Source organism: Melanostigma gelatinosum (assembly GCF_949748355.1).
Source record: "Melanostigma gelatinosum genome assembly, chromosome: 20".
NCBI lineage: Eukaryota > Metazoa > Chordata > Actinopteri > Perciformes > Zoarcidae > Melanostigma > Melanostigma gelatinosum.
The window spans coordinates 8,596,641-8,740,819 of NC_136653.1; the positions used below are offsets into that span (position 1 = coordinate 8,596,641).

The following is a 144,179-nucleotide window of genomic DNA, read 5'->3' on the forward strand; positions in this document are numbered from 1 at the left end:
AAAAGGGGGTGACACTGTAAAGCATGTCGGTGAATATCAGAGCCTGAGCCCTGCAGTAAATAATGACTCCGCTGCCTCACTCCGTCTCCTGCCGAAACCTTGCTGGTCTCTCGGAGAGAGTTGCCAAGGAAACAGGGAATGAAATAAATCCACAGTTTCATGTCAGAAGGTTGAGGGACAAGCAAGACAGGAGACCACGGAGCAAAGATTCTAATCTGTAATCGTTTCTGTCGTGCATACGTGTACACATACAGAATAGCGATGGGACGAAAAGAAGCTGTGAGGCAGTCCAAAAGAAAAGGGAAGCCTTTTCTGTATGGGTCGTACAGCTTGTTTCTGCCATGCCATGGCATCGAGGAACAGAATCCAAAACTGATGAAAACCGGTTTCGAAAGAAATTCCTTGAAGTCCACCTTCAGGGTGCTTCAACAAACTAAAACGGGAGGTGCGAGAAACTGTATGTGAATCAAAATAGCGGCACATGAAAACAAAAAGCCCACTTTCAACCAGCCGCGGCAATGATAAAACCGCAGAGCCTTGTTTGCATCTTGTTTGTGTGCAGTCGGTGTATCTGTCAGTTATCTGGCTCGTGTTGTTTTACGTCCGTGCTTCTAATTGACAAGTTGAAAGCTGTTGCCCCCCGTGTCCTTAATCCTCCCCACCAGCATGAATTAAACACGCCTCCCCTCTTCTAATTAACAGAGCATTACAAGAGCAACAAAATAAATCAGCGCTCTGCATATATCCAACTGATCATGTATTCTAAAGTGCTTAACAGGCAACACAATTCTCCTCTCTCTCATGTAATTAGACACTGATCAAAGTATTGCTTGATTTGATAGAATGCAAAAAAACAGTTACTGCATAAATTATCGGCAAAATGAATGCAAGTTGGCGATAGTTAGTCAACAAGAAGAATGTGAAAGAATCCCAAAGTCTAAATTTAGGTTATAAAACACTCCAGGACTTCACCTTCATGTGTTTTTGTGGTCTCTGGTGTTGCATCAAAGTATCTGGAAGTTGTCACCAACTCTTTTCTGGTGGTGGACTTCTGGTTTTTGAAGAATAGCTATTTGTGGCAACCGGCTCCTCAGAGATCAACGGCGGAAGCTCCTTCCTTCACTGCGATGTAATTGTAATTTTGGGCTTTGTTTGCACAGGTGGGGAGCTCTCAAACACACAAACATGCAGACATACACACTTCTTCCCCAAGCCCACGGTTCTGCTCTAATTAGCTGTAGAATCTTTAGTGCATGATGATGGAAGTGTCACTTTCTGTCATCCGCCCACCTCCCCATGTGGTGGGTCCTGAGCAGCCAACCTGTCTTGTTGTTCAGACCTCTGTAATGATGCGCTAAGATTTGTGTTGGTCTGATTGGCACATGTTCAGCATGTGTACGTGTTTATTCTTCATACATTGATGTAGCCGCCTTGTTTCCTTCAATTACCCCCATACAGCTTGCCAGCAAATTCCCCAGTTCATCTATAATGGATCAAGGGATGTTCTAGCTGCTAGTACTGAAACACCTCGGTAAGCGGGCCTCAAACAGCCCGGCATGTCCTGGCACTTGTCCCAGCGAGAGGAATGGGGACCCCTATGACATGGACGGGGAGCTCAGGCAGCGTCGAGCTGCTCAAATATTGATCAGTGGGGCTGTCTTTGAGCTGGTTCGTCTCAGCCAGACAGCTGCCCGCGGGACTCGGTGGCTGGTGGAAAAGGCCACACAACAAAGACAAAGAACTCACAGGCTTGTCAGACTCGATCCACATTCCAGTGGTAGATGCCGCTGCTTCTATCACGGCAGAAGTCCTCGGAGAGAGCATCACCTTTGTATTGATGTTCTGCTCAGCTCTGCTGGACGACGCATCCCTGAGGATGGACCCAGGGCGGATGGTTGGTCTTGTAGGCCATACAAGAGCAATGTGTCTAATTCAGTGTTGTCATTCTGAGTGCCACATATCCGTAGGCTTTGTTAAATGAAGGAAATGAAAGACATTCACAAATGTGAAACAAGTCAGGCTACATGGAAGATGTGCGCAATCCTCAATGTTGTCACTGAGATTTTTTGGATGGACCGACCTCCAGGTGCAGATCAAACCACAGAAGCCACTTGATAAGGATTAGGGGGGACTCAGACTTGGGAAGTTGGGCCATGCTCCCTGGTGCTGAATGTTCGAAATATAACTTCTTTGGCACTGAAACTCACTTAGCTGAGTCTATAATTCAGCTAAACTTTTTGATGAGCTCTAACTTCTACTTTACCCAGGTATGCTGCCCAGATGCCAAAGCCAATCTCGCTTGCACTGCTATCCATACTCTCAGATCCTATTTGGATGACTGCCACTGACTCCCTGCACGTCAGTACAGCATCAGGTGCGTGGCTGCATTTCGACTCATCCCTTGCCCAACTTGAGTTTTCATCCTCATGACTGCATGCGGCTGAGTGGCGACGGCTGGCCGAACATCGCGGTTCTGCCAGGATCCTGACACACGCTGCAGATGCAGAGAGTGACACAGCGCCCCCCCCCCCGCCTGACCATCTGGTGCCTCGAGAGCAGGTGCCAGTCAGTCATCGCACCCGTCTGCAAGACACAGCCCTCCGATGAGGCCTCCGGACCGGCTTCACAGCTCCCGCTCCCACCTCCTCACCTCCCTATCGCCAACAGCGAGTTATCTGGTGCCCAGGACCGAGCCCACGGGACATCAAAGAGCCAACACGCCGTAGTTGTTCAGAATCAGCTCACACACACGATGGGGAGCTAGTCACTTTGCTCAGGCAGAAAAAAACAAACAGAGATGCTCAGAATAAGTGATGTGCGCTTAGACAGATTGTCACTTTGCATGTTCCAGACAAAGAGGAATGTCAGGGGAACGCGCAACCAGTCACTTTGTCTTGTCTGTTCAGAGCAAACTGTTGAAGGGGAATCGATGTGTCGCCAGGGCAGACAAGCTCGAGAACAAACCCTCATCAATCCTTCCTCTGTCAATCAATGTTGGGCTGAAAGAAATCTCCCGGTCGAAGCAGCTGGGAGCAGAAGATGAAAGCGTCGATTTGACTGATGACATTTCATTGGACATTAGCACTTTAGCCGGCTTTCGGTAAAGCCCATCAATATGAACGCCTCCTTCTTATAGACAGGCGGCACTTTGCTCCAGCCCAAATTTTTTTCTATCTTTCATTTCATTAACTCAGATGTGAAATGAGCAGCTGTTGTTTGTTTGTTTGCTTGCTGACATTTCCTTTGACATGGACAATACATCAGAGCGGCAATAATCTCTTCTTGAAAGGAGGCACGGCTCAAGATTTGACACAAGTTTGCCCAGCAGTTTGTCAACGAACATCAGTGGTTACAGTTGGAAAAACTAAATGAAACTGTATAGAAAGGCTTGTGGTTTGAAACAAGATACTTAAATTCAAATTTCTGAAAGTCCTTTTGAAAGCGGATCGCATAATGTACCACTTGCTATGCTTTAGTAAAAGGCTTTTGCTTAGAAGTCTTCCAGCCACATCGAAACTTCTAAACAAACTAATTTAAGGCCTGATTGTGAACCCAGTCCGTCTCTTACACTCGGTGGTGTGTTTTGGGGTTTGCTGGGGACGAGGTTGACATGAAGACAGATGTTGTTTGGGCTATGTAAATGCTGGAGTTGTTTAATGGGTGAGCAGGAAGACAAAATGATGAATGTGTGTCAGCGCGGCACAGCTTCCCTCGCACAGAAGTTCTCCGGGCTAGCGGGAGGGTCGCCGCCATGTGCTGTTATCAAAGGGCCTAAACCGTGCCAGAGCGCACGTTTTGCAAACCGCGGCTGCTCTTATCTGGGAAGCCCTTAAGCACTTCCATAAGGTTCTATCTGTGCCGGTGTCAGGGGTTTAATCATAAACTGGTGAATGTCCTTGTGGTCGAGGGTGATCTAAGCTCCACATGTTTTCAGCTCAGGAATTTCACTCGCGTGCCACCACACAAATACGTTATTGCAGGGTTATGCTCTTCAGTCTCAAACTGGACTTGCCAGATGAACGTCATGACGCCCTTCAATGGCTTCACCGCGCACACACACGGATGCAGAGGTGTCCACTGTCGTGCTGAGCAGTAAACCCCGTGAGATACCAGCATTCCAGCGCACATTACTACCTTCATCTTTCTGCTGCTCTTACACCCTGTGTATCTAACCCGGTGCTTCGAGATAAAGAGAAAGGGGCCGCATGCACCCACACATACCAGCACGGCGATAAATGTCACTGCCAGTCCTCCCCCCTCTAAGATAAAGGCAAGCACATATGAAAGCCCCTAAGAAAATATAACACAAATATGTTGCATTTGATAGCATGGAGGGGTCAATAGAGATGCACAAGGGGCGCTCGAGAGGAGCATGCACAGCCAATGCATTACTTGAGAAGGAACACAAACCCTCGATTCATCACGCCGACAGCGTCTGCGCTTGCGAGCTCTTGAATCCGAGGCAGAGTGTAATCTTGGTACAGTTTGGAGGGTGTTTGTATCGCTGAAAACAAAGCACTCAACCAACTGGATAACGCGGAACAGTCGGGGCGATTTGCAGATTCCGCAGCCGCAGGAGTGGTTCCAAGTCAGATCAGGATGAGCCGCCTGAGCGTGAGGTGTTTGAGAAGTTGATATCAGTTCGCCGGCATCAGAAAATATTCATCAGTGTGCGAGTGGGATAAAGTGGTTGATTCACCGTTTTGGTTCAAAACCACCAAGGTTAAAATAATTTGCTCCGGCTTCCTTTTATTTTTGTATATATCTGAGAAAGAAGAAAGAAATTCTGACACAATGGAAAAGCAATCGCACACTGTGTGATGCAGGTGGCGGTGGAAGGAGCTTTTCTGTGCTTACTGCTCTCGAAGTGAGTCATTACTCTCTTAAGCAAGGCTCTTATCTTTGTCTATATGTTGCTGTCTGTTTCTCTATGAATTTTAACTCTGTTTCAATTTGAGATTTTGTTATTTTAGGCTGCCTTGAAACATCTGGCCGGGGACAGCAGATGGAAATTAGCCTCTCTGGCTAACTCTGGCTCACTTACAGTGTAACTGTTGATTAGTGTGCATTGTCCCTGAAAAATAAATAAATAAATAAAATAAAATAAATAAATCTGAAGGAAACAAACAAAAAAGCAGAGTTCTGTGACGTCGACAGACTTCATCACACCGGCACAGAGCCCTCCACCCCTCTCCCACCCCCACAGGTAGTTTAATGAGCGTTAGGCTATTGCATTGTGGACACAGTGAAGGGCAATGTTTTTTTTGCAAGTTGGCCAAGTAGTTATCTTATCAGATGTAATTTGTTGCGTTTTCGCATCTGGTAGAACTTCTTAATGCTGCGAAGTCTTAATGAAAAGAGAGCAACCAGAGATGACTCATATACTTATAAATCTTCCATCATTAAGGAAACTAATTAGTCTTCTTCTTTTTTTCACAAACTGTCACTCTTAATCTGCCAATTAATTGATATCATACAGACACCAGGACTCAAACCTACTTATCCAAAGGCAGAAACCGTACCTGTTTTTGAAGTTATTAAAACGTTATTATGAGGTTCAGTATTTTATGGATGCTGATGTAGTGGACCTGGTAAGTGCTGCAGGGAACACATGCTTTTGTTCATATTCTTGTAGATCGTAGCGGACTAATTGATCAGTCCATCAACATAAAATGAATCAACAAAAATGTTATTGATCAAATGATTTGAAATGGAACAGATTAATGTTTTTGGGAAAACACGTGTACTTTGCTCTTTTGCCACGACAGATGAAAAAATGTATACCACAGTGAAATATGAAGCCAGCAGATGGTGAGCTTAGTTTAGCATATAAATGGGAAATAGGGGTTGAAACAGCCAGCATGGGTCTGGACAGAGGTTACACGATTCACCTCCCAAGCTCACAAATTGACCCATCATACCACTTTTCTTTTAGTCCCGACACTAACTGAAGTGGAAACAAGACTAGATTTATGTTTATCTGCTGAGCTGATTCTTGGCATCTCTGCTGGTTTCCTGTCAACCTCACAAGCCTGCGTAACAAGACACCAGGAAGTTACTCTTAGCTCGGTTTGCCGGTTAGCCGGTTAGCTCAGATCAGCCGTTGCTCTGTGACACAAACAGAACTTTTATAACTATGTTTTACATATTTCTTAACATGAGTCCCTCAACAAAATTGTGACTTCCTGAAAATGGTCGAGTTGGAATTGTAGTCTTTTTTTGGAGGTTGAGAGACTAACTAACGAACATGGGTAGAAAATGACTTCAGGGACACGTGCCGAATGGTGATGAAAATGGTAAAAAGAAAAAGCTATAGTGTTCAATTTTATACTTGCTTGATTTGAGCATCTCAAATGGAAGGAATTGTCCCCAAAATGTGTTGTGTTGCATGAAAATAGACAAACCTTTGTAGCAGTGGACCTTTAAGACTTTACAGATTGTTCTTCCAGCCCTCATTTCCACCAGTCCACTTCACCGTATAAATGAGAACCTTATTATTTTGTCTCTCTATGCCACTTTAATGCCTGTCTGTAATTGGTGGAGAGGATTATAGTCTGTTCTCATTATATTTGTTTTGAAAGCAGGTATCTTGGCTTGTGTTCTTCATACTGTAAATTGATGAAGACAATTAGAGATCTCTGGCGTAGGAGTCATTTCTTAGCCTTTACCCAAAACAACTGTGTTGTTGAAACGATACAGAGGTCACTAGAAATAGACACAGCAACTAATACTGTACATTATTTCCCGCTACCTTTAACTTCTCTATGATGCACGTCCTCTGCCTGCTTTTTGTTTGTCTTCACACTGTCTCCACAAATACAGTAAATACCGTGAGACACTGACCACATTCATGCAGTCATTCATATTCCCCCTGTATACTGTCCCGTATGCCCAGAAATATCTTACATTTTTCACGAGGTGAACATGTGTACAGCTGTAAAATTCCAAAGAAATCCTACATTTGAGTAGAACAACAAGCAAAGCAATATAAGTATCATTTATGATTATAAGTTGTCTTATTTGTGGGTGCTTCTACAGTACAGAATTGAGTAGGAGTCAGTGAATGACTAAAGAAACATCAAGGAGCCATTTCCCTCCAATGCCAGACGTTATCTTTGAATAGAGACGAGGATTACAATCTCTGCCCGTATGAGACCACCTGTCAGCACAGGACCAGAGTTCACCTGATGTCAACTTGCATATCTCCGTCACAACCAAGCAATCTCCATCATCCGATGAAGACTGTGAGATGTGCGTGGACCGTGACGGAAAGGAATAATTCGACACTTCGTCAAATACATTTTCTCTACAAGATTTACATGAGAAGACTGATATCGCTCTCATCTTTGAACTCTAAGTCTTTGCTGGTTGCCTGGCAACCTCAGTATAATGACAAGACTCCAGGAAGTCACTGCGCCTGGCCGAGGAATAATCTGACACATGAGCCCCATCGCACTAAAAATTTTAAACGAACAATACGGAATGAGTTCATTATTGAGCCTTTGAGGCGCTGGAAGGCAGATTGCGTTATCTTAAGACAAAGCCAGGCTCCTGGCTGTACTGATGTAGCGTTGTACTTAAATGACAGAATTGAGAGTAATGTTGTCATCTAATTCTGCAAGATGCAAATGAAGTATATTTCCTAAAATGCTCTTTAAGATGTTCTTGTGAAATCACTGTGTCCAAGGTCAAGAACGCTCAGTGTTTGTCTTTGCCTTCCAATATGACCAATATTACAAAACAGGGCAAAAAGGACTCCCCAAGAAAAGAAAGTAGACAAAGTGTACATCCGAACCGATTTAGGAACAGGTGGGTTCAAAAGTAACAGGCAAAGGAAAAGGACACGTAGTCCGCACACTTAAGTGAACAAGCTCCCAAAATATGCAAAAAAAAGAACTGGACTTCTGCTCCTGAAGTCTCCCAACCACAAGAGGTCTCTGTTAGGAAATCACAAACATTCTTATGCATTTCAATGATGCTGATGTTTTTTTTCAGACGAGGACACGCTGTCTTGTCACAATCATTTTTTGAACGTAATATTCACACGTCAGTCTTTAACTTATCATAAATTAAATTGTGTTTTGCGCTATAGGTCCCTGCCAACGCGTGATTGTGGCTGTAACAGCAATCAGCAGAAGGTCTTCTAAGTGTTTGTGTTCTTCAAAAATCAGCTAGCCCATCACTTAGAACCCCTTTCAACCCTTTTGTACGACAAACAACATCTGCGAAAAAGCGCACTCGCCAATCAGCTTTTTAGAGCTCCATCTCTTAAATAACCAATTAGTTCTTAGTTTTGCCTTTTGCTGTGTGTCAACTGAGACAGGAGTCAATTTGGTTTTCCATTTTGATCGTCGGCAGCAGTCAGGAACAATTGATTGAGCGCGGTGAATGAGTCACTTTGAATCATGATATTGCACTCATAGATGCCATGAATAAACATCGGTAGTAAACACAAAGAGGGTGGTCTCTCCTCTCGCTGGGTTCTGCCTCGTATTATTTTAATTCTCACCTATTAAAATGCATAATCCTCTTTGCCTCCTCACAATTGCAGAGAATCAATTGCAGCCTGAGAGCCGTCTATTGTATCAACAGTATGATAGTGCGTAACAAAGGCCTAATTACTACCTGCTGGATATGATGAGGAATAATTAGCTCGATCGTGGAGAGCCGCTGACGACGAGCTCGCGAGGAGCACATCGAGGCCCATTAATGGCCTGAAGTAAAATGTGTACTCTGCTCACACGAGTACAGTTTGTTTATCTCTCAGGTGTTGCACGATTCAAATCAGTTGTAAAACAGTTTGATTGTTTCCTAGATTGTTACTGAGAGTAATTGTGTTATGAAGCAAGCCAAAACATAAAAAAAAAAAAGATATTCGAGCTAAAGAAACACTTCAGATAATTGCCCACTCAGAGTCATGTTAAACAAGGTGCCATCCTCACCGCCAGAGCTTTTAGACCCTCTCACTCTGGGTCAAAGTTTAATCCGGTGTGTTAAAAAAAAAGAAAAAAGCCATGGCCCCTGTTGGCCCTCACTGCTGCCGGAGTTAACTCCCCTCCTGGTTTCTCCGTGCAACATTCCTGCCTCTCAGGATGACCGGAGATTGCCGCGGACCATTAGCATTGAACAAAGGAAGCCGACAAAAGAGTGTGTCAGGGAGAGGGGGCAGAGGAGAGGCAGGTGCATTTTAATGACTGTGTGTGTGTGTGTGTGTGTGTGTGTGTGTGTGAGGGATCCCATCCCTCTCAACGTTGCATCGCACGCTCAAATGTGATGCTGTTTGAAACCCATCAGCCAGCACCTCAAAGATTCATGGTCGCCTCTCTCTCCCCTCATGTTTCTGCAAGGGTCCAAAGCAAGAACTGATTCTGGAGCTATGTGAGTGGGCGTGACAGGCGTCTGACATCAACGTCTCAGCTCTGCACTGGAAGGATACCACACGAGCGGGTGGGCCGACTGGGCCGCCGAAGGGTGAATCCCGGAGACGGGCCACCGCGAGGTCACGATGAGCCCCGAGCGCGACGCTAATGGAGGAGGTTCGGCGGCGGAGTTGCAATCAACCAGCCAGTGTTGATTAAAGCGACATATTTGTTTTGCGCCGGGGTTCCAGCAAATGAAATGGGCTCATTAAACTGTGGTCTGTGTGGAGCTATCAGGGGAAAGGGAGTGTTAGGAAAAGAGAGAGAGACAATTTGACTTCCGCGCTCTTCTAATGAAACATCTCGCCACAACACAGAAATGGTTTGAGTGGCAGGCTGTTTGTCAATTCAAATATTCAGACAGTTGGGTGCATGAATGAGAAACAATTTCCCTTCAAATATACCGCTATGATATGATATATTTTTCCTTATTGTCAGCAAATCCAATGAAAACCAACAATGGATTGATCCAACTAACAAGTACTGTGTGTATCTTGTTCTTGTCCAAAAACTTTGATGAGCCACACTGGCAATTAATGCTGCACCAAACGTGGATTCATTTGTTCCCGAAAATTGTCCCCAACAAACCCATAGTTTACTCCTGTTTGAGTAACGTTTTCTAAAAATCGACACATTTTTTTGGAAATGATTCATCCTTTTTCTAAAAGAGTACTCCTCCTGTTTCACATTGCACTCTTATGACACTGTCAGACAATCGATTTTTTTTCACAATTGATTGAGCAGAGCGAGATACTTTGTTCCGCGCGTTGTTTTTTCTCGTCAAAGCCTTCATTACCCACAAGCCAACCCGACAGGTGACAATTCGTTCGTCGATTCGGGCATGTTGCGCTTTTAGTACGCGAGCATAACCAGTACACAGCCTGTAGCACAAAGCCTCCAGCATAGATGAGCAGTGGGCTACAGAGGCCTCGTGAGCTCACTTCTTTCTTTCACTCAAGGCCATTGACAGACTTGTCACGCAGTTCTCTCTGGAAACACAAAAAGCTTTATACTACACCTGTACATTTTAAGGTCTAAAATCTGTGGAGTTCCCCTTTAAAAATCTGCTGAGCGCCACAGACTGGGTGGGGAAGTCAGAAATGATTGAGTGCTGACTAATGCAGGGATCAGACAACACAGACCGATAATGGTCCAAGCCAACAGATGTGGTTCATCAGAAACTAAAAAAGAGCTTTGGCTGCAAGAATTGCTCATCTGTGTGTCACATTCAGTATCCTGATGGCGCGACATAAAGATGAGCCTGTCATGTTCTTGCATGTTCTTGTTTGACAACCTCCACGACATGTTCCACGAAGTCCGTCCACGGGAGCATCGAGCGCTCTTTTGCTTCGTCATGTTTCCAGTTGTGCACAAAAGTGGAACAAACGTCGTCGGTGCTGTCTGGAACACAGGAATCGGTCCCTGGAACCTCCCCTGATGTGCAGCACGCAAGTCGTAAAAGATGGTAAGCTACGACTGATCTGGGACCAATGTTGTCTGCACGTCTCTCGGCCAAGTCCACGGCAAGAATGTATTACTCCACGATGGTCTGATCCCCGCATAAAGCATTGCTGTTCTGGTCTTTTTATGGGATTTGCAGACGATAAGAAAATCATAAAATAACACCAGCTTCATCCTTTAAAGTGCCCTTCGCCAGGCAATCCCCATCTTTTTACATTTACAGTCAAAGAATTGTTTTTGAATTTCCAAGCTGAAATAAAGCAAAGATTACCAGCATCACTTTAAAACTCACCTCCTGCCACAAGTAAACACGACAAAGAGATGTCGGTGCCGACGTGACCTCAGCCTTTAATTTTGGCTGCCTCCTTCCTCCCTCTATTTACACCCTGTTTGCACTCTTACTCATTTGCGCGCTTTGTTTATTTCACCCCGCAGCAGCCCTCGGGTCGTGTGTGTGTGTGAGCATGCGTTCGCCGCCGTGCACTCCCACTTTTGCTCGTGCGCAAACATGCGATCGGGTGTCTGACGTGATGAAAAGAGCTCCTGTCTGCCTTTCCAATGGAGGCGGGTGATCATTTTGTCTTTTCTCTTCCACGAGACAGAGGAGGTGTACAGAATAATGATACACAGTGAGGATTGCGATCGCCCCTGTGGTTGCCTCTTCATTCCTCCCCGCTTGATTGATAAGGGACGTTGTGTGTGTGTGTGTGTGTGTGTGTGTGTGTGTGTGTGTGTGTGTGTGTGTGTGTGTGTGTGTGTGTGTGTGTGAGAGAGAGATAAAACGAGCGAGAGCCAAGATGATAAAATTCGAGTGCAAAATTGACACGGCTATTTAGCAGCTAGTTGGGCATAATTATGCTGCAAATGTGTTTTGCGCACTTAAGAGTTGGCATCATAGACAATCATTTCCCCTTCTATTGTACACAGAGGATCACACACACACACACACACACACTAATCACGGTAATAGCATTTGTTAGCAGTGCCGGTTAAAAGCTCCAGTGTTGACAAGAAAATGTTTCGCAAGGTTTTTTTTAGAAATCAGCCTTTATTCACTTAACGACATTAGAGTTTTTGAGGAAATATGAATGCTCTGCACTGTCCATGTCCTTTCCCCTAATAGCATTTCATGTACATGTTCTGCTACAAGGCGCACGGTCGGGGAGAGATGAAGGGAGCGCTCCACCACAAGCCCCCGGCTGGCTAATCAAAAGATTTAGCAAAGCCCTGGAGTTGGAGACTCACCACGTTGCACGAGTTGAAGAGGGGAAGTCTAATTATGTCCTCAGGGCCGAGAAGGTCTTCCCTCTCTACCTCTTTCTCGCACACTTTTCTCTCTTCACAAACACACATGGGCTATTTCTGCTAACTATCACACACACACACACGCACACACACACAGGGGTCAGCTGAGCTCCGGCCCCCAGCTTGTTTACCATCTCCAGATCCCTCTGACAGCTCCAATCTTTACCTCTTCACACAGGAGCCCGGTTTGGCTGTGGAGGCCAGGTGACAGATAAGCCAGTGGACCAGGCCCACAACAACTCTGACCTTTCGTAAACACAGATAATAGGTGACTCATTTGGCCCTGAGTCCCAGGACCTCTGTTGCTGGGGAAGGTTATCTCCTTTTAAAAGTGGAGTCTGGACCCCGCAGGCATGTGGACTGGGTGGTTAGCTTGCGCGACCTTGTTAGACTTTGTGTACGCAAGAGCCTCAAAGCGCGCCCCCCGGGTAAAGGTTAACACTCGACATTATAAAACGGCTTTTGTAGTTGTTGACCTGTGCGAGCGTGGATCTCGTCACCCGTGTAAGTGTGCGAGTGTGTAAAGCAGACATTCTACTCCCGAGCAAATCAAAGGGTGAAACAAAGTGCTTGTTCTGGGCTGTTGTTCAGTGGAGGCTGTGTCTTTGACCCTTGTACCATTTCACAAAAGCCCAGATTGTAATCAGCTGTATCCGCGGCAGCACATTTAAAATGCAGACGGGACACCGAGATACACGGCCAATCGCACACTTCACTTCAAACTTCTTTAAGTTCATGAGGTCATTAATCAGTTTCTGATCAGTTTTAATTGAAATTCTAAACAGGTTGGTAGAGCAGTGTGTTCACATTGAAAGCCTGACTCATGAAGTATCGTCGAACCAGTTGATATGCAGACTAAAACAAAGGTTCTTGGGAAATGAAACAAAAATAGTATAAGTTCTTCAAAAAGAAATTTTGCTTCAACCCAGTCGCCAGAAAAAAAAATTCCATTGTGCATATGAATGTCAACATATCTGAACCAAAAATATGTTTCATATCAGGTGTAAAGCACAAAGGAACCAACAATGCCAGGTGGTAAGGCGAAGGTTAGAGAGAAGAGCATTGTTTGTGTTCAAAAAGTAACGTAACAAGCGTAAACTTACACAGCAGTACATTAAGACAATCAGTGTGTAGCATATACTACATATAATTAGTATGTGGTACAGATGTGGGGGCATGTCATGAAAGTTTGGTCGATATCGACTTGATTTGTCTGACTCTCAATGTATTTTTGCAAACACTGGGTACTGGGGACTTTAGTTGTCCATCTCTTACGGTATGATCTGGCTTGGAAGGGATCACTCAACAGCCTGTGTGGGGAGGACTGATTGCAGCGATCAATATATACGATAAGGTGAGTCATTAGGTCCGTCATACGCTGCTTTAAGTTGTTAAAACTGCTTTTAGAAACCTGGCAACGCAAAATATATTGGCTCTGTCAAATCGGGTTTCTCTGAAGCGTCCAAGTTATGGAGACTGGTTTTCTAATGAGGTTGCTGCAGAAACAGTGACACAGTAACCAGGTTACTGGAGTTCACGCAAACCCACGGACTCAAGAATGACCAAACCCAGTCAATTAGGCCAGACGTGTGACCCCAGGCGGGTAATAAGCTTCTTTGTGACATTTCCTCATGTTTCTCAACTCCCCTGACGTATTTTGAGCGCGAGGTTTCAATATCTGACCTGCCCCACAAGGCAGCCTAAACTCTGAAATCAAGCACTCCAAGATCCTATCTATTTGATTTCTCACCGTCCTAATATAACCTCTTCCAAATTTCGGCTTTTTATTACCGCTCAGGGAAGACAAGCTTTATTTGCAAGTTGTTTGCTATAGCAAATCGTTATTGCTCCATTGCATTTCAAATGAATAAGATATCAAGTTATTGTGCAATTCACTGGGCCTCAGACGTGACTCCAATAGGAAACTGGGATATTAAAATAGGGATCTAATAAAGGGAGCCCAAGATATGATTCCACTTGAAGAGGGGAGGAAATATACAACAATGGTGTGAGAAGAATAGTATTCCAAAACTGATAGCTGTTAATCTTAATAAGCACTCAAAGCATCCACGTTCAGAGGTCGAGGTTCTGCTGGAAGCTCACACACAAGCACTTTCACAACTTAACGTTTCACACAGTGCTGTGAGATCTTGCTGTCATGCTGTGATTTGTTAATGTCAGTGTTTGTGCTTTATTTAAAGTTTAAGTTCACCCAATTCACTCACACAAAAAGCATTTTCACTCACACATACATCTTGTGATATTTAGCTTTGCCACTCCAGGTGAATGAAATGACTTTTGGCAAACTAACCAAAGACATGTTTTTCCAAAGGCATTGGGCCCGACGAACCGCACGTAATATTTGTTCTTCAGTGTAATTAGAAAACATAACTTTGTGTCAGCGGCACTCGGAGCTCCCCGCCAATGACATTTGTGCCATTTGGCACAAATCCAACGGTCTTTCCCACGACAACATCAACAGCTACTCGCAAAAAAAGAAAAGTGTCATCCTGCAAGACGTTGGGGTGGCCAAACAAATATGTGCAAGCACACAGTCCTGGTATATAACTTTGTAAGTTGAATGCTGTATTCCTACCGTTTAACCTTTGAGAGGTAAAATCACTGTCACAACTTTCCAGAATTGCCTCTCCTAGATTTATATCCCACTGTGCAGTGTTTTGGCATTTGATAAGCCTTCAAACTCATGGATCTGTTGCTCAAACTGGACTTCCTGGACAGCATGGTATCATCTGCAGCCCCTTAGCATTGAAGTGCAGGACTCTTTACCTCTCAATGCCCACATAAATAGCTTACTGTCCAGTGAGATGTTTCTAATGGGTGATAGTGGTATAGTGGTGAGCACAGCTGCCTTCCAAGCAGTTGACCTGGCTTTGATTCCCATCGCAAACTCCTCCTTCCAGTGACAGAATACACTTGCTTTGCTTTGTTGTCAGCAATGTGTCATGGTGTCAGTCTGAAGATGTTGTCACAGCCATTTTCCACACTCTTTAGTTGTACACTGGTGTTCCATTTCCAGCCGTCACAGTTGTGTTTTCGTCTGTCTTGCTTTTGTCTGTCTGGATTCAATGTCAAAGATGAGTTTGGTGCATCGGTCTGAAAAGCTATCCACAGTTTGATTGTTTCGTCTCTCAACTTTGTCAGTGATCAACAATGGAACAACCTTTCCTCCATAAAACAGAATGAGCAGATTGGCCTCACTGACGATTTGAGGTGTGAACTGATCAATCACCAGACCACACTGAAGATACTATTTACGTAAGAAAACATCAATTTCAAGTCATGGACTGCTGTCGGTTCATGGCATCTAACATATATGTCAAACTATTCCTTCTTTATATCTGTTACAGCACAGATAGTGTTAACAGATGTTGATAACAGATGCAATATTTTCCCTGTGACACAACTAAATATTTTGTGTAAGTCTGCTTATTTCCAACAGCAGCACTTAAAGCCCTACATGGCGCATTGCTTCCTTTTACTCTTGGGTGTCATGTTTGAGACTGGAACTTGCCAACACATTGAGCATCCGTTGTGCTGATGATCAAATCTCCCGAGCGTGCACCTACCGATGTTTGGGTGGTATTCATCAAGTGGATATTTACAGTTTGTGCAGTTAAGCTACGAGCGTTTGGTGAAACCGACTGGTTGACATGATTGGAGAGTTTTGTGACTTTGAGTTGTGACTTAAATGCAGCAGAGTAAAGTCACACTGTAGACCAGGGCCCATCTTTGCAAACCTGCCTCCACTGCTGCCATGGAAATATTTCACCAAACCTGCCCGAAGTGTGTCCACACTGGTCTGTTTCCTGTGTTAGATCCTGGGTACTTCTGGCCCGATACGGGGCTAATTACTGACTCAGCTCTCTATTAAAAGATTCTCGAGCTGGTGTTCTGGCGAGGGAACTCGCCTGGCTCCGCTAACTGCCGTTACTCCCGACGTCTACCCTGCTTCCTCCGGTCAGAGCGCGCTCGGCCGAGAGACCAGTCCTGGCCCCGGGCGCTCCCACCAGTCGCGTCGGTTATGGCAGCTTCCCTCTTATGGATCCGCGCTCTTGGTAAATGCCAGGTTAGGTTTTAACGGCTAGGATTAATTCTTGCTAAAACCGTAAGGGATTGTTCAGTGGATTCGGTCTCTAGGATAACCTTTCAGAACTCAGTTGTTAGACATACAATAGCTTTAACTTTTTACTGTCACGAGGAACTCTTTACTACTTCGGCAAATTAATGCACTTGAGGATTTCACTTTAAATGCAGATTAGATATTTATTGCAGGTTATATTAGTTAGTTTTGCAAGGGTTACAGCTACAGCTCACATAAAATGTCACTACACATGATTAGTCAATTTAATTATCTTCTTCGATTATACTCATTAGTTTTAGTCGCCGAGACGGCTCGGTTGGAGCTGGATGTCCAATGGTGCGATGAAAAGAGTTATTTTGGAGTTGTTAGGAGCGAAGGTCTGGCCAGACCCTCGGTCCTCCCGCTCCGCAACGGAGCCCGTTCAGCAGTCTTCCAAACTCAGTACAAAGTCTATCTCAGGCAGCTGCGGCTTCTCCGTTTGTCCAGATGTTAAGAGGCGAGCGGTGGGGAGAGTTAGAAACTTCGTCTTTTAATCTCAAAGTCCACGAACAGAGGTCTCTTTTCCGTGAACAGAGACGAAGCCCTCAATACATCAGCTGCAGGCTTTAGTATCTTCTTCCGATGCGCTTGGACGGCATCCGCGATGAAATCCCAGCTTGTTCTTTGCAAGCATGTCCTTATATTCCTCATATGAGCTGTGATCAGCCCCCACCTGTTTGGTCCATTACTCATCCCCCCTCCCTCTGGAAAGGGCGTTAAGCCGAACATTGCCTGTATGACTCAACTATTACATCAGTTTCTAGATCTTTCTCTTGACTACACCCAACATCTGGTCTTGATTACAGCAATGTCATTCTTGCCCAATACATCTATCTCAGCTCCACAGAACACACAGAAACATTCATTACATTTGTTTAAATCACTTCTATGCAGTTAAACATTTGTTACACAATTGATTAGAACATTTCGTTATATTATTCATACATTTTTATCTGTTTGATTACACTTCAACGTTGAATATATGCTTTGCGCTCTTATAGCCTGACTACTTCTCCCTTGAATGTGTCGACATGTTACCGAGGCAGCTCTGAGAGGTCAACCCTTCTTGACACCCCCTTCTTGAGGTCTCAAGCTGCCGCATTGTGCCCCAGGTAATCCTCTAGGAACTCGTCGTCGTCTCCGGCGGTGATGATGAGAACGTCGTCCTCCGGCTCGGACTCGTGTTGCCAGCTGTCGAGCACCACCATGCCTTCCAGGCCTGGTGGCTGGAAATCCAGGAGGGCGTTGTCATCTTCAGCGTCATCTATGGCATCCTTCATCTGCTCGTCCAGGCTCAGGACCAGGGCCAACACATTCTGGTTCAGAATGCTGTCTGGGGAGAGGGAGGCCGGAGTAGGGACGGGGCTGGTTGCTGCTTTGTCCTCCTCCTCGCTTGGAACTATCAATCCTTCAGGGATTACCTCCACCAGCTCGCCGCAGTCCTCGTCGTATCCCCACATCCCCATTAGATTTGGTACTACTCCTGCGAGCATCGTCTGGCTACCCACGTCTCGGTGTTCCACACCCGTGATGCTTGCCGTGTCGTTGTCTTCTTCTGGAGTTGGTTCTGGATACTGCAGGGCGGGCAGGCGTGGTCCAATGACGACGAAGCGGCCATCGGTGAGGTGGGTGCTGGACACCCGGATGCCATCAGGATACGCCCATATTTTTGTGTATACTGGGCAGTATACACCATCAGCATAGAGCAGGACCTCCGGTGGGGTTCTTCCAGCGGAAGTCCACACTGGTTTTGCTTTAGCCTCTAATTCCATACAGTCGACTACATTCATCGCAGGCATATAAGGGGTACTTCCTTTGCAGAAGAGGCCGCTGGCTGCTCCTACCGGGAATTGCCCCAGGTAACATTGGGTGCACCATAGGGCTTGGTTTACCTCCCACAGGTGCAACATTAGCTCCGGAGGAATCCCACAGCGGACACAGCAGACCTCCTCCTGAATGTTGTTGAACACAAAGATTTCGTTAATCATTACACTTTCAGCGCATTTTTACAAGCCAAGCTTAGCAAGCAGGGGGTGGTCTTATTTTCATTCTTTTTTAAGGCCCCCTCTCATTATTGGAGCGCTTTGCAGAGCGCCGTTGAGCCAGAGAATGCAGCCATGGAGATGCCAACACCATTGGAGGAGGTGTTAGGCCTGGGCTTGTAGGCCTAACCCTTCTTGGAAACAAAGGCTCATACAGCATGAGCCAGGCTGCTATCCCGATTGATGATTCAGAACCCGACCAGTAGATGGCGACAGTTATGCCCCAACCCATGCCCCAAAGAGCAATGGCGCCGATCTTGTGGAGCCAACGCCCTCTTCCTCTTTCTTTCATAGCCATGGTCATGACCACGAGATACGTCAGGGCCGCAACCGCCAGAAAGGCCTCGACGATTGCCGAGACCATCTTCAGGGGGTTGTAGAAAACTGCAGCGACGTCGATTACCAGCCAGATGATCACCATTCCACCTTTTACTAGACCGCAGCGAGTAGAGTCGATGTGGATTCTCCCCAGGAGGTATGTAGCGAACCATGTCAGGGTAAGCCACAGCGATCCTCGATAGATGTTTTCAATCGCTGTTTTCAGACACCCTACAGCCAGGGCCAGTATTCTTAGCGGCTGATTCATGGACCATTCGCCCATGCAACAGTAGAAGAACCATATGATCTCAAGGACCCAAAAGTCCAGGTCGGTTAAGCGAAGAAATGGCCTGCATCTGCGTGCTGTGTCGGAGGAGTTCTGTAATGCTTCAGTTATACTCATTCCGAAGGTGGTCATGCCTGGAGTCACAATAGTTGTGGTGTTGGTCATACTCACTCCGAAGGTGGTCATGCCTGGGTGAGAAGTGGTGTTCATGCCGGGAGGTGCAAGGGTTGTGGTGTTGGTCATGTTGGTCATCTTGGCTTTCTTAGGTTTATTCGTTCTTATTTCAGTATGAGGCTCTTGGTTGAGGTTCCGGGTCTGCAATGGCTATGGCGCTCCTGTTGTTCACCCTTTATAGGTGGGTGGACTCCTTCTTCCTTCGTGGGAGGAGTCCCTTCTTCACTTCTCCTTTTTCCTTCAACTTCCCCTTAAAGCACGAGGCAACAGTGGCTGCTACCCCGCCCTTAATGGCGGCACAGATTATCAGGCCCAAGATCACAATTCCAACTATCATCATCAAATAAGGCCAAAGCCAGGAGAACAAACTCCCCATCCATCCCTTTATGACCGAGAATCCTTCTCCAATCTTCCCTGCCACTTCTTCCACTACGATGGTTGCGGTCCCGGCTATGGAGGCGCCCGTTAGTTCGATCCAACTGCACTCGTGTTCTCGTCGGCCGCTCCCGCAACTCAGCCAGTGTTCTTCTGGCTCGTAGCATGTTCCGTTCCCGTAGAGGCGGTTAGCTCCTACCCATTCAAATCCTTTGTCTTCTTTACCCTCGCAGAGGCTTTTCCTGAAGGCGTGGCCCTCAGCTAGAAAGACTGTAGGGTCGGTTACTGGGGGAATGATTTGGCCGTTCACGTTCACTCTGTCTTTCATGCGATGGCCCAGGATTAAGTTGGTACAGCTGCTGGTCAGGGGCCCTGACCGTCTCCATTTCTTGTCTTTATCCTTCACCCAGGTTACTTCTTGCACGTGGGTTTCATATTCTGCTCCATAGTGGGTCTGGCAATGGTCTTCCCATCCTGGCACAGACTCACAATGTCCCCCGGCCAGGCTGATGTTGCAGGTCGTGTTTCCTCGATTGCATTCCATCTTCCAGGGCCGCGGGCCTACATATGGTTCTGGTCGGCTCCAAACCCCAGGCCAGATGTCTCTTTCTTTCGAGTATACTGTGGCCAGGTACTGATACTTCACCCAGTAGTTGTTGGTTTGAGTTAGACATGGCACCACCCATTCTAACACTTCATCCTTCTGTAGGCCCCACCAGGTTGAGCTGTCGTCCCGGGTGTGGGCCTCTTTCCATGCCTGCAGGGTTCCTTTGATCGTCTTGTTCGTCTTCAGGCCTGTGCAGTCATATAGCCACGTTCCCCAAGCCCGATACCACTCTTGCCAGAGTGTGCATCTCGGGGAGGCGCCGTCGGCTAGATACTCTGTTCCGTTCAGAGCGATGAACATTTTGTTGGTCACACAAGTGTCAATCTTTTGGAAATCCCCTCTTGGGGCTGTCATTAACTCCTCGGGTTTCGGCAGCTTTTGTACATACATGTCAGTCGTCCTTGGTCCCAAAAGGCCGTAGCTGGCTCTGGAGTATCCCTCCGTGAAGGCTCCTTTGAAATGCTTCAGCTCGGTTATCCATATCCACGGCAGGGTGTTGTTGAGCCAGGCCTCGTGCCGGGCATTAGGTTCGGGTAGATAGATGAACTTATGAGCCTGATACTGTGGTTTGTTTACCGGAGTTATTACGAAGTAATTCTGACCTTCGCAATAAAAGAACACATTCCAGAAGCACTTATCCAGGAGAGGGAGCTTGTTTTTTTTACAATGCTGCGTCCATTTCCTGCTCCGATTTCTCCGAAGACTGTCACTTGACTTGAATAGTGGCAGCTGCGGCTGCCCTTCTTTTTCCTCTGGAACCGTCTCTGAAGCCGTAGGTTGTACTACCTCTTTTTCTCCTTCCCTCTGCTGCGTGACATTCACGGCTCGGCTGGTGAGGTTGTTCCGCTGGCAGTCGGTGGAGTTACCTAGTGTGGTGTTACCTAGTGGCCTCACCTTAACTTTAATCCGCCGTGGTTTACGTCGCGGTTGTGTGGCCTCACAGGTGAGATTGTAGTGTCCCCAGAACATTCCTTCTGCCGGTAAAATCATCAAACACGTATCATTGCGGTGGCTCGCTGCATAGGTTACCTCGGGTTTCCAGTATCCCTCGTTCCCTTGCTCTGACCATGAGACACATGCCCATGAACAGTACCAGCCTGGGACACCGTTTTCGGGGTAGATCCAATTACACTGTGCCCGTTTTTTTTCTTGTGCTTTCTTCATCATTACCGTAATCTTCATCTCCGCTCCTAGCGTAGCTACTTCATCTATCCTCCATGTCGAATTCTCTATTACCTTCTGGAATTCGCCTGCCCAGTCTGTTTCTTCACCCGTGTTGTTGATTTTCGAATCGTTGATTTTCTGTTCCCAGATAGTCATCCACGCAGTGATAGTAGCTGTCAGGTTCGGAGCCGTCCCACCCCCTTCTTGGACTTGACGGGTTGCATTAGAGCCAACCTCAAGGTCCAACCAGGGCGAGGCGCGCTTTTGTCCAGCGAGTTGAGAGAGAACGAGCGTTCCAGAGTCGACCGTCCAGCATGTCTGGTCGAACTTCTTTGTGGTAGTGTAGGACACCCTCACATGAGTGAGGGCCCATGGGATACTACCATAGTAGTACAGTATAGCCAGGACAGAGCACAGTCCTGCAAGTACTGCAACTACTTTAGCCATTAAGCGAAGCCATAGTCGTTTTCCATTCCGAGGTCGTTCACTTGATTGGTCCAGTCGCTTGCCGGGGCGTCTTAATGAGACGGGGGTAAAGGTTGAGGAGCGCCTAAATTCATGAACTCTCCCGTGAAGTAGCGGGAGATCCATGGTCTCGGATTCTGCAGTGCTCGGGTCGGTAGCACTTCTGGAAGAGGAGCTAGGCATCCGGAGCTGAGGCGCGGGGGAGAGTCAGGATCGCACTGACTGATCCTGCCCTTCAGTAGCTGGTGATATAGCACCGATGGGTATCTGCCAATGGCTAAGTCCAGCCCCCGCCACACCCATTGGTAGTAGGTGACGATTAACGAGGGGGCGCAGGGGGGGGGTTCAAAGCAACCCTCGTTCCCAGCAATTTTTTTGCGCCGCAGCCATGCGTACACCTGCCTGTCCACAAGGTCGATAAGGTTCCGGACTTTGGCAAGAGATGCGTATAACGGCTGGCCGTCGTCCGTCTGGAGCTCCGTTACTTTAGCCCACGCTGCAGCGGGTTCGTGAAGGGCAAGCCTCCAAGTCCGCAATCTGGAAGGAGGCAAGGCCCTCATGCTCAGGCATGGGTCCGGGTTCGGTGGGCCAAGGCCTGGCAGGCGGTAATGCACCGTACGCAACTGCATGTCTTGGTTCTCAATTACACAGCGCGCGCTGTTTTTCACGTGGAGCGCTATGAGACGCTGCATGACCGGGCTGGTGGTCCAGATTAAGTTCTCACCGAGCCAAAGATCAACATAGTCGTCTTGTAAACAATCAGCATAGTTAGGGCCCCATCGCAACTTCACCTGTAGACCCATAACTGTGATGAAAACGGTATTCAGGATCCAGGGGGATTGGTCAGGACAAGGAAGGACTGGCTGCAGCAGCCACGGATGGGTCCAATTGACCATGGCTCTGTCATATTGGAGTTGCCAGCCTGTGCGAAAAGCAGTCAGCAATTCCGCCTTCCCGGGTATTGACAGGTCAAACGAGCGCCTATATTCGCCATTGCTGCAGAAATAGGCGCCGGATCCACAGAGGCCTTTTCGGTAAGCAAAATCGCGCTGGGGGCTGTCCAAAAAGACACTTTCGTTAGGCAATTGCAGATATGGCCTTCTTTGTGCGAGAAGAGACAGAGAGACTATCGGTAGGTCCCTGCAATCTGTGTTTGGTGGGTTTGGCAGCGACATGTTGACAATCAAGTTCCGTTTTTTCCAGCAGCTATACTTTTCTAAGTGCTGCTACTGCGAGGCTTTCCTCCCCGCTGCAGTTTGCGAAATGACTTCCGTGCCCAAGCGGTCAAACCTTTTGCGTCTGCGCGTGGGTTTGGAGGAGGCTCCGCCTCATCCGCTCTGGTCAGCTCCACCCCGACGGAGTACACACCGTCGAATGGAACCATCACGGTTTTCAGCGTCACCATGACGCGCATTGTGCTGGCCTCCCATGTAGGCGTTGGCGCTCTGGTCGCCCAAGAGCCCGGTAGTTGCATAACACCGTCTCTCCGCCACCCCTCTGGGGTGACCGTGAAAATCTTACTCTTTTCTTTGGTCCTGGCACCGGTGTGGTGGAAGGCGTCCAGATCCGTGGTGTTATACTGGAGATTCGTGCCGCGAGCACCAGCCTCTGTTGGCACTGGGGCAAGCTCACGTATTGGCACATCCGGATCACAAAACACATCTTCGATTAACACGCGCCAGGTTGTTAATTCCCAGGGCCCCATCCACCCTTCTCGTGTTACCATTTCCAAGCGGCAATCGGGTAAGTTTGCTGCGGTGGCTGCGTACCCTGGGTCATCAGGGCTGCGAAAGACCCTGAAGGCCCCTGGGATCTGTACGGAAGACAGGGGCGGGTTGGCAACCTCGGCCTGGCCTGGGCTGTATGGCCAGTTCCTTTCCACCGACTCCCACCAGGATCTCATGGGGACAGCACTACTGTTTCCACTTGCTTCGTGTGGATCGCCGTCGAGTGGGCTCATAGCTGGTGCCGAGGGTCCTCCAGTCTCCTTGTGTGATAGATCGACAGGAGCGGCAGCACCCTCACCTTCCCACAAGGCGGGTGCCAGGGTTTGTATTGGCTGAAGAAACTTTCTCACCTGCCATCCGTCGGCTGCTCCAGCTTGCACCAGCAGTCCATTCAGCTGGAGTACGGAGCAAGACGCACAGAGGAGCAGCCTGTGTCCATCCCATTGGCAGACACAGTCCTTAAGGTTCAGCTTTGTCCCCCGCAGATCCCACTGGATGACGAAGTGCAACCTTGGTAAAAGCGCTATACGACAAAAACCGCACACATATGCATCCAAAACCTTCACTGGTTTGTGGGTCATACGGTCAAATTCCTTTCGTCGTCCAGAGACCCGGTGTGGTTTCTTGTTTCCGGGTCCCTGCCATGTGAGGTTAAGGGTGGTCGGCAGCAGGCAGACCACACAATCATTCTTGATTTCTTTCCATGTTAAGACTTCATTCTCTTCTGAGAGAAAGCCTTTCTTTGCATACTCCAACTTCTTCATGGCTCTTCCTGCCCAGAGCCCCGTAGTACTCCTTCTCATGTTAACCACCCCTTTGACATTGGCCACTCTGACAAAGGGTGGTAAAGCTTGTATGTGGGTGGCCATTTTTGAGTTCCTGGTTTTCTCCTAGTACGGAACTGGCTTCAGCTGCCCTACTCCTTGGATTCCTTTCTTTTTGAGTTGAACAGTATTACTGTCCAATATCTTGACAACTATGTCTGATTTATCGTACTTGGCTTTGACTGCAGAGTTAGAAGCACCGACCTGAGCCTTGATCCAGACGCGCTGTCCTACTCGAAGTGGCACTTTTTGCTCAAGCTTGGGCTCTTTATCTTCGGAGCCCCGCCCCACTTCCTGTGATGTGAAGGGGCGGCGCATCAGCTCCTCCGCAGGGGAGGGCCTGTCACTTCGGTAGCGGTCGTTCAGGGTTTTGGCGATTTCCAGGGTCTTAGTGCTCCATTCTCTCGAGTTGGCATTTTTCCCAATCCAACTTTTCACCAAGCCAATGGTCCTTTCCACCACCCCGTTAGCCTGGGGGGTGTATGGGGGAGAGTAGATCCTCATTACCCCATGCTGTTGGCACCACTGGTCCACTTTAGCGTTGCGAAAATGCGTTCCGTTGTCTGTCCTGAGCTCTTTAGGTAACCCCAAGTAGCCACAGACTTGGTCCAGCATGCTAACAACACTGTTGCCATTAGCTTTTCTTACTGCTTTTGTGGTTACATACCCTGACATGGAGTCCACAAGCACCAACAGGTACTTTTCTCCACATTTACCCGGTACCCCTAAGGGTCCTGCCACATCCATGCAGATAGAACCCCAGGGTACGGTACTTTTAATGGTGAGTCCTCCCACTCTTTGTCCTCTCCTTCCTGCGTTGTATCGACCACACAACTCACAGTCTTGAAGGATTCTGCGGACTTCTTTTTCAGGAATCCAGAGTCGCTGCTTTTCCAGTTCCCTTCGCGTTGGAACGGTGCCTGCATGTCCAAGTGCTCCATGCACTGCTTGCACCACCTCCTTCACGTTCTCTTCTGGGACTACCCGTCCTTTGGGCAAATCTTCCCATTTCTCGATCCCAACAAAGACAATTTGTCTCATCTGGACGAAACGATCCACTTCTTCGTTTCCTTGCCAATGAGTTCCTGCTCGTGTGTGGGCCCTCTGGTGCACCACTTCGAGCTCCAGTGTTAGCCTCAATTCGGCTATTTTTCTCCATAGGTTTTCGTGAGCTACTTTCTTGTTTTTAGCACTCTCAAAACCATTTTCTTCCCATATGGACAGGTCTTCATTAAGGGCCTGAGCACAGTAATAACTATCAGTTATGACTCTAGCTCTTTTCACCTTTCTTCGCTCCAACTCGAGCAAACCTTCCAGTATCGCTGTTACCTCCCCGGTCTGGGCACTGCCGGGGATTTGGCCTCGTTGTCTGAAGCGCTCCTTCTCATGGTGCTTGAGAATGAAGCCCCAGTAGGCTTTGTCGTCTTGCCCTTTGCGCGAGCCGTCGGTGTATAGAGTCCACTCTATCGGTTCGGCTGGCTTCTCGTCCTGAGTCGTCTTCTTCTTACTCACGGGTTGTGCCGGGCCGATTTCGAGGTCTGGGTCCAGCAGGATGTCTTCCCAACGTCCCCACCTCGCATTCGTCGCCTTCGTGCTCTCTACCGTGGCTTTTCTTAGGAATCGATGGACCTGGCTTTGCGTGAGGACCCTGATGCCCTGCCCTTGAGCAAGATCTTTCAGGGTGCTCCAATACCTTGCCAGAACTGCCAACTCCTTCTCTTCTGCTGGATATTTCTTTTCCACGGAGGACAGGGTGTAGCTCCACAAAGTGACTATTCCCCCGCCCTCATTGCACACTTTTACCACTGCGTCGTCGTCGTTGCAACTGACCTCTGCCACCAGCTTGGTTGTAAGGCTTCGTGGCTCCAGCCGCAAAGCGTCTTTAATGGCTGTCTGGAGGTTTTCCAAATTGTTTTGATCCGTTGCGGTCCATTCCCACTTCTTGTGGGCGTCTTCTGGCTTTTCTTTTCGTAGTTTTACATACAGTGGTCTTGCATACTTCTGGTAGCTAGGGACATGGTCCCTAACGTAGTTGCAGAGCCCCAGTACCTGCTGTAGTTCGTTCAGCGAGGTTGGCGGGTCGATCTGCTCCACTTTTTCCCGGAATCCGTCTGAGAGTCCCAGGTCGTTGGAGACCTGGAACCCCAGGTAGTTCACTTGGAATCGTCCAAATTGGCATTTTTTCAGATTCAATTTCAAGCCTGCTGCTGTTAGTCGTTCTACGACTTTTCTCAATTTTTGCAGATGTTCTTCTTCGGTGTCATCTGCAATGAATACATCATCGATGTAGATTGTTGTCTCTAGGCCGTCGAGTATGTCCATCACGGCTGACTGGAAAACATTCGGAGAGTTTTTGTAGCCTTGCGGTAGCCGTTCCCAGACGTACGCTTTACCTTTGTGGGTGAACGCTGTCTTGCCCTGGGAGGCTTTGGCTAGCCTCAACGAGAAAAATCAGTTTGCTAGATCTATACAGGATTTGTACCTTTTTAGTCTTAGTGTCTTCAGCGTCCCTTGTGGGTTGATCAGGCTGGCGCGGTTGGCGACAGTCCTGCGGTTGAGGGCCTTGAAGTTGATAACAGGTCTCCAGCCACCTCCCGATGACTCAGGCTTCTTGACTGCCTGTATTGGGCTGTTTGTGATGGGATTTGGCTCCTCGCGCACCACTCCTAGTTCGCTGAGCTCCGTGACTATCAGGTCCATTTCTGCAACGGCCCCTGGATTCAGGGGGTATTGGCGGACGGGCGGGTGTACACCCCCTTCTATGGTGTGGGTGTATTTCGCACCCATGTCTCCACAGTCATTTTTGAACCTAGCCACTCCGGCTTGGGAAAGTATGTCTTCTAGCGTTTCTTTTCCCTCCGGAGAAAGGTCGCTGTCTTCGATTTGTTGCTTGGTCACTTCTGGAATGTTCACTGGTTTGTACCACTCCGGTGATAACGATCCCATCTGGATTAGTTTTGCCCCGAGGACTCTGAGTCGCTGTTGTATTGGGGTACGATTTCCTGAGCTGCTATGCAGCTCTTTTAGGTCTGTTATCGTCATTAAATTGTAGGGTCCTAGAGCCCATACAACTCCTTTCCAGACGCCAAACGGAATCTTTTTGATGGTTCCGTCGGCTAGTTGAACGGTCAGGTGTCCTTTTGTTTCAAGGCATTTGCGGGTCATCGACACTTCTGCACCAGTATCTACCTGATAGGGGATTCCATCCACGTCGGTGTATATGTCGTCCCCCACCCAGTAGGCATGATCCACTGTGACCCGCGCCCGCTTAGCCATTACTTTCTCTGCCCTTCGCTCCCAGCTTCCAGGCGGGAGGCACGAAGGGCCTGTTTCTGTTCTGTCGTCAGCTTGTTGTAATCCTCGGAAGAGAGAAAACCGCTCTTGTTGGCTGGCGGGGGCCGTGGCCCCTCCTGTTGTTGATCCGGCTGGGCCCTGTGGTAAACGCCCTGCCTCTGGAAGCCTTCTTGCCTTGGAGCTCCCTGCTCCCTCTGGTCGCCTTGTGGACCCCTCTGAGGTCCTTGCTCTCGCGGGTAGCCTTGGTAGCCTTGGGAGCCCCTCCGGAATCCTGGCTCACGTTGGTAGTTTTGTGGACTCCTCTGGAATCCTCCCGACTGCCTTCTCTGTGTCTGTGAGGGACTGGGTCCCTCGGCGGGCCTCGCGTTGTCATACGAGGGCCTGGGAGCCGGTGGCTTCGGCTGGTTTCCTTTTTCTCTTTTCTCTTCCAAGTGTTTTTTCTTCAGATCCCACTTTCTTACTGTTTCTTGGATTTGTTCGGTGGTACTTTTGGTGATGTTTAGGGTCACAAAATCGATGTCATTCATTAGGCCCTTTGTCAGCTTCCTAAGGACTTGCACACTTCTGTCCGGCGGAATCGCCTGTCGCAAGGCGTACCATGCCTGGGTGAGAGTTTGCCCTTTGTCTAAGCTTTTTCTTGCCTTGTCGATGTGTGACTCCTCGTCTTCGCAGTCCTCCAACACTAATCTTCGGTAGTGCTGTTCCGCGGTTTCTTCGGGACCCATCGGTTGGTCCGTCACATGAGCTAGCCACAATCTTTTCGCCTCATCGTTTGTGGAACTGGCTTTTACCATAAGCCATTTCTGCGTCAGATATTCTTGCACCGATTCTTTTGGGTCTCGGTTTGTCACCATCGCCTTGATCTTTTTGAACTCACCAAAGCTCTGGGTGGAAGCCTGCATCTTTGTTATGCAGTCATTTTCTTCAGCGGTGGCGAGGCAGCTGCTTCGTGCGAGGCTCTGCCCTGGAGGTGGCTGTTCGTCCTCGGTGTCCGAGATGTCTTGCCTCCGCTCTTTGTCTTCCTCCGCTGCCAGCTTGTAGGCTGCTTTCTTCAGGCGTCGCAACATGACGTCGTACACGATTGTCACAAAGCCTGTGCGAAAGTTACCCGTCAGCTCCGTGGCTGTTGCGAGGGAGCCGTAGGTCGGGGTCATTAGAAAATTCGCCCATTCTCTTTTTGTCGCGTAGACCATTGTTCCTTTCATTCCTTCGAGGTCGTGCAGCCATATTTCTGGAACATCATAACTTGTTTGACCGACCTCTGGAGCATAGGCTTTTCTTCCGTCTTTGGTGGTCATGGGCCCGTAACGATCGTCTCGGGGGAATTTCAGCGAAGCCGTGCACACTGAAACTAGGGGCAGCGCGTTCTTCTTGCCTTTTCTGCTTCCTATTCTCAGGTCGGTCATTCCTCCTGGAGCATCGTATTCGATGGAGGTCAGGCTTGGCGCTGTTTCTTCTTCATCTGAACTTACATCTGCGGCTTCTTCCTGCGCCTCTCGTTCTGGTTCTGCTGACGGCGAGGCCGGCTGAACTGGTTCTGGTGTTCTCTGTGGAGTCCTGGGACTTTCCCTGGTCCCGCCTGGACTTTCGAACCTTATCATGGGCGCTTCTCCTCCTCCGGAGTAGCGCATTGTCTGCAGGCCGACGGACTCTGCTGGGCTGAGGATCCTCCGTGGAGGTTTGGTTGGCACGGGGGTTTCCTCTTCTGTCTGCACCGCTACTGTCCGGGGAGAGGGGATTGGAGTTCTTCTTTCCTTTTGTGGTTTTTCCTGGCTTGAGCTGACCTGTGGACGTCGCTCCTCTCGTGCTGAAGGACCGGGTGTTGATTCCTCGTAGCTCCTCTGCTCGGTCCTGGTTTCTTTCTTCAATCTTACTGATTGCGGGAGCCGTGGCAGAACTGCTTTCGCAACTGGGGCGTTCTCGTCCTCGTATTCCGGCGGTCCTGCCCTCCAGTTGTTTGGCCCCTCCGTTTTGAAGAGGGGTCTCAGTATTCTCTCTTTTCTTTCTTGGTATTGGGCCACCGAGGTGACTAACACCAACTCGCGGATGTTGTTCCACCCGTGGGGAGCGTTCATCAGGAGGTGCAGAATCCTCATTGCCGCTTCTTCTGCCACCTCCCATGGTAGGTTGCCGGACCGGGCCCCGTCGTTACATATAACGACTCTTTTGTAGGACAACTCGCTTGCTCGGGTGACACCTTTTTCTAATGCCTCCTCTATGCTGTCCCGATAGGCGTTCTGATCTTCGCTATCTTCATATCTTTCGATCGGTACGTGTAGCACCGCAAAATGGCTTGATGCTCCGCCGCTCGTAACCACCACCTCCTCCTGTCTTTGTCTGCATCCGTGGAGGCGCCCCTCAAGTTCTTCTTTGTAGAGGCTTTGCAAGGGTTACAGCTACAGCTCACATAAAATGTCACTACACATGATTAGTCAATTTAATTATCTTCTTCGATTATACTCATTAGTTTTAGTCGCCGAGACGGCTCGGTTGGAGCTGGATGTCCAATGGTGCGATGAAAAGAGTTCTTTTGGAGTTGTTAGGAGCGAAGGTCTGGCCAGACCCTCGGTCCTCCCGCTCCGCAACGGAGCCCGTTCAGCAGTCTTCCAAACTCAGTACAAAGTCGATCTCAGGCAGCTGCGGCTTCTCCGTTTGTCCAGATGTTAAGAGGCAAGCGGTGGGGAGAGTTAGAAACTTCGTCTTTTAATCTCAAAGTCCACGAACAGAGGTCTCTTTTCCGTGAACAGAGACGAAGCCCTCAATACATCAGCTGCAGGCTTTAGTATCTTCTTCCGATGCGCTTGGACGGCATCCGCGATGAAATCCCAGCTTGTTCTTTGCAAGCATGTCCTTATATTCCTCATATGAGCTGTGATCAGCCCCCACCTGTTTGGTCCATTACTCATCCCCCCTCCCTCTGGAAAGGGCGTTAAGCCGAACATTGCCTGTATGACTCAACTATTACATCAGTTTCTAGATCTTTCTCTTGACTACACCCAACATCTGGTCTTGATTACAGCAATGTCATTCTTGCCCAATACATCTATCTCAGCTCCACAGAACACACAGAAACATTCATTACATTTGTTTAAATCACTTCTATGCAGTTAAACATTTGTTACACAATTGATTAGAACATTTCGTTATATTATTCATACATTTTTATCTGTTTGATTACACTTCAACGTTGAATATATGCTTTGCGCTCTTATAGCCTGACTACTTCTCCCTTGAATGTGTCGACATGTTACCGAGGCAGCTCTGAGAGGTCAACCCTTCTTGACACCTGATGTAAACGTTTGGACACACACAGACACTTTTCCCTTATCTGATCGTTGTCAAAATTGTTGTGGGACGCCCAGCGCAACAACACACACACACACACAAGCGCACATCAAGCAAACGCAGACAAACGGACAGACTCTTTTGCCATCCGACTGGCAGACACCTGCGCACACGCACACCTTATCAAAGCAGTGGGAGGTGGTTCTGAAGCTGTGACAAACTGTCCAGCAAGCTGTAGCTATCCATGGAGAGCTTTTCTGTTCTGTTGTTTGATGCTGTTTTAGTAATTAACTCAGACAAAAGCCCCAGCAGCTCCCTTCTGATGTGCACTCAACACGCACACACTTTCCACATCTACCCTCCCCGATAAACAAGAGAGTCTGGGGACATGCGGAATGTGTCAACAGCACGTTCAGGTTCATTCAGAGATAGCTTCAAAGCTGTTTTGTGGGGATCTGTGGTAATCTTTGTTTGCAGACTTGTTGAAGGTGAGGTTGGAACTTTAGGTATGGTATCAAATACAAAACATTTGCTTAAACGTCCCTCGACACATCTGAAAACATGAGACTCGCACAGCAGTAAGTAGGGTTCCCTGCAATGGAAATATGTCAGCACATGATAATTCAGTGTAAACTGCTAAAGGCAGCACCGGTAAAGTGAGAAACTGCACAAAAAAAAAAAAAAAAAAAAGAGAGCGATTCTGTGAGGAAGAAAATCTCTGGAATGACTTCATTGTAGGAGCTTTTGCCCTGCAGACAGTTATCCAGTATGTTTGCATTCTCACTGCTCTAAGAATAATTCATTTTACGTTTGTCAAAATTGTTTTAGTGGCTAAAGCCGATTTTAAAACCGTCTATCCGTTTTGTTTTGCACTCCCATGATGCCGGGGGACAGATTAAAAAAGAATGTTAAAAATCAAAGCAGCAGAGGCCTGAAATATCCTGACTTTGCGTCAATGGTGTGGGCCGGAAAAGCTGCATTTACCACAATGCAACTGGATAGTGTGTTTCATTAGACCTTCCGTGCCTCCTAAATGGCCTCTTCTTTCAAACCCCACACCTCCACTTTGTAATGCAAGCTTTACGTTAAACATTTTAAGCTTTGACAGTCCCCCCCCCCCCCCGATGACATCATCGGGGTTACTTTTCAAACTTAACAGAGCTCCCTCCGGAGGCGTAGATGTACAAGTGTTTTCACAGGAGTCGCTCTCCTCGTGATGAGTACACCCAACCTCATATTGGAAGAATACCCTTTGAAATGAAAAGGCTTTCAGAGAAAAGTAAATGTCAACTAAATATGTGGGACATGTGTTGTAGTTTAAAGGTAGATGTTCTTCTGTCCATCTGAGAGTGGAAACAGCAGTTGAGAGAACAATCTCAGCATGAGATCCATAGAAGCTGATCACATGATCCATGTACTTCGCCTCATTTGCAGAGTGTAGATGATCAAGTTTCCTTTTTTTCTGAGCACTTTAAAGGTTGTCTATACAATAGTCAGATATAGTGGAGTAATATCTACCTAACCAGAGAATGAAGTGTGTGTGTGTGTGTGTGTGTTGTAGTCTGATCTTCCCTGTGCTTTGTTTACATGAGCGAGATGGCTCTCTTAGTGCATGTGAGCGTGCCCCACTGGTTAGCTCACGGCCGCTCTGCTCAGCGTTTTTCCTCCCTCGTGTAATCACTCAGCACTGTTAGCGCTGTTGACACCGTTAGTTGCTAACCGCCGGCTCAGCCGTCTCCGTGTTGAACAAGCTCACGTTGTTTTGATGGAGAATTTGGTCAAAAGTTGTCCACAATTCCGTGCTCAATCGCAATCCGATTTCATGCTGCATGCGGCGAGTAGTGTCCCACACACGACAGCAGCGCAGAGGAGAACTAGTCGGTTAGCTGTTACACTGCAGTCGGCGCTTACCTCAGTGACAAACACCTGGCGTTTCCTGTGACCGCATAGCAATAAAAGCCGCCACGTCTTTCGCCAGTTGAACACCTTCAACGTGAAGCATAAGCAGTAGGTAATTGCATTAGCAGTAACTTAATACGGCAATATCAATGAGTAAAAATGACAAAAAAGGCAAACAGTACCCTTGATTACATGCAGTCCCTTGTGCGTGAGAAAGGTAATCCATTGTCGGAATGGCAGATTAGATGCAAATACACTAACAACTATTCCAGAAAAAAAATGACTAAATACGATCAAAAACAGGGACTGATTTGAATAAAACCCTCATATAATAATAATTTGAGTTAACATGGAGGAGAAGTGATGGACTGGGCAAACTCCATTTACTGGGGAATTACCCATATTGCACCAATGACAGACTTTGTCATAATGGTACTGTCGTTACCACAGAGGCCAGCAGCGACGCGCCAACTTGTACTTTTCCAACTTCAGACCAGAGCTGGTCTGAACTGTATTTATTTAAGCCTGTGTCTCGTCCCGAGTGTTTGGTGAAACAGGAGAGCTGTGTTTTCATGTTTGGAGAGAAGGTTTCCTTGGCAAATAACTAAATACGCCTCTCATGTGGCGATGCTGCGCTTGAGAAAGGTGAACCTCGCTCCATGTTGTTTGCTTTAGCTTTTATAACGTTTATTGTCCTCCTCCGGTTTGACATCGTACCCTCTATATTCATAGGGGGACGCAAATGTTTATATTCAAAGGTCAAAGGAAAAATGTACCGTTTCTCCTTCGCAATAAACATAACCTTTTGTGGGTACATCAACCGTGAAACCGTGTAACCCGTCTGAACGTGGGTAGCAGGAATGAAGCCCTTTGAATCCTCAAATAAAAAAGCAATAAAAGCCCCAAGTACCATGTGTACAAATTTCCACCAACGTCTTATTGAATCATCCAATATACTGTATGAGATAAACCCCCCAAAACCCAGCTAGCGCTCTCAGCTGAACTTCAAGCTGCCCTCTCCAAAGAAAAACCTTCACCCACATTGAAAACCCAAATAGATTCCAAGCATCGCATCGCGTAGCCGAGCCAAGTAAAACATTCCACATGTCCTGGTATCAGAGGAGCTTTGAGGAGAGTTGTGGGTTTTGCGTAAAAGTCTGTCAAAGCCATTTCCAAAGCAGCATCGCATCTAAGTGAGGTCATTCTCTGGAATGACACCCCGAAGCCTGAAAGGCCCCTAATAACTTACATAGCATGGCCAAGCTTTGGTCTTGCTCAAATTTGCAGGAGACTTGGAAGCCGTCTGTGAGCCGCTGCGCTGCTCCTCCACGCTTCTCCTCGCTCGTTTGACCTACAGTCACCGCCGGCTTCTGTTTCCTTTTTTCTTCTTTTTCCCTCCTGTTTGTTTCCCTGCCTGTCTTCATTCAACTTGTCAAGTTCCCCGCGGCCGCTATGCTAGCCCCGTATTATGCTCTGCTGTTCTCATCACTGTGCTCTTCAGTTGCCTGGAAACCGAGTATGACGATGACACGTGAAGAGGCGGAGAACACCTTCTGACACACAGTAAACATCGAACCTTGTTGTGCGAGGTGTGCGGTGCGAGGTGTGTTTTTGAACGGAAGTGAGGCGCAATTATGGTGAACTATTGGACAGATCAACATTTCCCATCTCAGTACGCAGCGTTGATGTGTCTGTGTCCTCTGCAGTTAGGGCTGATATATGATTCCAGAGCATAAAAGTCCAGACAGTTATTATCCCTGATGTCTGAGGCAACCAAAGACACTTGGATTATGACTTTTTCAGCTAAAAAAAGAACAATAATCTACATCACAGAGCCAAAAGAAGTCTGTTTTATGATGTGACAATGCTATATTTAAGTTTTAAGCACAAAAACAACTTGGTTATGTTTAGAGAAAGATCATGGTTTGGGTTAAAAACATAGATTTTATATAAAGATGGCGTCTCAAATACCTCCCCCGCTACAAAAGTGAAGCCAAAGTTTCCTGGATACGGGAGCTGCCATTTTGACGTCATTTGGAGCCACGTTCTGCCCAGTCGTGATCGGACGGGCTAGCGCTGCGGTATAGAGGCCCTGCCCTAGCCAATCACTTGAGCCGATTGGCTAGCGCCATAGCGCCTGAGCTAGAAAGACGCAACTAACCATAACACCTCCATGAACACATTTACGATCGAATCGAATGTTCTTTTACACACTTTTGATTCTTGTTTTAGAAACGTTATCCGCGTGTCGGCTGACACTGATATGAACACACACGACGGTACAGTTTGTTTGGGCGGATCTGAACTCGGAAGTGGTTTCGGTCCAGTCCGAATTCCATGGCGTTTATGGTGCGAACATCAAAACGCATTGGATGCTGTCGTATTAACATTTCTCTTCATCGAGACTAAGAGGGCCAGAGAAAAGGTAGGCAAACGTGCGCACTAATCAGACCTACTTCAGTCCAGAAAGTGCAAATAATAGAAAAACAGCAGCAACAATGATGCAAATATGGAATGTGATGTGAATTATGCTGCTACAACAAGAGGTTGCGGTGTGTGTTGATTGTGTATTGAACCCCCGTGCTTCAATGAGCTGAGGACTGATTATGTATTTATGCCTCACTTTCAGACTGTATCAAGAGCCATACATCACCAAACCCATTTAGACAACTACACAGCAAATCACTTTCATTCGCTCAGTCAGAATCCGCACAAAAACATTTACAAATACGCTGTCAAACATAACGCTCGCAACATTTACACAGTTTGTCTTTTAGATAAATGGCCCGACTCGAACCAGCACATTCATCCATCCTGCGCGCCATAAAATGTTCCCACCGACACTGACGGGGCTGGACGGCTCAAGCCGCTGCGATTCGCACAAAATGCACTGACTAAGTCTAATTGGCTTATTATTGCCACTGGTATGAAAATAAAAAAGCAAGTCATCTGGGAAAGAGAGAATGATGAATAATAAATCAACAAAAATTTTGTATTTCAGCTACTGGTGGCTAACAGTCACTTCAAATCAATTTAAAAAAAAGGTGTTCTCAGTAGTCACAGAAGAAGGATCACCGTGTTCCCTTGGTTCACAACAAAGCAGTCAGTCCCCGACAAATCGATCCACTTTGACAGAACACATCTGCCGACAGCCAAAGTTCAACTCTCCAACAGAAGAGTTTTGCAACCAAATTCAATTGTTTTTTGTTGGAGGGCTTCCTCCCGCTGTTCAAGGACACGGAGGTTAAGGTTAATTGTGGACTCCAAATTGACGAATTGGAGCATGAATTGGACGAAATAATTCTTGTTATCTTGGAATCTGTATTTTGCAATTGCAACAATCCTTCACAAGCCGTACGTTACATAACCAAAATACTAATAGATCTTGTGGTGGTGTGATGGTCTTGTGATGTCCCAGTCAGCATCTGATCTTCAGTAGATTTCAGTTTAACTGTAAAGAAACGTGCCAGATGAGCAGAGGGCGTGGACATGATTCCCCGGCCTTCACATATCGAGGCGGCCCTCCACCAGCTCATCATCGCGGCCCGCGAGCCTGCTGTATGTGTTGACTTTTCAAAACACCAAATGCCATCAGTCCTACTTGTCACCCCGCTGCCCACTGTATCTTGTCAATGTGACGTCCCGTCAGTTTTTGAAAAAGATGAAAAACAAGGGGCGTCTGATCCTTCGTCGCTGCCACGTGGCGGCTGACATTAAATCGATAGGGGGGTGGGGCGTGGGGTGGGGGGGGGGGTCGTGTGTCTGCGCGTCGCTCCGCGGCAGCAGAGCCAATGACAAAACAAGAGAAATTAAGTGTCTGCTTAGGTGCACTTCCTCGGCATGACAGGATGATGAGGGAGGGTGGGGCAGAGGGGCAGAGAAACCATACGGCTGAGAAGAACAGGCCTCATTTGGAGAGTTGTTGGATATGCTGCCCACAGTGTGATGTGACGCTGATTACCACCAGCATGTCAAGGCAAGATAACCTCTCTGCGTGTGTGTCAAGCCGGGTGCGTACGTGCATTTTTCTTGTGTGTGCCCGGTTCGCCTCAAGGGCCCCGTTGTGAGGCTCGTGAAGGTGGCAGAGTCGGGAGAGAGAGGCACAGACCAGGCCCGATAACGCAGGCCGAGGCATATCGCCACATCAGGCGCCGGCGGTGAAACAAATGGGGTCACGGAAAGGTCAACAACATCACAATGTCAGTCTCAGTCTGCTGCTGGTGTGACTGTTGGTCTCGCAGGAGCAAGGGGATCTGACAAACCAACAGCTGGGCTCCGACACACTGTTGCAAAACAAACACAGAATAGCAGCTGTCTGGCATGTGATTCGTATCGGGGAATTTGCAGAGCCTGAAACGATTGTGTCCGAAATGAAAGTAGCAAGAGCGCGAGTGCGTTGCGAGCGAGTGTGTCGTTCTCATGCCAGAAAGCTTGTGGCGATTTACACCCGGCCATATGTCTAGTCTGTGAGCGTCGGCATCGCAGCCATCCAGTCTTTTTTTTTTAATTTTTTTTTTTAATCGAAGGCTTTGTAACTAACCGAAAAATATGACGGCGGGGAAGTGTGGTGAGCTGTGGCTTTTGTCCACTGTCCAAAAAACGGGCCTGGCGTCCTCGAGCAGGATGATTTCACGAGTCTTCAAAGCAAATTAAAACAGAGTGGTGTGACTGTGTGCAGCTCTGTGTGTTTATTTTCTCCCAATATCTTGTAATAAGAAATGTGAAAACTTGAAGCTACAGAGAAATATATCAGAGTTGGTACTTTAAAACCACCAGACAAAGTTAATACGTGTGTTTGTGTTTTTATCCCCCTCTTGAGAATCATGTCAGGAAAAGTGAAAAGACCATAGTGGGGCTGCTTAGGGACCAGTGTGACATGTGTTGGAGGCCTGTACCAATAAACATGTGCTTTTGCGGGCTCAGTGCTCAGACAGCCGATGTTCACTGGGGACCAGGTTGGTTTTCTTCTTGATAACAGTCTTCTCCGTTTAAAAAGCCACTTAATCTGCTGAAGCCGTGGAACTGAAAGTTTCTGTATTGCCTAGTTTCTCACTGTCTTCTTCTCTCTCTCTGTTTGTCTCTCGGTCTCCCTTTCTCTCCCTCTCTCTGTCCAACTTTATCTGTCTCTCTCTCTCTAAAACACCGTGCGTACATACAGAACTTTAGAAACATTTTGCCACAGCAGACAATGCCAAGAGAAAAATACATAATGACGAATGGCTACTTTATATTACATACAGTCAATGTAGCTAGGAACAAGGACACGGGAATAACAATAGAAAGTGTGCACTCTCTCTCTCTCTACATATCCAAGAACAATTCATTATTTCTTCACATTCTTTACCCAGAGTCCACTTGGCATTAATATTGTTGTTTTTCTCTTTTAACTTATGTGGGACAAATGTATAGATATTATAATTTCATCACCTCCCCTTAGTTTGTATTTTTAACATTAAAAAATAAGGCTTGAATCTTTCTGTATTATTATCATTATATTTCACTTCCTTACAACTGCCCTACCCAATCCTGTCTCCCAGAAGTTCATACACCGCTAAGTTGTTTTGCCGATTATGTTTTAAAAGAGAACGTCATTGCTTCCTGTAATAATGGTCACCGGCATTTACCAGAGTAAAAGCACAGGGGAAAGCACTTTGGTTAGAGTTAGCATTTTATTTTAAGCAAAACCACAATGTTTCTCCAACCATAACCAAGTGCTTTGAGTCCCTGACATAACCATGCGTTGTATCTGTTAATATGAACCATAATTCAGGTGCCATTTGCTGCTGCAAATGCGTAGATTATAACCGAATGTTTATAAAACGGAGTTGCCTTGAGTCACTTGGCCCCAAGTAGAGCTGCAACTATTAATCAATGAACTAATTAGTTGTCTACTATTAAATTAGTTAACAACTATTTTGATTACCAGTGTTTTTTTTCTAGGGCAACAAGTCATAATTCTCTGATTTAAGCTCCTTAAATGTGAATATTTTTCTGGTTTCTTAACTCCTTTATGACGGTAAACTGAATTGGTTAAGTTGTTGACAAAAAAACAAGAGATTTGTGGACGTCATCGTGGGCTTTGGGAACACTGATCGACGTGTTTTACCATTTGCTGACATTTTATAGACCGATTAACTGATGAATAATCAAGAAAATAATGGACGTATTAAATTGACAATGAAAGCAGTCATGAATTGCTGCCACAGCCCGAAGCCCATTCGATCCTATGAGGATACAAATCTTTAAAAACAGCTCACAAATATACAGTTTTATTTGTTCAAAAAGGCTCAGTCATTTCCTGAGCAAACATTATGCAAAAAGGAGGAAATAGTGCAAATTGGGGATTATTTTCAGTTTCGGATTAACAGACATTTGGTGCTTTGGTGAGTATTTACAGGAGAAAGACGATGTATATGGGACGGAATCAAAATGAACTGCAGTGTGTGTGTTCATGGTAATGGAGGACCATGTCATACAATGCAACAGCGTTGCTCACTGATGTGTTTTTAATAGATTTTGGGCGACAAGGGCAAGGGGACTCCATGGCACAGAGGAATACGATAAACCAGGCGTAAGCAACACACACAATACTTGTTAGTAGATCCATTCCTTGTTTTCTCTTTTCATGGGACTTGTTGACAGTACGGGACATATAGAATATCACCCGCGTCATCCTTTAATATATCTTACAGCATTTAATATTCTGCACTTGCAGCATCATTTTGTTTAATTGATGTGCGTCGTTTCTGGTAAACAAGGATGTGATTACAGTGTATTCCTCTGATCCGCTCTCTCTACCCGACTCCCCTGCTCTGTTTCTCTGTCTGCAGCCAATTACATTTTTTTCTCTCTGCCTGTCACCCTCCATTTCTCTCTCCCTTCCTTTTTGTCTGGATTCAACTCCAAATCTCTCTATTTCTCTCCCCCTCCATTTCTCTGTCTGTGCTGTGCACAATTCTCCCCCCATCTCTCTCTTTCTCTCTGCATCCAATTCCATTTCTCGCTCTTGACGCATGTACATTTCTCACCCGCTGTCCCTTTCCGCTGCATCCGACTCCAAATATGTCTGTCCCCTCTCTCTCTCCCGCCCTGCCTCTCTATTTATCTCTGACAGTCTCTTCCTCCTCTCCGTCACTGTCCGGCCACATCGCTTTCTCCCGCTGCTGTCCGTCTCTATTTGTCTTGGCGGACAGGCTGGTTTCTTCGAGGGCTGGACTCTGACATGGTGAAATGGAGTTAGTTTGTTCCTGCAGCGACGGCGGCACTTTGCAGTCAGGATAACAACTCTAGATATTGACGGAGAGGAGGTAGTGGACTTCAGGGGTCACCGTGAGAAGGCAGGAAAGGAGAAGGGAAGCTTTAAAGCGTCACACTAATCAGCTGTAGGTTTCCTGAGAGGTTATGTGGTTTGTTACAAATGTGGCATATTTCTGTCGTTTGTATCAGGGTTTATGTTGGGTAATGTTGCTATGTTAGCAGATTGCAACTATTACGTAACATGGTGAGCGATGACTTGACTAGGCTAGAGCTGTATTGATCCCGACTGGGAGGCACAAGAGCTGTGTCAGCTGCTCGTGTTTTCTCCTTCACTTATCTGCTCTTTTTCAGGTGAAATCCAAGGCTGTGGTATAAGTCACACCTACGCCATTCGTATCAATGGCAGGACTGTTGTTAAGCACTTGCGTCAAGTATAAATCCAGCTTCATGCTCAGACTGTCTCTCTGGGTTGTTATTTTCCACGATAATTCAACACTTAGTTGCCTTTCAATTACAGCTCAGCAGAGCCAAATAGGTACATGGCCATTGAGATGGTGTGAACTCAGATACACTGCCTACGTTTGCTTTTCGTGTCTCTGAAGTTGCAACTTCCTCCAATAACTGCGCTGTCAGATAATTAGCAATCAGGATGTGACGGAAAACAAGCATGTAGGAGTACTGTGACGAAATACCAAACAGAATGTTCTCTCTCCGCCAGTCATAGAAAGTCAAGTACTGCACTAAAGTATCATTTTCAGAATTTCAATTTATTCTTCTTCATGCTCCTCTCGTACAGTTCAGAGAGAAATATTGTTAGATGATGCATAAAGAAAATGTATTTCGATGATAATCCATCATTATTACAGTCATAATCGTATAAATGCAAAACATTGTTAAATATTAACAGTCTTGTTTTGACTCGTGACCACTTACAAAGAAAGCAGTGTGTAGTTGGGGCCCTTTGTCATATTTGAGATTTCTATGAGGGCTTAGCAGTTCCACCAAAGAGTTATTTGGTTATTTACACTCCAGCCCTCTCACATGGTTGCATTTAACTGTTCAAGGCCCAAAGGGAAAACATGATCCAATATTTCACAAAACAAACCAAAAATTATTTTCAAGGTCCAAAACCTGCTCATATAATAATGCTCTTTTCATCAGAAGCTGTCATTTATTGAAGCATTGCCCATGCACAGCCTGAGGAGGATGATACATCCCGAGCAGCATGTGATGTGAAATGTTTTCTGCGGGGAGGAAGTTCAGTCGTATTGACAAATGAATCCTTCGCTCTCATTGCATTTTTGTGGCATAGATGTTGTTCTGTCGTGCGAGTTACAACACTTTGATAATGAAATGCATTTAACATGGGTGCCAGCCCGTTTGTGTCACGTGGTCGTTGGGTAGAACTCGTACATTTGATGTGAAATGTCCCCTCAAGTCATTCCCGTCTTCTGATGAAAAACGCCTTTCAACCGATTGTGACCACGTTTAATCTTGTTGGGAAATGTGGTCTTGTGAGCGTGCGTTTGTATGAATGAGATGTCTTGATGCAACTATGACTACCTGTCCATGTTGGGTCTTAATCAAACATGAGCCCTTTTTTACATGAACTCAGTTAGAAACACAAAAGATAGACATTGAGTTGTTAAAATAGAATATTCTATTTTCTGCATGACAGCATAGATACTAGTGGTCAAGCTCAACAGTGACTGATAGGGTACCTCCCACCCCTCAAGCAACACACACACACACACACACACACTGATGTACAAAGGCCAGCGTCTCATCTTCCTCAGTAGCCCGTCTCACTGTTTCAGCTAATCTTTACCATCACAGGCCGGGCCGCCATTGTTGGGATTTCCTCTTCTTAATGACTAGGACACTGAGCTTTGTGCTGACTGTGGCGGCGGTTTCAGGCTCCATTTCTCACCCTGTTGTGTGTGTCTTTAACCCCCCTGTGAGATTGGAGGGCCAGAGGGGCAGCTAGGTTTACCACCTGTTGTGGCAATTACTAACTGAACAAAGCATGGGAGGTTTTATTTCAACTGACATTGTTTTTTTTTATTTGACCAAGGAAATAGCCACCATAATCAGAAGAGTAAACTACCACCACTATTATCCAACACAAGCATTAAAGCTGCTGTAGATTTTTCATGTAATGAAATACAAGCTACATAACCGGCATGGAGCGAGTGCGTTAAAAAGGGGAACAATGACTCAATACATTCCACCACCTCCACCCTGATCAGTCACAAAGAAGGAGATTTCTAAAGGTTAATAATTTGCATGATTAGTGTTTGTACGGGTGACATTTGGGCCCATAATTATTTTTCATTCATTGTTTCTCATGTATTGTTTTCTGCTGCAAAGTATCTGGAGAATGACACTCATTATTGTCGACCACCTGTTGTCCCAATTATCCAGTCTGCCTTGAATTGATGTATAAAACGCCTGATGGGATTTTTCTCGCTTTGAACCTTGATAAAGACCAAAACATCATGTTAATGGTATGGCCCCATTAAAGGCTATTTATTGAAACCATCACTTTGCTCCTGTGTGTGCAATGGCCTGGCTGTGAGACACGCATAAGCGGAGTGACACCCGCTGCTATGGCTGACTGTTACTTGCTGCTCACGTCCACCTGCTTCCAATGTTACCAGCCGATTAAATGGGAAGCATAGATCTGAGGTGGGATGGTCCTGCTCTACGTCATAATTGACTACAAAAAAGTGGCAAAATATGCGTAGGGAGGAGGTCGGGATGGGTGGAAATACAGGAAACCAAAAGCACATTCATAGTTTGGTTTCATAAACCTGACCAAGTAGTTTTGTTGACTAAACATAACCAAGTAGTACGTGCATTTGTCCATTTGGCCCCGTCTAAAGCATTTTAACGGTTGCGATAACAACCGATAAAATGCCCTTTTATGGGCTGATAACATTTGAAAGGAGTGTCGCGTCTCGCTTTTGATGTGGACTCCCAGGTCGACTTACCCCTTGATCTCAACGTTGTTCTTCCGGACAACATTTGAACTGGACAAGAGTTTTGAGTCTTCGTGTTCACAAAAGATTATTGCAAACATCACGATTTACAGGAAGCAGTGTCCTTTAGATTATTGTCAAGAAAGGTTGTAGGGTTGGGGCTGGAGTGGTTTTTGAGCACGGAGTGCGTCAGACGTTCGTGCAAAAGGCCGGAGATTTTGTCTTTTCACAGACGTGGAAACAATCTTTCCCTTACCTTGACTATACATTGCCTTACGCAGACAATGCCGCTACATGCCGGCTAATATCTGAAGGACACGCCTTCACAATGCAGAAACTGTGTGAATAAGCTTTCCTTGAAGAACTTGGACAGAATTGAAGTATATATATCATCCAATATACTGTATAGATCTCTATGTATACATCCCCCTGAGAGCAGAGGGTTTCTCCCCCAGTCACCAAGGTGATTTTAGTGAGGGTAATCTCTCATAATTCAAGTCAGATGGATTCACCGGAAATCAAATCAGCTTCCCAGACTGTGAGCTGAGGAGGCAATATCCCAGTGCAATTCTTCATTGACCTACATAGCATTTCTCCCTGACAGTTCCTCCCCGCTCTACACCTCCCTCACTCCCTCCCTCCCTCCCCTCCATTGCCCTAATCTCTGGGGGCTTCTCCCTGTGCGTTTGATGATGAGCAGCACAATATTCATCATCGCAGCCTCCGAAAAAAAAAAGATATCTTCACCAAAAATTGGAATTTGCCAGCAATTTTGCTCCCTAGCTTTCCAGAAATGTAATTAAGCATCAGAGACAAATGTGAATCTGTGTGTCTCCAAAAAAAATGGTCGCTTGATTAGGTATCGAGGATTGGGTAATTTCCATCAGTGATGATGTGAAATTGGGGTGCTGCAAGAGTGTGTTGGATATGTGTGTGCCCCCCATGTTCACACATACATTTGCGCACGCACACACACACACACCATTTGCAGTGAAACGCTGCCACATGTGCAGACCCACATGCACACCCAGAGACAGACAGTAGGCTCCCTCATCATTAATTCAGGAGCCATCACTCTCACCCTCCTTCTGCCCCTGAGAAGCTCTCGATGCTTCCCGGCAACATTATGCATATTTATTCATACATCCTCCCCGCTTCACTGAATGTCACTGTAAATGTTTCTACTTCTAATGAAGCCATTTCTTTATGTTTTTGTTCTATTCCCTCTACCCCCTCGTCCTCTTCTTCCTCTGTGCCCCCCCCCCCCCCTGTTTGAATAAGGAATATCCTCAAAAACGTTTCAGGTCCGTTGTTCTTTCTCTATTACCATAATGGTCTCTGAAACTTCAGAAGCGCTTTATTCAGCTCTGCTAATTCCGTTCATACTTAGCCTCACCTCGCCCAAGCGCCTCGGAGGAGAAACACCGCCTTTGTAGCAATTACTCCAGACCTTGATCTGACTGAACACCCCCTCCACCTCCGCCGCCTCCATCGCCACCGCCACCGCCCCTCAAGAGTCAGTGGCGCGGGATTTTTCAGGCTCTCCTCTGAGTCCTCACCCAGAGCCTCAGAAAGTGAACACAACAGAGCCGGCTCACTTCGGCTTTCAGTTTGTCTCCCTCCGCTTTGTTTTCGACTCCATTCACCTCCCTTTTCCCCGCGTCCCCACCTCCCGTCTCACACAAACACGCACATTCCTCCGAAGAAAACAGCCCCCTCCCTTGGTAACAACACATTTTGACAGAGTTTGAAGGTGTGCCGTTTGTGCCCGCTAGCTCATTCAAGAGGGTATTGAGTATTCTCAGCCTGGTAATTATCAACGGCTGCAGAAAATCGTTGAACAGGTACAGCAGCTTCTATAGTGTGAGAGCCATTCATGTGTGCAATAACCTTTCAGCCTGTCTGTTACTGCAGTTGTCATGGAACTGGGAGCTGGAACACGGCATGATTAGTAGGTAACAAGGTCTTTTTAAAAAGTTCATGGTCTGCACCTCTAATCCACTTTCTAATGTAGTGGAATTAGAACATGCATTTAAATATTCCACATCTGTCATCTCATACTGAACTTAGTCCAGAGTGTGTGCCAGTGATGTCTCCGATGCACTCTGTGACAGTCAGAGTACATCTTGTTTTCACAGAGGAAACACTGCCAAGATGGAAATGGTGTAGCTCATATCAAGGTTTGGGGTTTTAAGCGCATGAATCCAAGAGATTAAATGGTCCGTATGACAGCAGCGAGCAAGATTCAATTTCCGACTGAGACCAGTGCAACATACGTTGGGTGATATGATGTCAGGACTGGAACCTGCACCCAGTCATTTGGGGCAGCGGGGATGAAAATATCAGGCCTGGCTGTGCAGCTGCAAGCGGAAAATGGACAAGATCTCTGAATGGGTGGTCCATCTTAACCTCCTTAGATCATGTTCCTGCCACAAGTTCCTTCCAAATGAATTGTACCAATGGGGAAACAGAAGCAGTGTTCCATTCAACCCGACTACACAACAAACCCTTAGAGAGGAGTATTTCAGAGATGCCAAAATGTCTCATTCAATCTTACTGATAGATCAAAGTTTGTGATGAGAACAACTCCACATTGGACGAATCTGCACCTCATGATGACACACAACAGCTTCACTGTCACTCAGGAAGCTCCTTGGTACAGATTCTACAAGACTTGTAGAATTGAACTGCACTGAACTCTATTGTTGCAATCTTGGTGCACGGTCTCTCTTGGGTGTTCAGCTGGGTTGAGTTCTGACTGTGAAGGCCGTAACGCCGTAACTCATCACTTATCCAGCCATTCAGTGAGCCCTTGTGAACTGCATGGACTCATATAATTCATTTTCATTTGTCCCCCGTCTGTAACCGCGAGCCCGAAACGGCACAAAAAAAGTGTCAGATCGTGCCCGAATTCTTGGCAGATGGCTCCAAGACAGACTTTTCAATCATGAACTGAGGTGGAACGCTCACACTGACTTTGTGCCAAATGGTTTGGACCGGCACATTTCACTGCGACTCGCTCACGTCAGTGAATAAAGGCCAGGCTAATGAAATCAAGTCCGGTGCTCACAGGAGCCATAAAATGTCTGCTTTTGTACCGGAGCTAATTATTCATCGGGGCTGTACTAAAGATTAGTGCAGATATACAGTATGTGAAGAAGCAAATCCTTTAAATGGCTCTTTTATTGTTCCCCTACAATCCCCCACAACCCCTCATTTTAGATACGGCACAGGCAGGCACCCTTGTGAAATGACTCTAAGCCATTGTTCCCGTGTTATCCTGAAGACACGAAAGGCTAGTTAGTGCTGCCTTTGATAGAGATGCCCGGCACCGTTTTTAACATCTGTGTTATCAGCAAGACAGAGAATTACTCAGGCTGGGACGGGAATAAAGCCACTCAATCCTCTGTCTCCCCCCCCCCCCTCTCTCTCTCTCTCCCTCCCCCCCCTCTCTCTAGGAACAGAAAATAATCACGTGCAGGGATTGTAGGCTTATCTTGCTCTTTTGTGTCACAAACACTTTTCAACAGGGGGACGTCTCGATGCGCATAAAGCACGACAACCTCCTGAATGGACAGCGCCGCTCGCATTCCTGCGAAGGGCGACACAGCGGTTTGTTTCTAAAAACAAGCAGATTATTACACACAGTGCGTGGAAGTGATGCAGACCCATGGGAAGTCTGACTCGAGTCTCGAGTCTGCAAAAAAAAAGAAAAAGAAAATAACTTTAATCAGCACACTTGTTTCTAAAAAACCCAGCTGTGCAATCTCAGAAGCATTACAGTGAGGTGAGCGGGTGAGGAGCAAAGGGTGGCTGTGTCTCCCTCCGAGCTGCTCGCCAGCTCTGATGCCCCCTACAGGGCAGAAGGCTCCGAGGCACGGAGACCTGCAGCTGGAAACCTCCAGTCATTGCAGTCGATTGAGCAGAGAAGTCCAGCAGCAGTGTGTGCCAGGCTTTTAACCCTCGAGGCCCAGTGACGGTGGTTGGAGAAGCAGGGTCAGGGTACTTTTTAAGTTTCATATTATGGCATTGCCTTGAAAAAGAGTTTTAGAATAAGGGTTTGTGAATGCACTCATTTAGAGGGTCGTTCATCATTCAAACCTTGAGGACTCGTGACCCAAAGGAGGCTTGTTTCCATTGCTGGTCCTGTTTTTGGTGTTGTTGTTTTACATCTCCAGAATCCCTCCCTGTCATGTGGTGCTCATTCAACAGTTCCTGTTTTCATTTGATCGCTCGTGTTTTCATCATTCATGATTCCAAATGTGTCACCCGTGAGGAGATTGTGGTCAACATGACAAAATGCTGTCATTCAAGAGTGAGTCTGCAGTGTGCGACAGACAGATTGACCATACACCAAAAGAGAACAGCTTCTTTGTTCACGGAAACAACAGTGCACACTCAGTGGGTCCCCTGTGCCCCTATAGGCTCCCAAACCAGGGCACCAGCCCACATAGTACCTCTATGATGTTCCATTGATATTTCTAGAGGAACTTGTAGTGTGTATATAGTTTAACAGTGTCTTTGATGTCACTTCAGTAATCCTACAATACCCCCAGGGAGTAACAGATTTACTGTGATGATGAAGTATAAAAGTATACATGTATTTACACTCTCAAATATTCCACAAAACAGCTATGTGTAAATGTTAATTCAACAGGAAGCTAAAATCAAAGTTCAGCACAATAGGCCGAGCCTGCGGTAACAATGTGTCAGTACAAACTATTTAAACAGGAAGCTAAAATGAATCGAAGTCCAGCACAATAAGAAAGAAATCTAAAGGTCCAATTAAAAAGAGAGGGGGGGATCAACCACTGGCCGGCCGCCCCGTGTTATGGTCCTCATTGGCGTCTGCTGCTGTGTCCTCGGACTCCCCAGCAGTCCTCTCCGACCGCCGGGGATACCTGGGAACAGGGCATATTTAGGGAAGGTACACCTCGGCTACCACCAAGGCCAAGCCTCATGTGCCAGAGTGCTTGACACCCCCCAAATGTGCACGGTGGGGCAGAGCTTCTCAGTCTGCCGCTGCCTCCGTGTCGCGTCGTAACACTCTGGACTTTCTGCTTGCCATCTTGTTGCCCTCTCACTCCCACCTCACGCCAACCAAAATCCAGTCAGCTTAACCCTAACCCCTGCCAAAGGGACTGTGATGTGGGCGCAGCGTGAAGTGCTACAGGCTGGACCATATTGCTGAGCATCTCTGGGGGGGGGGATCCTCCACGCCATTGGCCATTCAATCCAAGGGAAGCTAGGTGCAGTGGATTAGTGATCAGGGTCAGTGATCAGGAGTCAAAAGGCAGAGTTGGCTTTAATAAAATACATTCTTGCTTTAAAAACTGTACATCCTTCAGACAAATCAATGAACAAATGAATGCATGTATAAACACCCTGCCATAGAAGAGAATAAATATTAAAAAAATAAAATAAAAAAGGACTTTTACATGCAGACAGCAAAGGAAGGTACAAACCACAGATGACTCATTTACTCATTTTCTGCTGTGTGTGGTTCGTGCATCTTCTATCTGATGCGTCCAAGGAAAGCTAAGGGCTGACGGGAAGAGAGAGAGCGGAAGCTGGGTGAAATCTGCATCTCGATTGCGGAGACAACCCCTCCACACACACACACACACACACACACACACACACACACACACACACACACACACACACACACACACACACGTGCACGCAAACAACCACGCGCGCCCGCACTCATCTCTCGTAAAGGGGCGTGTGGCGCTGGCAGGGACTCAAACCCTCTGCATTTGCATCAGCGTGAGGAGCCGAGAGCGGTGGCGCGCGAAGAGACGGACGGGGTGGAAGAAAAAAAACTTGCAACAGATCAACCAGGACTTTTACCTTTTGTCTTCATGATCATTTTTTTTCGATCCCTCTGATATTTTTTGGGACTGCTTATTTTTTTACCCTCACACTGGCCGGATTTCACTTGTGACAGCGCCGAATGAAAAGGGGCGAAAGAAGGAGAGAGACCCGGAGAGATCAGCGCCGGGGAGGAGACTAGTCCGTACGCGGAGAGGAGAGCCAGTCGCCGGCTGTCGGCTTGTGCGTCTTTGCGCGGTGGGGACCCAGGACCAAACTGGACTGCGCTGTGGTTCTCCCCCGGTGTACAACAAAAAAAGGAGGAGTGGGAGGGGGGGGGGGGGGGGGGGTAACTTGCTTTTATGAGTCTCCGGAGAAGATCTGGTGTCATTTGAACAGAATCGGAGGGAGCCTGTCGGATCGTAGCTGCACTCCGCTCCTCCACGCATGTTAGAAGTGGAGAGAGGAGGCTGGATGCCTGCGGCTTTGCGAGTCCTCAAGACGCAGGTGAATGCAGCTGTTTTTATTTGACTTACCGCATAGGGCTGAAAGAAGTACCGCTGCGCGAGAGAGCACTGACATGATGATAGATGTATCACCACTTTCCCACGATTTCACCAACAATTCTACAAATTAGATCTCATATGATCCCGCTGTTGTTTCTTATTTATGTGTGGTATATTCTTTTTTGGTGATATTTAGATTACAACATGCATATTCAAACTTTTTTATTTTTATAATCCTGAATTGCCATGCGTTGTGTTGATGCGGGATTTTGACAGTATATGTTCCAATTTAGGCTTTGCTGCTCCGTTCCTTTTGTGTGTGTGTGTGTGTGTGTGCGTGCGCGCAGAGTGACCCAGTAAGGGCAGCCTTGAGTAAATGACTCGAGGCTGCTTAGATTTACGCTTTAATTGATTTACCCTAAATATCGGAGTGCCAGTTTAATGGTGTCACTGTTGTGGGGCAGACAATTGGCGCATCTGGATAGCTGCTGTTGCACAAAAGAAACCCACAACGTCTAAGAGGGGGGGGGGGGGGGGCACTTTCTATTATTTAGCTCCTGTGCAAAACAAACTGGGCCTATTACAAGAACTGCGGTGCAGATATGCTTCAATCCGAGCTGGATTGATTTGGAGACAAAAGAGAACTTCCGTCGATTAGGTAGTTTAGTTTGTGTCACATAACATGAACAGTCCCAGATAGAAGGAGGACACCCTCAAAGAAACACCCCTCTTCATTGTAATCTGCGTTTTTAATTGTTAAAATCCATGGTTCGTGGTCTTTGGTTTTGTGGCATCTGTTCGATAAATATCATATTCGGTACACGGTGATTCCCCAAATGAATGTTTTTAAATTTGAGTCCTGTTCTGGTACTGCGTCTCAGGTTAATGATAGCTTCTTTTTTGGTCAGAGAAGAGAGAGGAGGGGAGGGGACGGGAGAGAGAGAGTAAAAGAGAGGGAGAGAGAGAGAGTCATGTCACTTAACGGACTGCTGGTACTCTGTGACTCAGTGTGCGGCTCCGCTTACATATAAAGACACGCGGCTTTACCCACATAGGTTGGCTGTTTGTCATCAAGCCAATCATCCTCCTCTCCGACTCACCCACTCTGAGCCTATAGAAGCAAAAGTGGTCACACTTTTGGGTGAAGGGGAGGGGGGAGGGGTGCATCTGTGCCCTTTTCTTATAGCCGTGTTTGTATCGGCAGCAGCGCGTATACAGACGGACCCGCGGAACGTCCAGAGCGCACGGCGACCGCATGCAAGAGCGCATTCCTCCCAAACCCATGCTCACACCTCCGCTCACATCTCTTTTCCTTCCCACAGCCAAGGATTACCTCCTGCCCGGGCATCGTTTGACGGACTAGGAACGCCACAACGAAAGCGGGGAGTGGGTCATTTCTTCTTCCACATCTTTGGGCTTCTTCGGGGAGGATATGGCACGGTGGGCGCTAGAGAGAGGAGCGCAGCCGGCACAGGCGAGAGGAAACAGGAGCTGAATGACAGGATGCCAGCGAGCTGAGCCCCTACACTTCTAACTTCGTTAAAACAGAAAAAAGAGACGCTCCCGCTTTATTTTGTCGAGTCGAGAGAAGAATACTCTCGTAGAAGAACCTGCCGGAGGAGTTTCATTTCGGAGTTTTTTTTATCTTTTTGTATGCGTAATTTTATTTTTTGGGTGAGGAAACAAGGATGCATTGTGGATTAGTCTTGATCCTGTTCATGGGAATCCTTCTGGTGGTCAAGGCTTTCAAAAACGGTCAGTGTGATATCTGATATCTGTATAAATAAAGCTTTTGTGTACACTGCAAAGCTACTAATCCCAATATTGTTCTAAAAGATTAGCCTGCTCTGATCTCCGCTGATCTTTTGGCAAACTCGCAAGGCGCTCACCTGCCCATTCTGCCAACACCTCGGGAAAATCCCTGTTATCATATTTCAACACACTTCAATATTGTTGCTTAACAGCGACTAGAGATCTTCATGGCCCGACTTAATTGTGTTTCCTCTTTATTTTCTCCCTTTTTATTCATGATATCCCTCCAATATTCCCATGTTAGGCGTTTTTATCTCCCACGATGCCCTCATAATATCCCTAAATATCTCTTTGTTTGTATTGACGTAATTACAGTCTATTGTGATGGTTGTAATACAGCAGAAGCTCCTTTGAGAGCACGTTTGTATCCCGTGTTGTCGGGGCCAGCTATCGGTTAACACCCTGTGTGTTTTAGTGAAGTTCAAAGAGTCAGCCCAAATCCTCGGCTTACACAACTTCCCCTTGTTCTATTCTTACGTGCTGTAAGAACTCATTTTATTCCGATTGAACTGATTTCCGCGTGTGTGTGTGTGTGCGCGTGAGTATTAAAGCAGCAGATGTAAAAGATGAAAACGCGCGCGAATGAAGATAAATGTGAGTTGCGGCCCTCTGAAAAGCAGAATGCCTTTAATGGTGAAACTCATAGTGTAGCTTAGAGGAACAGACTGAATCACTGGACTTTCGGTTTCGGCCAAACAAAAAGTTTTTTCCTTTCACTGAAGCTTCTCCATTTTCACACTTTTTAATTTGCATTCATACATCTCCCCAAAGCTGCTCCTTTTCTTATTATAATGCGACGAACTGTTCCTCCATCTGAATGTAACTCTCATCTCAGTGTGTGCAAGGCTGCTCCATAAGAACTCACCATAAATAATAATGTTATTAAATATGATACTAAATACCAACATACATTGTGTGCCAGTTAAAGTCTGTGCAGACTCTTTAACATGTGTTTGTCTTGACCAATTCAACTTTGTATAAGATATATTTTGGACCCTCTTCGAGAAGAAAAAGTTTCTCTGAATCTGTCCTGTCTTAAGGAAGTTGCACATTTTCTGGTCTAGTCCAACTATAAGCCGCTATAATGTAGCTGTGATACAAATGTATGAAATTTGAGCATCAGAATTGTGAAATATAAATTTATTTTCCTGAAAACACTTCTTTTCTTTCGCTTCCCTCGGCAGATAAATGTGGAGGCAACATCAGAATCTCAACCGCCAACTACCTCACCTCGCCCGGATACCCCCTGTCCTATCCCCCTTCTCAGAGATGCGTGTGGGTGATATCGGCGCCTGGTCCTCACCAGCGGATCCTCATCAACTTCAATCCGCATTTCGATCTGGAGGACCGGGAGTGCAAGTAAGTACACCACAATATTTTCTATGGAAAACAGATGTGCTTTTGGTCCCCCCTCCCCCCAAAAAAACGTAATTTATCGAATGTTTTTGTCTCCGAGGGCCCCAATCTGATTTAAAGTTAATCTGGAATAAGGACGATAGAGTGAAAATATTCAGTTTCTGTTGTTTTGCAAAGATGAGTGAATGAAATAACATTAGTAGTGAAATGAATCTGTCTGGGAAGCTCACTTTGGGAGCCACTACACCATGAGTGGTTGCGTAGAAGCTGTTCACACAAACAAACACATTTATATCTCATAGCATATATACATGTGTTTTCCTTGTGTGTGTGTGTGTGTGTGTGTGTGTGTGAGACACTCAATCAACCCTTCCCCTCATGCATATTGCACATGAAACTGCGCCATCTAGTGTCGGCAGGCTCACCGAAGCCGCGCCAATGCGACCCTGCTCTGCCCTTACACAGGGCATGCAGGAATGTCCCTTCCCTGCCATCTGGTTTTGGAATGCCCTCGCCTCCCGTCCTCGTGGAGTGAAGTCACCGGTGTGTGATATTCATTTGAATTGCCGTCATTTTGCAAAAGGCCTATTGGGTTCACCGGAGGCCATTAACCGTGGTTACTTTATGCACTGCAAGAAGAAGAAGAAATGTCCATCTTAATGAGCCATTTACTTTCACATTTGCTCATAAAAGCCCATTACTCCCCAAAAACAAGTAATAACTTCCAAGAGTGGGGTTCAATGAAATAAAACTAAAACTCAGCCTATTTTAATTCGGCAGTCACTCTGTTAATGTCGGAGCTGGAAACAGGAGAAATGATCTGACTCGTCTGTTTTCTTTCACTTCGATTTAAACTCTAAACTTGGTGAAATGACTTTTTTTTAAGGTGAATCCCTTAGCGACAGTTAGTTACTGATCCTTATTTGACTTGCGAGCCGCGAGCTGTCGCGTCGAACAAAGAGCTAAGCGGCGAACCTGTTGTCAGATAGATGGTTTAAGCCGATGAAACGGGAGACAGACAGTAATGTGATGAGGCTGTGTCAGTGTGGCTGCCCTGAGGTGAGCCTTGCCTGGGCAGACCGCCTCCCTCTGATTGTCTGTCTCTGTGTGTGTGTGTGTGTGTGTGTGTGCGTGTGGTTTTAGTGCGTGTGCCGGTGCCTCTGCCCTGCACTGTCTCAGCTGTTTGTTTACGCTGCAGGGCTCGGGAGAGTACAGGGCTTTGCTGGATCCTGTTACTGTATCACTGCTCCACCCAAAAAACCTGGACCCTTTGCTTCTTTTGTGCTCCCTCAGTGTCCCCCCCACCCATTCCGTATATGTCTGCAGGGTGTGTTTTCTTTTCTTTTTTAATCCCGGATCTCAATCCCACTTTAACCTTTCTTTACTGCTGTCAGAGATTTGTGGCAGGCCGAATACGGCCATCTTTTTGAAAGCTGGATGCTCCTTGACACTTCTTTTTGGGTCCGATTTCAGCTCCAGAGAGACTGTTGAACTGGCCACCATCCTCCAGTTCGAGGGAGAGGGGGAGAGAGGGAGAGGAAGGGACAGGGGGAGGGAGGGGGGTGTTAGCAGAAACAATGCTGGCGCTAATCAAATTAGTCAGGAATGAATTTCCTGTTTCTAAACACACGCAGTAAAAATAATTTGGCCCCCTCAGGCTCAACGAAAGCTGCTTCTTCTTTTACCAAGTTGAAAGGAGGGCGGGCTTTGGGCTCAGCGATCCATCCGTGTATCAATTACAAATGAGCTCGACGCTTTCATTGAGCAGCCGCCGACTTTGCAGATGAGCTTGTTCTCGCAGATGAAGTCTGTGTCGTGGATTTGTTTGCGACTCTCTCTCGCTGTCTGCCCTGTTTCCTTCGTCATTACACGTAGAGCAGACGTGACCTATGTCATACCCAAAGTGTGGTCAGGAGGATATGAGCCGCTCGTCGAGAGGAAACCCAAAACAAATGACATGGACAGACGGCTGTGAAACTTAAGTAAGTCTCTGATTCATGCGGGCCACACAGAGACTGCACCGGGGAACGGGGTCGACCTGACCCACAGCTTATTTCCCTACTTTTTTTTCGGGGAAAAGTGGCGTTTCATTTTTAATGTTTCTAATGCAGTGGTTTTCATGGGACTTTAGTTCCATTTCACAATGTATTCCGCCTCGTGCCGCTTCCCTTTGGCTTTAGCCGGCAACGACAGGCCATGAAGTGAAATCCATTTTCCTCTTTTCCTCCTTAATTTCAAATTACGGCTCGTTGTAACATGAGAGTGGGCTGCTGTTCTAATCGCTGACAAGGCATGTCATAGGTAACTGGATTATGGAATGGGGGAATAGTTACTCATGTGTCCGTAGACAGTAGTTGGGTGTGATTTGCGTTGGACCCATCAGACTCCCCGTCGCAGCGCCACTCACCAAATCAGCCCTCACATAAATGGAAACTGATGAGAATGGCTTCCTTATCAGATGGACTGGCAGAGTGGGCGGTGGCGGGGGCCACAATGCATGCTTCAGTGCACTGCCTTGCAATCTAATTAGTGGGCAAATGGAACACACATGCACCACATGTTCCCCAACATGGCTGTTATCTGCAAAACCAAACAAGAAGCACTCAAAGTAATGCTCGTAAAAGGGAAAAACAGCCTTTTACTGAGTGGAGTCTGTCCGGGGGGGGGGGGGTGGGGGGGGGGGGTGGGGGGGGTGGTAGTGGTGTTGTTGCACATGTGTGCTCCACCCGACAGGTTTGTTTGGGGAAGTGCAGAGGCCTGTATCCTGAGAGCCGGGGGAGGAAAGCACTTCATCACCGAGATAAGGAGACTTAAGTGAGCCCTGCCATTCTGAATGCAGAACGTGTTTACCTTTCACGCTCCGTTGTAGAGTGTTTTCGGGAGGTTTCCGCTCCTACGGCAAATGAAGTTTGAGGCGAAGGCGCCGCCCGCATCAAGGCAAATATTTGAAGTCAATTTTGCTCTGAAAAATGGTCGGAATGAGCGAGCTAAGCTGAAGTTGGGGAAAAAAAACTGAAGTAAATAGATACGCTTTCGCTCCGCTCCCTCACCGGGCACTCTCTCGTTTCTCTGCGATCTGATAAGGGCTGCCAGGCTCGTCTCCATCATCTGAAGGAAACACAGAGGTTTCAGTGGATTTCAATCGAGACAAAGTGACGGACAGGTTTCACGTAAGGCAGATTAAAGGGCAATTTATTACATTTGTAGAACAGACTATAGTTATTACTGTCCAAGTCCGATTTTCTGTTTAGAAATGTATGGCAGGGTGGTACTAGGCGGCAGAGATATTTGAGGAATGTCTCCTAAAGCAGCAGCCCTTTGTGGAGGGGGGGGAGACGGAGGGGAAAGTCAGCCCCCCCCCCCCCGCCTTCAGGTGCCTGTAACTCAAAGCTTGGGAAAGCACTCTCTTCCTCTTCTTTTTAATTGTAGTCCGCTCCTTTCTTCGTCCCACTGCCCCTTTCCACTGCGGTCTCCCGCCGAGCTGCCCCTGTGGAGCTGCTGGGCCTGCTGGGAAGGCAAACATTCTCCGCTGTGTACCCTCTACAATAGACATCCTGCCCCTCCTGGCCTTCCTGCAGGCCCCGGACTCCAGAGATGACTAACAGGAGCTCGGGGAGGGGGAGGGCGGGTATGACCCTTCCCTAGATCTATAGTTGGCTCTGTCTTTGTCATGTGGAATCCCACTAACTCCACTCATATGGCCACGGTGCCCAACAAAGAGTGCCACCTGTTTCTAGGAAGTGAGAGTGGAGGACAGAAGGGGCTTTGGGGAAAAGATCCAGTCGGCCAATTACCCTAATTCCCCTGTTGCCCCTGTCACCTGAATAGCAGCTCCACGATAGAGAGCGGTGGAGCTTCCCAGCTGGGGAGTGAGGATCTGAAAACAGCTCCTTCTCCCCGCCCCCTTTATTCCTCTTTAACCCTCCTCTACACGGCAATCCCGAGCAAATAAGGAGAAGTGGGCTGTGTGGCCGTTTATCAGCCGTTGTCATGGAAGAAAAGTAAATAAGGCAGCAACGCAACAGGAGCCTTTTTTTCTGAACGGGCCTGTGGCGGTCGAGGCTTTTAAAGAAGGGAAGTGCTGTGACCTCCCGGGCTGAGCGGACGGGGCTTCGGAGTGACACGGATTGTTGGAGATACTTATGGCCTGTTAGGGGACATTTATTTCTGTTGTGGACGTGCACGTCTTTTCATCGTGCATGTCAGGGAAGAATCCGTGCTGGCGGAGTTCAAAGCGGCGCAGCAAAATAGGCACAGCAAAAAAAGAATAAGCGGCGGTCGAGGCGCCGCCGCTTCATTTAACTACCAGGTTTGACAAAAGCAGCTGAAATTATGCACCTGGTGTTTTCCACAGCAATAGACTTGCATGCTTCACAACAATGGAAATCAAATTGCACCTCAAATGACATTGAAAGGCCAGCTTGTCAGCAGCAGCTCAAAGAGCAATTCACCTTGAATACGTCTCGTTTGCTCTTCACGGCAATTACACCAAACACATTTTGTCAGCGTGGTAAAATGTCCAGAGACGAGCACCATGCGACTTCAACTTCTGTTTACAGCTCATCATTCCCATTTGCGACCTGCACGCCTTAAGCGTGGAAGAGGTGAGGGGAGCCGGTCAGAGCAAAATGAGGAGCTGCAGATGAATGTTAAGTGTTCGCTTTGTTAGCTAATCAGTGGGCAATCGAGACAGGACGGCAGACGGAGATGTTGCACCGGAAAACCGTTGACCTTCACTCTCAATACTCTCCTTCCTCGTCTTCATCTCTTTTAACCATAAAGGGTTAGTCCCTGGCTAATGAGAAGGATATAAGTAGGTCTGTGCACATGCCTGCAATATGTGTGTGTGTGTGTGTGTGTGTGTGTGACCGTGGGGTTGAGGGTCTTTTTTTGTTTTTTTTCATCCGCTGGTGAAGTGTTTCACCTTGGCCGCGGCTTGGAAGGGCAGCCTGATTGAAAAGCTTTCTGTCCGTGGCATCTGCCATCCTCCCCGCTGCTCTGTCACCACTTTGATTCATGCACAACCTGACCACAACCGGGAGGCGAGCCACTCTACCTCGCAGCGGGAGGGGAGGTCCACTTCACCGCCAAGGAGTAAGAAACGGAGGAGCGAGGGAGGGAGGGTTGAGGAAGAGAGAGAGAGAGAGAGAGAGAGAGAGAGAGAGACGCGACAAGGCCAGTGCTCATAAACAACCCGCTAGATTTCAAGCCTGGGTCGCATATATCTACGGCTGTACAAAAGCATCAAACAGTCTCATGTGTCTGCCTGTTTTGTTTCTCATCTCGATGTGGGAGTTAGCGGCTTGTGTTTGCCAGAGATTGAGTGTCCCTAAACTGTATCTGGCACATGGCTGGTGAATTCTTTTTTCTTTCTTTTTTTTCCTCCGCCTTTTTCATTCCAGCCCCAAAACCAATGCAAGCTTCCCTATATGGAAGTTTCTTGTGGAACGGAGCCGCACACAGCCCACACAGCTTCGAGATGTCAGCCGTATGCTCTTTTACTTTTCTTTTTTGTTAAATATCTGAAACAGATTGCAAGAAAAGAAGCCGTATGGAGAGTGTCATGATTAGAAGGCAACATTTGTTCATCTCAGCTCTCTATCTGGACACACATCTATTGACTGTAAGAAAATTCATACAGATTTTTCCCTCCGGCGCCGATGAAAAAGCATGAAACACTGGGGCTGTGATTCAATTCTGCGTTTCTGTTTCCAAAGGACAGTTTCTCCCCCTCTCTCCGCCTCATATAATATAATTAGCAACAGGTTTTCGTCTCGCGCCTTCTTTTCTTCCATTAAATGCTGATTTCCCAGTTTATGAGGCCGCATGGAAAAACAACAAGAAGGGATAAGGAGGGTGAATGAATGAGGAATCATTTGAGTTCATAAGTAGCAGAGCAGTAGCCGGGGGTGGATTTCTTAGAAACTGTAGCTCCCAATGTTTTACTGACATCGCCCGTCCCAGAAAGAGAAGAGGGAGAGGGAGGTCTGGACACTTTAATGCGGCGTGTCCAGGCTTGTCAGACATGTTGCGTTGAGTGGTCTAACCTTGAATGAGGCTCATGAGTTTGATTGATGTGGCCGTGGTCCTACGTTTGTTGCCCCAACGCCTCAGTGCTTACAGATCCACAAGGGGTAACAGGTTGGAGGGGGGGGGCTCAGCGACCACAGGGTTGCAGCGGGTAAGAGGGAAGGTAGGTAGGTAGTAAAGCCAATGGCCCTCCTGTCTCGGCCCCAGATCCCCCCGGGTCATTTTTGGTCACTGTGTTTGCGCACAGCGGGTCGGCTCGCTGGTGTTTCTCCACCACTCAGCTGGCCGTGATTCGGCCCGGACGACAAGCAGACAGTGATTGATGGGGCGGTACCCCACCGCTCTCTGATTGAGTTAGAGCCACTCACAAGCCCTTGCTTTGTTTGCTCTTTTTCTTGATCTCTCCTCGCTAAATTGGCAACATTAGCTGTGGTCTTTCTTTTTTTATAGCAGCCACCACTTTGCTTTTCTTTTTCTTTTTCTCACGGCTTCTCATTTCTTTTGTTCGATGGCAGTAATTGTAAAAAAAACAACCTTCTGTGGCATTATCACAGTGGGTGGTGCTGAAAGAGTTATTAGAAGCCTGTACCCCAAGCTGTTCCAGGATGACCCCTGTCCACACGGGGATAAGCGGCAAGAAGGCCCCTCTCTTTCATGAACTTACTCAATCTCCCAGTGGATTTCAGCAGAAAGCAGAGGGAAACGATACTACCGGCCGGACTGCTTCCAAATTGGCAGGAAAGTGTGATTGTAGGGCCAGTAAATGAAAGAGTCACCTTGCCCTCCAAATGCTGGCAAGGGCTGGCTGGCCATCAGCACTTAGATCGGCCCAGTAATGCCGAGCATTCGGCTTGTCTGCCCGGCTCCACGGAACAGACACACCGCTTGGCGCGTGGCCCTCGCAGCACGGCTCATTTGGCCTTCGAAGTGCTGCATCATTGGAAAATCTGAGTTCTTTGCAGGCAGTGAGAACAATACGGCCGTCAGAAGGAAATGACGGATGTGGTTATAAACGGTAGATATTGTGTCCAAGAGCTGATCCGCATTCAAAAGAATCTGGCAACAACTGGCCATGCTGTAGCAAATGTGTGTCTATTGTAGAAACCCCCCCCCCTTATTTATTTTCATCACCATCCTTTTTCCTGTTCCTGTTAAGATCTACAAATAGCTTGTCTTGTCTCAAAGTTACTGTGTGGTTGAAGGTCAGACGGCTGCTTGTCTACATTCCAAGTCCTCTGCGAAGTTCTCTTTCGGGGCCTGTTCACAGTCTCCCAGCCAAGTTGCTCTGCGTCCAGCCACATGACCGGGTCACGGAGTACCCAGCCCAGACTGCTCTCCGACCCCTCATTCCCCCGCCGCCTCCACAGACTGCAGGGAGGACAAAGGAAAAGAAAGAAGGAGGGAGAACGCTACAGGGGACGGATGGGCGGCGTTTAATTGAATAATTCCCAGTGCAGTTATTACCACCATTGCCCTCGAGCTTCCCTAGCTGTTGCTGAGCATGCTTCACACTTCTGAACCCTTTCTGGATTCGTGTTGGCACCTGTTTGCAAGCTACCTCTATCAGCTATTTGCACTACTTCTCTCTTTTGTTTCAGTTCTGTCGCTCTATCAACCGCTCAACTTACTTGCCTTCACGCTCTTTCACCCCGGCCAGTCAGTTTCCTTTTAACCCAACACCACCAACCCACGCCACTCTTTCTTCCTTCCTGCCCATTGTGGAGAGGCGAGAGAGTTTTGAACAGCACCCAAAGCCTTTACCTCTAGTTGACCCCAGCTTCAACTCCCCTCCTCCTTTCCCTCTCCTCCTCAGCTCCTCTTGCCTTCTTTCAATGCGGCGGGCTCGTCGCGCACACAGCTCGTTACCCAGCGGGGAGCGCCGCTATCTTCTCACAGCATCAGGAACAGATAGATGATTGCCTTCGCATGCGGCGCTCCTTTTCAGGGAGGGCATATTGTTTGTCTTTTTCTGATCAGCCTGTAAAATGTCAAGTTATGTCGCGTTCACTCTGCTAGAATCAGTCCATTGTTAAGTTCAGTGAGTCACTAGCTCCAGGTTGTTGACAATTATCTCCACGTTTCCTCATGTTTCTTCTCGTCACATGGTTACAGCATGCCGGGCGATCCAGTGCATCCTATACCATGTCCTCATGAACAGGATATCAAGTCGTAGTCTGTCCCCGAATAAGCGCCCCCCCCTTTTTTGGGACATACCCAAATGAACCCTTTTGATTGGGGTATGATCCTGGCCTCTTCTTTGGAGTTTTACTATCAGAAAGTCACAATTAGTCCAAGTGATAGTGAGGCGAGTTAACAGCGGCATGAGCATGGTTTTACACCAATCTTTTGTTGTTTTTCTGTAATGGAAATGTATGCCGTTTTTTTTTTTTTGGTCAAATTGAGCATTCTCGATTTCTTTGTCTAGAGGTGGTTGTCTTTGGTTCACAAATAGATTGATGTAAGCTTAGTAATGGTTCTAGTATGTTCCGGGCCCATTTTGGACCCCTGCTTAAGGGCCTCCAATGCATCGACATATTTTATTATGGGTGTTTGAGTGTTCATTATACAGTAGGTGAAGATGAAGCAGCCCAATACTCCCTGCAGGGTGTGCGTGTATCCATGCCACCGAGTCCCGTAGGTGACCAGAGCAGCGCGGTGACAGTGTGTTTTAAATCAGAGCATACACGCGGCGGTCCTGCTGTGCCACATCGCCCCCTTACTCCCAGCGCCCTGTTATTTTTACCCTTGACTTCTCATTGTTGTAATGCCGGCATATCATCCGAGCCGTGCCACAGACCCCAGCGGAGGACTCTCTCTCCGCTCACCTCTGCCTGCCCCTCTCTCCCGTGTAATCAGAGATCCTCTCAAATGTCAAGGTGGGACAAATGGGAGACATTCCCTACTGTAATGGCCCCAGAAATGGGCTGAAGTGCTTCTCTTCATCTCCCTCCCTTTCTCTCCCCTCTCGCTGAGGAAACACACAGGACTTTTCATCCTCGCCGTCCTTTCTTTTCTCGTATTCTTCAGACTTTTATGCCAATTTCCTGCTTTTCTCTTTTAGCCCTTTCTAAAACATATCACAGAGTTCCTGGCTCTGTTATGGTAACGTGTTAAAACTTCTCAGGATAGGGTGTATAACAGACATATTGCATAATAGCTCTCAGTCACAATGACTGTATAATAAGGCCACTGCTACACTGCGTTACTCCCATGAAGTGTTTCTTAGAAATGTAGCCAAAGGGATTCATTCTCAAAAGCATATGTTCACTGTGTGAATATTCATATCTGCTTGCTGAGATGCATACAGAGCCCTGCTGTATGCTAAGCAATTTCATTTCCCAAGCTCACTTAGCGGGGCAGAAAGTGCTAAATGTGTATTTCCATTTAGCCATGGGCAGTTTTTCTAATTAATTGTAGTAACTCATTCTCGCCGTAGTCACAATAACAAGATGTGTGATGGGGAAGAAAAGAAGTTTCAACCGGGCTCACAACTGCAGCTATTATTTACCGCGCTCAGACAGTCCACACATCAGCAAAGCACTGAGGATGGATGTATTTTTGTCTTATTATTATTAACATTAACACGGTAGCTTGCAGTTTTGCACCACATTGAGGTAGTTACTGTACTGACACATGTTGCATGTTTATACACGTTGAGGGCTCACCATTTCCTTTTAAACAAGGATTATTTATCCCCTTTTTAATATTTCATTTTTTGATCACTTCTTAATTTGGAAAGTTAAATATACCCCTGGATTTTGATAGAAATATTCAATAATGCAAAAAGCTTGATGAAAATCGGATAAAATACATTTTAGATATAATCAGCCGCTCATTGTGTCTTTCTTTTAGCAGAAGCTGTCTTGGAGCAGGAATCAAAATAACTTTTTCAGATGCATCACAACCAAAGAAGTCAGTTTTAAACCAATCAGTCCATTTATAAAATACTTGATTACTGATTCGTTTATCTTTAAGTCAGCAGCGTTAGGCCACATAAAACAAATAACTAAGTAACGGCGAGCCAATTGACTGCGTCTTTTGTTTAAACTGCCTCACTTTTCTATCGTTGCGTTATTGTGACCCATTTGTCATGCTTCGCAATTTTAATGAGGGAAGGAGGTTGAAGTGAGCACAACAGGATGACTGAAAATATGCAACAGCCCGGCTTTGGCCCTGCAGGCATGTCCCAGGCCCCCATGGGAGCAGAAAGCAAGTCAGCTGAACATACTTCACTATTGGCAGGGTTTAAAGTGCAGTGGGCCTTACATATGAGGTGAGCACGGTGGATTTAGTCGGCCTGCTAACAGTGGGAGTTTTTGTGGTCAGTTTTATTTCCCCTGCTTGTTTTTAGCCCACCACCCATCACCCCCCTTGTCTACGTCCAGTTCACAGCAGTGTGAGCCTGCTCTATGCCTTTGGGGCAGAATCCTCCCCCTGTCAGTCTGTGCTCGTATCTCCAAATAAAGGATTATTGTGTGTGTTGCAAGGGGGGGGGGGGGGGGGGGGGGAATGCAATAATTGAGTCTAAATAGCCAAATTCATTAATTCAATTGTTGGTCGACAGCAGATCTCTCGACAGTGTAATTAGGAAAGCTAATGGATGGAGGCACGCTAAATCCATCAATGCTAATGGTAATTGCTGTTCGGGAAAGCGACTAGGCTTCACCAACGTGTGGCAGAGGCCGCCGCAAAATCAGAAACAGCCACACGGCATCTAAAAATATGAGTGGCGAGCGGAGTGTAACCCGTGTGGAGGCGACACCCAAAGAGGCCAGCTGGAGGGGCTGCAGCTGGGCCGTCTGGGCGGGGGACTTCCATCTTTTCATCCATCTTTTTTTTTATCTTCCATCCATCCGTGTGGCGGCGAGCAAAGCAATCACGCCCTTCTCCCCTCGCCGACGAGGAGCCACTTCTGAAGCCATCAGCTCTGATTGGTCGGTGGTTTGTCCCGCTGGGTTGGTTGCCCCGTTCCGAGGCCTTCGACTCCTGCAATCATTTTCCGTGGATTCAGAAGTGGAGACACATCAGTGGAGAGGGTGATAGCTGCAGATTTTCTTTTTTCCTGCTCCATGGTCAAGCTTCTGTTTTAACTACGAGGTCCTGACCTTCAATAAAGATTGCAGTGTTAGCAAGTCAATTAATGTTTTCAGGTGAGATCATTAAGACGTAGCCTCGGCTTGTCTGCCTTGTCTGTCCTGGCAAGCTGATGCGGGGGCCATTACAGGAAAGAGTGGACCTGTTGTTCTAGTGCGGGTTCATGAATGTCCCGTGCACAGGGGAGGCAGAGTGGGAGGGAAGGCAAAGAAAGAGAGACCATTTTATTTCAGCAAGGTATGTCCCCTCCAGGCTTGGAAAAAGTAAGTCGGGGATCAGCTTGTCTCGTGCCCCGCTTGTACAAACGTTAATGATGTTTTTCCACAGCCCCGAGTGACAGTTTGTTCGCCGAGACTTGTTAACACGTGAGGTCTCCGGAGTTTTCTGACAGCTGACAACAAAGTCCCTTTCCCTGCTAAGCCCCCTCCGGGCCTCACAGAAGCCGTCCCAAGTCCGTTGTTCAGGCCTCTCCACTTGTGTTACCCGGAGATGTTTTGACATGTGGTAGGTGACATGTTTTTCATGCGATAGCGAGTTGCACTGTGAGAGCCGCTTGAAGAGAAATGCCGGAGAAAAGCGCAGGGTATTTTTTTCTATGCACAGCTCGACCAAAGGGAGTGATGGCAAAGAAAGAGCTCTTGTTCTGGGGGTTTCCACAGCATGCTTGAGCTTATAAATGGTCTGATTAAGAAACCCCACCAATTGTATGAGACTCATACAGTCTGTCATAGTGTTATTCCATTGCCTCAGATTGTATTGCTTTTATGGCGCCATATCAAGCGGACATTTATAGAGGGAGGACAGATTGTTTCCATGGGAAAGCTTCGGGCAATATAACTGTTATATTGTTAGGCTGTTGGTTTGTCGCCTTCTCTTTGGCTTTGCAAGGAGGGCTAATGTTCTCGTTTGACACTGGCGGATTGCTTTCTCTCTGTGCCTGAAGAGAGAAGGCAGGCTAATACATTTGAGTCGGTGAAGCGAAGGTCGTTGAGAATTACATTCACCCCCCTCCCCTCCTCAGCCCACTACCCCTTTTCTTTTTTCCCTGTAATTTCCCCGCTGGATTGGCAAACGCTTTTCACTATTAGCACTGTGGTAGGCAGCTCACTGCGTGTGTGTAATCGACTGAGTGTGTGTGTTGTGGCGTGCTGGTAGGCCCACCCAGACCCGAAGCAGACTAGACCGATAAGTAGATGCATGGCTCAACTGGATTGTGCTGTCATGAGGAATAAGAACAACAACAACAGGAGTGATATGACGTAGAATACCACCACGCTGCCCCCCCCCCCCCCAGTCCCATGCGTTTACGTTGGTCGTGCTCTGGCTCGGCGGCCCACCTTAAGAACGTACACACGTCTTTAGCAACCTGGCTCATGGTGGCAGGGGTTCCGTCGTCATACTCCAGCACCTCGTTGTAGATGAGAGGAGGAATTTAAGCTTAAATTGGGAGGTCAGGAAGACCCCAAAACTGTGGGACCATAGGGGGCTTAAAAGTAGGCCATGTTCTTCTTTTATGATCCTGAATAGAGGTTGTTAACTGTCCTGTCTTCCCTGAGGACGCTCAACCCCTAGAAGCGGGTCCCCACAGGTGTTCAGAGCGATGAATTAGAGGTACATTTAACACCGCTGGCAACAGGAGAGCCTTTTTGCGGAGCCCTCAAACTGCCCCGCCAAGCGTTCGCCGTAATGTCTTCCAGATGATAAGGGCCTGATGGATCTGTGTTAGCAGGGCGAAGCGTGTGGGCCCACTGGCGCAGAACCGCCGGCGTTTTGGCTGACACACCAGTCATTTAGGCACCAATAGAGACATTTTGGAGACGGTGGTCTCTCTCTTTCTCGCCTTGCACAGCGAGGACCCCCGGGGGCGTATTCTCTCTTCCATCTGCATCCTCTCTCCCACTATGCTGCCTTTTACGAGGGCCATCCGATCTGATGATAAAGCACCGGGGTAAAAAAAAAATGCAACAGAGGCTCTGAGGTGAATTATAAGTCTGCTGATAGAACAGAGCAGGGCCACAGGAAGATTGATGCTCTCCGTCGTGAGCTGGGAACTAAAAGATGGAGAGGAGTCAGGAGAGGAATCAGGAGAGGAATCGGGAGAGAAGAGAAGAATCAGGAGATGAGTGGGGGAATAGCATTGTAAACACCACGTGAAACTAGTTTCTTTCTTTTTTACTGTGCTGCAGCTGATAAAGTAACTGAAACAAAGTGGTACTTGTGTGAGCCCAGCCGGGGCTGTTGAGCAGCTGGTGGTCCGGCAACTAGGGAGGAAGATGACCTGGTCTGTAATCACAAGATGGGGAGAAATGAAGAGAGGCCAAACAGCTCGGGCAGGGGATTAAACACAGAAAAGAGGATTTCCAAATTATATGACGAGCCCAAGTAGGGGGGGGAACAAGATCTTTCCTGGACTTTCCTTGATGAGATTTGGGTGTGGATCCTGAAAAGTGGAAAAGCAAAGCAAATGGCTGGCTGTCAAGGCCTACTGGCAATCATTGGTTTTATGAACAGACAGAAGAAGAAGAAGAAGAAGAAGAAGAAGAAGAAGAAGAAGAAGAAGAAGAAGACGAAGAAGAAGAAGAGGAGCTTGATGCATGGTAACAGCTCCATATCACCTCAGATCATTCCAGCCGAGCAGAAAGAGTGAAGTCATCCATCCACCGCACCTCCTCAGGGGACCCAATTTCAAGGAGTGCCACTTCTATCCAGCTCTACATTTAGTTACATTCTGTCTCTGCCTCTCTCTCAATAGCTGACTCTTACTAGTTATATTTTGCATTTAAAAAAATAAACCTGATGATAGCCCTTCCCCACAAATCACCTCTCTTGATTTTTGTTTCGCAAATAGGTCTTATTTTAAATTTGAATCAGGTGAAGGAAACCATTTTTGTGGGGGGAAAAATGTGGTAATTTGTGCGTGTGGATACAAGTCAGGCCCCACCTGAGGGAATTAGCCCCCCCCCACACCCCCCCGAGCCGTCATTCAAAGTGTAAATCACCTTTTTGTGTGAAATTCTCCGCATTAACTGAATTTGAAATCGCTAAGGAGACGTGATGTTTTGACAGTAATTTGGGAATCGAGTAAAACTATGAAAATAGACCCCTTTGCCCGGAAGGCGCATATTTTCTGAGGAAGGGAGGAGGAGACAGAGAGAGCATGTGTGTTCACCGAATGTGCCCGCACACCTGCTGCACATTATACTTGCACACATCAGAATTCATTTCTCGATTTTACCGTGAGCGAATTGTGTTTTTTTTTTATCCATGTGGCATCCTGATGAAGATGGAGGGCCGTCGCAGCGGGTCAGCGGTGTTTGGGCAGGAATATGTTCGATAAGTGGCCCGCAGAGCTCAACAAAGTTGGCGGGACACGGTGCGTTGCGGGCAGTTAGGAAATTGTGGAAACCCGAACCTGAAATCTGCTTTCTGGAGCGGCTCTCGCCCCGTCGCTCACAGTCAAAACACAGCATGGAAAAGTCATCTGAACCATCATGCAAACTCACACACACACACACACACACACACACACACACACACACACACACACACACACACACACACTGATAACCGGAGGCTTTTTAGACCACCCTCGTCGGCCAGTCAGCTTGAGTATTGCATGGCAGATTCCGGAGGCGTGCGTGTGTGTGTCACGGCTCCTCTTCCCAATCCTATTTCAAAGCTGTTTTCCTCTTCTGCTCACAAACTCTACACCGACTCAATTAGGCGGCTGCACCCTTCCATAGCCGTGGGTCTGAAATTCCATTTGAATGTGATGATTTTGTGTGTGTGTGTGTGTGTGTGTGTGTGTATCTTTAACAGCTTTAACACCTGCTCTTTCTATACACCAGCCTCAGCCAAAGGCCAAGATACAATCACTCCCATTTTCTCTCCTACAAGACGCACACGCACACACACCGTCGGTGTTATCTAGTGGTTGAACAGGAGATATAGACAGCTGTTCAGCTAAAGTTCAGTAGTCAAAGCAGTTACATAAACCTGACCTCAGTGCAGCTGGGAGCGCAAAACCTCTGCAGTGCGTGTGGTTGTGTGTGTGTTCTTGCCAGGCTAATATATTGAAAGCATAACCTGCCCACCTGTTCTCTGAGTTTTAACCTGAGACCTCATTAGTACACTGTGTTTTATTTCCACTACATTACCTGCACAACATGCTGTGTTGCTCTGTGTTTGTGTTGGTCGTCTGAGTATGAATCTATGGCATGTGTGTTTATCTGTGTGTGTGTGTCTTCAGACATGAACATGATGTAGTGATTTCCAATAAATCCAATCGATAGGAAGAGCAAAAACAGAACTGAATGAATACCAAGCCTAAAGGGAAAACAACAGTTTTTCTAAAGCACACTGTGACTTACACTGCTTCCCTCTCTCTTGCCTTGCTCAGGTACGACTACGTGGAGGTGCGAGACGGTGTCGACGAGAGCGGTCAGCTAGTGGGGAAGTACTGCGGGAAGATTGCTCCCTCACCGGTCGTCTCCTCCGGAAACCAACTTTTCATTAAGTTCGTGTCTGACTATGAGACGCACGGGGCAGGTTTCTCCATCCGCTATGAGATCTTCAAGACAGGTGGGTGGCCGAGCACAGCTGCAGCTTCACTTTGTCCCAGACAAACCCCTTTACCTACTTTTTTTAAAGCTCCTAGGAACTTTTATTTTGTATTGTTTTTGACGCTCCCTGTGGACAAAAGTGATAGTGTTTCCGAGCACCAGGGTCCCCTTAGAAAACCTCTCATTTTACTGCAGCAGGGTCTTAATGTAGGTCATATGGAGTCTCATAAATAATTAAAAATTCCTCACTGTAACTTTAAATTTAGCAACCTGAGCTCTTAAAATAGCCATAGAGTTCTTCGTGTGAGGTTCGGAAAACATTGCAACAAGCTCTACATCACAAGTCATTTCAATCTGATTTGTCTCAGCTGACACTGTCACGTATACGATGTGTAACACATTAGGAAAACCGTAGGAATAATTGTGATGATGGAGCAAGAAAGATGCTCTCCGTCTAGTTTCATGGTTTGTTTGTGATTTAGTCAAGGCACCAGAGCGTCAAATTATACACTTGCAATATGGCAGGCAATATGCTCCGTTCAAAACCAATGAATCATCGTCCCATATGTTCCGTAATTGTAGCAGTTTTTATCTGGTGTGAATGATTGTACAATAAGCAAGGGCATAATTTGCTGAGCAGTGGTTCGACAAATGTTTTTTTCAAGTGTTGGTTTACCACAGATATCCTCAGGGGATGTCTGTCTTATCAGAACACAGCACCCCAAGAGGAAGGATTTCCTGTTGGGTGATTTCCTTTGGACTGGAAGGAGGAGGAGGAGGAGGAGGAGGAGGAAGACAGCACATATCTGGAGAGTGACTTGTAGGCAGACAGGTGCTACAGACTCCACTTTCATTAATTAACCTTCGCGGCAGTCAATGGGACGGCCCTCCCCGTGACCTCCGAGACATGATGAATGTCCCTGCGAGGTTCCCTCCTTCCTTTTTAATCCGGGCCATGTTGAGCTTGTGTTTGTGTCTCTGGGCTTGCGCGCATCACCATCACGACAGGGCAGCTGGCAGAGTGCGCCTCCGTTTACAAGATCAAAAGCGGCACTCCACCCCGACATGTGCAAGCTCATCGGCATACACTCCCTCTGTCCCCCTCGATAGGCCCATTAAATCAACCACATTCTTCCCATGATTAGCTTGGTGTTTCCCAGCCTCATCTATTAGCCGGGGCTAATTATAAATGAGGCGTGCTAGGGGCCCAGTGGCGATAGGAGAACTGCTGAGCACACTCACAGGGCACTGAGATATGAGCGAGTACATATCGAGCAAGAAATGCGGATGTTAGTGCAGATAGAAGATAGAGAGTCAGGACTCGAGAGTTGGACCTCGATGAGGATCTTTATGGAATTCAAAGGGGACTCAGCACTTGGGAGAATAGGGAGCTCCAGGAGCATCGCTGTAGCTCAAACCCAGGACAGAACCTATTCATCTGGGTGCCCCCCCCCCCCCCGGCGGAGAAGAGCGTGGGTGTGCCATCGCTCCCTATCAGGCCCCTCGTTATGCTCTGAGTTTACTCCGTGTTTTGACTACTGCGGCGCCGGCTACCGCCAAGAGCAGTGCTCTGAGATCAATTAACAGCCCTGTTTGTGAGTGCGAAGCCAAGCAGAAAGAGAGATTCAAAGCTAGTTGATTCGCACAGCTTATCAACGAGCAGGGTATTAGCAGGGTAAAAAAACATTGTGTTGGCTAACACGTGTAACGTTAATGATGATACACAGATGCTCTGATAACGGCTGGAGGAACGGGAGGCTCACGCTCGTGCATGCCAATGAGGGGAAATGCAAAGAATGCAGGCTGTTTATCACCGCGGTTACAGCCGTGGAGATCAGTGGGAGTCAACCTCGGGCACGGCACCGCCTTTCATCTGGGGTTACTTGCAAGCAAACGTCACACGGAAGATAAATATAACCGCATAGCGAACATATGCAAACACTTACTCCCCTCGGGGATCCAGCTTATACAAGCATGTTTACACGTGCAGGTTTTACCCACTTAGACTGTAAACTATGTAAATACACTTTCACACACACTAGGGCTGGGCGATAAATCGATTTAATCGATTAATTCGAATGTGTGCTTTAAGGCGATGTGTTTTATTGAAAATCGAGAAAATCGCCCCCACCCCTCCCCCCCGTTGGGTTCCCGTAGTAGAGTGCGCGCGCATTGTTTACAAACTAAAACAATGGCGGCCAGCAGCTTCACTGCTGGCCGCCGCCGCCGCCACCTCACAACAACAACCCAGCATTTTGGAGACATTCACCAACTGTACTCCGCATGAGAAGAAGAGTGCCCGGTGGAAAGCCATCACGGATGCAGTCGCGATGTATATCGCAAAAGATATGGTGCCCATATACACCGTGGAAAAGCCGGGGTTTATTCACCGTCTCAAAGCTTTGGACCCCAGGTACGTGCTACCAAGCCGTAAACATTTTTCTGACGTTGCCTTGCCTCGGCTGTACAATAGTACACGCCAAAGGATCTCTGCGGAGCTGGAGGGGATGTCATTCTACTCCGCAACAACTGACCTGTGGTCCAGCAGGTTGACCCAGACACCGATCCACTTGACTGGTGGAAGCGTCACCAACTTAACTTTCCAAGGCTAAGTACTTTAGCAAAGAAATACCTCTCTGTGCCAGCTACAAGTGCCCCCTCTGAGAGGCTTTTCAGTGTGTGGGGGGGGGGCATTGTTACATGCCACCGTGCATGCCTGAAGCCAGAGGTAGTAGACAGGCTTGTCTTCCTGGCAAAAAATATTTAGAAAAAACATGCACTACTGTTTAATACTGTTGGTTATGTTGTGAATGCACTTGATTTTGTTTACATGCACTTATTTACTGTGCAAAATATGTTATGTTGATGTTAGATCAGATGTTGCACTTTTGAAAATGTGAATGTTAAAGGGTCATATACATTTTATTTCATGCTGTGTTTGTATCAGTGTATTCAGTTAGAAAAGCTTACTGTAAAAAGTTACATTTGCACAGTTGTTTACAATGGAAGGCTACTATTTAATGCCATTTAATGTTATGTTTAATTTAATTTTATATTTAAATGATTCAGGCAAACAAAAGAGTGACCAAATACTTTTTGTATACTACAGGCACCTTTCTACAATGTTCAGGTTTTGTTTGCACTTTATTTTTATCAACCTACTTGGGAAAATCATCACAAAATAAAAGAAAAAATTGTTTTCAACAGCTTCTGTCATCTGCAAAAAATTTTGGGGGAAAAAAATCGATTTAAATCGTGAATCGGATTTTTTGTAAAAAAATCGGAGATTTTTTTTTTAGGCCATATCGCCCAGCCCTAACACACACACACTTCAGCACGCTGGCGTTCGAAGCCCTGGCTTTCATCAACAGTAGCCTGCGAAGTGTCTAATTGGAAGAGAGCAGGTTGTTTTGCGGCTCTCTCTGGCTGCTTCCGCGTCCGTCTCTACCCCACTCTACTCCTCAGTCCCATCCAACCATCTTAATTAGCATGGGCAATTTATTTTATAGCCTGCAAATTGGCAGCCGCGCTCCGCTGGCTGAAGTCTGGCAGGAGACGGGAAGAGCGTAGTAGTAGATGGTGGGGGGGGGGGGAAGAGATGGAGAAGCGGGCTAGATGAGGGATAGTTGTGCTGAAGGGAGCTCCAAGATTAGCAAGCTGGTTGTGTTTGTGTGTGTGTCTCTGCGGAGGCCTTCGACTTTATAAAATGGTTCATAAAACAAAAAAATAAAAGCTGGGAAAACTATGGCCTGGACTTGATAAACCACCACCAGTATGATGAAAACTCAGGAGAGTAAACTGGGATGAGGCCGGGTTACCCTCCATCAAGATCCTGGTGCTGTAGCAGAGGACCAAAAGCTGTGTTTATCCCGTCATCTGACAGTATCTCTTTTAAAATCCTCGAGTGTTTCTGAAAAAGATCCGTCTTCTTAAGTACACATGCACAACATATGTTTTCCCTTAACGGCTCTGCGTTAGCTTTGAGCCACATCAAGGCTGGCCGAGGGCCCATTGAAGTGGGCAAGGAGATAGAGCTAGTGACGGCCCTCCCTCCCTCCCACCCACACACACATACAGGCTCATCCCCGTCTCCTCACGATTACTCAGCAGGATGACTAAGTCTATTGGACGGAGGCCTGCATAACGCTTAAAAACACCGTCTTTTCACGCGACAGCCCCGTTTATCATGTCACTGTGATGCGGGCCCTTTGACTCGGAGCACGCACCTGTGAAAACACTCTCAAGGTGTGCGTGTGTGTGTTGGGTGGGGCCTAATAGGACACGCTTTGCTTTCATGGACGGCACGCCCTGATGGCATAGGTCACATCTGGCATGGAGACGTACTGTCATCACACACACACACACACACAGCCCTCATGGAAACCTAAGACAACAAATCTCTTTAAGGGGAGCCAGAGGGAGACTGTGAGCCCCCCGGCCCCCCATCCCATCAGCACTGTGTCATCCCTCAAGCAGCAACGTCACAGGCACAGTCAGAGCGCTAAACAGCATGTCAGTAATCCAGTGCCTCGGGGTGTGTGTAAGGGTCAATGTAAACCTCCCATTTTCCATCTGTCACAGTGAGGGACACTCCGCAGGCTTCAGGTTAATATTTGATTTCGTGTTGAAAGAGTTAATTCTCCACCGACCATTAACCCCTCCATCCGCGTGGCATGCGGACAGAGTGGAGGGGAGGGAAGGGGAGGTATGAAGGGTGGTGGAGGGTTGTGATCTGGGCTAATGATCAGCCGGAGAGCAACATGGAACATAAACAGTGGTGATTTAGTTAGCGCTCCAAAAACAACACCTTCAGCCCCTTTGGCTCCGGCCTCTAATAACCCGGAGAGACGAAAAGATGGAGAAAAAAAGAAAGAGAGAGAGAGAGAGCGAGATTAAAAAATGAAAATAGCAAGAGGCTGTCACATTTAACACCAGTTCCTTGGCGCAATGTTGTTGTAGTGATTAACGCCCAGTCTCTGGTCCGCTCTCGGCACTTTAAAGCAACAGCTTAATAGAGACATAGAGGACAAGTCATCAGGGAGACTAACAGTGGAAAGGCGCCCCACTCCATTCATGTTGAAACCATATTTATTTAAGATTTGTATCGATCTCTTAACACTTGCAAAGACTGAAATCAGATCCCCATTAAATATAATTTCGCCGGTTGTGGCTTGACGTGTTAAACCAACTCTGATCGCTCAGTCGGAGTGACATCTGTTTACTCCCCCCTCCAGAGGAGAGGGGGGGCTCAATGTAAACTAGAGTCCATTACTCCCAGTAAATCTTTGAGTGCCTGCTTTGAGGTTGCCGGTAAATGTTCAAGGTTACTTCTTTTTCTCTCCCTCAACTTCCTGTCGTAAACTCAGCTGTTTGTTTTCAAGCAGTGGTTCAGACTACATCAGGCCGAACTGATTTTCTTGGATGAAAATGGGACAATCTAAGTGTATGATCCCTGTGAGTCTTACCTGAGTCAAACCTTTCATATTTACAAAACCCTTCCTGTTTCCAACCCCCTTCCTATTGGGACGACAAATACGCCTGCAACGGCGACAAACACTGCGATAAAACAGAGGGTGAAGAAGGGGCAGGGATGTGGCTTCGGTACGGATGCTGCCACAGGAAAACACGACTGCTATCACCGAAAGCCTCTCGCGCGGACATCAGCACAATGCATCCTGGGTATATAGCAAGGGAGAGCTTGGGGACGGAAGCCTTTTCCAGCGTGGAGCCACTCGATAAAAGAGATCTGTCGGACGATTATCACGCCGGTGGGAGCGACCCCAGAGCTCTGTCTTCTCGCACCACTCTGTTTTGTTTGTGATGTCTTGGCTCTGTCCGTTCCTTGACGCAGCCAGGCACACAAAGGCTGACGATGGGGGAGTCTGTCCTTTTGGCTCGGCCTCAGTCATCATAATTCGGAAAGAGTGCAGAAACAGGAAGACCCAATGGTGATGGTGGTGAAATAAGTATCTATACATACATTTCACAAATGCATTCATTTATTGTAGTGTCCTCAAATTGTAAGACTGAGCTTAATCCTGGCAACATTTTATGGAACATTTGCATCAGTCCAGGCGTTATATTCGTCTATTGCCTGAATTCAAAGTGAACCAGTCCCGAAGACCAAATCTGTTCCGGCCAACTGCTGAGCCGAGATAAGGGTCATGATGGAAGCTGAAGAAATGGATGGAGAGCGGAGATCTGAGCCAATATCCACAGGAAATTCAATACGCCAACCTGAATTGAACTTTGGATACTGCAGCTGTCTAGAGCACTCGGGGACTCATGGGCACCTGTTATTTTCAAAGAAGTGGCTCCCATCTATAGTTGTTCCCCCCCCCCTCCCAAAAAAAACTGTCTGACATCTCTCCACAAATACGGCGAGGTAAAGTGCAGAACTGCAGCATCCGGCAACCCTCTCATCTCGGCGAACGCTCACACTCTCGAGAAAAACCCTACATTTTCCGGGGGTAAATACGAGGGGAAGCTGTGAAATTAATGGCGCCCACTGTTCTCGAAAAGCCACACTTTAGCGGCAGCACTAAATGTCAGCTCTCTTTAGAGTCAGAACGCCGCTCGCCGCAGCTTTCAACTTGGGGAAAGGGAAAATCAACATGGCTCTCGCTCCCTTCACTCACTCCTCTCCGGTGGACAGGCTGAAGTGGGCCCGATGGTCCTGAATTAGGGGCCCAGCGAGGAGCTTGAGTGACAGTGGAAAAAGCAGTTTGCCACATTTATTTAAGCTACAATGACTGTAGCGCGCAGGCTCTATCTAGCGATAACTCCCTGCAATTTTGGTTTCGATCGGCCCCATCTGCGCCCATCACGCCGGCTGTCAGACTGCATGAAAATGACATTATCCTGTGCACATTTCTGCCACTAATGGCTCCAAATAATTGCCCTCGATGACAGTAGTCCTCTTCTTTTTTTTTTCCTGAGTTTGTATGTGTTTGTGTGTCAAGCCCAGCTTGGCGACAATCTGGCCCAGTGCTTGAGCATGCATAGTGAACAAGTATTTATGTCTCTTTCTATCACTCTCTGAAAAAAATCTCCTGCAGCTGTTGGCGTCAATTTTTTTGATCACACGTCAGTCATTCTTAAAACTTAATCTTGTGCTCATGATGCTTCGAGAAGTGGCTAACGTGGGAAACATGTTACTGCTCCTCAGCTGGAAGGCAGCTCTCCCGGGAAGCTGTGAATAAATATTTTGACTTTCGCTTGTGTAAAATTGCGTGTGCGTGTTGATGTATGCGCAGTCATTGCCCTCGCCCTTCCATCCCTGATGCTGTAATTCTGCCTGAGCACCTCTCACATGTTTCACAGGCGTGTCCTGGTATGTGTGTGTGTGTGTGTGTGTGTGTGTGTGTGTGTGTGTGTGTGTGTGTGTGTGTGTGTGTGTGTGTGTGTGTGTGTGAGAGACGGGTTTTTTGCACAGTGAATCAAGCTGTTTATTCATCGCTCCCTGATTCTGGTGACTGAGGCCTTTCACTAATGTTTATGCTCAAAGTCCAGATGTTCCAGGAGTTAATGATGTAACACACACACACACATAGGGACGAAGGTGTTTGGATGTTTGTGCCCATGAGGGAATGAAAAAAAAAAAGCAGCTAGAGGAGGGTTGAGAGACCCAGATGTAGCCTCAAGTAGAAGAACTATCTAGGTGGTCCCTGGTCCCGGGGCCATAAACTGTCCTCCATTCAATAGACCAGCTGGGGGGGCAGAGCTTCTCAACACCAACCACACAAAGCCTCGTTGAAACCGATCACTTAACCAACAGTCATTCAAAAGAATCAGAAGAATCCCTGTTGTGTCTCACCTTCTGACTCCCCCCTCCCCGCAGGTCCAGAATGCTCCCGGAACTTCACCTCCAACAGCGGTGTCATGAAGTCACCCGGTTTCCCAGAGAAATACCCGAACAACCTGGACTGCACTTTCATGATCTTCGCCCCCAAGATGTCCGAGATCACCTTGGAGTTCGAGAGCTTCGAGCTGGAGCCCGACCCGACGCCCCCCAGCGGCGTGTTCTGCCGCTACGACAGACTGGAGATCTGGGATGGCTTCCCTGGAGGTGAGCAAGCGCTGCTGGTTTCGGCCGTAGTGCCATTGTGCGCTTTTTATTTGTCAAACTACCAGAAAACATCAATGCTGTGATAAAATGATAGCTGTAATCCCACTGCTAAGAAATCCGCTGTCCTGCAGAAGCAAAAGAGAAAAGATAGATCATTATTTTCTCACTGCTTTTTTGAATGAACAGCTTTACACAAAATGACGGCATTATCCGGGCCAGTGGGCTAACTGCTTGAACCAGACTTGGCAGGGGTCCAAGAGTCTGTCGGCATGAGCGTAACTCTTAGTCATCGCTCAACACCATCCACTTCATGGTTACGAGAGCCTCCCGTCCTTCCTTTTTCTCTCACGCATTTGTTCAACTGTTCATTTGGGAATCCGAGGTCTAATCTAGGCTATGATATTTTTGCTTCTCTGACGCATAGAAAACTGACTCTGAAAGGAGATTTCCTTCAGAGGCTTCCTTTAGTTTCCCACAGGAGAGAATTTAAACTGAACCAGCTTGGTCCTGATGGGAGCGAAGGGCTCTCGCGCAGATTCGGACACACGATAAAACATTGCCAAAAAATAGCATTTTCAAATCTGCAGGTGAGAGACAGGGTGAGAAAGGGAGCGCCTGTGTTCAAAGCGATGCCTCCACGGCCCCCGAGATGAGGCTTTGAACTCAACGAGCGAAATAACCTCTTGAAGTGTTGTCGTTTTTCTCCCGGCCATTCAAACGTGGGGCGCGGACGAGATGAAAGCTTTTTCTCGCCCATCAGCGGCTGAAAATTGAAAGAACATCAGTATGCTCTGCCGCGCCGGTGCAAGTGATAAGGTTGAAGTGTAAATCACCGCGCCCAGAGAAGTGTGTTTACTCGGCGTTCAATATTCTCTGAGCTCGCATTTCCGTAGAGTTGACCTTTGATTCCAAGAAGTATTTCCATAATTCATTTTTAGGTTCTCTCCTAGAGGTGGTTTAATTTCAAAGATTTGTGTTGATTAAGGAGACCCGCAAAAGCTCGGGGAGCTGAGAATATGTCACATTATTATCACCTTTTAATTCATCTTTTTTGTTACGAAACAGTACCTCTGGAATCTGGGAGAAAAACTTCAGACTTTTTCAAATTCAGGGATTTCTCAGTATGTATGACACAAAAGTAGCAGAATAAGACACATCGGAATCTCTTTTCTCCAACAGCGAGCCTATTCACTGGAAACTGCCTCTTCGGACTGACGTGGGCTCACACCCTTCAGGTGTTGTTGTGTGTGACAGACAGCCTTGTATAAAAGAAAATAAGCCATGCGAAGAAAAAAGTGTGTCAGCTTTCGCCAGGTGGCTCTCTGTGGTGCCTGCTGGATCGATAGTGCATTAGCACGGAGGCATGCTGGCCGTCAGGGCGTGCAGGGATGGGAGATGTCCGGGCAAATACGGGCCCGCGTGGGACAAACTGGAGTATTCGCGCCTCGCCGGACAGGTGCTGCGTAAGAACGGCCCCCACTACCTCGTTCCTCTTCCCATGAGGAATGGAGAGCCAGGCAGGACGCAGACTTCATCGCGAGGCTCTTTAAAATTTCATAGCGCTGGGGAGTCATGCAGAGAATCCGGGAGATGGCATTTTTATGTTCGGCCAGGGCCTTAGCGGGTTTAAAAGCACACATAGATTCTCACGCAAGCACCTGGGTTAGGGAGATTAATCGGAGCTCTCACACCCCCATCACACCCCCCCTTTACCCCGTGAGTCCCCGCTGCCCGGCCTTTGCCTTTCATGTGTAAGAGCTGGGCTGAAAGTGGCATGTTTTGGATGACAGGAGGCCACGGGGAGGCAGGCCTGTCACTCGCCGCTGATCACAGCACTACTAATCACAGATAAGCTGCAGGTCCTCACACACACCGGCGGTAACACACACGCTCACATGTGCTCACAGCGCACATCAGAGACGCAGGGCAAGGTCACTGTGCTCCCTTGCCCCCCCCCACACCCCATGTTACCCAACCCCATGTTTCTCCCATGCCGCTCTATCTCCCCCTAATGTCCCTCCACCTCCCGTTCCCTGTCCCTCCCACTTTCTCATTCCACTCAGACTGCTCAGTGGAACATGTCCCTCTTTTGCTTTTATTGCTTTCTCTCTCTCTCTCTCTTTCTCTCTCTTTCGCTCTCTCTCTCTCTTTTGATGCCCCCCACTCATTGACACACTAGTTTTCACACATCCGTGGTCGGTAGTTAAACCCTTGTGTGACATGGCTGCGGCACACAAACAAATATTGAGTTAACCCAAGTCTAACCCGACTAACAGTGTTTGTGCTTCTTTCCCCTTTCTCCCTCCAGTCGGTCCATACATCGGGAGGTACTGTGGGCAGAACACGCCAGGCAGGATCATCTCCTACACGGGCATCCTAGCACTGACAATCAACACCGACAGCGCCATCGCTAAGGAAGGCTTTTCGGCCAACTTCACCGTGATCGAAAGGACCGTTCCGGAGGGTGAGCTGGCATTAAAAACACTGAAAATCAGACAGATGGGGATGTAAAAACAATCTGTATATTGTGGTAGTAATCAAGATGAAATCACGATCCACATTTGTTCAGTGGAAGACAATCTGGATGTGATGAGCCTGAATTGAACCTGGGTAGTTGAAGGCAATAAAGTGACCCCCCTGGGGAATATTACTAAGACTAAGTAGCAGATGTTGTCTGCAACTGAAGCCACAAATGCTCCCATTATGACAAATTCCCACCCGTTTAACAGAGCTGAAGAGTTATTAAATAAACACCTACTTCTTTTTAATTTGGGTCTGCCTCCCGTGGTTTACAAGACCCACACATTTACACACTGTGAGCCCAGACGGGCTCCAACAGGCAGCTTCCCCACCAGCAACCACCCCGGACACGCAACCCCTAGGGCTTTTACATGCAGCGCCGTCATCGCGGGGCTCGACCCCCTGACCCCATTCTGCAAAAAGCTCCGGCTAAACATGTCATTAAGGAAGACGAGCGCTGGTAGGAGTCATAAATCTGTCCAGGGGCTAGACCACCCCAAGCGAACACAGTCAGTCTTTGAATAGCGATGGAGATGGATGACGTTCAACAAACCTACTAATCGTCTCCAAAAAGGTCTTGCCCAAAGGAAAAGACAGGCACTGAGCACACACACACACACACACACACACACACACACACACACACAAGCTCACACGCTGTGAGGCCCCGCCTCACAGCAACGAGCGATGACGACTGGTGTAATTTCTCTTCAGTTTCGTTCGAGTTACTTGACTCGCTTTATTCACACATCTAAAATCAGATTACGTAAAATCACCTTTTCACATTCCCCATTAAGAGGCATGGTTAATTATCTGACCCCTGATCAGTAAATATCTTCATTTGCATGAGTTGCTCGGTCTTACGTCACCGAGCGAGACGCAACCCAGATAGCAGAAAAATCTCCAAACTGGAAGCTTGCGCTCTTCCACTCTTGTACCACTTGAATCATTCATAATCCCCTTATGCATAATACACAGTGGATTTTCTCGCCTCCGCATGGCAAAGGGAAGGGTACCACTCGAGCTGAAAGCCACTGATGCGAGGTGATAAGGTGATGAAAGGAGGCCTTGTCTTTTTTCGGCTATCAGCCCCGCTTCGCTCGGTAACCCACATGATCAGATACCGTCCTTAGCGGCAACAGACGCCCCTTTGTGTCTCCGCTGATCATGATCCAGTTTTCTGTGTGATGTGGGCCCAAAAAAAGAGTGCAAAAGTTTGACGAGAACGGGTTCAAAGAGAGCCGGCGATGTCGAGGCCGGAGACGTGCAATACTGTGTTCACGGCCTCACACTTACACTCGGGCGCAGTCACGAGCGCGTGCACGTACGTACGTATGCGGCTGTGGGTCGACACCGAGAAGCACAGATGCACACGCTGACCCAGTGACTGAGGTGGTGTAGCAGTGTGGCAGATGGGGAGACCATCTGTGTTCGCTCGTAGGCAGCAGCCACATAGCAGCTCCACACTGCTCCCCGTCCTGTGCCCTCTCAGTGAGTGTGTGTGTGTGTTCGTGCACACACAGGCACATGACTGCATTTTTGGGCAAAGGGCCGTGGGCTCATGGCAGCGGGAGCCTCGCACACCGCAGGGTTTGAAACACTGTTGAGGTGCTTTGTAATCGACTTCACCATCAGGTGAAAAAAGGAGTAAATAAACAATAAGAAGAGTAACGGTCCACAGGAATGTGTGAAAGTGTGCCCTTACACACCTTGTGTGTCGTTGTGGCGGCATTATACGACTCCTGGTCGGATCAAAAGGTCATATCGTTCGTTGCAAACGTTGCGGCGGCTCCGTCCTCGGTGGTGTCAGCATGTCTGACCTCCAGGGGTTTAGGGAGGCCGACCCCAAGCTGACCCGGGTGAGTCTTTAGTCCCGGAGCCCGGCATGCCTCAAAACGGCTGCCCCATGTCAACACAAACAAGGGAAGCCACCTCCTACCAAGGCTGGTTTGGCCATTGAGTGTGATATATTGCTCCATAATACAGCTACTAAACACACCTAAACTCCCCCAAGAGACCAAGTTGGGGAAAATAGTCACTTTGTGCAAAAATAAGGAAGATTAACGGCCCACAAGGAGGTGAGGGAAACAGATCCAGTCAGTGGAAGAAACAACTGGAGGGAAAGTCACTTTAACGCCTATACTGGCGTAATCTTAGCCCACACTGAATGTTTTATGAGGACATTTTTACGCCTTAATGCGAAACACTTCAATCCAGCCCTCCATTAGAAACTAAAGAGGGAGAAATAGGGAGGATTTACTGAGGCGTTGCTGATGCGCTGTTCTTTTCCGGCCAGCAGCGCTGAGTGCCTGTCGTGTGGTGTCCTCCTCCCCAGAGACGAGCCCTGATTCCGGGGGACACTGAAAGCACGCGCCGGGTACATTCTGGTGCCCTCGGTGCTCAGGATTCGACTAACACATCTCTTTCATTCCCCTCAGACTTTGACTGCAGCGACCCTCTGGGAATGGAGTCGGGAGAGATAACATCGGACCAAATCATGGCCTCGTCCCAGTACAACCCCAGCTGGTCCCCAGAGCGCTCCAGACTCAACTACTATGAAAATGCATGGACGCCGGCAGAGGACTCCAACAAAGAGTGGCTACAGGTACCACGTCTTTTTTTCTCATGTCACAAAGAGGTGATTTTCAAGAGGGTTGTTTGATTCAAATATCACAGAGCAATGACATTAAAAGGTAGTTTCAGTTACGGAGGAGAGGTAGAGAATAACTGAAGAACGTAAAACATGGCAGCGTAGAACAATTCCTGCCCGCGGTGTGTTTTTGGCGGTGAGTCACAGTCTGAGGGTTCACGCAGTATTAGAAGTGACTGTTGCCTGCTTGAACACAGCAGGAGTGTTCTGTGTTTGTCCTTCATTCTCTGGAGGTGCAGTGTCTCCGTAGCGCTTTGATGAGACCCAACAATTCTGATGATGAATGCCAGGCGTCCTGATGGACCTCAGGGCGGTCGAGTCCACGCCTCGCAAACAAATTGCCCTGATCCACTCTCCCTCTCTGTCTATCTATCTGTGTCTTTTCTCTCCCTCTGTCTTCCTGTCCTACCTGATAACTTTCTCTATTCTTTGATAACAGCAGCCGCCTCTGGGGAGCTGGGATTTAGTCCAGGCATCCTGCCCAGCCTCACACACACGCACACACACACACACGCACACACACACACACACACACACACACACACCAAAACAGGGCCCTGTCATATTTCTCTGTCTGTCGGCTTAACTGCACAAAGCGATCATTGGCCACCGGGGGAACTTTATGTGGAAAGATTAAGGATTTAGGTTCTTCCATCCCCAGATGGGGATAAGTCATATATCCCAAGTCCACTCACAGCACGAACCCCCCCCCCCCCCCGTGACACAGCCGCACACTACCTGGATGCATTTGCCGCACGTTTGATTTACTAACCGAAAGCCTTCAGGCCTTGTAAATGCCCAGACTGTTTTTCTTTTTCTGCTGTTTTTCTACAGTCTTCGCTGAAAAAGTTTGGGCCCCAATATATTCCTCGGGGGATGCATAATAGAGCTGACCCGAAGCCAAATATTTGCTCAAGAAGGGCCATACGCAAGCTTTTCCTTTATTACTGCTATGAAAATATTTTCCTGAGGGCCCCCGTTGCTCCTTCAGACTAATTGAATCAGTGTTGGAGCATTTGTGTGTGTGTGTGTGTGTGTGTGTGCGGGTTTGGAGTGCATTCTCCCGCGCACGTGTGTCCATGTGTGCGTTCCTGGCTTTGTGGGTGAGCAGGAGGGTCTGGCCGGGTCCATATTGTCCCGCAGAGGAACCCGGCATGCGTCTGAGTGGATCAGGAAGAAGCATGGCCTGTTGTATTAAAGCATGTTTCTCTCTGAAAGGAAAAGCCATTGTTCACAGTCAGATGTGTGTATTAAGGGGTAGCAGCGTCGGCTTGCAGGCCTCTCTTTTTGTCAGCGGAAATCACAAGTGATCACAATGATTTGTTGCTACTCTAGCCTGCCCTCTGCTGCAGTGTTGATCATATTGAGGATTTGATTCGGCCGTCAAATCTGGATTTTGCTCGAACGGGCGCGCTGATTTCCCCGATACCAATCACATCAAAACAGGAAGTGGGGCTCCTCTAATTTCAGAGCCAATTCTGTGGTTGCCACCTGATTTATGCTTTTCGAGGGAGTGCGATGCACTTGTGCCGAGCACTCCGAGCAGACGCCCAATTATCACAAGTGGTATTAAAAGAGTAGGCTTCTTCATTCCTCTTTCATTAGGCCTGTCCATGGTGGCGCAACAAGCTCAGGCTCCCCTCGCGGCACGTACGAATCATCTCGGTGCGTCAGATGCATAGTAATCAATTCATTATTTGTTTCATTATCATTCCCTGACTGCAGTTTGAGGCCGACCGTTTGTATTATTCATGAAGGGCGGCCTCTTGATTCCTGGGCTTTTTTTTTTTTTGCTCTGCTTTCCTTCTTATCTTTTCTGAACATAATCCAGATTTGTCATCCATTTTAATGCCGCCTCATTCTAATGCACTGGGAGGAGGAGGAGGACAAGATGCTCTGCTCTGGGTAATTAGATTGGTGTGGTGTGGTTCAGCATCGAGTGCCAGGTTAGCCAGGCCATTAATCAGCCCTTTGGTGTACACAGAGATGGGCAGATGTCCTTTTGAGGGGATTTGCAGTTTGAAGAGGGAGCAAAGAAAGAGGCAATAATCCTTCATTTCATTTTTTTCCCCTCTTGTTCCTTTCAGATCGCCTCATTCCTTCTTTTTTTTTTTTTTTCTCATTCCTCTTGAAAATGCCGGTCCACAGATCTTAATCAAGGTGAAGATTTCTACATATTATCTGCCCGTGTGAGTCACGGCCATCTTTGTAGATTAGGAGGATGAACAGCGGGGGCCTCGGCAGCAGGTTGCAGCAAAAAAACCCGAAATGAAGGGTCCGCACACCCCCACTCTATCCAGCTTACAGGCTGATCCTTGCTTTATGAACTCTCCTCAAATAAAACCTGAATGACACATAACACTGCGTCTGCACAACACATCCATCTCTGAGAGGAAGCTATATCTTTTTTTTGCCGCGGCGCGGCCCGTAAACTGACGGTTCCCAGGGGAGCGTGACAGCGGGGTGAAATTGCAAAGAAGCTGACATAGTGTGGAATGACTTTGTCAAATATGTCCGAGCAATGAACTGATGGTCACCGAGAGTCACCGCAGCACCTGAATGAAGCGATAAAACCCAAGGCTGGATCTCTGTCGGACAGCTGCCATTGATCGCGTATACACACAACATGAATAATTTACACTGTACTGGAGAGAATCCAACTGTCAATACCTGAAAGCCTCTTTATTGAATGTCTCATAATGGCAATATGCACTAGGTTATCTCATGAGCTGACTTCGCTCTCTATATCTATAATTTAGCTAACGGCGGCTCCTGCCATTATCCTCTTGCCAGGATGCATAATGCCTCAATTACCTCACTGGTATTTATCAGCCTTTGTATGATTATGATAACCTTAATTGTTTAATCAGAAGAGGAGAGAGGGAGTCCCTTATACCTTTGTCATTTGAGAAATGATTTTAATCTCGCTTGTCTGACAGCTGACAGCACTAACCATGAGAAGCATATCAGTGTTTGTTTGCACAATATGCTCCTTTATCTCATGCATGTGATACTAATCTCAACAGTCAACCATTTACAGTCACGGGTTTACATAGGAAGGGAAGCGGGGCTGTGTGAATCCATGAGGCAAACAGCACTTAGCAAAGATAACAGGTTCTGCCGCCTGGCCAACCAAACCACCACCAATCGTTCATTTGCTCAGCGAAGACGGCGCTCCAGCAGCCGTGGCGTTCGTCCTCTCCGCAGCCCTCTGCCATATCCTGCAGATATGAATGTGCTCTCAATTACCCCAGGTCAATGAGTTGCAGAAATGGCGCCCTTCATTGGCAATGTCTCTCTCTTCACACGTCCTCGCCCCCCCCCCCCCCCGTCCCCCCGTCCCTGAGCTCACCGCCATGCTGAGCGATGAGCAATTACAATACGGAGCGGCAATTAACAGCGGCTTCTCAGTTGATGAAGTCCAGCGAGGCCGGAGGAGCCGAGGCTGGCATGTGGCCGCCGGTGAGATCACCATCACGTTGAACGGATGGAAACAATGGACGCTCTCTGTGCCTCGCCGCTCCCGGGCCTCGGCTCTCAATTGGAAAATCAATGAGAGGATAGAGACCCACGCTCGAGTGGAGTAGCCCAAAAAGTGGGAGCGGAAATCGAAACATGAGGGATGGCATGATGTAATGAAACGAGACAGTGCCGCATAAGTACCCCGAGACAAAAACTGCCGTAATCAGTGTGATTCTCAGCGTCGAAGACAAAAATAAAAAAAGAAAGCCTCAGAGGTCTAGAGTCAGCAGCTGTGTATCCTGGGAAAGGATCGTCAGGCAGCTTCCAGACATGACATACCATCAGGTCGCCCTCTCTTCCTTCCTGTTCACTGTTTCTTAGTTTCATAATCATGACTCAGAGCGTTAGTCATGTGCGTGTTGCAAGGACGGGAATGACCCAGGAGTCTTAAAGGTGATTCAGAAGGAAGGAATAAAAGCCCACTGATAAATGCTTCCTCTCACAGCAGCGCTGTTAATTCATCTTAATTATAGAACGGCACATATCTGAGCACACTTCACTCACAACAAACCACACAGCCGTTTATTCTATTACGGCTGTCACCCGAACTTATACATACCTCTTTGTCAGGGGAAAAAACAGACGACCGGCGCGTCGGAAGGTGTGCATAATTTAATGCCACCAAGGAGGTGTCGGGGGTTGCTAAAAATAGACTGTCAGGTGAAACACTGTGATAAATGGAAGGCCGTGAGTGGAGCTCATAGGTCCTGCAGCATTTCAGTAATACAATTTTCATGAAAGGGGAATTAATTACACTTTCAGGTAATGGAGCTATTCCGAAAAGCTTCCGCTACCAAAGCCCTGTAGGTGAAATTAGAGAACAGATTGCTGAAATACTGCGTCTGGGGCTGGAAAGCATCTCTTCAGCTGCACCGCTGAAGTAGCTGCGTGTTTATGTCCGTTCACAAAAAATGTCATCTTTCTCTTATTACCATACAAAGGACATTAAAAGAGGAGATTGTATGCGGAAAATATGAAATACAAAAAAACAGGTGACTAGAGACTGTGCATGTACTTGATGGCCCGAAATGCTTCCGGGCTGTCTTTCTCCTAAATCTACCATCCTTTAAGATCCATAAAGCATTTCCAGAGGTTGTGGGGGAGGAGGCACTGTCTATGTGTACCAGCTGCTCTCAGACACAGAGGAGCGCTCCCTCCTTCCTCACCTTCGGCATTTTTGCTGTTGTTGTTTTGTGCTGAGGGAAAACGAATAAACTTGTTCCCCAGAGGCCTCACTTCCCCCCCCCCCCCCCCCCCCCCCCCACACACACACACACACACACACAGATTGGAGGCTGGAAATGGATTTAAAAGAAAGTATTCGGTAAACTTATCCCAGCATACGGATTGCTGGATGCAACTTCTTGGCAACTCAATTATGGGCCAATCAAGCGGCGAGAGATAAAGCTTTTGAGCCTTTGCTGTTTCTTGAACGCCCCCCCCCCCCCCGGCCTTGTAAACCACATGTGTCCTCACTGCACCCACTCAACAATGAGGTGGCTGAGTGGAGCGCAGGGCCGTCTTTCAATCAGAGGATCGCCGGTTCCATCCCCGGCTAGTCGCATGTCAATGTGTCCTTGAGCAAGACGCCTAACCCCAAAAAGTGCTCCCGTAGCTGTGCCTACGGTGTAGAAATGTGACAGAATCTGAATTGTAAGTTGCTTTGGATAAAAGCATCTGCTAAATGACTGTAATGTAACAACGACTATCCTCAACCACGTATCGTGTGGCCTTGCTGCACATCTGAGTCAGTCAGCACATTGTACAGTCAGACAGTACAGTGAAGCACCGGAGAGACCTAACGATCACGCCCACAGCTGCCACTACTGTTGAGGGATAATTGGAAAATGATCTCTTGAAACTTGTACGAACACACACAAATACATAAATACACTGCCTGCCTGTCACTCCCCGACATTCATTCCCACGCCCACACGCCTTAATCAAACGCCTGATGCGTATTGCAGTACAGTCGATCTAATGGCATGCACTCCAGGCTTTAACGGGCTGATGTTACAAGCCCCAGCACGACCAATTCTTTTTCTGCCTCTCTGGTTTCATTAGTCTGTGAGATTACTTGCCTCACACTGGCTGGTGTGTGGCAAGGGGCTGTGAGTCATCTGTTTGCCTCACAGCAAGAAGGGAGAGAACACCCAAAACACACGGAGTCAAACATAGTTTGCCGAAGCAAGGAACAAACCTCCCGGGAGACAAAGATGCGTAGAAATCCTGCCCACACATCAACCTGCCTTTTGCTTTATGGAAAGATTCTGAGAAATCTGGGTGATTTCTTATCCCAGCCTGGCATGTTTATGGCTCAGTGTGTGCGTGTGTGTGTGTCTCCAGATATGAGTTACTGTGCACCAGCTTGCCCAGAATGCATGGTGTCATTTGTCTATAGGTGGGCTTTAGTCCAGACACGCACTCTCATAGGAGAAATAACAATATGGTGAATGAGTACCAGACGCGGGCTCCATTCTGTTAGATCAGCAAAAGCTCAACACGCAGCATATCCCTGTAGATGCTAGATTAGGAGTCATAATTCACACCTTTCCGCGTGGTGATTACATCACCCATTAACCATGATTCTGCCTTTCAAGGCTCGATGACAAATAGTTTATCATCTGGGAGTGATATACCGGCCCGAGATCCAGTGTGCACTGCTTGCGATTTCTAAATGTTGGTTTATGTATATAGGTCAGCAAGTGCTGTCCGTGGCTCTGGGCTAAAGGGAGTCCCACTAGCAATCATTATCAGGGCCTGTTTGTTTTCACTGTGGTCTCTGTGGTCTGGGACTGTGCTTTACATCCAAACGTCCAGCCAGTCTACTCTCCCTGACCCGTGTAACCCCCTGGTCTGTCTCTGCCTCATTCCTCCGCTTCTAACAAGCAGACATTAATAAATCATGCTTTGCTCATTACCCAGGCCCTGTTATCAGCCCGCGTCTGTGAAATTGATCTAATCTGTGCACTTCTTCACTGGAGACCCCATGCTTCTGTCCTTCACGTCTTCCCAAGGCATCACTGTCAGCATCTCTTTTTTTCTCCCCCGACCTTCTCCTTTTCACTCTTCTCTCTCTCTTCCGTTTAGCTTTCCGTCTTTCCTCTTTCCATTCCTCCCAATCGCTTTCATGGGTTTTTTTCCCTCGTCACATCCCGTCACAGAAGGGTGACCCAGGGTCCCAAAATTCCGAGCAGTTGTCCCAAATCCCAAAGTGTTCGACCAAACCTGAGTTTTAATTAGTTATCGCCAACCGCGGCCATGTGATCACGACCATCGCCAACCACCCATCCCCAAAATTTAACCCATTCTCATCTGGTCACCCCAACGTCCCAGCTGACCCCTTTTGGACTCAAGTCGCATATCTTCAGTATCGTTCAATTTGTGGAAAAAAATCATTCGGTTTGTGTGACCCCAAAGCTTTTGAACTGAAAGATGATGAAAGTACGTTTCCAGCCCCTTAAAACTGGTCAATTCACACAAACATGAATTCCCAACAACAACAAAATGTCCAGCTTGCCCAGAATGCTGATTAAAGTCGTACATCATACGTCTTACCCTCTTCATATTCCAGCATGCTCAGGTTCTGAGACTGTTGGAGTCTGAGCACCCATGAGTGTTCCCAATTAGCCCCGCCACTCATTTCATTCCCAGGGGCTCTTCCTCTCCATTACACTTAATGAGGTCTTTTTTTAAGAGAAACATTCCAAGGCCAAGTCTTTCTATTAGACCTTTTTTTTTATTATTTTAAGTAGACCTTTTCAGTAAGCCATTTTTTCCATTGGTCCGGATTGGAAATGATTCAGGCTGGCCATTTGAACACAGATGTTAAAGACCTGCCTGGGCTAATATACGCCGACACAGGCCACGCTGACATCCTGCTGCGCTTTCCTCATCCAGCGCTGCCAGATATGGCCTTTTACCCGGCAGAGAGAAATTCCAGCTCCTGTGTTATTAAACGGGAACCGTCTGAAGCTGAAGGGATTTGATTTTGTCTCTATTTGTGGACCCAAATGAAATCTGGGACTTACTGTATAAGCCCCTTGAGCGAGTAGACAGGAACAAAAGTATTCCGTCTCTGTATGTGACTTGTCTTTTTTGTTCGTCTCCATCCATCCAAATCCTTTGAGTAGCCAAGAGAGAGAAAGAGGGAGAACAGCATGGTCTTTTTACTTCTGGAAGTGAATTTTGAGGAACGCGAATGTCCCAGCGCTGTGGCTCGCAGATGTTCCTTTCCTGCTCTTTGCTCCGAGTCATTAAGTGTGGCGCAGTGCTGCATATGAGGCTGGCAGACGAGGCTTCGACCGTGTGGTTTTTAGCATGCTGGAGCTCTGTGGAGATTGTTGGTGGCAGATCACCCTGGCTTTGATTTTCTAAAATATGTGCGCGCTTCTGTGTCTGCCTGCTCATTCTCACATGAAGGACTTACATACCTCGGCACTCTACTCGAGACCAGCCATCCCATCTCACGTCAACACTAAAGCCCTCGTCTCTCATAGTTTTTTCTGGAAACCCCGTTCCGCCGACGCCCCGTCCCCCTGCCTTGCTGCACGCAACGCCATTACTCCTCATTAACGTCAGCTCAGCCTGTCAGAGACGGCGATAGCGCTCGTTCAACTCAAGCTCGCTGCTCCATACGCAGAGGAGTTAGCAGTGCTTTTAAAGCCTTTCAGTTTCTCACTATACGCTCGCTCTCTTCCTCCGTTATGAATGAAGGGATGGTACGGCGGGGTTAAGGAGCCTCCGCAGAGGTCAGAGGGGGACGATTTGTTGTCTCTGGTGGCTGAAAGATTCCTTGTGTTTCTCAGAGCTAACAAAAGCTGACCTCACAACCGGGCCTACAGTGAAGTTAGGCAGCTTTACATCATCAAAAGCCAGTCTGAAGGCTGTTCTTACCAAAGAAACAGAAACCAGGGTGACATATAGAGGACTGTGTGTGCATGTGTTTCCCTTTCTTGGCAGTGATGGTTCATGGTTGTGAACAGGCATGATGTTTGGCAGACAGACAAAGGTCTGATGTAAACCAGCATCATCTCCGAATTCATGACACACACACATAAATATATATATATGCGAATACAGAGACATACAACCAGACACTCGCTCACGAACCTCGCTGACCCCACCGCCTCCGGCTTCCTCCTCGTGAAAATGTAATACTCCTCCAGTGATGTACCCCACTTCATGATTACTTCTTAAAGCCCCGCATATTTTAAAGGCACAATATTTGATATTCAATCTGTATCTCTCTTTCCTCCCGGCCAATTTTGATAATGTGATTGCAGACCTCGCTCTATTCAACATTCACTTCTACCCAATAAGCCCTTGTCTCCCATCTCAGGAAATGAAGTTGTCATCCTGTGTCTCTTTCATTAATGTGACCATCATTTCATTGCTGTTTATTAAATTCCCAGGTAGCAGACTATGGCCAGAGGTGATTCTAATAGCGGGATTATATTTGTAACTCTCTGAGCTTGTCAGTGCGTCGTTAATACAGGCCATGCATTGAAAGGCTTTTCACACATATTCATTTCAACAGGCAGTGTATTTCAGCTGGGTCTGCTCCAGTTAATCAGCATTCTCCTAAACACTGGAAGGCAAAATCTTGCTCCCGTGGAACGTTTTATGCAGCGTTGTCTCACATGGCTCTTCTTCTCTTCTACCCCTCCACAGGTGGACCTTGGGTTCTTGCGGTTCGTCTCGGCCATCGGCACCCAGGGCGCCGTTTCCCAGGAGACCCGGAAGATCTACTTCATCAAGTCCTACAAAGTGGACGTCAGCTCCAATGGAGAGGACTGGATCACTTTGAAGGAAGGCTCCAAACAAAAGGTAGGAGACTCAATTCATCAAGCTGTTTGTGATTAAAAACTGAATTAGCCGACAGAGGTGTCTAATGGCGTCCTCTTTAGATTATGAGTGAAAAAAGTGAAACACTGAAAAGCTTTTAGCTCTCCATGAGACTCTTAGAGTAGACTAGATAATGAAAATAGTTCATTTTGACTCCTGCCTGACCAGCGATTGTGTCATGAAAGCCACCGCTGCACATGTACTGCACTTGAAAGATCCCGTCTCGGTAAAGCAGCCAGCTGACTTGAATTGTGGTCCTTTCCAAGTTGCCTTTGAGCTCGACAAAAGGGGGAGTACCGAGCTATATGTACTTGAGTCTCTGTCTCCCAACGTGCAATGATACACTTCCCTCTGCATGGTAATATACCCACTGTGTGTGCAAGTCAATGCTTTTTTTTACCAAGCACAGACTGCGGTGCTAATGCAGCTCTGCAGTAGCCATAGGGAGGATGATGCAAGGAATGTAGCCTCTGTTTTATGTCAGGCACTCCTCGACTTGTCGTAAATGAAGCTGGGCATGACAAAAGACTTGACAAACAAGAGTTTAAGTTGACAGGGAGGGAAGGAAACGAGGAGAGGCTGTCATGTTTGAGCAGCTGCTGGAGGAGTGTCCGTGAGAGAGGGAAAGGACGCTTGACCGGAGCACGACAGGCTGTAACCATCGATTACTGATCGGACCAGGTTTTGTCCATCTGGAGGCAAACACCCCGACCACTGTGGGTGTCCGGAGGGTCAGAGAGGTGTGTGTGTGTGTGTGTGTGTGTGTGACATGTAAATACCACAAGGAATTTATGAGTGAAAGAGTGCAAGGCCGCAACAAAAAAAGTTGTCAACAGCAACAGAGCATCCAAACAAGCGTGTTTGTGCTGCTGTGTACACAAACCTCTGGGCCCGGTTATTTCATGGTCTCTCCAAAGTACACAGTCCCTTTGAAGTGGCGGCTTAAAGGTGACGCGAACAGGCCCGGCCTGTGTTTTTCCAGACTCTAAAGTGCTTTTGCACGGAGGGGCACCATTTGCTACATGCTGAGCCTGCAATTTGCAGTCTTAGCGCAGCTCTGGAAAAAGCCACTTTACAGTTGAGCGCAGAGGAGACTCTGCGTGACATTTAAGAGAGTGGATGACTTTGTTGTGGCCCCTTAGTGACGCAGTTGACGGGTATTGCTCCTCAGGGACTTGGTTGAAGAGGGACTGCACTGACTAATGGATCAGACCAGGTGTTGTTTTAGTTCATCCCAAATGAGCTGAACTAGCTACCTTTCTGTCTGCCTGTTCATCCAGCTCCTCTCTGCCCCACAGCTACTCCGTCGGGGAGGTCAGGAGGTCATATGGTCACCGGTGTGATTCAATTACCCAGAATGAACTGTGACGGACTGTGGGGAGTTGTTTTGCCGGGTGGCCGGCCTCTTCGTATGGCCGCTGGTAAACTGTCAACAAACCCCAGGGGAGAACAGTGGCATCTCTGACCTTTAAACAAGACACTGCAGTAAAACCTCCACTAAATCTGGTACCAGAGGACAGGAATAAGGCCATCTTGAGCCAATCTGGAGTTGTCAGTGTAACACATTCTGCCTCAGGTTTCACAGGCACAGGCCACGGCCTGGTTGTGCTGCTTCATCTGGCACAAAAGGAAGCGCTAGCTGTGACAGGTGACTCACATGAAATGTCTTTTTAAATGTGTAATTTAGATTTCCACGTGTGAACATCTTGACTCAGTACTCACTCAGCTACGGCTGTTTTTACTTGTTCATTTTCAGATTATACCAGCTGCATCTTAATCTCATCAAAACGAGACTCTTCCACTCGCCTCTGCTCTCGTTTCTTGATTCAATGCAGCCAAGTTTCTCAGACAAGCTTCCATCCGGCATCTCAAATCGACGTGTCAACAATGTACTTTCCTTTTGCTTCTATCGCAGGTTTTCCAAGGCAACACCAACCCAACAGACATTGCCAAGACGATGCTGCCCAAACCCACGCTGACACGCTTCGTCCGGATCCGTCCCGTTACCTGGGAAACAGGCATCGCGCTGCGCTTCGAAGTGTATGGATGTAAGATATCAGGTTGGTACTGCCGAGATCCCTGCTGATCTGCATACGCGCACACTTCTCAGCTCCATCTTGGCTCACAGCTGCCACCGAAAACGCTACATTATACTGCTTATATTCTAATCAGGTACAGTTTCAAATGCAATAATCAGATGATGCCACTTCGGATGTCTGAGCATGCCCCGCTATCAGCTCCCGACTTACATGCTGGATGTTTCCCACTCTGGCCCCGGTTGCACAAACATCTTACTTCTGCGAGGTGTGACAATAAAGCTCTGTTTCTGCAAGAGTCCTGCTCTCAGGCTGAAGGTAGCTGCTGCATTATAGAGGAGTGGCACATGAAGGAAGATTACCTATTTATGTTAGCCCGTGTTTAGATGTACCTCATTCAATATAAATGGAGGCTCCATCTGGAGGGCAGAGCGAGCTGGAGCTGGGCGGGATCTACACGGTCCCACCCCTCCTGCTGAGCCGGTCACAGCCTCCTCTTTAGCCACAGCCTGTCTTTCGCTTACAGAGCTTTGATTTTGGCAAAGCTCCTCTCATCTTTGCCATTTTGTCGATGCTATTTTAACGAGCGGTGTGTGTGTGTGTGTGTGTGTGGCTCGCTTTCCTATGGTTTTCACCCATCCGTCTGCATCTCTATGGGTTTTTAAATGTTAATTAGTGATTGGCTGTGTGTTTTGTTCATTTGTACTTGGATAGGGAGTATATCTAACAAGGATAGCCATTTGTTGTCAGTGCTGTTAGTTCAGCATTAAGCCTTGGCTTACAGTTACGGCATCGGATTGGTTGTAGCCAGCCAAATGTGCTCATATGTGTTATGTGTGTGTGTGTGTGTGTGTGTGTGTGTGTGTGTGTGTGTGTGTGTGTGTGTGTGTGTGTGTGTGTGTGTGTGTGTGTGTGGAGTTATGCATCACATATGTGTGGCTCTTCATGTAATAGCAGAGGGCACTGCGGATACAGCAGGGTTACAGCTGGGGCGTGTGTTTCGGGCGCGCGACCAGACCGCTGCACAAAGCCTAAACACATCACAGGGCCGAAGTTCACCACAGGGCCTCAGTAAGGACGTCAGCACCCCTGGGTGCTGTGAAGTCACTGCCAGCTTCACTGCATGCTAGCAGCACAATCGGAGAGAGAGAGAGAGAGAGAGAGAAGTGTGAGGCTCTCGAGGGCTGCATAAACCCGGTGACTCACCCTGCTCTACCCAGAAATATGACACCAGAACTTCACGAAAAAACTTTTGTTGAAAGAAATGTGAACTTTTTTTCTCTACTTTTCCCAAAAAAAAGTATACACAGTGCACCAAAATGTGAGCTACATAAAACTGTGCCCAACTTCCACTTACGATGTCAAGACCATATGTCGCGCATCAGGTTAGAGGTGGAGCTGTACCCCAGAATGTTGCAAGATGTTCTTCCCCAGACCGTCATGGTTGTGTGCCCCCGCTGACACTAACAGCTACTCATTAATAAAAAGATCCACCGCCCTGTTGTTTGTAAATACGCTATGATGTATAAATCTCTCTGATGAACCACTGATGCTCCACCCAAACCCTAAATGCGGCACACACCGCCATGTATCACCATCTACACGCTCGCAGTCCACACACACACAAGTTTGTTCCTCTGGGCGCGTCATCGCGTGCAAGCCATCATCTATGAAGCTTCAATGATCGCAGCTGAAGTCGATTAAGAGCTCCAGATGACCCCGGGAAGTCTGAACTTCGATCAGAAACACACACAATCACACACGTATACCTTGCTCTCAATCCCCCCCCCCCCCCCCCCCCCCCCCCCACTTCAAAGACTCTGCTCTACCGGGGGCTGTGATTGCTCTCACACAGATCCTGGCCAAACACGAAAGCAAGAAGGTAGAAAAACCCACAAAAACAGTCAATAGGCTTCCCGCACTGCCAGCGTTCCTTGAGCTGCGATTCTCTAGACTGCAGGACCAGAGATCTGCATGGGAACCGTTTTAGATAAGCAGAGAGCGAGAGAAGTCTGAATGAGGCCTTGTTCTCCAAAGTCTTCGCTCGATTTTTCCCAGACGCAGCCACGCTATTGAGACCTGCAGCGGTACAGTGCGCACTTTGTCTCATACAGTCACAGAAAATGTAATAATGTCCAGATTTATTCCTCCGTGGGAGCCAGATAGTAAATATGTTATTGCTTACCACAGGTCCCTGACTCAGTGTCTTGGGGATTAGGTGTAAGGAAGAGACAGAAAGGAAGATTTAGCCCGAATACAAGCTGCTAAGTGTCAGAACTCTCGAGGTAATTTCATCGTGGAGAAACTTTTGTGAGCTCCAGTGTATTCTCCTTGGCTATTTACACCCACAGGACACAATAAATATGAAGTTCTACAGATTGCTAGTAATACTAACTGTAACATAAATATGAAGAAATAATAAATGTATCTATAGATAGATAGATAGATAGATAGATAGATAGATAGATAGATAGATAGATAGATAGATAGATAGATAGATAGATAGACTTTGTTTCAGACTCAGGGTCCACAGAGACAAATACATAAAAAGACAGACACAAACAATAATAATAAACTATAGTTTGGACTGGCAAAACAATGACGAAACAATTTGCTTTTATACAACTGAGATCTTAGAAATGACACTGTCTCCCGAACTAAGAAATAGTCTGGAAGTACAACAGAGCAATGAATCCTTGAAAACGTCATGTCAAAATTAAATGCAAAAGTTTTTAAGATTTAAAAATAGTCCATTCGGGTATTTTTATGTGGACCACCAGCAATAAGAGGCTGGGTTAAACACAAATATTGACACTGGTGGACAAAAAATGGTACTCAATATAATACAATATAATATATAACTGTTGATCAGGTTGTGAAGTTGGATCCGTCCTGGTTCACAGTGCCAGTAGAATTGTTGTCAGTCATGAGCAATCAATAACATTTCATTAGATAGGACACCAACAACAGCTTAGAAAGCACTGCGCTGGATATCCGTGCAGGAGTACAAAGGGGAGAACATGTGGAAAGTTAAGAAATTCAGATTTAAACATGCAAACGCTTCCGAGCCACAGCAAACAGGTTGTTATCCTGTTTGGCTTTTGATATGGAGGGATGGCATCGATGAGGAAAAGCAGTAAGAAAACAGCTGTCTCCCTTTTGAAACGAATGGGAAACACATCCAAAGAAGCTCGAAAAAACAGCCACAGAGAGTCAGGATAGGGTAAGATCAGAGAAGTAGAAGAAAGGAGGAGAAGAAAGTCTGAAAATGTGGACAGGAAACAACGAGGTGTTAAAAGACAGCCCTACAGATGTTGACAGCTGTGGAGCAGAAGGTGCAGCAGCAGATTAAACACAAAGAGAATGTGTTTTTGTGTGTTGGTGAGTCTACAGAGGGAGGAGGGGGTGGATAAGGGAGATGAAAAGAAATAGCACTCCCAGACCGTGCAGGACGTGGAAGCACCAACTGAGAGGAGGGTTTTAATTGGCTGCCTGGAGACAACCGCTTCAGGCAAAGGAATTAGTGTGCATGAGACAGACAGACAGAGAGAAAGAGAGAGAGAATGGAGGCAGAGATCACAGCAACATCACAAAGAGTTTGGGGAATTGTCCTATTCGCTTTGACTTTCACCATCCCTCTTGCACCAAAATGAACTTAAACTCTCCAACTGGACTAGTGACGTGGTAAATTATGTTGGACATCAGGGTATAGATGAAGTATTTTGTTGTCTATTGTCCCGGTAGGTTTTCATTGGTTTGAATCAAAATGCTAAGCATCTTCTTTGTCTTGCAGAGTACCCATGCTCGGGCATGCTGGGCATGGTATCAGGTTTGATCACTGACAACCAGATCACCGCATCCTCCCATACGGACCGGAGCTGGGTACCGGAGAACGCCCGCCTGCTGACCAGCAGGACGGGTTGGACCCTGCTGCCCCAGCCCCAGCCCTTCACCAGCGAATGGCTGCAGGTGGATCTCGGTGAGGACAAGCTGATGAAAGGGTTGATAATCCAGGGAGGGAAGCACCGTGAGAACAAGGTCTTCATGAAGAAGTTCCGCCTCGGCTACAGCAACAATGGCTCCGACTGGAGGATGGTGTTGGACACCAGTGGGAACAAGCCAAAGGTGAGAGTAGTGTCCGGTGTATTTGTTGGATTTTTCTTACAAATCTAGGCGTAACCCTAACCAAAGAACCCTTAATGCTTTCTTTATGTTGAGGCAAAAGTTCTTTCAAGGAAAAGGGGTTGGAATTGGTTTTATTCAATTCACAAATCAAAAGATAGGTTTTACCTTCAGCAATAGGGACAATTATTTGAAGACGTGCGACTCAAAAAAGTCCATCGGACACATCGTAGCATCAATTCCGATTATGACACATTTAGTCAATTTTCACCAGAGCGTTGCGCCTGGCAGTTGTGAGTCATTTAGGAGTCGTTGCGAGTCAATTTCAGCAGTGCTTTGAATCACATTAGGATAAGCATCTTGAGTCTCTCAGAGCCTTCTCCCGCTTCTATCCTCCTGCTTTGTATTCTGCACGATACCCACCGTTCAACCCCTTTCAATGGACAGTGAAACCTCTCCAGAGGGGAAGGAGGGGTGAGGGGAGCCAGGGGAAAACGAGGGAGAAGGGAAAGAACGCGCAACAGAGAGAAGTGACCCAAGATTTATCTGCCGGTGTCATTGCACACACGTGAGACACACGCCAACACTTTATTCAATGCATACACAGGCTTACACACATAGAATGTATATATATGAGCACGTACATACACAACCACGCACACCTCCAGGAGCTGGAACAGCCAGTCCCCAATTACAAGTGTCCCTGACAGGGCATAAATCTGATCCAGATGGGCTGATGGTTGATTTATGAAGGGAGTAAGGAGGATCCATACCCCCCCCCCCCCCCTTTCTGTCCTAGTTAGCCGCCTCTCTCCTCCCAGCATCCAAGGTGCACCAGGCTCCTTCACGCGATCACACCCATTAATCCACTTCCATCATTCCTCCTTTGCCTCCTTTGTTTGCTACTCTTGCATCCCAAATCCTCCTCTTTTCCCTCATGTATTCCTTTGCTCGAGGAGGATCTGAAGGAGCCGAAAGTTGCTTTTGACAGCGCTGTTTGTCGCGCTGTCGAAGCTGTGCTTTAGGTGTCAGCAAGATGAGAGAGTTCTGGTCATCTTCTGTTCTTTCTCCTTACTTTTGTACCCGGCACATGCCACCCGTTCAGCCCACTTCTGGTTTTCGTAAGGCAGGGATGAGTCTGCCTCGGGGTATCTGCGTTTGAGGAGCTGTATGAGTCAAACGCCTGGCAGGGACATTATCAGCAACCTTTTTTTTCCACTGACCTTTCCTTCTGTCTTTGTCCCTCTTCCTCATTACCTTTTGTCTCCCTGCCAGATATTTGAAGGGAATAGCAACTACGACACCCCTGAGCTGAGGACGGTGGAGCCCCTGCTGACCCGCTTCATCAGAATTTACCCAGAGAGGGCCACTCCTGCTGGCATGGGCCTGCGACTTGAGCTCCTGGGCTGCGAGATCGAAGGTAAACTGGAACTTCTATTAATATCCAATGCATTTTGTGCACTCTGTCTAAGGTATCACTTGAGATTTGGTGCAAAATATGCCAAAAAGGCTTTGTTATGGCATTTCTACCTGGTGGTGCCGACCTCTCTACCGGCAGTAATGGTGGCAAAATGACTACCCAGGCTGAAACGTTTCATGATGGTGATGGCATTTACAGCTGTGGCGACGCTTTTAACCATGGCAATGAAATGTTCACTCCTGGTGTTGACGGTTTCTTTTGGACAGAACATTTATTTACTACCCACAATGCCATCCTTACTGGGCACACCTTGACCCCGTGTGTTTGTTTCCAGGCTGCTTTTATACGCGTTAACATCTGACATGTCTGGACGCACTCAAAGATGAGCCATCTATCATCTCAGCTGATGACATGGCTGCAAGTAGCTTGCACTTCATGTCTTTGCCACGGCCGGGGTTATTTAAAGATGTGGGTGCTTCCTGTGTTGATCCCACAGCTGTCCAGCTCCTGCTCTTCTTTATCCCTACAAGTCACAGTTGTCTTGTCTCCCGGTTACATCAAAGCTGCCCCCATAGCTAGCCACTTCTGGAGGGGAACAAATGAAAGCCCACCTGGCCCAGTAGGATTATTGCAGCATGGCCCCCATCGCACTCTTCCCAACCCCTTGCATGTCTGTCTTCTTTCAAAGGGCCGCACACAAACTTTGCTATCTTTAAAATTACCCCTATTTTGTTTTCCCCCCAGCTCTTTATCCGTCTCTCTCAAAGCTGACGTAGCACACAAACAGCTCAGCGATATAAGAGCGTGTAGCGCACTAGCCCTAAGTGGATTTACATATTGGATTTCAGGGAGGCCCATTCCGTTGTAAGCCTCATGGACTCCCACCGGGAGCTTTAGTCAGATGATAATGCTTGTTTTCAGTGTTAATGCCAAATACACACACACATACTCACACAGACGCACACACCCACACACAGAGCAAACGACCGCAATCACTCTGCCAAATATGTGGTTACTGGCGTGAATACACACACACACAGGTGCTCATACTGCCGTGTACAAACGTGTGTGTGCGAAGCAGGCCATAGCAGGAGGGCCAAATCCTCATTTCTGTGAGAGGCTGTGAGAGGCTCCCCTGACGCAGCGCTGACCCCATCCCTGACCCTCCCCACCCTGAATCTGACAGGGTCTGATCTGCCTCATATTTCATCTAGCACAGGGAGCGAGAGCAAGAGCATTGGCTCACACGCACACAGATACAGTACACATCCATTTTTCAGGCGGTTTTCCCCTATGCCTCGCTCTCTCTCTCTCTCTCTCTCTCCCCTCCTCTCGATCATTACTCCATCAGTGTAAACCCATACAAATGCACGCACACCGCAGGACGGTTGTGCAGCAGTGGAGCGTGGAGTGGATCTAGGGCCATGCCCACATCCAAGCGTGGCGGGGCTATAATGAGCCAGGGGCCCTGCCTATAGCCAATCCCAAGCCCCGTTTCTGCATCCTTAAGGTTTCAGCCGCCCAAGCCCGAAGCAATCGTGCTTTAGCTTCAATTCTATTTATACACCCACACCTTCACAGCATGATGAAAGGAGGGATGCTAATAGCTCAGGTCTAGATTGCAGCCCAGTGGGTAACTGTGGGCAGAACACGCTGAGCTTCTGAATACACATTTTAGTGTTTCTTTCCTTTCCGCTATTTAAACTATGAAGCAGGTTGAAAACCCACTACTTCAGACTACATCTCCACCTCATGCTAACGCTGCTTGCGTCTAATTCTTTTCAGTGTTTGGTTGTCTGAGAGGTATTCACTTCCATTTTCCGGCTGTTGTCCCGAAGTCGCTTTGGACAAGTGGCAAATGAATGTGATGTGAATTCAAACCCTGCAGCATTTGTACCACGGGAATGACAGACAGTGATCAGACCAAACAACAGACATGTAATGTTCTGCATTAGCTACAGGTCCACATCAGCGCACCTTCTCTGAAAAATAAGGAAAAACATAGAAATGATTGAATTTTTTGAATGTGAACCAAATCACAAATGCAACTTGAAATGTAATCTATAATGTCTGCCGTCTCCCTTCTCCTCCGTCTTCACAGCTCCTACACTCCCGCCTACCACGATCGTACCGAGCACTACTCCGTCGGACGAGTGTGACGACGACCAGGCGAGCTGCCACAGCGGCACAGGTGATGACTACGACGTGACAGGTGCTAACATTGCCCTCATGAGACTGCAACCAAACCCCCACACCTCTTACCCTTCCGCCTGCCATGGCTCCCACTCAATCTGCTCCACTTTCCTAGCTTCACCGCTCTCTGTTTATGGGTAGATTTGATGCCGCGGCTAATCTGCCACCTACTGTGCACACTCGCAGGCACGCATCCCGGTGCGTGCCGGCGTACACACTGCTCTAATTATCTGCACCTGTAGCTCCCATCTCCCCTTTTACCCCCGCCTCTGCAAAGTCACATTAGACGATTGTCACACTTGCTCCGCAGATCGCCAAATGCGCACACCTGCTTCTAAACCAACCGGCAGCCAGCTCTGCCTCTCTCTCTCTCTATCCTTTCATCTCTTACCCACTGTGTCCGCCTGCACCCTCTTTTCCACGCACTCCTCTCGGCCTCATTTCCCACTAACCCAGTAACTCTCTGAGCCTGCACTGCTGCCTGCACTCCCCATTAACCAGCACTCTCCAATGATGAGCATGGCACCGTTTCAGTCACGTGTTTTGGAAGTATTACATTGAGTGCGTCACGGTAGATATAGACAGGGCCCTTATGAGACTGAAGGGAAAGACAAGGCATGTGTTGGCTAGCAAGATTCAGCTAGCAGGGATACATTAGGTGCATGTGTGCAGTTATTTAAAAAAAAAAAGAAACTTAACTCTTGCCATTGCTAGGCTAACACTGCTCATGTGTTGTGTTGTGGCAGGGGTTACCACGATGCCAGAGACCACCACTGCTGAAGTGGATACCATCCCAGGTGAGGATGGTAACATTTCCCATCAATGATTTCAAGTCTTACTAAGATGACATGCCAGAATGTTGAAACATAGAGTAGATATTGAACTGCTCTAGGTTTTTCATTTTTTTGGATTCATTTCCATAGATTTATCATGAAGCGTGCCTTAGCTGATGAATGCCAGCTCACTGCGGCTTCTCTCCCCACTGCTGTGTGCCTGTTATTAAAGCTGATGATATGGCCCTGAGAGGCTCCTGCTGACAGGGTGAGGGAGGTTGCGTGATGCAGAGCTAGCTGATGATTAGCACTGGTGCTCTGTTGCTGCCTCCTCAGCATAATCACTAATCACCGGTCCGACACTGACACATTAAACACACACACACACGCAACACGGCACAAAAACAGGGAAGCACAATGCAAATGACCACAGGGAATTGGGTGTGCTTTGGGGTCACTTGCACACACACACACACACAGTGCTGTTTCCTATAGCAGGTTGATGAGGCAGCAGCCAGCTGAGAGGCTGCGCCCCAGTCTGACCTTGGCTAATGGGCCATAGGCTCCACCGAGCCCCCTTCACTCTGTCTGCAGTCTGCTGGGGCACCAGCTATGATAGATGAGAGCCGAGGTGTGTGTGTGTGTATATATATATATATATTTATGAACACAACTACATTTCTGTGGGTAAACACTTATCCGCCTGACTTTTCATTTCAAGAGTCTCGAACCGTGCATGCTAATCAGTTCTGTGTATGCGAGCGTGTGTCCGTGACTGCTTGGGTGTCTGTGCGCTCTCATCTCAGAGGATGTAGTTTCCGTTGGCATTCGGCAAGTCTCTCTTCATCAGACTGCCAAGTGAGTCATGTAGCCGCTCATCTTATCCAGAGCTTGTTGGTAGCTACAGTCAAAGCCTCCCAAGAATGGAAAAAAGTCATTTTAATTGGGAATGGGATGTCTCGACAAAAACAAATGAAAAAAGGGTGGGTTGGCGTCTGAATTGCTATTCCACATGGGAATTCCATCCTTTGTGTTTAATGGTTAAATAGAGTTGCTGCCTGTAGAAGCTAGTTAAAACCTTCCCATTATTAAAGGCAATATTGGCTCATACATTCTGTCATCCGGAGAGCCGCCTCACTGTTTCTCTAAAGGCATCTCATGCTGGAGTTTAAGGCCGTGGCTAACATCCCAAACATCCCGCTCCCTTGCGTTCAATGGAAGCCCTTCTTTATCCAATTTGCAAAACACTAAAGCCCGAGCTCCCACACAGTTTCCTCAGCACGGCGAGTGTCCATGGGGGATTGCATTGTTGGAATAGGGCCCCAGCACTGTTACCATAGCTGTCTTCAAACCTCAAGTCTCCGCTCTCATTAAAATCCTGAGCTCTCTGCGGGTTGCTTTGAATGTTGCTTTCTCAACTGGACGCCATGTCCAGACCCCATCTTCTTCTTCCCTTGTCCCTTTTCTCAGTGTCCCTGTATAGCTCTTTTATATACCCTGTTACATTCATTACAGGAGATCATTAACTGTAGCCAAGAAATACGTTCTACATGAGGTCTATGCTGTTGGCTCGCTGCTTTCTCATGTTAGGGCCTTAACTGTCCAAAGTCTGTCTCTCCCTCCCAAGCAAAGAGACTCCAAGTTACGTCCCGCAGTTCTTTGCTGCCCTCTAGTGCTTGAAGCTGATCAGGATGAGTGAATGAAGCCAAAGTGTAGCCTGCAGTCATATCATGACAGGCCCCCAGGTTATTCATTGTTCGGTTAAAGCCCAAAGCTCTCTGCAATTTCTCGTTTCGTAATAAGGAGGATGATGAAACTTGATTTCCTGACACATGATCTTGACCTCTCGTCCACAAATTTGCAGCTTTCCTGTGGTTTGCCTGCGACTTCGGCTGGGCCAATGACCCATCCTTCTGCAGCTGGACATCAGAGGACACTGGTTCCAGGTGGCAGATCCAGTCCAGCGGCACCCCTACCCTCAACACTGGACCTAACATGGACCACACAGGTGAGGGCCCTGCAGGGTACCGCTTGGTTGGGCCAAACTTCCTGATGCACTACGTGCATTTCAGCCTCAGAGTTTCTTTGTCTGTCGGTGATACATTTTCTTTTATCCAAACAGGTGGATCAGGGAACTTCATCTACACCTTGGCGACAAGTCCCCAAGAGACCGAGGTGGCTCGGCTGGTCAGCCCAGTGGTCAGCTCCCCGGACTCAGACCTGTGTGTGTCCTTTTGGTACCACATGTTCGGGCCGCACATCGGCACACTGCATATCAAGCAGCGCAAGCAGACTGTTGAGGGACCGGCTGACATCCTGCTGTGGACGGTCAGTGGTCACCAAGGCAACCGCTGGAGGGAAGGTCGTGTCCTTGTGCCCCGCACCAACAAACCCTATCAGGTAAATCACAAGTGGCCTGTGACTCGTTTGGCCGTTTACCGCCATACCGGTGCTCTTTCCATTCATGGAAAGGTTGCCTAAAAAACGACCCTGTGCTTTTTTCCCCCAAGGTGGTGATCGAAAGTCTGGTGGAGAGAAAGAGCTGGGGGGACATTGCTGTGGATGACATTAAGGTCCTCAATGGACTCAGCATGACAGACTGTAAAGGTGAGGCTTTTAGAGTTCATAGGTACAATGCCTGCATTCAGTTCTTAATCTGAAGTATGACGACGGTTTCATCTGCTGTTGGATTTCATTCGAATTTCTGTTCGAACAGATCCTGACGTGCCCACTGAGCCGATGCTGCCAGAGGATCGCTTCAACGAAATCCGTAAGTCATTTCACACGGAGGGTTTATTTAGCAGTATCACGTTATGTGAGAACTATTTGCTCACCTCCAGACCCTTTGTAGTTCATGCAATACCGCCCTTCTTCATTCTTCGCTTCTGCTTCTGTCCCTCCCCTCCAGTTGAGGAGATCACAGAATACCCAGACTTCGTGGAGACCAACCAGATCAAAGGAGCCGGCAACATGCTGAAGACGCTCGACCCCATCCTCATCACCATTATCGCCATGTCGGCCCTGGGGGTCTTCCTCGGCGCCATCTGCGGCGTGGTCTTGTACTGCGCGTGCTCGCACGGAGGCATGTCGGACAGGAACTTATCAGCCCTGGAGAACTATAACTTTGAACTTGTGGACGGTGTCAAGCTAAAGAAGGACAAACTCAATGTACAGAGCTCATACTCAGAGGCGTGAGATGGGACCGGGTGCATTCGCGTGACTGTATAACGTGCAGAGCTCGCAGAGCGTGCACACGACTGGCTGTAGGCATGTCTTCTCGTATATCCGCGAGTAGGCCGGCTCAAAGGACTGCTGACGCCCTCAACTCTCTGGATGAGGGACATGTTCAGGAACCAATGGGAGGGTCGGACTGATCCACGCTTTTCTCAGGAGCTGCAGTAAAAAGAACCTACCAGTAGGGGACACTGTGTACAGATAAAATACAGAAAAAAAAATGATGTACAGATGATTTAGATGATATTTTAATTTTCTATTTTGATTTTCATTCATTTTTACAATCGGATGCTGGTGTTGAGACCAATTTATTAATAATGTTTAAAGTATTTATCGTTTTCATGTTTGTTTGTTTTTATTATCAGTTTATGAAGGCTGTTGTTAGTTTTCAGGTTTTGAAAGAGACGTATCAAAATCCTAAATGAACCATATCCGGCAAAACTGTAGATTTGCCCTAAAATACAGGGTGTGCCCATAACCCATGACCCTGAAACATGTACCCTTTCCCCTTTCACCTCTATCACTCTAATGTGAGGGTCCCACTCACGGCAATGTATGGTTCTGACAGTGCCTTTAGTACATTTCGGTTCGGCCTCCTCTCTTGATCTGGGTGTTTTTTTACAGTACTCGGCCTAAGTTGTCATCACAGGAAAACAGGGGCACATGATCTTATAAATACCTGCAGAACAGGATGACAGTCTATCGCGGTGCTTTGTTTTGTTTTTTTGTTCTCTGTCCAAAAACCACACACTGTAAATATGTTTTAATATATTTTATTGCCCCTTTTAAAGAAAGTAAAAGGAAAAAAAGAAAGCTGCAGTATCCCTTTTTTCTTGGGTTTGTATGTGTGTAAATACAATCTTCTGACTGTTTTGTGGAAGGTGCAGTGTTATGTTTTTCTATTTTAGATTACTTTGCTCAGACAAGTAAGATTTGTGTGGTCTTACAGCGATTCCAATGTGCATTCAAGCCATCTGTCATAGACAACACCCACTTCACGAAAACCACCGAAAGACGAATGAATCAAAAGGTAACGAAAAAAGAAGAAAAAAAAAACATCTGACCTGATGAACTCTTTTTGGACTGATCTCTCATATCGTCATCATGTCGCCGCTGTGAGTTTGACCGGTCACCAGAACATTTTCACATCAAACACGCTCACGTCGATGGCAGAGGAGGTGGTGAAATGTACTAAATGTCTGCCAGCTTACCAAAAAAATGTTTTCAAAAAAAATCAGCCATCGCTTTGCTTCAGCTGAGACCTAGACTAGCTCGTCACCTCCGAACGTCACTGTGGATTGTTCACTGAGGAAGTGCTATCCGGACAATGCGGCTTGAATGCACTGTCACTGATCCCCTCCTGATAGGAGACTATAAGAAGAGGGGTTAAACACACTTACTGAAGAATGGTGCTGTCATTACTTTAGCCAGACACGTTTGTCTCACGATGAACCCGGTTTGTAATTCACATGCTGTATTGTAGCTTCAAGGCCTCTCGGACCGCGGAGTTTTTTTTTTAACGTGTTCCACGTGTAGCAGCCATAACGTTGTGATGTCATTATAGGACGGGACACTGGTGCAGCGTGGGGGGGGGGGGGGGGGTATCGAGTGGCGTCACCTGAATCAGGTCACCTGGCCTCCCCTCCGTGGCTTTACCAAAGGACGGTGGCCCCCTTCTGGATCACTGGGGGTTCTCACTTACAAAATACTATAAGACCACGGTTCCCTTCATCATCACTCACAGAAGAACTGACTCCTCGCTTTGCCCTGTCAGAGCTCCCTGGAGAGAAGGGGGGGGGGAGGGAATGATAGGACGATTGTAGAGAAAAGCTGTTTTCTTTCTATCTCTTTTTAAGCTTCAAACAAGTGCAAATGTCACCTCGACGCGAACTCTTCACATCTCTATTGAGACTCTTGTGTGCAGATGGATGGATGGGACAATCCCACCGCTAGACACTACAAGGGGAAGGGACTCTGTGCGAACTCCCCGTGAGGTTGACAGTATCAGGACACAAGGGCCCCAAGGGAATGCGACTCTGTGGTTCCCCCGCGCCACAATAAAACAATCAAAAAACTCAAATCCTGAGAAGGAGGACGTCTTTTACATCAGTGTGCTCTGTTCGTCGTGCCGTGGTGTTACACCTTCTCAGCTTGTTGGTTTCAGATTTGACCTCCCCACTGCTCTCACCTTTACGTCAACGGAGGAACTGTAGCTCCAGCGGACGTCTGCTGAACTAGAGAAAAAGGATACTGTAGCGTGGACTCAAAACAAACAATGTTGCCACTGATAAATATATTTAAGAGGTTTATGTGTTCATAGCGTTCATTTGCAAAAACAAAAAAAAAACACAAAAAATGTGTTCATTATTTCATCTTTTTTTATATATATATAAATATATAGTTTCAGGTTCTGTGATATCATTCTGAAATGTAAAAATATTGAGATGTTTTCATTGTTGAAAAAGGCATAAAAGATTTTCCAACAGTAATGTCCCTTCTCCCTCCATTTACATGGCATATTAACGCTTCGTTTTGTACTGTCATTCAAATTTTGTGCAGATTCCTTTTTTTTTTCACGAGAACAAGAAAGAAGACTTTTATTTTCAATACTGCTTCTGTAATTTGCTGTTGTAGGGGAAAAAAAATGAATAAACAGCAAAGCCTTAAAAGAATGTTTGTGTCGTGATCCAGGAACTATTTTTCCTTTTCCAGTCAGATCCACACCACAGCCGGTAACCAGCAGCCCCACAAGCAGCTCTTTGACGCAACATCTGTTTCTTGCATCAAAGTAATGTTGAAAGCACTATTTCACTCAGCGAGATGGTGATGTAAACAAGAGCGATTTGTAGTCTTTGTCTCCCAGCCGTCGCTTTCCAAAGACATGAATAAAAGGCATCTTCAGATGAAGAATGGCTCATTTACTTGGTTACATATCAATTACAGTGCAATTAAGTTGTTGTGGTAGATTTATTAGCAGAGAAAATGCACACTGATTGACTAATTTACTCCAACAGCAAGTCATGAATGCTGATCATTTATTCTCATATCTCAAGAGCAGATGGAAACAACTCCAGTGTGGTGTCTAATGTTGAGGACTCTCCACTTATTAAGAGTAGTAAACAGCGGTGGCGATCATGGCACAGAGCGAAGGGCGGCCACTGACCAATAATGGGAAGCTGATGCGAGTCTACACTCGAGCGCTCGGCTGCTTTTCTTCTCGGTCTATCATTAGGAATTCATTTTCACTGATGTGTTTTTCATCTGAGGAGGTAAGGCCACATCTTGAACCAGTGGTGGGTTATTTTGGCAGCACACCGACAAGAAACGACTTTGAATACATGGGGATTATGGAAGGGAATCAGTAGTTCATAGTTTCATTTTTAAAATTCAAGATCTGAACGTGAGGCGAAAAGAATATCAGCAATTATTCATGACGCTTGCTGTCTTTCAACATTAGCACATCTTGGATAAACCACAGCAAAGCTTCGCCCCCCCTTCCCATTATCATAACAAGCAAATTAGACTGGTAACATCATTCGGCTGCACATTCTCCACACGCAATTAACTGCGAGAGATTTGTAACCCAGCAACCCCGCTAGATCCTCTTCTTATCTCTTCTGAAACGGCGTGAATCTTGCATAGAAATACTTAACTTAATTAATTCATTAGTCAAGCATGCAAGGCATCATCAATCGTTTATCTTTGTTGCACACTTAGCAGATAATTAAAGCTTAAAGTGCTCTAGAGAACAATCAAAGAATTGAAAGACTGAAAATGATATACCCATACAAAGAAACACAGTTATATGCCTGTGTTTTTCAACCTGGTCGCCATTTCGCCTAGTTTTTGGTGCGTAAGAACCATTTGTGAAATTGGACCAGAATTGCAGGGGAACGCCGCAGATGGCAGCCGCTAAACGGGCTGCAATCTCATCATATCGGGCAATTGCGCAAAGTGCTTGTTTTTGCCACTGACAGGGTCAGACTATTGTTATAGCTTTCTGTCATCATTACAGAAAGACTCCTACAGAGAAATACAACTTTCTTCTTTACCTGTAGCTTGATCCGGGCTGTTTATTGTTGTGTCCGGCGAAGTCCCGCTCAAAGAGAAGTCTCGTTCCAGAAATCTCGCGCCACAAACACGTTGTTGAAATCATCTAAATGTTCAGCCGTGAGGGTGACAATCTTTTAAGCAACGCCAAAAGAGCTATTTCTCTGTCGGACAATTTCTAAAAATGATTTCCCCATGAGTCACTTAAATAACTAACATGGGGAAAATAGGGCCCAGGTTGAAAATACCGAAGTTACCCTTCAATACGAATGACTTTGATTTTGCCAGGTTGATCAGGAATAATGTCGTCATGAATGTATAATCAGCCACCAATGATCATTAATAAAGGGACATTACTTCATCACTTTCCAGTACTCCTTCATGTTGATAGGTTGTTACTGAATGGATCCTGGTCCAGATGCAGCTCTTTTCCATCAGAACCACATGAAGAAGTAAAGAGGATCAGCCACAACCTGGCAACCCAAACGTTCTTCTCATCACGGGCTTATGATCTCTGGAGTATTGACGAACAGATTGCTGATAGATAGAATAATATCGGTCAAAATGAATCACAGTCGGCATTTTTTAGCAAAATTAGTTACTTCTCATACTTCAAGTAAACGTTAATGATTATGTTTTTTTGAATACTTTAACCTGAACTGGGATATTTTTGCATTGTGGTCTTGGTACTTTCACTTCAGTAAAGGAAGTGGATATTTCTTCCACGACTAAACAATCATCCAGCAGCCCCCCCCCCCCCCCCCCCCCCCCCCCCCCCCCCCCCCCCCCCACGGACAGACACGTAAACTTTATCTGCAGTTTTCCATCTAACCACCGGATGGCTCAGTGGAGTAATGTCGCTACAAAGTACGAGTGTCTCGTGGATGCGGAGTTGAAATGTTTACCACCAGAACGTTTTAGGAGACACATATTAGACTACAAACATGTTATGTAATGCTGCTTAATGACTGCTTTATTAGAACAGAACAATTCCTAATAGTATTAGTAATTATATATCGTTATGTTGTCATTGCAGTTGTTTGTTCTGAATGTGATGTTAACGACATGGATTGTGGATGCTATGAAAGGAAAAGCAAGAAAGTGTGAACAAACTGTTGTTGCACTTTTTTGTCCATGCAGTGACCTAAACTGACCACAGGGAGGCTCCAGAGGTCATGGGATTACTAACATGTCTAACATAAATCCGTCATCCTCAGTTTAAGACATATTATACACTTCATTAAAAAGGTTTGATCTCTTAAAATCATGACAATACAAAAAAAAACAAAGGATAAATAGCAATTAATGCAATGAAACCCTCCCATGAGTTAATTAATTCCAAACTGCATTAACTACCGGTATATTAACAAAAGAAATGCAACAACAGGGAAGAGAATGTATTAAATGCAGAGTTTCCGTCCAGATTGAACTTTTCACCCATCTCAGAGGGGGCAGGGAGGGAGATAAAAAGCTGCACTCCCTTGTAAACACTCCCTAGAGACTAAACAGGATTCGAGGATCTCTTCCGGACGCGATAGTTTGTTTTCTCTTACATTTTTTCCACTACATCCCAAGTGCTGAGTGCTAAGTTTAAAACAAATATATGACTGGCTGGGTTGATTATTTTGACTGAAACTGAGACCAAAACTGTGCAGTCGTTGGCTCTGTTTTATGTGGCATCGAATGCTGTGGAATAGTGGGGGAAAAACGCTCTTATGAGTATAAATGTTCTTTATGTGTGGTGAAAATCTATGCGCACAATATACGGGTGTCTTCTTTCTTTCTTTAACTTAATTAGACGACTGATAACCAAATACACATCAGCAGAAGAAGTGTGATTTACGAGGACGAGAAATGAGTTTAAGAGGCATACATCATTTTACATACAAGGTTTTCATTCCACAGTAGCAAATGTTTCACAAAGAAACTTCGGCCATGACATTACTCTAAAATCTGTAATGAGCACTTTTTGCAAGGTGTCATCCACCATTACCAGCAATAATTCATTTCAGGGATGACAACAACTTTAATTCAATGATTAACAACGAAGTTGGTGATTCATGTGGTTTAGATACACACAGTCAGCAATAAAGTGTTTCTTATTTATTTATTATGCTGAGGGTGGGACTGGATGTTCTTCATGTTTTTATGCTAACTGCTGATGACACATCAAATCACAACGAGGGACGAAAAATAAAACAGTCAGAGGGCCTTAAATAATATTTAAAAATAATATTAAAATCTTTTATCGCATATTTGTTTCATTGTTAGATGTCAGCACAGGAGTAAATGCAGTGGCGTCACAACAAGTCAGTCCTGCTCTTTCAGTACCATTTCTGTTTACATCAAAGAGCAGTCTTCATCATCGATGATGAAGAATATGCTGATGACAGAAATCCCTTTCCGACGGAGGTACAGATTGATGTAACGTTGAATAGACACGTTGCCAGCATCTGTATAAATAGGCAATTATGTGAGTGGGGTTGTCCTCTAGCAGTGACGTCGACTGACTGGAGATGCATTAAGTCAGCAACATTGAGCAAAAATAAAACGGGAAAAGATTATTATGCACTTTCAAAATAAAAGTACTTGTTAGGCGATGAGTTAGTAAACGATATACAAAGATTATACCCTGTGTGTGTGTGTGTGTGTGTGTGTGTGTGTGTGTGTGTGTGTGTGTGTGTGTGTGTGTGTGTGTGTGTGTGTGTGTGTGTGTGTGTGTGCGTGGGTGCGTGCGTGTGTGTGTGTGTTCCAGTTGCTCCGTTCTACGTATCAGGTTGTATGTTTTAAGTCCTCTCTCTGTGTGTATTATTATTATCTGTGTCTTTTATTCCAAAGCATCTACGGTATATTAGCAGTGTATTTATTAAAAATGTAATGGTATATTCGTGTAGCTGTATCAATGCAACAGAGGCTTTTGTTGTGTATACCTGCATTTGCGGTACAGTGTATCCTGATATTACTAGGCCAATATAGCCTACTTATATCTACAGTAATTAGGCTACAAAGAAACCTCTCATATGTGTAGTGAAAATACAAATACACAAATAAGCATGATTTATTCCTGCTCATAACTGTGAACATGCTCTACTAAAATCAATTCTCGTGAGTTTTTTTTTTTAGTACTCATTTCAAACCAGTTTTAACCATTACAACTGGGGGCCAAGTCTCTGTTTTTATTCTGAAGGTGGTGAGCGGAAGAGCTCTGTGTTACACTGCGTGCTCCGGGCCGGAGGAGCGGCGCTCTGCGGATTCGCATCTCCGCTTTCCCCTGATATAGACCGAGGAAAAGAGGTCGCGCTGCCGGGATTTGGTTTTCTTCCCTTGCGACCAAACTCTTCCCGCATTTGGTTCTAATACAAACCGTATTCCTCTGCGGAGGGAAGTTGAGGAGGGAATGAGGAGCAGGGGAAACCTACCTTGACTTTTTTTCGGGGGAGAAAGTGGCCCCCCGGTGCCAACGAGGCAGATAGTTGCTGCCGCTGTCTGGCTGCGCTGCGGCGGAGCGGATCGTCACTTGGAGCTGGGGGACAAAAAGCTCGCTCACTTCTTATGCTGCCTCGGAAATAACACCACAGCGACAAGGTAACGGAGACAATTAACGTAGTCATGTTGTGTTGTTTGTATCCCAGCCTAAAAATCTATTTTATTGATGATATATTTGTAAGAGGTTGTAGTGCATTTCTGTCACTTGTATCATCTTAATGTTCCTGTATGGCTGGTTAGTTTAATATGGCACTCAAAAACGAGTTGAGTCTGTGGTTTAATGGATCACTAATAAAAGGTGGTTTAATTAAAGGATCACTAAATGTCCAAGCTTAAATCCTATGTTTTAAAAAGTTGTTTGTTAGGTGGTGGGATGTAATTGTGGTTTATTACTGGACATTGCAATTTATGGAAATTAATAAACGAATCTGCTACAATACGCCATTCTCCCATTCAGCCTTTTTTTTGGGGAGGGGGGGGGGGGTGTCGGATGCAACAGGCTGCACATTCAATGTAGACGGTCATATGAAAGGTTCAAGTTCAACAAGTCATCTCACATGATCTATTTAAATGACTCAGGGATCACTTCACATGAGATGCTGACAGGGGGGGGGGGGGGGGGGGGGGGGGGAGAGATGATAGAAGTCTAAAACTGGTGAGAGTCTTTGAGGTCCCAAAGAGACAGGAATGAAGCAAATCCTCAAGCCTTCTGGAGCAGACCGGAAGCAGAGCGATGACGTGGGTGAGGACTGTCTGCACACAAAAATGAATAACAATGATTCAAATATAGAATATACACCAGCTTTCTGACAGAACATGCAGGGCTTGCAGCTTCTTATTGCCCGCGATGCATGATTGACAGGCTGCACAGCATCCAACAATTGCATCGAGCAGAGACCCCCCCCCCCCCCTTTTATTTCATAATCGGGAGAGGAGGAGGATGATGATGATGATGATGATGAAGGCCTTATAAATGCAGCTGAGTCCACGGTGTGCTGCAGAGCCTAGGCATCGGTTTAATCAGGGAAATGGAGGCAGGGAGGAAGGGAAGGAGAGGATGTGAGAAGGAGATATGGAATGCGAAGTGGGGGTGGAGGAAGGACAGTGGAGGACGGACGGAGGGAGGGAGGTAGGGGGGGAGGAAGGCTAATTGAGGAGGAGGGTGAATGTAAGAGTGTGTGGGGGGGTGGAGTTGAAAGAAGGAGCCGGTAGCTACCAGCTGAATGGATGTGACCTCCGCCCCCCTCGAGGGAGCAGCTGCTTCTGGCTCCCACCTGATTTCTGAGGTCACTTAGTGCACACAGAGGGCCACACCCAGGGCCTTTTCTTCTGGACATGTGACGTTTCTCGTGTGTTTGTATTTTTGTCTGTGAGTGACGTACACCTTATGTGCCCACACATTGTCCCCTCGAGACGGAAGTGATGAATATGCACTTCGTGTTTTTTTTGCAGTGTCCCTATGGGGACAGGAGTGATGAACGTGCACGATTGCCCTCTGTGACACATGCTCGGTGCCGGAGAAGGGGGAGGGGATGTAAAGTGGCACAAATAATTGCCTGTTACAGCCATTTAGCTCCGCCACGTGCACACGCACGAGCGTGCACGCTCACTCGGCCCTGCAACTGACGATCCCAGAGGAGCAGTTATCTCTGTGATTTGTAGGCTCTGACCCACAGCACCAAACCTCTGCAGTCTCTCCTACATTCTGAGGGGGGGGGGGGTTCTCAAAACCATATGGCCATTTTTAAAACTCAAGACGCTGATCTGTTTTCTCTGCGGCACGATAATCTCCTTTGGCTGCTTCTGTTCTATTCTTCTGTAAATAATTTTTGCCACAGATTGGTCGATTTGTGGAGCTAGATTGCGGGGTGGGCCCTACTCTTGGTTTTTGGTTTGTGACCTCCAGAGCTGCTTTTAGCCAAAAATGCTTGCTAGCCTCCATCCACTCTTCTTCTCCACATTGGGCTCAAACACTTTGGAGCCTTTTGTTTTTGGCAGGGGGGGGGGGGGGCTCTTCCTTCTAAAAACAGCCTCTGAAACACCGGTGAGGAATGGCACCGTTAAAGCTGACCCCTTGGTTGCCAAGGTCCGCTGAGAGAACGAGGCTAAACACGTTGTGTTGGCAGTGAATAGAAGCAGACGTTCTTTAATGCGGGCTGCAGGTTCTGTCACACTGTGTTGATTGTTGTGACAGTGTGCAGCTTTAACTGCGAGGGCCTGTGGGTCGAAAAACTTTTCATGTGCCTTTCGTTCACCGAAACGACGTAGCTGAAGGACACAAAAGAGTTTTTTGTTTGGAAATGTGGCTTTACTCACCCACATGAACGCGGGCTTGTCTTTCACCCTCACAATAACATAGCTGTAATGAGAGAAATGGTCATTATACTGCAATGGAAAACTGGTTCTGGGTATCAAACCTCAATACTTTATTGGTGCCAATTAGAGATGGTATCGAATACTGTTTCTTTAATGTGTTTTGGTGTATTTCTGCCTTTATTAGACCTGTGAATGATGGCAACCATTTACAGCATGGGCACTCAATGTGTTTACCAGGTTTTCATGAGCAGCATACTTTATTTGAAACTTTTATACAGTTTATTAATTACAAATTATTTGTATTAGATTGTGCCATCTCTCAAGTCCCCCAGACAGAAGCAAGTTAAGTATAGAAGACAATGGAAAAGTTGTCGAAAATGTCATGTTTACTGTCACACGAGACAAAGAAAACCAGCAAAACCTCACAAGTGAGAAGCAGAAATGTTGTGCCATTTAAAAAGAAAAAAATCTTTGTCACTAAAATAGTTCCAGATTATTTCTCAACTAAGAATGAGCTCATCAATTAATCGTTTCAGTTCTACTTTTAATGTATGGAAAGAATATGATTTTTGGTTTTGATATTGAAACTCAAGTTACAGCAGTAATATTGGAAAACAAGAAAGAAACAATGTCCAGCCCTACTGTAGTCAATATTTGATATCTATAATGTATAATTTTCTCCGAATATGTCCAGAAATGTGATGGACACCACTACCTGCATTGTTAGTAATATTCCAGTTTGCTTTATCATATATTAAACAGTATCTAAACCCTCTAGAATTCTGTGCTTATAAAAATGACCTTGTTTGATATTTTCGTCATCATACCTCTGATCAGTTCCTGAGCAGCAATCAGCTCCCACACGCCTCCATGAGCGCGAACACGTAGAACCGGCACAATGCAAACACTGTTCTCCGTCTGAGTGGACGTGGTCTGGGAGTCTCAGGGGTGCTGAGTGAGTCACCAGCGGGCCGCCAGTTCAGAGACAGGAGCACATCATAGCACTGTGGCTCCATCTTTAAAGACGCTCACTGGTCTTAAATCCCTCTATCTATATGTCGACAATAGGAGCGGATTGTTCTGACTGAACCAGCACAATGTTATACATATACGACTGCTGCTGCTTTACAATATAAGTGAAATGGTATGCAGCAGTGTTAAAGGAGCTCCACAGAAACAAGTGCAGGTATTGTGTTTAGAATGAGGCGGACTAATGAGGCGGAAATATAAGAATAACTCAATATCTTATTCATTCCTTTTTATTCAACAGCAGCTGTTACAGTTCAGGATCATCAAGCTTCTCTAAAATAAGTCTATTGTGCACATTAAGTGATACGGCACAGCTGGAACGCAGCTTTAGAACGCGATGTTCAGTCAGAGGCCCCCTTGAGAGTTCAACCGATATTCCTCCACTGCTCCCAAGAGGAAAGGCTTTTAAGGGGGGGGGGGGGCGTAGTGCTACTGTTTTTGCTCCGCGGCTTTCACTCTGCCGCGGTGGCGGAAACGGAGGCCCCACAGTTCAAGTGTCAAAGTCTGGGGCCTAATGAAAGACATCTGAGTGTCGTTAAGGTGCCAGTTTTCGAGCATTATATAGGGCCTCAGCGGACAGACAGCAAAGGTGTCTACAGCTGCCCCTCGCTGCTAGCTTAAAATCGGGTTAAGACCAAACTTTGACATATCCAGGACTTAATGCAGCGCTTTCCACATAGTCTTTGTGACTTGTTAGGTTCTGCTGGACAGCTTGTGTACATCCGTTTGCTCTCTGCGCTGCTGTTCTCACCGAAAATGAGGGTGGATTGCCACGAAATAATAACTTTGTGACCCCATAACTTTTCATCTAGTGGCATCTTCAGGGGAAATACGTTGCCTGCAAAATGCTAGCATGACATGACATGTGTACAAACTGGCAATGTCCTGCACCAGCTGTGTGGACTTGCGGTAACTTCTTTTCTAGCAGACACAGTCTGTCTCCCGGTAGCAGCAGCAGCTCTCCTCCAGCAGACTGACGGTTGGGACCATTAGCTCCTTGTCTCCAATCCCCCACACACTGTTGAATAATCACCTCGCTGCTGTAAATATTTGTCTGTAACCGCAGACTGCTCATCATGTATCTGAAGTACTCCTCTCGCTGTCTCGGCTGTGCAGGTGCTGCGCTGATTCATTGCGGACGTAGACACCGAGAATCAACATCTGTGACCGCTGTTTATCAATTCCCAGTGAGGTCCCTTATGGCTGTGTCGCTGGCACTGTGTGGAGCAGTTTCCAGGCTTGTTTAGCTTGTTAGCTTGTTTAGCTTTCCACAGAGCTTAGATTGCAGCGATTGCCCCGTTTACGTTTAGGAATCAGACACGCTTGATTCACAAAGACAATATGCTGCCGTTTTGGCACAGCGTTTTCTACTCTCTGTGACGAGGTGGCCTGGTCCCCTCTCTCTCTCTCTTACTTTCTTAATTTAATACCAGATATGTCGTCTTTATGGCTTCAAGAGGGAGATGTGGCTGGCTGCCAGGCACCACGATACAGGCTTCCTGTGCGATCCCAGCCGAGCTTCCTGTGTTTCAGCAAAGGAAGGGCCGACTCAGCAAAGACAGGGTGTTTGGGGAGGCTTACTGTACAGCGGATCCCGGCCCCCACAGGCGGAGCCCTCTGGTTCTATTGTCACAGCCAGGCCAACCCCCCCACAAGATCCCCCGAAAACTAGCCCGCATTTCAGCCCGGGAATCGGCCGCTCTGCCCTCCTCTAGATCTGCTTTCAGAGGATCTCCATGAACAGTTTAACAGATGGTTTCCTAAAAATGTCAAATTTCGCAGATGCTTGAGCAAAGGTTGTCCACTGTCGAGATAAACTTCACAAACGCAACAGTAGAACAGCATTGTAGCGATTTAATTATGTGGAGAGCACATTATCTCACATTGTACTCACATTTAGCCATGTATCTATTGTGACATGCGTTAATTGTTTAGTTTTACCTTGTCTCTATGGGTTTTGAGGCAGATTTGTGTCACAGATTTGAAGCACCAACTTTTTTACAGAGTGATTGCAGAGGCCAGGTGGGGAGGACGAGTCCGAAATAACTTGTGAGCGCTGCACAGCTATTTTCAACACAGTGATGGAGCCATGAATAGTGATACGTGGACCACCTGGCCCTCCTCCAAAAGGTTTTGGTTCTTGCCTCAATTGTTTCTACTCAACTGCTGCGGCAGGACGTGCCGTGTATGACCGTGTTTCGGGCGCTGAAAAGAAAAGCAGAACTGCTTAAGTGTTATAGATTTTCTGTTTGGAAATATCAGGAATTCCTTGCAAGGCAGTATCCCCCTCCACCCCCACCCAGAGGTGTATCTTTAGCCTCCTACATACAAGGGGAATGTCAGCAGGCTTCGAGCCAATGCGTGTGGCTAAGTGTTTTGTGTGGAAAGTAGAGCAGAATCTCCAAAAGCAGCAGTCTGTGGAGCTACTCATAAAGCTGGTGTTTAGGCTGGAGCCACTTTTGTTCTGTTGAACTATTAGTGGATGATTATGAGTCCCTTGCCAAGCCATTTGGGAAACTGCTTTAAAATACCTGAATAACTCTTCCTCAATAAATAAAACATGTAGACAACTTGTACTACCATGTCACTCAGCTACAACACCGTTCGGATAAAAATTCAGCAACCTCTCCCTACACTGACGTTTCACCATATTAAGCAATCAAGGGTAACTTTTTCACTTTTAAAATCAGATCACACAAGCGATAAGACACACTCAGGGGATTTGATGCTGAAGGCTTAAAGAGAAATTGCGGTTTATTTCCACCTTATTATCCACCGTATTCCCTTAACGTATTGTGGCTCCATGGCTTGTGCTGACTTTGCACTCGCCACATCCGTTGTAGAGAGCAGCGAGGACCCAACACATCCCTACATCCGGGGCAACTTTCCGGCTGACCTAATGTTTTGCGTTTTTGTGATCCTGCTGTGGAGGTGATGTGTTCCCTGTCGGCTGATGTAAAAGTATCGTGGTGCCTAATGTTGGCAAACTTTAGATCGATGTTGCGGTGTAATGGACAATACCGAAGTCAGTTTGCTGCCTTTATGACTCTTTACTTGCTTCCGTTACACCATGTTTGAACATGTCACCAATAAACATTTGAATGAATGAATGTGCTATTATCCTGTAATGGTCACTGAGCAAATGTTAAATATTACCTCTCAATGTTATACTTCATTACACTCATTACTTTGCATGTCTTTCCTTCGGTCGATATTTTGTAGAATATGCTCAAGGTCCTATCGGTGCTGATAATCTTGTTAGCTGCTTTTACAACTGTGCAAAGTAGTTTTCATCACCGTTGTACCCTCATTGAGGTTTTTCTCAAAACGGAAATAGAAGCTGATGTCATCAACACATATCTGTATATTTCTTTTTGGCTAAAAACAAAGCATGGCAGCCTGAATCAGACGTGATGGAAACTCCTCTGTATTGCTTCTCTTTGCTCAGAAGTTCCACTCCAACTCTAGCGTGTTCAATACCGTTGCTTTCTTTCTGTCTGACCAAGCTTCTTCTGTTGAGGAATAACTTGAAAACTGGAATGCTCTTGTAATGTGGAAACATTTCTTTCTAGCCATTTTTGTGCCTCCGTCCCGATCGCCTGGAGCATTTCTCTCATGTTTTTTTCTCCTGTCGAAAGACCACATCGGATTGTCTGCCCATATCGGTGTCCTTGCGGCAAAGAAGCACCAAAATACTTCCAACATGTGCCTCATTAGTATTATTCATCACACGGAGGCTCTTTTGGCAAAGAGGCGACGTGAGTGGGAACACTTTAAAAGATCAGACCCTCTGTCATGGTCTCAGAGGGCAGCCTGATTCATTGCTTTTGTCCGCTATGAGAGGGTTCCTCCGGATGGGGGTGGTGGGAGGTGGTGGTGGGGTGGACAGAGACACAGACGGACACTGTTTGGTATTCTCCTTCAGCTCTGTCGGGCGGCTCTGTCGGGCGTCTCCGAGCTCAGACACGTTCCCCCGCTCGGTGCTGTTTTTAAAGGGTATGTGAAGTCAAGGGGTACTGGTGTGGCTTGGCTCACAGTGGAGGGAGTGAACTGAGCAATTGTGTGGGTGTGGGGAGACAGAGAGGGAGGGAAAGAGGGAGGATTGGAGGATAGGATGCCTGAGATTTGCCAACTGTATAGAGACTGAGTGCATCTTGGAATTGTTTAATGAAATAATAGCTCAAGATCCTCAGAAGTATATAAGTCTCAGATACTTTAGCTATGCAGACCTGTTGGCTTTTGACAAATGTATTATTCTATTTGCTTTAAAAAGGCCTGAACAACCAGACTAATACTGTCCAAATGAAGGAGGACCAAAAGGCCAAAGGACTAACTCAATAGAGGCGAGAAAAGTCTGCAAGTTCCTTCTCCTTTGGACTTGAAGCAAACCCTCTCCACTTTCGAGTTGTGCACCGCCTGTTGGAGCTATTTATTTGATATTGTATTTTGTTATTTCATTTATAAGTAGTATTGTTTAATTATTGTAGATGTTTCATATGTTAAGATTATTTTTCTCTTTAATAGTAATTTGTTTGTTTCTATTATTTTTTGGGTAATTACTGTGGGCACCTGTTGCTATTTAAACAAGTAGAAAGGTAGGACCAGCATGCACCGGGGTGGGCGTATAGTTTTTACCAGCTACACAGGACAGGAGAGACAGCACGACAGGAGTTTGTTAATTAGTTTGTTTTCTTGTTTTATTTGCTTTATTTAATAAATACACCAAAATTGAATCCTGCTTGGACATTTGACTCTCTTCTGGCTGCGTAAAGATACCGACCACGGTGCATCAGTGGCGTTTGATTATTATTTGTTCAAGTTTGATTTAGCCGACAAATGGCCACTACATAAAGTAAAAACTACGCCCTTGGACTAAAGTAAAAACTACGCCCTTGGACTAAAGTAAAAGCTTAGCTCTTGGACTCAAAGGACCGATCCCACCACAGCCACAACTGGTTGGATCGTTTTTGGATTTCGTATGGATGATCAAAGAGGATTGTTTCATTCATCACTCTTGGATTCAATATCAGCGGGATAACTGCTTTGGACCAGATCAACACAGCGCTGAAACATCTCAGAAGAAACGGGTACGTGATACGACTGCCGTATAGGAAGACGGTGAAACGAGTGGAGTTTAAAAGTCTGTATTCACAGTGATGTACGTGCTTCTGGATGTTTAAGCCTGACTGCGTTGAATCGCTACAAATGGACATTGCGTAACACCCGCGCACCACTATCGGCGGCTTTCATTCATTAAAAAGCCCGACTTCAGTGTGTGTGTGTGGTGAATTGGAGGAGCGGCCTGTAAGCGCCTTTGCTGTTTGTTGCTGCACTTTACCTGCATTCACGTCCGACGGATTTGATTGATGTGTGACAAGCAGTTTGGAAGAAGTGTTCAAAATGTCTGACGTTCAGGCGAAGGATGTTGAAATGCAGTCAGCAAGAAGAGACATTAAAATGACTTCTAAAGGCTTGGAGTTCTACACGGAAATGTACCAGCAAAAGAGGACCGCACAATGCAAACAAGCCAAAAAGTGTTTGAGAAACATAAGTGATTTAATGACTTCCAATAAAAATGTAAATTCAGTGAATGCTGAGCTTTTTACATTCATCAAGTGTTACCAAGATGCAAATGACATGCATACATCTTTTGTGAGCTTACCTTTACCTCAAGATGAAGTTACAAGGCAAAATCTGTACTTCAAAGAAAAACTGACAATGTTCTATGACTTCACTGAAAGGGTAAAAGGCTGGCTGTCTGAAATGGGTTACCCATATGTGCAGCCATGTAAAGATTCTCTCGACCACCAAGGTGTTGCAGATGAAATAAACCCTGAAGATAGTGCTTCTAATGTGTTAAGTGTAAAGATGAACTCTGTAAAGACACATTCCCAGCTATCACGGATTTCATCAACATCATCTGCACGCATTAGAGCTGAGGCTGACAAGGCAGCTCTGATGGAGCGCGTTGCTGCTCTAAAAAGGAAACATCTAATCGAAGCTCAGGAGGAAAAGTTGGAGAGGGAAAAGGAAAAGTTGGAGAGGGAAAAGGAAAAGTTGAAGAAAGAAAAGGAACAATTGGAACTTCAAACGGAATTGGCAGCAACAAGTGCAAAGCTTCATGTCTTGGAAATAAATTCATCCCAGCGTGGCTCAAAATGTTCAGACGGAATGAACTCTTATGTTGAAAGGAACAAGTTCAAAGAAGCAAGACTATTAAATCCCCATGCCTACACCTTTGTTCCTGTTGAAAAGGATGTTATTTCTGTGTCTGATCCCATAATGCAACCACAGGTTGTTAGGCCTAAACAAAGGTCAAACACACAAATTGATGAGATGCTCGTAAAGACTGATTCTCCAGGTCAAACGACACAAACTGTGAATGAAAGTCAAGCAGGACTTGTGCAACCTCAACCCCATCAGAATGACATTGTAAATGTGATGCAAAGACAAAATGACATCGCTGCTCTGCTGGTCCAGCAAAATCTGTGCTCTGTCCTGCCTGTAAGAAACATTCCTGTGTTTGATGGAGACCCTCTTCAGTACAGGTCTTTTATCAGAGCTTTTGAAAATGGAGTGGAGGAGAAGACAACTAATTGGAGTGACTGTTTGCACTTTCTCGAACAATACACCAGGGGGCAGCCAAGAGACTTGGTGTGCAGTTGTCAACATCTACCTTCAGATCAGGGATACCATAGAGCCAAAAGTCTTCTCGCAGAGCACTTTGGAAACGAATACAAAATTGCATCTACGTATATGGAAAAGCTTCTCAGCTGGACGCCTGTTAAAAGTGAAGATCTTAAAGCATTGCAATCATTTTCCCTGTTTCTTCGAGGATGCTCAAATCTAACAGAGCAAATGATGCATATGAAGGAACTGGACCTACCATCTAATATGAGGAGCATCATCTTGAAACTTCCTTATAAGTTAAGGGAACGGTGGAGAAATGTTGCTTGTGATCTGCAAGAGCGACGTGGCCGGAGAGCACTGTTTGAGGATCTTGTTGCTTTCATTGAAAAACAAGTCAGAATTGCCTCAGATCCACTTTTTGGCAACATTCAGGACTCACAACCTACCAACTTGAAGGTCTCCAACGTTAGTTACTTGAAGCAAAGGAAAAAAGGAAGCAGCTTTGCCACCAATGTTACTGCAGTGAAAGAAGGAGTCATCACTCAGTACACAGGAAACAAGACGTCTTCCTCTCTTCACAACTGTCTGTTTTGTAAACAAAGTTGTCACTCATTGGATAAATGCTCACAGTTTAAAGTTAAAGGACATCGTGATAAAATTAACTTTATCAAAGAACAGGGTATTTGTTTTGGTTGCCTGAAAGTAGGCCACACAAGCAAAGACTGCAGGAGTCGCTTGGATTGCAATGTGTGTCACCAAAAGCACCCAGGAGTCCTTCACATAGAGTGGCAAGACAAAAGAACAACCTTTCAACAAGCCCAACAGTCTGTGAGCCCTCCAAGTGTCTCAACCACCATGTCTCAAACCTGCGGCCATATCGGGGCTGGTTATGAAGATAATTCCATCTTTTCTATTGTCGCAGTCAAAGTCAAGAGCCAGAGAGGTAACAAAACGGTGCAGACATATGCCTTCTTGGATCCAGGGAGTTCTGGCACATTCTGTACAGAGGACTTGGCAAGAAAACTGAACTTGAAGGGTAAAAGGACTAGTATTCTGCTGAGAACAATGAATCAAAAGAAGATCGTAAATGCACATATTCTGTCAGGCCTTGAAGTGTCTGGTATGAGCACAAACGATTTCATTGAGTTACCTGATGTTTTAACTCAAAGGAGCATGCCTGTTTCTGCACTCAACGTCCCACGAGAGGAGGATCTTGATCAATGGTCTTACCTCAAGGATGTTAAGCTCCACGACATTGACGCAGGTGTTGAGCTACTAATTGGAACTGATGCTCCAAAAGTGATGGAGCCTTGGGAGCTGATAAACAGCCAGGATGAAGGACCTTATGCGGTCAGAACCAGAGTTGGTTGGGTCATTAATGGTCCACTTCGCGGCGAGAGCAGTAGGAGTAAGAGTGGCTGCCCTGCTGTAACAGCCAACCGAATCTCTGTGGAACATCTGCAAGGAATGCTGGTTAAACAGTATAACCATGACTTTAATGAGAGATCATCAGAGGAGCAGATTGAAATGTCCAGAGAAGACCTCAAGTTCATGAATGTTATGAGCAACAACAGCCAAACACCAGAAGAGGCATTTTGTCAGTGGTCAGCTCACTTTATGACCCTTTGGGATTTCTAGCCCCATTCAGCATGCCAGCCAAGCTGTTACTGCAGGAGCTTTGTAGGAGAAACTTGGGTTGGGATGACACTATTTCCCACTCTTTCGCTGAACAATGGTCTAATTGGCTTGAGGACCTGCAAAGGATGTCTGAGTTCAAAGTGGACCGCTGTATTAAGCCCAGAGACTTTGGAGAACCTGCTACAGCACAACTTCACCACTTTTCTGATGCCAGTCAAGTTGGCTATGGAACTGTGTCTTACGTGAGATTGGAAACTGATGATAAAGTACATGTTGCATTTCTCTTGGGAAAGGCCAGAGTTGCCCCACTAAAGCAGACCACAATTCCTCGACTGGAACTCACAGCCGCAGTTCTTGCAGTTCGTGTGGATAAAATGCTTCGGAAGGAGTTGCAACTCAAGCTGGAGAAGTCAGTCTTCTGGACGGACAGCACAACAGTCCTTAAGTATATCTCTAGTGAAACCAGACGATTCCACACTTTTGTGGCAAACAGAACCTCTTTCATCAGAGAAGCAGCAGATGTAGATCAGTGGAGATATGTGGGTTCCAAGGATAATCCAGCAGATGAAGCATCAAGAGGAATGAGAGCTGAGGATTTCCTGAAAGGCAGGAGATGGATAAGTGGACCTGAGTTTCTCTATCAGTCAAAGAAGGAGTGGCCTAAACTTGATGGGAATCTTGAGGTGATTTCTGCAGATGACCCAGAGGTCAAAAGGGACTTAATGGTAAATGCTATCATCAAGGATTTGGAAAATGCCACCAACCACCTGATCTACTATTTTTCATCTTGGACTAGACTAAAAACATCTGTGGCTTGGTTTCTGAAGGTCAAGGAACGTCTCTTGTTATTGGGACAGAAGAGAAAGGAGTTTTGTGCTTCTGCAGGCCTCAGAAAGGACGATCTGAAGAATCGGGAGCATGAAGTGGAAAGAAAAGTTCAAAGCTTTAAAGCCACACTCAAAGGACAAAGAATAATACCTGAAGATCTTGCTAAGGCAGAGCAGTCAATCATTCAATATGTACAACGACACAAGTTCAAAGCTGAAATTGCCTCACTGAAAGGATGCTTTAAAAACATCCACAAAGAAAGTCCGCTGTACAAACTAGACCCAGTAATGGATGATGAAATTCTCAGAGTTGGTGGTCGGCTGAGTAAAGCAGCACTGCCAGCAGAATCCAAACATCCAGTTATTTTGTCCAAAGACCTGCATGTATCCACGCTGATTTTGCGCCATATCCATCATCAGCTGGGACATGCTGGAAGAAATCACATGCTGTCAAGGTCACGGCAAAAGTACTGGATCATCAATGCAAATTCCGCTGCCAGGAAAGTCATATCTGACTGTGTTGTTTGTAAACGCAACAGAGGAAAGCTTGGTGAACAGAAGATGGCAGACTTGCCGGAGGAGAGAGTGTTGCCTGATAAAGCTCCTTTTACAAATGTTGGAGTTGACTATTTTGGGCCCATCAATGTTAAAAGAGGAAGAAGTCTTCTGAAGAGATATGGAGTGCTTTTCACCTGTCTTACCAGTCGTGCTGTGCATTTGGAAGTGGCATATACACTAGACACAGACTCCTGTATAAATGCAGTACGAAGGTTCATCTGTAGACGAGGTGCAGTCTCCACTATCAGGTCGGATAATGGCACAAACTTTGTTGGAGCCAACCGGGAGCTGAAGGAAAGTCTGGCTGTTCTGAATCATGACAAAATTCAAAGGGCTTTGGTCCAGGATGGCATAAAATGGAACTTTAACACCCCAGCAGCTTCCCATCAAGGCGGCATCTGGGAGCGCCTGATTCGTTCAGTGAAAGGTGTTCTCACCTCAGTTCTGCAACAGCAAATTCTGGACGATGAAGGGCTCCAGACTATTTTCTGTGAGGTTGAAGCAATTCTAAATGACAGACCCATCACAAAAGTCTCAGATGACCCAGATGACCTTGAAGCTCTCACACCAAACCACATTCTAATGTTAAAAGGCAAACCAATCATGCCACCAGGACTATTCATTCAAAGTGATCTGTACATCAAGAAAAGGTGGAAGCAAGTACAGTACATGGCTGAACTCTTCTGGAAGAGATGGATCTCTGAGTACCTGCCTATAATGCAAGAGAGACAAAAGTGGACAAGGCCAAGAAGAAGCCTCACTGCTGGAGACATTGTCCTTGTTGCGGACTCTACAGCTCCAAGAGGATCTTGGATGATGGGAAAAGTTTTGGAGGCAAGACCAGATACAAAGGGGCTGGTGCGGTCTGTGCGACTTCAAACCAGGACCAGCATTCTGGAGAGGCCGGTGACGAAGCTCTGTCTGCTTTTGGAAGCAGCAGACTAAACATCATGGACTGATGTTTTCTCGACCTCTATTTTCTCTCTCTCTAATCTTTCTTTTTGTTGTAGGAGTCAAGAAGAAGATTAACTTTAGGTCATGTTTATTATAGGAATAGCTCGTTTGAGAATAATAATTGTGATATTATGCACAATTAGGGGCTGGAATGTTGGAGCTATTTATTTGATATTGTATTTTGTTATTTCATTTATAAGTAGTATTGTTTAATTATTGTAGATGTTTCATATGTTAAGATTATTTTTCTCTTTAATAGTAATTTGTTTGTTTCTATTATTTTTTGGGTAATTACTGTGGGCACCTGTTGCTATTTAAACAAGTAGAAAGGTAGGACCAGCATGCACCGGGGTGGGCGTATAGTTTTTACCAGCTACACAGGACAGGAGAGACAGCACGACAGGAGTTTGTTAATTAGTTTGTTTTCTTGTTTTATTTGCTTTATTTAATAAATACACCAAAATTGAATCCTGCTTGGACATTTGACTCTCTTCTGGCTGCGTAAAGATACCGACCACGGTGCATCAGTGGCGTTTGATTATTATTTGTTCAAGTTTGATTTAGCCGACAAATGGCCACTACACCGCCCTTTCCTGTTTTTCCTCCTTTTCCATTCCTTCTTTTCACGGCCGGAGAAGAACAGTCCCTCTCCTACAAAGAGCGCTGTGACTCTGAGCCGCCAGCTCCTTTACTGCCGCAGTCGGTGTGTTCTTTACTGTGTCGAGCTCCCTGACTCCGCTGGTCCGAATTCATGGCAGCGCTTGCTGAAGTAAGCACCTCTGTGCACTTGCAAATGCAGCTCAATTTAAAGGAAAGTAAATCCACTTCATAGCGGAGCCTTGTGTGGCTCAATTACCGGTAAGCTGGTTTCTCCACGGCAGAAGTTTTCACAAGGGGGGTTTTCCGGGACCTCCAGATGTTCCTAGAGCGGACAATCAGGAGTTGTACAACCGCAGCACTTCGGCAACAAACTTGGAAAAGGTGGTTGCGGGAATTGCGGTGGTACAAACACAGCATCCCTTTTTTTGGGTCTCACAGCTTACATTTCCCCAAAGTGCAGCAGCGGTGCTGCAGGTTACTATCCTGGTCATCCTGGTCAGGCAGCGTTCATGTCCCTCAGGAATGCCTGAGAAGCTCGAGAATGTCCGAGAGAGGCAAGAAAGAGCGTGGGAGCTGCAAAAACTGTAAGAATAACCGGTGCTGCTCTGTCTTGACTGTGGTCGGGAAAATGTGTGGAATTCATTCGTATGCTTTCCCAGAAACAAATACAGCTGAGCATTGTGGCCGTCATGCCAACATCTAATATTAGTCCTCATCCCTCCCTTCTGATCATTAGCAATTCATATCTGTGCCACAACCAAAACATTCAAGCTGATTATGGAAGTGAACTTCTTGGAGCATGAGTTTTTTTAAGCCTTGTGAATCAAACTTGACTCGTGATGTCACTCAATATTACAAGAATATGTTTTCTTGGCATTATCTTGCCTGTTCAAAATGGTGTGTGGTTTCTGAGCATCGGGCCTCCTGGAACTTCCCGGAGAGGAGCGCAATTCATGGCTGTGGTCAGGGAGTGCTGCTAATAGTATTGTCTTCCTAACTAAGCATGTATGGGAAAACTCAAAAACATGGTTAAGGCTGGCTAGGAAAGTCAGTATTTATTTATATGCAGAAAGGAATTTTTGTAGGTGGTCATTTTACGTTAAACTATTGTGGATTGCTGCGCTATTCAAATGATTTGGTTCATATAATGGTTCAAATGTGGAATTACATTCAGGTCACAAAGAATACATTCACAGCTTTACTTCTGAACAAGACTTGGAGTCTATAGCAACAGTGGGGGCTTTGTAAGGCTGGACCTAGGCACAACCCATTGCTTTGAGCTAAATGCTAATGTCAGCGTGTCAATATGCACAGCATGACGATGCCAAAATGCTTACGACAAAAATGTCAACCTGCTGGTTGCCCAAGAGGAAAAGTCAGTCCGAAGTCGGTCAAAGCAGGATTCATCCTCTGGCGACCAGGAATAAAGAAAATTCATAGCAATAGATCCAGCAGTAGAGATATTTATGTGGAGGATGGACTGACAGACCGACTGACAGACCGACATTTCCATCCATAAAGCCAGCCAGCTAGCATGCTTAAACCCCCACTCGGCTGCAGCTTCTCATCGGGGTAAAACACAATCCAGTGGAGAAAAAAACCTTTTAATGAGCAGGAAGCTAACAGGATAGCTAACAATGATTATCTACTAAAGACAAGCACGTTGCAAACCATGCTTTCTAAGCGCACAGCTGCTTCCTGTACAGATATAACAGAGACCTCATTTGCTGAAAAAAATTAATTTGTACCTGATGGAAAGCATGTTTGAGCCAAAAAACCAACTTAATCAAAATTAATCCAAACTTTTTTTTTTCAAACCACATCTTACAGTCTTCGTCAATGATGATGAAGGTTTTCCAGAGGATTCAAACTATATTATTCTTGGCTAATAGATAAATATCATTTTAATGTATGATGTATTTAACGATCTTTCTTCTGCTGTTTTGCTTCTAAAACGGTACAGCCAAAAAATAAAGATCTGTCATAGCGGCCATGCTAACCAAAACCACCTTGAAATTTACGACGTCTGACGTCTGAACTCTGAGCTTTAGAGGCGCACTTGAAGGCAGCATAACATCCCGTTCTTAGCCCTTTCTTGGTCCTTTTTCTCTCTGCTATATTTTACTGTAGTTGTTTTACTGAACATTCTTCCTTGAGGCTGCCAAGCTTCACAGAATTGAGGACAACGTGGTTATTTTTCTAACTTGACACCTCGCTGTCGTTTCTTTGGACGTCGTTTGCATTTGAATAATTCCTTGGAGCTGAAGTCAAAAACCCAAGCAGGAGAGAAAGGGAAATATCTGAGTGTGTGGTTTTGTTACAAGAGGAATGTGAACCTAAATTCCTTCATTTTAAGCTTGATTTTCCCTGAAATCAGTTCCTCTTACCTGCACATACCATACATCACGAACTGCTGCTCATGGATCCAACACTGTATGGATCGATTGGCTTCAGTATGGTGTGGTGTTGATGGTGTAACAGTGGCGGAACCAGGTTAAATGTGGTACTGATCTCACATGGAAACACAGCACATAGACTTATACACTCAAACACAAACACACACAACCATACACACACACACACACACACACTGCCCATGTACAGCAGTAGAGATTCCAGCCAGCTAATCTAATCTGGGGGTTGGGCTGTAGACAGGCCGTCTGCCCCTCTGTGTCTATATAAACGGACGCACACGCACAGTCGCACAGGCACTCAGGAATGCATCACTCAACACCGCGCACACTGAACGTCAGAGCTTCCTTTACCACAGTGTAAGAGAATGCGGCCTTTTAATGTCACCTCTATGAATAGCCAGCCACAGCCACTGTAAAGATGTCCCTTTATCACTGTCTGTCTTGCTCTAATTTGAACCTCATGCTTAAGTATCCAATGTGGTAGACATTAGCTACTGAGAAGATTGTCTTAGAAATGGCTCCCATGAGTTTGTGATCTTTAGTCAGGCGGGATATTGGTTTTACATTCCAAATGTTAATTAGATTCGGCACATGCTGATCCCTTGCCAGTGCACCTTCATACAACACCAGACCATTGATTCGGTGTCTCTCTGTGGGAGACTTCCCAGCTGTCGCTTATTAGAACTGCCAATAAGAGGTGGCGAGAATCCCAAAAGCCTTTCCGTGCTAACTAAATCTTATATAATCTTATAATGGTGGTGAACTGCGGACATTGTCTGGAGTTTCCCTTTCACAAATATAGCACAGAATAGGAGATTGTCCGTTTCAGACGCGTTCTCGAAATACTCCTTTCGGTTTAGGCGAGGGGTTGACCTCTGGGTGTCTGGACATGACGCAAAAACAAGGGCTGCACCGTTCCAACTTTTTCTGTCCCGATACTGATACTGACACGTGGGCTTTTGAAACCAAGCACAGATCCGATACCAGTGTTAAATTCATCAAACATTGCTTCTTTAACTTTGTAAAACAAAGTCTAACAAATACGTACAAAGATATGAATTGATAGAATCAGTAAAATAATAAATCGAACACCAGCATTATGTTAAAAAAAATCTTTTATCGTTACAATTTGAGTGTAAACCTTTTTAATGCAGAAACAAATTAGTCAAAACTCCAGGATAATGTATACATTATATAAACATATAATTAATTGAGTAGATTGGCCCCATTGACACCGATATCGGACTTTGCTATTTAAGTCACTATTGGCCAAATATCTGAAATCGGTATCGGTGCATCATCTGGCAAAGACAGATCGGCCACATAGCCGGTTCGTAATTGGGTCATATACAGCTGAGTTTCTTGCTGTTCCTTGAATTTGTCTGACCATTTTGGGATTTGGCCCTTACTGACAAACATCTCTGAATCGTGTTGTCTCTCCAGTTAGACAGTTTCTCTGGCGTCTTCGTGGGAATGACCCTTCCTCTTCACCGTCAGATGTTTGTTTACTTCCGGTTTAACGCCAGACACATGATAGAAACGTCACTAACTCGCCCACTCGTGTGAATTCTCCGTCCTATTCCCACACGGGTTCAATCAGTCCTTACAGAGACTTTGCACTGAGGAGCCGGCAGGGTAAAGTCTGTTTAATGTCCGGTCGAAACTTATTCGGACACATGCGGTCTCGATTACAGCTCCTCCGGGCAATGCAAAGATAAGCTCGGGGTTTTAGTGCACGTGTGAAAGGGGATTCACAGTGCAGACTGTAAATATTACCTCAGCTCTGTCCCTTGACTATTTATTGCCCATAAAGCTATAACCTCAAACTCAAGGAAGTCTTCTCTGGCCATTTCTATGCATTGCTAACAGTCGGTCGGTTGGTCTTTGTGACTGTTTCAATATTATGTGCAGAACTTCATGGTCCCCAGATGATGTATCTTAATGACTTAAGTGATCTCCGTACCTTTCCTCTAGTGCCACCATAAGCTTGAGAGGTTTTTGCTTGTATTTCTTGACACAAAAAGTCAAAGTTTGTGTCAATCTAGCATCATATTTTCACATCTGGTGAGAGAACATTATATCTGCTGAACATCCGCGTGTTAGCATTGACATTGAACGCACGTTGGAAAGCTTTTGCTCAAAGCACCGCTGTCCTTGAGCACAGTCTCACAGAGCTGCTAGCGTGGCTGTAGGCTGCTCACAAATCAGCCGATTAGTGCGGAGAAAGGTCCTTCAGCTCACTTATCCTGAGTGAGTCATAAGCTTTGCATTAAGAGGAGGACAAGATGCATCGATATGGCGGACCAAAGGGCCTGCTCACAGACAAAGGATCAATATACACAACCAGAGAGGGGGTGACTCAAGGGAGCTGATGCTATTTACAGTAAAAGGGATTGTTAGAAAAAAGAAGGCCGGGGGCAAGAAAGTGCCCGTGTCTGTGCGTAAATGTGAGCAACTGTAGCCGACATGTTTGTATGCGAAAGCGGTCGGAATTGAATTTGCTGTCTGCTACCCTTTGACCGACTGAGAATAGCCAAGCCCCCTCTTCCGAATACTTTATTATCTCCGATATCCATTTACACATTCAATCTGTCATCTCTCTGAGACGATCTCTCGCTCCTCTGGACCCTTTTGTCCAGGAAATTACGAGTTCAAGCTTTCAGGCATCGAAGCACAGCACCTACTGCATTATTGTCGACAAAGTCACAAATGACAAATTGCCTCTGAAAACAGCGGTAGCTCTTTGACGAGACGACAACACATTTGAAAGATTGTTTTTCTCCTTGTGTGTGTTTTCAGATGGACCTGAAGCTGCTCTTGATTGCCGCATTGCTAGGAGTCTTTTGTTGCGGTAATGCTCAGAAAGGTAAGATTGGCTGACCTACTGTATTGCCGTAACATCATCGTTTTGTCACATGATGTCATTTTTGTTGACGCCAGCACGCACAGCAAACGTAAAAGTGCACAATGATGATTACCACCGCAGAGACGGAGGCCGCTTACTTTATCTTACCGATGTCATTGACCAGAGATCCACCTTAGGAGCGTAGAGTATAATGAAAAAGACGGAATGTCTCCAATTACCGCCGAGCCACGTGGTTTTCCAGACGAACTGATGTGTAAACACGGGGGGCTTAACAGGCTGCTTACTTTGCAGGGCCTGTGCTGTGACCCTCCTCCCTCTGACTCTGCCTCCTCCTCTCTTCTCTCTTTGTTTTCCATCCAGAGGGGAACGAGTGCATCAATGCCAACGCAAAGTACTGCGGCGAGTGCATCCAGGCCGGAGCCAAATGTGGCTGGTGTAAAGACCCGGTACGTGAATCGAAGCCGTCGGCTGTAATCGCTGCTGAGAAATGCCGTATTGATGCCATTATGATGCACTTAGTGCCCAATGTCGGGCTGCAGCGAACGATTGTTTGTGATCATTTTTTTAAGTAATCGATTACTTGTTAAGCCTCTGAAATATCTGCAAATAATGCAGCCATCACAGTTTCCCAGAGCCCAAGGTGATGTCTTACTAAGTTCCTAGTTTTGTTGGACAAGTCTGAAAGCTATTTACTTTACAACTATAGAGCCGAAAAGCAGAAAGACTTCACCTGAAATGATAAGTGGGTTAATCGATTAGTTAACCAACAGACAATTAATCGGCTACTATTTTCATATCTGTCATTTTCAAACATTCCATATTACCAATGCGAAGATTTGCATTGGCCCTATCTAGAGCCAGTGTTTGGTTTGTCCGTTCTGGGCTACTGTAGAAACATGGCGGCCGGCTCCGTTAACAGGACCTGCTCCGTGTGTAGATATAAACTGCTCTTGCTCACAAAACGTTCTTATTGTTCTTATTTTCAGGTGATTATACCTTTGAGAAATGAGCCACATACGGTATATTAGATTCCATTTCTTCCAATAGATCCCTCAAATGCTACACAGTGGTCCATTTAATCAAGAAAACAAAAAGTAGAAAATCAATGATGAGGATAATTATCCTCACATTTTAGGAGCTGGGACGAGCCAAGCATTTTTGCTCAAGGAATAATTAAAGTGATTAAATGATTGCTCCCACTGTCATTGATGGGTCCCTGATTTTTGTCGGCCTTTTTTGCAACAGCAACAGCTTTCACCGACTGAGTAGTACACCTTCTGATAAAATTGATGGATCGTCCCTTTAACTCTCCCTGTGCTTCTGCTCATAGAACTTCCTGAAACAGGGTGAGACCGTGTCGACCCGCTGTGACGAGCTGCCGTCTCTGATAAGAAGGGGCTGTGCCGATGCGATGATCGAGAACCCGCACGGGGAACAGAAGCCCCTCAAGAACAAAATGGTGACACATCGCAGAAAGGGAGCAGAGAAACTGAAGCCGGAGGACATCACTCAGATCCAGCCCCAGAAACTCAGCCTCACCCTCAGATCTGGTGAGATTACATTTAAATGAAGCTTTTTTTTTTCTGAAGCTATTCTTACCATCTTTTTCGATTTTCTTTTTAATAACGGTAACATGTAGGTGAGCCACAGTCTTTCAACTTGAAGTTCAAACGAGCAGAAGATTATCCCATCGACCTGTACTACTTGATGGACCTGTCCTACTCCATGAAGGACGATCTGGAAAATGTGAAGAACCTGGGAACAAGTCTCATGCTGGAGATGTCAAAGATCACTTCTGACTTCAGGATAGGTGAGGATTTTCATGATGACGTTTGCTTTTGCGGGCAAATAAATGTAAACCGCCTGTTTGTCTTTGGTTCACAGTTGTTGGAACTTCTGTAAGTAGCTCTTATGACTCTTATCTTATCATTTTTTTTTTATTTAATGTGACTTACACTTTCCAAGGAGATCATTATCTCTGTTCATTGCCAATAAATGTCCATAAATCTGCTTAGAAATCACAGAAAAAAAGACGCTCCTTGTAACTACAGAGCTTGCTTAAAAATCTTCACGTTTTAAAGTTTTCTTCAGTTTCAAAGAAAATAGATTATATTTCTCTGCACACCCATTTGTACATTGCAAACAGTAACTGCTAATAGCTAATTCGGCATACTTTTAATGGTGACAATTTTCCAAAAATGTAAACATGTAGGCACAATATCAGGGCTCAAAGTAGTTGTCTGGACCTTGTCTGAGGGGTTCCACAGTATCAGAATTTGAAAAGATCTGACGCAGATTGACTGTCTTGTGTTTTCTGGTGTGCTGTTGTGGGTTTTTAGTACCGCCCAAGTTTGAATGACCTTTTTGTGACCGGCACAAACAATTGGAGATAAAACTTAGCTGAATTTCAGGAGCAGGACCACACCTCAGCCACTCGCCCACTTCCGGTCACGCTCCTATAAATACCTACCCACTCTAAGCCTCGGCACACTCGAGTTTTCTGCACTCGCAACCGGAACACCACGGCAACCGGAACACCACGGCAACTGGAACACCACGCAGAGGACGCCGCCAGCCGCCATCGAGAGGGTCCGGGCAGCCAAACCCGCGATCGCCACCTCGCCGACCAGCTGCATCCACTCGCCAGGATCTGACAATACGAAGAGATCTGACAATACGAAGAGTCGGACTCACGGCCGTCCTCCTGTTACTCACATCTCGGCGGCAGAGGGAGACCCGCTACCTCCTGACGTAGACAACGGAAACGTAAATCCAGCTCTCTCCTTCTTCGCTCGCTCCGAGCCGCCGCCGAGTCTGGCTGCCGGCACGCAGAGCTCAAAGACGCCGCAGCAAGTCCATCCCTTAAACTCCTGACAACCAGCAGTCGGTTACCCAATCATCAAATGACGCTGCGACACCCGTCCGCCAAGGGTGCTTCCTCGATGCAGCTCACGTCTGGGCCACCGCAATGCCATGGCTTTCTCGTTTCCCATTCCAGGAGTTCAGCCCTCCTGCAGACACCCGTCCAACATCGGTTCGGCCATATCCAACGCCGTCTTTAGACCCACAAATCCTCACTCGATCTTGCCGACCAGCGCACAGGCATATTTTGGGGTTCTGTAAGGCCCGGGAGCCGCAGTGGATCCTCAGCTAAGCCTCTCCCAAACCGCACCAGGCCAAATCTCCATCAACCATTCCTCAACACTCCAAACAACCGACGAAGGTTCGATCCGGCCGAGGTGGGGGCCGAAGCCAGTGAAACCAAAGAAGTAAACACAGTGCATGGACCGCCTCTGAATTAATTTGGTGTCAGCTTACCTTTAAACTGGATCACCCAGCCTCAAACCAAGCATCTCGTTCAGCCATTAGCCAAATCACTTGTTGACTCACGTTTAAAGTGAAACTCTGAATCCAACTGTCTTTCGAAGGTTTCGGTTCCTTTGTGGAGAAGACGGTCATGCCATACATCAGCACCACCCCTGCCAAGCTGCTGAACCCATGCACAGGCGACCAGAACTGCACCAGTCCGTTCAGCTACAAGAACATCCTGAAGCTGACCAGCGACGGCAAGAAGTTCAACAACCTGGTGGGCCAGCAGCACATCTCTGGAAACCTGGACTCTCCTGAGGGGGGGTTCGATGCCATCATGCAAGTGGCTGTGTGTGGGGTAAGCTGTTGTTGTAAAAAGCTGTTTCCCTTCCCTTCAGTAATACTGTTGGAAATAATCATTCTCAGGTTCTCAATTCAAGCAAATTTTCCCACAATTACGGCCCTCGCTCGGAGGCATACAGCGCCAATAAATGCGTTCATGTGGTGATGTGTGAAAAGGGTATTTTATGAGCATTTAGCGTTTACAAGGGGATTCTTGGATGCAGAAGTTTGTGTGCCACATTGTGAGCTGCTCATATTCCTCCTTAGCTTTCATATGATGTATCGCTGTTGGCAGACAATTATGACTTCATGATTTGAGTGTTTCTTTCTCATTTCTCAGGATCATATTGGTTGGAGGAATGTGACTCGTCTGCTGGTGTTCTCCACTGACGCCGGCTTCCACTTTGCTGGCGATGGCAAGCTGGGAGGCATCGTTCTGCCCAATGATGGAAAATGTCACTTGGAGAACAACGCGTACACCATGAGCCACTACTATGTAAGAAGATCTGTGTTTCTTTGGGCCTGTTCTACATGCGGGCACGTAACCGCTACTCGTGTTGACTGCGTGTGACATTGAAAATGTCCCCATCTTGTTTTCAAAAAGGATTATCCCTCCATCGCTCACCTGGTTCAGAAGCTGAGCGACAACAACATTCAGACCATTTTTGCAGTGACTGAGGAGTTCCAGCCTGTTTACCAGGTGAGATCTTATTTCTTTGTTTCTCTATCTGGCACTCTACTTCACTTTTATCTCTTTACTGTTCCTCATTCCTTCGCTGTGCATGCATGTGATTAGAAGAGTGCGTAAAAAATATCCAGCCGAGCTGATACCTCTGGTGCGAATTATGGTAGCATCCCCATAAAAGCTCTAATTATCTCCTTGTGCCATGCTGTTGATCTTTCGGGCCAGTTCAGCCCAGTTCCTTCTGAGTTTGATGAAAGTTCTTTCATTACGTGGCTGCAGAGTGCTTCAAAGCCGTAACAATTCCAGCATTTCAAGGTTGAAACAATGTTGTATCCATCTACAGCAGGGGTGCCCACACTTTTTCAGCTTGCGAGCTACTTTTAAAATGACTATGTCAAAATGATCTACCTACATTAAAAATGCTGAATATATATTTATATATACACTCAGTATACTTTATATTTACAATATATGTTGGCATACCTTGCATAACTGCATGAGCCCTTATGGCACAATACAATTCTGTACATTGTTGGTCGTTACCTTACTCTGATGATTGCACTGAATGGAATTGGCCAGAGTTGCATAGTCCGGACAGTAGCTGCTGGTATCCGCCTCAAGCAGACTTCAAATGATCATCAGTCATGGTGGAACGGTGTATGACTTAATGTTCTTCATGTGGGAAAAGGCTGACTCACATAAATGAGTAGAGCTGAATAATGCAGTCAGGAAGGTATCACATTTCCTCATGTTTGGGGACTTTTCCTCTGTGAGAAAACTGTCCATGAGCCCTGGACTTCAGCTGAATGTCAGCTTGCAGTGTCAGAATCTCATCCTCCACTCCAGACGAGTTCAGGTGAAACAGCATTGCAATTTTTGATGCGAGTAAATCAACCTCAATATCTTCCTGAAATGTGCAGCACATAAGTGAAGCAACTGGCTCGAGTAAAGCAAAGTCTGGAAAGCGTTTGTCAAACTCTGACTGACACTTGTCAATCTGCTCTGTGTAGCGCGCAGTGTCACGTTACGCACACGCCTTCTGCTGAGTCTCCAGTTCTGACGCCAGGTTTTGGAAGTTTCCCAAATCATGGCGCTGCAGCTTTAGCTCCTTTAGTAGAAATGAATTGGAAGGCTAACTAATTAGCTCGCCGGAGTTTTGCAGTAGCTCGCGCGGTTGACTGCGCATACGTGGTGACCCGTGTGTTAGAAAAGCAAGTGGCAAATGCCATGAGGACATCTCATTTCTTTTGAATGGAATGAGATCGACCGGTCGATCGCGATCGACATATTGGGCACCCCTGATCTACAGTATATCTGGAATTAAATGCTTCAACCAGTATATTTCCAGGCTGTAATGAAATGCAATCACGTCTTGTTGTTGTTTTTTATTAACAGTGCTTTGATTAAGCTTAATTCTAAACTTTTTTCTTCTCTCCTCAGGAGCTGAAGAATCTGATACCAAAGTCTGCAGTGGGCACTCTGTCTGCCAATTCAAGCAATGTAATCAACCTTATTATAGACGCTTACAATGTAAGTACACTTTTATTAAGTCAACAGTTGCTCACGTGAACCACACTAAAGGTTGTTTGAGGTACTTATCCATAGTCAGAGTATTACCTGCAGTAGAAGGCGGTCGGAACTCCCCCAGTTTGGAAAAGCAGACAGGAGGACCAGGATGAGAGCAAAGTAATGCAACGCTGTGGACGGGGGCAGCAGCAAAACGTATTTCAGACATCTTGAAAAATCAGTTGATGTGTACGATCTATTTCGAGTATTTCACCCCTGTACGGTCGGACAACCCTTTCCAACACCTATGCTCTCTATACCGCCAGACACCTTTGCCAAAAACAGGGATTTTACCACGCTTCAGTTTCCCGCCGGAAAGAGCTGTCTGACGGCAAGGTGAAGCAGTGAAAATATTCAAAATATAGCTTACAATTACACTGATAGGTGGCTAAAATATGTTTCGCTGCTCGCCCCGTCCACAGCAGTACATTGCTTTGCTCCCGTGTTGTTACTCCTGTCTGTTTCTCTAAGATGGGGGGGGACTGCCATAGGTAATACACTGACTATGGACAAGTACCTCACACAACCCTGCGTCAAAAGATCCAAACTATCCCTTTTAAAGCATTCAACATAGTGACTGAGTTGGACCAGTCAAACACATTCCCATTTAATTCTCTGCTCATCCTTTGTGTACGCTGTCAAAACAAAGCTACCAGATGACATTCCAGCACTCGTGTTGTTATCTCTTTGCAGTCTCTCTCGTCCGAGGTTATTCTGGAGAACAGCAAGCTTCCAGAGGGAGTGACCATAGCTTACACGTCCCGCTGTAAGAACGGAGTGGTTAGCGAGGGCGAAAGTGGACGGAGGTGCTCCAACATCTCCATCGGCGATGAGGTGAGTGCCCCTTTCTGTTGCATTTCACCAGGAGAGGATTCAGCCTGAAACACACACCACCATTCAGGACATTAAGAGACAGAACATGTCTAATTCAATGAAGATAGTTAAAACAGTCACCATGCGTTTATGTCAATGACAAAAAGTGGTTTGTCAGCAATACACCACAATGGATCATAGTATCTTATTATTACAGACATATTTTATTCTGGCAGTTTGTGAACTTGAAGTTAAAACTTAAATATCTTGTTTAATTCTTCATTTATTTACGTGTATGTCTGTAGGAAACACACTGCCACAAAGCCATGATATGCTTGTATATGTTTATTTTATTTGACATGGACATCACAGTAGCATTAGAATGGTAACATACATTTATGCACAAAGCCCAGATGCACTGTGTTAAGTGTTTGTAGCGAAATGCTAATTTACAACACCTGTGATATAGACATGTTCTTGCTGGAAACCACTGAAAAACTAGATACAAAGCTATGGCAATAGAAGATTGAATAACAAGCATTATTTATCATACACAGAGGATCAAAAATAATCTGTACTCGCCTATTCGTGAACAATGTGATGCATTTCATCCAAAGTCATCAGACTTCCACTTATGCCAGGCCTAAATGATGAGATGTCAGATACTTAAAAACCATAATTTCTGTAATTCGCACACTGTATTGCACAAAAGCTGCTCTCTGTCATTGTGGTTTGCTCTCTGAGTCCGAGTCTCCCTCTCCTCCTTCATTCCTAGGTCATGTTCAGCATCAGTGTGACGTCTAAGGGCTGTCCGAAACAAGGCAAGCCTGAGACCATCAAGATAAAGCCCCTGGGATTTACAGAGGAGGTGGTGATTATCCTCAACTTCATCTGCGAGTGCGAATGCAACAAGGACGGCATCAACAACAGTTTGCTCTGCCACTTCGGTAACGGGACATACGAGTGTGGAGCCTGCAAGTAAGTCTGCGAACGTTTCCGCAATGCGAACGTTTCCGCAATCCTTATTGCACCTCACTCAGTCTCACTCAGAGAATCGTAACCTCTCCCTCGTCTCAGGTGTAATGAGGGCCGAGTGGGTAGACAGTGTGAATGCAGCAGCAACGTTGTGGCCACGGAGGACATGGACAGGACCTGCCGTAAGGACAACGGCACCGACATCTGCAGCAACAACGGCGACTGTGTGTGCGGCACATGCGAGTGCAAGAAGAGGATAAACCCCGAGGAGAGGTACAGAGGCCTGCACTGCGAGTGCGACAACTTCAACTGTGACCGCTCTGGAAACAAACTGTGCGGAGGTGTGTATGACGGATCTCGTCTCTCTGAATTCCAGGTCTCAGCGCGCAGGCGTTACACGGATGATGACCAGAGAGAGAAAAGGGGCTCGTTAAAGCTTTCATGCTCTTCTTCTTCTGGTGTTTTTCCTCAGGGCATGGCCGCTGTGAGTGCAGAGTGTGTGTCTGCGACCCCATGTGGAACGGAAGCGCCTGCGATTGCTCTCTGGACAACGGCACATGTATGGCGAGCAACAACCAGATCTGTAACGGCAGAGGAGCGTGCGAATGTGGCAACTGCAAGTGCAATGACTCCAAATTCAAGGGTCCCACCTGTGAGACTTGTCTTACCTGTCCAGGAATCTGCATTGAACACAAGTAAGTCTCAAAAGAAGATGTGTTAATCTGCAAATATGCCACATCTATTATGGTACACTGTAGCCAGTCTACAAATGTGGAATGGTTACAGCGGCCCATAACTATTTCAATGTACATGTGGCGTTTAAGAAATATCCAGAATTATCCTTCAGGAATAATATGCATTTCCTGATACTCATGTAGTTTCTTTCTTGGTGTTGCTGGGGAGAAAATATCCATAGGCAGGAAAAAGGGAGATAAATCTTCAAACGGAAGTAGAAAAATAAAAAGGTTCAACACTGGAAAAGAATTTAAAAAAAAAGATATCTGTTCTCTGGCCTCTAATTGTACACTTCCCAAGGATATCATTGTCTCCGTCCATCACGAATAAACATTCATAAATCTGCTCATCATGGAAAAAAGGACGCTCCTTATAACTCCAGATCTTGCCTGAGAATCAGCACTGTTTTCACTTCAGTATCAAAGTAATCCAGTGAAAGCTGACTGTGTGTCAACGAGTACATTAAAAAGAGGAACTTTTAATCGCTAATTCGGCATACTTTTGATGTTGCTAATTTGCCAACATGTCAGCTAATAAAGGGTCAAATACAAGCTAAAGTAAGAAGACATCGGTGTAATTGTAAGTTTTTTTTTGCTTTAAATTTGCGTATCCCTTCATTAGCAAATCTCAGTGCTCATTAGTAACGACAACATCCCGCTCCCACCAGAGAGTGCGTCCAGTGCCGGGCGTTCGGCACCGGTGAGAAGAAGGACACGTGCGAGAGGGACTGCAGCTACTTCAACCTGATCAAGGTGAAGGCGCGGGACAAGCTGCCCCAGTCCAACGACACCTCCTACCCCGTGATGGACTGCAAAGAGATGGACGCCAACGACTGCTGGTTCTACTACACCTACGCCGTCAACAACAACAACACGGAGAAGGAGGTCCATGTGGTCGACTTGCTAGGTAAGCAGAGAGCTAGGCTAACGTGAGCCAGGGTGTGGAAGGCTTCTGTTACAGAGAAAGCTGCCTGGAAAGACAGGGCCTGGGTTGCAAAAATAGGGCATTTGTTTATTCACTTTCAGCCGTGTGATGGTATGTTATTCCCGTGGTCTTGTTATTTTTGCACTCTTATTTCAAGCTGCCTAAACACTGCTGCGCCCCACTATTTCAGACTGCCCGGCCGGCCCTGACATGATCCCCATCGTGGCGGGCGTGGTCGCCGGCATCGTCCTGATTGGCTTGGCCCTGCTGCTCATCTGGAAGCTGCTGATGATCATCCACGACAGACGAGAGTTCGCCAAGTTTGAGAAGGAGAAGCTGAACGCCAAATGGGACACTGTGAGTGTTTTGGAACCGTAATCGGCTCCGTGAAAGACGAGAAAAGATAAATACTTGTTTGATTTTTTGCACTGATTATTGGCAGAAGTTTGGTCGAGTCGCTTAAAACGTGGAAAACAGGAGTTGTTCGGCTGCTCTGCAGAGCCGTCCGCTGTCAGGGAATTAACATGTAAAGATCATTCGTTGTACTCAGCAGCAGAAGAGATTAGCAGACTTGTTCATGTCATTACAAAGTGTCTCGCTCACATTCTCTTCAGTCGCACAGCTGTGGAAATAGACTGAATGTGTTGCTTTTGAATGGCGCTCAAAATATTTAAAAACAGGGAAAATGTCAGCGAGTGTGAGAACTTTTTTGGGAATGTTATGCACTCTGATCATAGCTGGACTTTTTTTTTCGGCGAGTGGCTACAGCTCCTCCCCTCCCGGTTTCCTCCAAGCTGAAGCATCATCAGCCAACATCAATATGACAGAAGAGTGGATTTCTGCACAGCTTCATGTGCAGTGAAATGGCTCCACCTAGTGGTGGAGCAGTGTCACAGACGCAGACTATGGTGGGTTTGGTGATGCAGATGTTCCCGATCTGTATGTTGGGGTCTTACTTATTACCATGGGCAGGGCAACATAGGGCTCCACACCCCTTTCATTTTGAGAGAAATGAGAGACTGTTACTGAAACTCTGGGTAACCGGGATTTCCTGACAAGATAAGAAGGCAAAGCAAGCAAAAGGAATTTCAAAGATACTGCATGAGCTCCTTCCATGGCTACTTAAAGCAGAATATCACTATCTTAAGAAAACACAACCTTTGTCGGGGTATTTTTTTTAATGATTTAGTAAATATCTATATCTGAGAAGGCGGTGTGTCAGTGTGGATCTGCAGGAAGCGTGGGACCGAGTCCTCTTCATGAGCAGACTACTGAAGTTCAGGATCTGTTTTCAACCAACAGCAGAATGTCAGAGCTTTTTTTAAAGTATTATAGGGCCATCATTAGTATTTTTACTATTATGAGTTTTATTATTTATGCCTTTATTAGAGAGATGTAATGAAAGATGGGAATGTCATGCCACAAAGATCACTAGGGAAAAGGACACAAAATGATAGCCTGTGATACGTAGAGTTGGAGTGGAGGTAGGCTCTGAGGATGGGCTTCATCTATCCACAGGCACATTGCCTCAATGAGGGCTTCCAATAAAAGAAGTCTTTATTGTAAAGTGTACACAATCCGCATTTTAATTTTGAAAAAGGCTCATCACAAACATGCCCTCCTTTCATCACTTACACTGGACTTTATTCCTACTTTTCTCTCTTTATTCTGCCATTTTTGTATTCCTTTTTTTCTGTGTCTTTCCTGCTAAACTCTATTCCGACTTCTCTACATGTAGCAAGACAATCCAATATACAAGAGTCCTGTCAATCAGTTCCAGAACCCACAATATGGACGTAAAGCTGATGCCCTTTAAGTTTGTATTTCCTTTCCTTTCCACGTCATTTTCCTGCATGGGCTTTTTACGTGTGCCTTGATTTCAATCAGTATATATATTTTTTTCTTCATTTCACCTGTCTTTTATAACTATCAGGAGCACGTAGGTAGTAGGAAGAGAAATATTACCTTCATAGTTTGTAAAACAATGAGTGCATGAGTGTGCTGTGACAATCGATATCACAAAATCGCAAAACCTGGTCAGTGTTTGAGGATACGAAGTGACTTCGGGGCAGAAATGCCAAAACCTTGTCCGGTGAGTATGAAATGTGTTTCAATACCATGCAGAATCTGAACTTCTTGATATTTGGTGCGGCGCAAAAGCATGGCTGTGTGCTGAGTGTGATCTAAATAAATAGCATGTACAGTAAAAGGATGATGTTCTCTTCTGATGACGCATTTGTTTTTCTGTGTGATCTGTGTGATCAGAAAAGTCAAACGTAAATGTTGTGTATTCATTCCTGACTAATAACCTAATTGTTACTTCAATTTCTGCTCTGCAGGGTGAAAATCCCATCTACAAAAGTGCTGTCACGACTGTGGTCAATCCCAAATATGAAGGAAAATGAAGGCGTCATAGTTTTCAATGAACTCTGCTGTCAAGGATCTGACGACTGCAGTATTTAACGCAAATTGGAGGAGAATGTTCTGGAATTAATGTCATTTCTTCTTGTTGCTTTACCATTATAACGCACCATGTGGCACTGCATCTGTATTTTTACGAACACTAACGATTTGTATGCATTTGTTGTATTCTAGATGTACAGTATACAGTATGTGTATTTACTTTTAAGTTACATATTTGCAAAAAAAACATGACATGAAGGTGTTTTTTTCCTGGAGGATGGGCAGAGGATTTAGCTTTTTTGTTTGTTTTTAACAACACAGTGTGGACACTATGAATATACAATATATGTGCAAGAGTTCCTCAGCTTCTGTCTCTTTCTCAGACACGTCTCTGTCGTCTCGTCCCTCTCTGTGCACTGACTTCCTGTGTTCCAGACAGGATTTAGGTTTAATGTGTAAATTGTCAGCCATAG

At 46.5% G+C, this 144,179-nt stretch overlaps 2 protein-coding genes across 5 annotated transcripts in view; both read left to right on the forward strand.

Moving 5' to 3' along the window:
• Nucleotides 1-49,206: 49,206 nt before the first annotated feature.
• On the forward strand, nucleotides 49,207-107,347 carry nrp1a (neuropilin 1a). Of its 3 annotated transcripts, none has more exons than XM_079292011.1 (18): nucleotides 49,207-49,348; nucleotides 50,670-51,102; nucleotides 52,344-52,518; nucleotides 68,039-68,220; nucleotides 76,042-76,269; nucleotides 78,578-78,733; nucleotides 81,228-81,394; nucleotides 90,635-90,790; nucleotides 92,724-92,868; nucleotides 96,638-96,969; nucleotides 98,242-98,386; nucleotides 100,488-100,598; nucleotides 101,326-101,376; nucleotides 103,217-103,360; nucleotides 103,475-103,752; nucleotides 103,863-103,959; nucleotides 104,069-104,122; nucleotides 104,261-107,347. In XM_079292011.1, exons 2-18 carry the CDS (start codon nucleotides 51,036-51,038, stop codon nucleotides 104,545-104,547), a joined length of 2,775 nt encoding a protein of 924 aa, XP_079148137.1. In that variant the 5' UTR covers nucleotides 49,207-49,348; nucleotides 50,670-51,035; the 3' UTR covers nucleotides 104,548-107,347. The 3 variants fall into 3 exon arrangements, with proteins under 3 accessions (XP_079148137.1, XP_079148139.1, XP_079148138.1); XM_079292013.1 differs by having other exon boundaries at nucleotides 100,488-100,577; XM_079292012.1 differs by lacking the exon at nucleotides 49,207-49,348 and having other exon boundaries at nucleotides 50,378-51,102.
• A 4,556-nt stretch (nucleotides 107,348-111,903) lies between these two features.
• Nucleotides 111,904-144,179, forward strand: part of LOC306793840 (integrin beta-1-like) — a 33,101-nt gene continuing 825 nt past the window's right edge. Inside the window, exons 1-17 of one of the 2 annotated variants that reach the window (XM_079291628.1) lie at nucleotides 111,904-112,221; nucleotides 131,888-131,954; nucleotides 132,315-132,400; nucleotides 133,285-133,504; nucleotides 133,594-133,764; nucleotides 135,383-135,621; nucleotides 135,946-136,101; nucleotides 136,210-136,305; nucleotides 137,731-137,820; nucleotides 138,550-138,690; nucleotides 139,445-139,647; nucleotides 139,747-139,985; nucleotides 140,117-140,339; nucleotides 141,047-141,285; nucleotides 141,494-141,660; nucleotides 143,042-143,119; nucleotides 143,643-144,179. The exon at nucleotides 143,643-144,179 is cut by the window's right edge and continues 825 nt beyond it. In XM_079291628.1, coding sequence (XP_079147754.1) covers nucleotides 131,888-131,954; nucleotides 132,315-132,400; nucleotides 133,285-133,504; nucleotides 133,594-133,764; nucleotides 135,383-135,621; nucleotides 135,946-136,101; nucleotides 136,210-136,305; nucleotides 137,731-137,820; nucleotides 138,550-138,690; nucleotides 139,445-139,647; nucleotides 139,747-139,985; nucleotides 140,117-140,339; nucleotides 141,047-141,285; nucleotides 141,494-141,660; nucleotides 143,042-143,119 — 2,415 coding nt within the window. In that variant the 5' untranslated portion in view covers nucleotides 111,904-112,221 and the 3' untranslated portion in view covers nucleotides 143,643-144,179. The remainder of the gene's footprint in view (nucleotides 112,222-131,887; nucleotides 131,955-132,314; nucleotides 132,401-133,284; nucleotides 133,505-133,593; nucleotides 133,765-135,382; nucleotides 135,622-135,945; nucleotides 136,102-136,209; nucleotides 136,306-137,730; nucleotides 137,821-138,549; nucleotides 138,691-139,444; nucleotides 139,648-139,746; nucleotides 139,986-140,116; nucleotides 140,340-141,046; nucleotides 141,286-141,493; nucleotides 141,661-143,041; nucleotides 143,120-143,642) is intronic. The other variant, XM_079291629.1, reaches the window with a different exon arrangement.

Excerpts from the sequence above, each read along its gene's own strand:
- nrp1a (XM_079292011.1), top strand. The coding sequence starts at position 51,036 with ATGCATTGTGGATTAGTCTTGATCCTGTTCATGGGAATCCTTCTGGTG. Across the intron at positions 101,377-103,216 it reads TGAAGTGGATACCATCCCAG|CTTTCCTGTGGTTTGCCTGC; the intron begins GTGAGGATGGTA and ends ACAAATTTGCAG. Across the intron at positions 104,123-104,260 it reads GGATCGCTTCAACGAAATCC|TTGAGGAGATCACAGAATAC; the intron begins GTAAGTCATTTC and ends CCTCCCCTCCAG.